The following is a 120,026-nucleotide window of genomic DNA, read 5'->3' on the forward strand; positions in this document are numbered from 1 at the left end:
AAAATCCTCTGAGCTCAGTCAAACAACTTTGCTTTTACTGGGACGTATTTGAACCTCTCATTTTAAGGCTTGTAAGAATAGTAAGTTTTGATTGGACAGCTCCTTCTTCCAATCAAATTAGACATAAGAATGTAAAATGTCTATATTGCATCAGATATTGCAAAAAGATAATGTCATCCCCTAAATGACAGGATAAAGATTGATTGGAAGTTAATGCTCACACACTTACAATAACCTGTATTTTGATGGATTTTGTCAAACCAATTGGATCAATTAAAAAAACAAAAGCTCAAAATGAAAGAAAGCTTGGTCTATGTTAAATTTGTTCCACTACATCTCTCTAACACTACACCCTCTTAATGGCTGGTACAGATGGAGAAGATGGCGAGCCAACTTCATAAAGGAAAGTAACTTTGTGTCATGTTAACATGGCTGTCAAAAAAATGTACTGAGGGCTACTGTGCCTGTGTGCCAATTCAGTGGTTACAATAATACATTTTATTTAAAAGCGCCTTTCAAAACACTCAAGGACACTTTACAGAACAAATATGGAACCTGACCTCCATTATCAAATCATGTCTCCCTTTTTAAGGATTTTGCTTGGACCAGTGGAAAGAGTGGAGTGACTTGAAAACTGCTCATACAGAGTGTGTAAAAGCCTGTATCAATAAAACGCATAGCAAGGTGCAATGGCGTGTGTCTGGGTCCTGATTCTTGTCAAAGGCTGAGAGAAGCACTTGAGAAAATGTGGAGGGTGAAGGCAACAGTGGTCCCAGTGGTAATGGGAACACTTAGGGCAGTGACCCCCAAGCTAGGTGATTGGCTCCAGCAAATTCCAGGAACGACATCCGAGATTTCTATCCAGAAGATCACAGTTGTAGGAACAGCAAAGATACTGTGCAGGACCCTCAAGCATTTAATGTGTGATTGTGTCATAAAGATGCTTGCGTATCCAATCGTATGCAACTTTATGAAACAATCATTAGATTGCACAATTTGTTAAAGAGCAGTTACCTAAAACTGCAAAGAAGTCAATAATCTCTTTAATAGTGTTACATCTTCTATTTGTATGGCTCTGGATACTCTGAAAAACAAAGTCTAAAAACATAAGTACTCATATAACTCATACGAAATGTCATATCAGTACTTAAGAACATTATTTAGCCAAAAAGTTTGTTGCTCTTTAACAAAGCTCGTTATAAAGATATAAGATATATTTTTACTCATCGTATTAAATTAAAATAAGAACTACCCTAGTTTCATGGCTGACAGAATGGACTCACGTGCAAACTTGGAAATCAAGCAAACAGTCTTTACAGTCAGCAAGTGAACTATATTCAAAGTGGGGGGGAAGGTCAGGGGCTCCAGGGATCCACGGCAAGTGGGGAGAAATGCACACTCCTCATTCGCTCCACTATCCTTGCTCCTCACACTCCACTCCTTCGTACACTTGCTCCGCTCTTGTACTCCGACACACTCCTCACAAACACACTACACTGCTCAGTCCAACACTCACGCTCAGGCATCCAGGAAAGGACTGGAGAGCACAGACTTACAGTTTTTCACGATTGCTAAGACACATTCCTGAAAAGCTGCTCTCCTTTTCCCCAATCTGTGAACACAAAACCCAGTTTTCAAGCTACATTCACAAAACCTCTGACTCTTGCAAAACCAAACTTTCACCCCAAAACATTTCAGTCTGTGCTCAAAACTGAACCATGCCGTCAAATCATGCTTGAAGTCAATCTAAATTATATACTCTACTGAGTAGTCACTAAACACTACATAAAAAAAAGGAAAACACAATGCTCAGGACATAAAGCGGTAGAAATAAATGTTTATTTAGTTTAAATGTATGTTGCAAAACAAAATACCTGGGCATTTCTAACACTTGTACATAGAAAAGAGAATTTGCCAAAAAACAGAAATCCTGTGCATTTACATGTAGCACTTGTACGTAGAAATAAAGCACACAAATATAAAAATGAAGTACAAAGGAAAAAAGTGCATTACTCCGCCACAGCATCATTTCTCCATACTGGGTCAGGCCACAGGACTTCATCTACATCACAGGCCACATTTTCTCTGGCCTGGCAACGGGGGGAAAAAACCCTGGCATGCCATATCCAGGCTTGACATGCCTCCACACCCATGCCACCACAGGCCAGTTCCATGGCTTGCAGGAAATTTACCCTGGTGTAAGGTTGGCGTTCATATACCTTCCACCGCCACGAGGAGAAGAATTCTTCAATGGGGTTCAGGAAAGGGGAGCACAGTGGAAGGCAAAGATTGATAAAACCTTGGTTCATACTGAACCACTCCTTAACCTGGAGGCCCAAACATTGTCCCAAACAACAACATAGATGGGCTGCTCATCCTGCTGCCCTAACAGAGCATCTCACATGTGATTGAGGAAGATGAAGAGCTGGTGAGTGTTGTAGGGCCCTAGGTTGGCATGATGGTGGACAACACCATGATTGCTGATGGCAGCACACAATGTGACATTGCCACCACGCTGCCCAGGGACACCAACAATGGCACGTTGGCCAATCACACTACGGCCTCTCCTTCTGGTAAGATTAAACCCAGCTTCATCCATGTAGATGCATTCATGGAGTTTTTCCATTGCGTCCAGTTCAAAAACTCTCTGTAGAAATATATATGTATACATTTTTGTAAGTGATGTAGGCCAACTACAGTAAATCACTACTTACAGTAACCAACATTTATGTATCTGGATATATACAAACCTGTATATACTGGAATCTTTGCTCTTCGACTCTATCAGAGTTGTGTTCAAAGGGCACTCTGTACAGCTGTTTCATGCACGGTCTGTTGCGCTTGAGGACATGGTCAACAGTAGAGAGGCTGACACTGTCGATACTTTCAAAATGCACATTGTCCTCAATGATCCTCAGCTGAATTTCACGCAGTTTAATGGTGTTGTTCTCACAGACCATGTCGACAATTAGGGTCTCTTGGTGTGGGAAGAACATAGATGTCCTACCACCCCCATGTGGCAGTCTTTCAATTCTACAAAAAGAGAACATGCACTTACAAAAATATATCATGGAATAGGCCTACAAACAGTCAGACTAACCATCCATTACAATACTACAGTACACTGGCACAGTGATGTACCTAAACATGTTTACTGTGTTACAGTATGTAGTACAGTCATTGTACATATGTAATTGCTGTCAACATTTACATACTATGATGTCAAAAAAGGTAACTACCTGTTCTCTTCTCTTAGAGAGACATGGTGAATCTACTGATGTTTGGTTGTACCCTTTGTCCGGCCTTCTTCATTGTCATACCATTGACAAGAACATGGTCAATCACAGTAGCTCTGATTTCATCTGATATTACTGTTCCTTGTCCTCGGTGACCACCTCAAACACCTTGACCTGCTCAACTTCCTCTCACACAAACTCCTCTTCTTGGATTTCTATCCATTGTAGTGCCTCACAAACCAGTGCTCTGGCTGATATGTACCCTCACATCATTAGCCACAAGTGTGATAAATTTTGAGTTGTTGTGTTCAACTGGTGACACCTGAGCTTTAATTGTGTTTGACTATTGCCACCTGTGCTCACCATTATGCAACACAGGTGCATCACAATGACAATGTGTTGCAAGATGTGTTTACACAAGGGAAAAGTGCTTATGGTTATGCCAAAAGAGTGACTGATTCAATAAGTGGGATCAGGCAACTGAAAACTTTGGTTCAGACGGAGTTCGCATGGAGGCAGGACCCAAACACAGACTCAATACGCCAATTCAATTTCAATTAAATGTTCTTTATATAGCGCCAAATCACAACAATAGTTGCCTCAATGTGCTTTATATTGCACAGTAGATCGTACAATAATAGATACAGAGAAAAACCCAACAATCATATGACCCCCTATGAGCAAGCACTTTGGCGACAGCGGGAAGGGAAAACTCCCTTTTAACATGAAGAGTACGAACAGGTATGAGCAGGTACGATTCAATGCAGAGAGGTCTATTAACACATCATGAGTGAGAAAGGTGACTGGAAAGGAAAAAATCAATGCATCATGGGAATCCCCCGGCAGCCTACGTCTATTGCAGCATAACTAAGGGAGGATTCAGGGTCACCTGGTCCAGCCCTAACTATATGCTTTAGCAAAAAGGAAAGTTTTAACCCTAATCTTAAAAGTAGAGATAGTGTCTGTCTCCCGACTCCAAACTGGAAGCTGGTTCCACAGAAGAGGGGCCTGAAAACTGAAGGCTCTCCCTCCCATTCTGCTTTTAAATACTCTAGGAACAACAAGTAAGCCTGCAGTGCGAGAGCGAAGTGCTCTAATTGGGTGATATGGTACTACAAGGTCATTAAGATAAGATGGGGCCTGATTATTTAAGCAGGATTTTGAATTCAATTCTGGATTTAACAGGGAGCCAATGAAGGGAAGCCAATACTGGAGAAATATGCTCTCTCTTTCTAGTCACTGTCAGTACTCTTGCTGCAGCATTTTGGATTAAGTGGAGGTTTTTCAGGGAGGTTTTAGGTCATCCTGATAATAATGAATTACAGTAGTCCAGCCTGGAAGTAATAAATGCATCAACTAGTTTTTTAGCATCACTCTGAGACAGGATATTTCTAATTTTAGAGATGTTGCGCAAATGGAAGAAAGCAGTCTTACATATTTGTTTAATATGTGCATTGAAGGACATGTCTTGGTCAAAAATGTTCCTCACAGGTTCCTCACAGTGTTACTGGAGGCCGAGGTAGTGCCATCCAGAGTAAGAATCTGGTTAGATACCATATTTCTAAGATTTTCAGGGCCATTTTCAGTACAATAACCTCAGTTTTATCTGAATTAAGAAGCAGAAAGTCAGCGGCCATCCAGGTCTTTATGTTTTTACGACATTAGTGCAGTTTAACTAATTGGTGTGTGTTATCTGGCTTCATGGACAGATAGAGTTGGGTGTCATCAGCATAACAGTGAAAATGTGCACTATGTCTTCTAATGATACTGCCTAAGGGAAGCATGTATAATGTAAACAGAATTGGTCCTTGCACTGAACCCTGTGGAACACCATAACTGACCTGTGTGTGAAGAGGACTCTCCATTTACTTACTCAGAAAGATCAATTGCCGAAAAAGAGTCTAAATGAATATCAATGGTACTGAAAGTAGCTGTAAACAATGTTACATCTGTGGGATGATTATTGGTAATTTTTTCTCTAATGATTAAAATTTTATTTGTGAAGAATTTTATGAAGTCATTACTAGTTAACATTAAAGGGATGGTTGGCTCAAAAGAGCTCTGACTTTTTGTCAGCCTGGCTACAGTGCTGAAGAGAAACCTGGGGTTGTTCTTATTTTTCTTCAATCAGTGACGAATAGTAAGATGTTCTAGCTTTACGGAGGGCTTTCTTATAAAGAAACAAACTATTTCTCCAGGCTAAATGATGATCTTCTTAATTTGTGACATGCCATTTCCCCTCCAGCTTATCTGCTTATCAGCTATCTGCTTTAGGCTACGTGTTTGAGAATTATACCACGGAGTCAGGTACTTCTGATTTGAGGCCTTAGTTTTCACAGGAGTTACAGTATCCAGAGTCGTATGTAGTAAGGAGATAAAATTATTAACAAGATGATCGACCTCTGTTGGCGTAGCGTTGAGGTAGCTGCTCTGCTTTATGTTGGTACAGTGCATTGAAGATGATAACAGTGGGTGGATTATATTCTTAAACTTAGCTACAGCGCTTTCAGAAAGACATCTACTGTGATGAAGTCTACTTTCCACTGCTGTGTAATCAATTATTGTAAATGTAAATGTTATCAGGAAATGATCAGACAGGAGAGGGTTTTCAGGAAACACTGTTAAATGTTCAGTTTCTATGCCATATGTTAACACAAGATCTAGAGTGTGGTTAAAGTGGTGGGTGGGTTCTTTTACATTTTGAGAGAAGCCAATTGAGTCTAATAACAGATTTCCATGTTGAGGCTGTCATTTTTTGCATCTACATGAATGTTAAAATCACCCACAATAATTATTTTACCTGAGCTGAGCACTAAATCAGATAAAAAGTCTGAGAAATCAGACAGAAACTCTGTGTATAGCCCAGGTGGACAATAGATGGTAACAAGTAAGACTGGTTTCTGAGTTTTACAGCTGGGTTGGCAAGGCTAAGCATCAGGCTTTCAAATGAATTAAAAGTCTGTCTTGGTTTTTCGTTGATTAATAGGCTGGTGTGGAAAATTGCTGCCACACCGCCCCCTCGGCATGCGCTTTGAGATTTCTGGTAGTTAGAATGACTCGGGGGTGTTGATTCATTTAAACTAACATAATCATCCTGCTGCAACCAGGTTTCTGTAAGGCAGAGTAAATCAATTTGTTGATCAATTATTAAGTCATGTACTAACAGAGACCTGGAGGAGAGAGAACTAATATTTAATAGTCCACATTTCACTGTTTACTCTTTGGTTCAGATGTGGATACTGTATTGTTCTTTCTTTGTGATTTTTTATGTTTAAGTTGTTTATTGATGGTTTTTAGTTTGTTTTTTGTCTGTTTGGAAGCTGACACAGTCTCTATGGAGATGGGTTTTGGGGGGATAACAGGAGAGAAGCTGCAGAGAGGCATGTAAGACTGCAACTCTGCTTCCTGGTCCCAACTCTGGATAGTCCTATTTTGGGGGGTTTAATAAAGTTGTCCATATTTCTAGAAATGAGAGCTGCTTCATCCAAAGTGGGATGGATGCCATCTCTCCTAACAAGACCAGGTTTCCTCCAGAAGGTTTGCCAATTATCTATGAAGCCCACATCGGTTTTTTGGACACCACTCAGACAGCCAGCAATTTAAGGAGAACATGCAGCTAAACATGTCACTCCTGGTCTAATTTGGGAGGGGACCAGAAAAAACTACAGAGTCCGACACCGTTTTGGCAAAGTTATACACCGATTCAATATTGATTTTAGTGACCTCCGATTGGTGTAACTGGGTGCCATTACTGCCGATGTGAGTTATGAGTTTACTGAATTTCCGTTTACCCTTAGCCAGCAGTTTTAAATTTCCCTCAATGTTGCCTGCTCTGGCCCCGGGAAGACAATTGACTATGGTTGCCGGTGTCTCTAGCTTCACATGTCTGAGAACAGAATCACCAATTACCAGAGTTTGATCCCCGGCGGGTGTGTCGCCGAGTGGGGAAAAACGGTTAGACACATGAACAGGGTGGTGGTGTACCTGTTCATGTAGGTATACCACCAAACTAGTGCTTAAACAGAAGCCCTTGTTTGCTTCTGTTTAAGACTATGCTTCCTCCTGAAAACAGTAAAGGCACAGTGAGTGAATACTTTGGCTATAAATTAGGTAGTGAGTACACAGAAAGTGTGCTTCGGATGAAGCACGTGAAGATTATGCTATGAAAAAAATAATCTATCTAAGAGTTTTTAATTAAATTGCTAAGCAGATAAGCCACTCAAAAACACCACCGTGTTTGAGCAGGAACAGGAAGTGATACTCTACCGCAAAGAGAGTAAACACCAAGTGACAGAGCCACCCTGTCACTTGTCCTCACCAGTGGTTAGGTGGCGTTGATGTTCTGCAAGTGTGAGTCGTGAGCGCCCCAGCTGCATGGTCTGTTCTCCCTTTTCACCATCACCATATACGTGTGTGTCTGGGTTTGGACATTCCGTCACCGGGCAGTGACCCCGCAGGTGCCAGCGGCTCCCAGAAACCACGACCCCGCATGCGCCGGCGAGTCTGGAGGCAATCATCCACCCGGATGCATAGGGTCATGAGAGCATATAGAGAAAATGGCAGTTCACGCATAATTAGCTCATCCTCACACATTTTTTAGGAGAGTGCTTTTGATAGCTTCTGACCTGTTTCTTCGGCCAGTATCCAAAAATTAATTGAAAGGTCGGACATGCTCCGCTTACCTTGCTTGAGGTTTAGTAATTTGTGAGAGGCTGCCGTTGCTATGGATCCCTTGTCAAAAACATTCTTAAATTTAGCCAAAAAATCTGAGTAAGAGATTTCAAGGTTAGTAAGTATCATGACTTGTGCCCACTTCAGTACAAGGTCGCGCAATAACTGGACGAAAAAGGCAAGTTTAGCTCCGTCATCAGAGGTGCCACTATTGGTGAAACAGAAGCAAACATTATGTTAAGAATCCTGCACATTTATCCAACTCACCACTAAAAGGTGAAATATGTAAATATGTGTAAAATATGTATGGTTTCTGTTTATGTAATCAAAAAGGTTCAATTAACTCCTTTGTTGTTATCTGAAATAATATTAATGTTATATTAAACACACTTGTTGTCAGCTGCAAAACAATATAAAATGCACAGCAAAATGTACTGAGGTCCATGCAGGAGTTTTATATTAAGACATCCCACGACATGAAGGACAGCAGGAAAAACACTGATGCCCATGACAGTAATGTCTTAATCTTTGTTCTAGGACATCACATGAAACTCAAACTACATATTTCCATTCAAGTACGTATGAGAGATATGTGTTTCGAAATGACAGGGAGCATCTAGAACACGTGCAGCAGGCGCAAAAAATGACGCACATGCAGAGTGCAGGCAGCCAACGCAACACAAATTTTGAGCTATTTGCTCCAGCTAGTGGTCAATGCAGTGCTTGGAATGTGTGCCATGTCTGATGTGAAAGGGCCTTAAGAATGACATTAAATGTAAATTACTTTTGTACTCTGTACTGTTGTTTGACTCCTTTGCAAAGGTAAATAAAAGACAACTTGGTTATGCGCATCTTGATTTAGATTAGAATGCCTCAACCCCATCAATCCATTTCCTTCTACTTATCTAAAAGTCTGGAGCATATCCCAGCCACAACAGGGCAAAGAATGCCCTGGACTGGTTGCGAGTCACAGTGGCTGACACAGAGAGAAAGACAACTCCATATATATTTTCATACTTGTGGCCAATTTAGAACCAATATTACCAATAATTAACTTTCCATGCAAGTTTTCTTGACTGTGGGAGAAAGCTGCAGTACCATAGAGAATTCCTCCAGGCACAGGGAGAACATGAAACCTTTAACCGGAAAGACCCCAGCGGGCTGGTTGAATTGAATTGAATTGGCTCACAACATTTATTACTTACTTGACTACTTGACTTTGCTTGTTTTTATCCTGATAACAGCAATTTATTTTTCATACATCCTGTCCTTGTTTCAGGGACTTTGAGTCATTCTGCGCTCCAGATGGATTAATTATATTAAAAACTTTAATCACGTTAATCACAATGACAGCGTTAACGTTGATAGCCCTAGTTTGTTTGTTTGTTTTGTTTTGTTTTGTTTTTTTATTTTGCGAGCTGGTTATTAGGTGCTGCTCCAGCCAGCCAGAGAATGACCCGTCGTCCCGCCCCTCTCCTTCCTGTGTAGCAAGCAGCAGGCGCACCTCGTAAATGGAGGGCGTCCTTACTCCTCTCAAATGGGCAATAGAAAACTGTTCGGTGCCCATGCAATCCCCAAAATACGCTGGCATGTTGTCAGGGCAGCATGGGTGCGAGCAACTTTCTTTTTTTTTTTTGCCAATGCCATGATGCCGCCCCCACCACGATGCCGCCCTGGGCAATGGCCCATGTCGCTTATATCAAAAACCGCCATTCGCTGCTTCTGTAAACATTTTTTAAGTAATTTACAAATTTGTTTAAAAAACAAAACAATTTCCCCAAATAAGAAAACAAATAGATAAAATCATACATTTTCAAAAGCCTGTTATGTGTATAACAGAGGCTGTGTATAAGGCTTCAAAAATCTGTTACAAAGGTGTCTTTGTGTCTGACCTTATTGCATATCTATGTGTAGAAGTTTCCTTTTCAGGGGTGGAAAACTATGGGAAGAGACTATATAGAAAAATGAATAACTGTCTGTTGCAGGCAATTTACTGCATATTGGGCTCAATTTATCGACAGAAACGTGTCTTATTTTGCACATGTAGCTGTAAGAGTTGTTGCTAGATGTTACCAATACAAAAAAGCATCTTCTTTTACTGGAAGCCAAGTTACTTGTGTCATTTCTTCCAGGTGTGCCCACACAGAGCAACTTTTTTTGATCGTTTGATGTCTTTTTGATATAGGATTACTTAACAAACAAAACTGAAATGTCTGTCAAAATACAGCAGTCCACTAGCTTAGGTATCTAAACTATGTTAGGCTGGTATTGGAGCCATTCATTCATTTTTTAAATGCAGTAAAAACTGATTGTTGCTTTCAGGTATTAAATACAATCCTTAGTTTCCAAAACACATGATCAGAAACAACTGAAGGTCTGGAAACAAGAAAAAGAATTACTGAGGGAGGGTTCAAATAAATAATTACTTTTTTTAGTTTTTCTTGATTAAAATATGATTATTTACAGCATAGCAGGAAAAAAACATACTGTTGCTCACAGACACATAAACAGTTTAACTAAATTAAAAACAAAATCAAAAACTTTTGTTCTAAATTTTGTATGAAGTGAATTGAATAGTTAAGGTAAGGAAAATATCTTGTGTAAAACCGACAAGTAGAATAATTCTCATGTCTCATGTCATGTCTTCTGTGCCAGAATCAAAGTGAATGGTTGGTGTTTCAACCATTTTGTAAAATAATGTTCAGTAAATTTACACCAACATCTGTTTATCTACAAAAAAAAAAAAGCACACTCAGTTCACAAGATTTTAGTCAGATGTGTGAAACTTTTTGAAAATCTTAAAGAGCTTTTGTTTAATTTCTTTTGTTCTAAGACAGTACACAAAGGGATTTACAAGACATGGACCGAGGACTGCACCAATTACTAAACCTTGGCGTTCCTCAAGAGTTAATACCACACCCAACCTGGTGAACATAATGCGCACAAACGCAGGACAGTAATGAACGACTACACAAATTAAGTGACTCACAAGAGTGCTCCCCATTTTCTTTTTTTCATTATTTGAAGATAATTTTACAAAAAGTAAGATTCCACAATATGAAAGACAAATAAAAACGAAAGTGAAAAAGAAAATAAAAAATGCTGCAATGGAAACTTCATTGAAATATTTTTCTGGGTTAACACAGGTCGTTCTTATTACAGCAGCAAAGTCACAGAAGCTGTATTTCAGCCTTGAACTGCAGTGTGGGAGGGGGACAACTGTTGCAGGCATATAAAACACAAAACACCAGGCAACGAACCACATGATAAATGTAAGAACAAGAACACGTGTGTTTGTTAAATAACTTTGATACTGAAAAGGATAAATTATTGCAATGAATCTATCCAATGCCATAAATGCTAAAACAAATGACTCCATCGATGTTCCCAAATTGAAAACACACATTTGAATTAAACATGCCACATAGGATATAGTATTAACACCTGCGAGTAGAACCCCAATCATTGTTGGACTGGAACTGGAGGTGTACACTATATCAACAACAGCAAGGTTGCAAATCAGAAGATACATTGGTTTATGTAATCTCTTGTCAGAAATAATAAACATGATATTTATCATATTGGCAACAACAGCAAGAAGATAGGTTATTAGTATAACCACACCAACAGCAATAGGTCTACTGAGTGTGTCAAAACCACCTATAATAAAGTGTGTTACATTGATTGAAGCATTCTGTAAAGACATATTCCGTTTGGAAGTTGAAGAAGAAGAAGAAGAGAAAAAGTAAAGCAAATATGGATAAAGTATGTGGTAAATTTTCTTTAATATCAGATTTCACACCTCTGAGCTCAGTCAAACACCTTTGCTTTTACTGAGCAGTATTTAAACCTCTCACTTTAAGGCTTGGAAGAACAGTATGTTTTGATTGGATAGCTCCCTCTTCCAGTCAAATTAGACATAAGAATGTGAAATGTCCATATTGCATCAGATTGCAAAAAGATGATATCATCCCCGCAAAATCACCTTGTAAATGTTCACATGCTTACAATAACCTTTATTTTGTTTGTTTTCAGCAGACTATTTAGATCAATTAAACAAAAAACAAAAGCACAAAATGAAAGAAATCCAGGTTCATGTTAAAAGTATCCCGCTACATATCTACAACCTCTTCAAGGCTAGGATGGAGCTAATATTAGCAGGAAGTTAAATTATTTTATTGCATTTTCTGGAGAAGAAAAAATGTTATAAAACTTTTAGGCAGCTTTCACAGTGAAACTTTGGTCTATGTAGCTATATATTTTTGCTAGTAAACACCCTTAAAGTGTAGCTTTGTGCTGGAACTGTTATAGATGTAAAAGATGGAGAGCTACCTTTATAAAGTCAAGTAACTTTGTGTCATGTTAACATTGCTGTGAAAAATTGTACTGAGGGCTACTGTGCCTTTGTGCCAATTCAGGGCTAGCATAGGTAGACCAGGTCATTTTAAAGCAGCAACAACATAAAGGCCAAAAGTGAGCGGCCGTTAAAGGGATGTTAATTTGCCAGAAGACCAGAGGAAAGAGTGGTGTGGAAAGCTGCTCATACAGAGTGTGTAAAAGCCTGTATCAGTAAAACGCAAAACAAGGTGCATGCGTGGGTCCTCATTTTTGTCACTCAAGAAGTACCAAAGGCTGGCACTGTATCCCAGATACTCTAGCTGCTCAACTACCTCTCAACACTTCCACTGAGCTCCCCTCCTCAGTGCCCCCTGAGCTCGGACCAGCAAGTAAGAAGAACAAACTCACCAGGAAACTCCTTTCTGTTACCTGCTCCTTACCTCATAACAATAACAGCTTCTCCATCTTCTTGCAGACCCTTCCCCGTTTCTCTGTTCCTCGTTGCCACTCTCCCCTCCGTTATCCAGCCCTCATGACCCCCTCTCCAGTGCCAGTCAACTTGTTGTCCCCTTTAGTTATTCCAACCCCAGATCCCCTCTACCCTGTGTTTATCAGAGTTCAATAAATCTCAGTAAAAAGTTTTCCCGTGTGTCTGCTTTTGAGTCCACTCCTTGGGAAAACCACTCGGTTTATGACAGCAGGTCCCTGGAACAACATCCAAGATTTCTATCAAGAAGAGCACAGTTGTAGGAACAGGAAAGATTCTACGTAGGGTCCTCAAACATTTGATGTGTGATTGTGTCATAAAGTTCCTTGCATATTTGAGTGAAAGCAACTTTATGAAACAATCTTAGATTGCACAATTTTTTAAAGAGCAGCTACCTAAGCCTGCAAATAAGTCAATAACCTCTTTAATAGTGTTACATCCTCACTTTTGTATGGCTCTGGATCAGGGTCTCAAACTCAAATGAGCCACGGGCCACTTCTGGCACCATCATCTCATTGGAGGGCCACTTTTGTGTCCAAGTAGTACAAAAAAACAAACACAAAAACTCCCACTAATATTTCCTAAAATGTAGTGTTTTGTTTGTTTTCTTTAATTCCAAATATTGTGTACCAAGACCAAATTGCACACTTGAACGCATTTTTTTTCCTCACTCTTAACTATCTGAAGCCTTTCAGTTTCATTTGTCATATGCAAGTTAGCCAGTGTTGGGAAGTTTACTTTTAAAATGTATTCCACTATAGATTACAGAATACATTACCCAAAATGTATTTTGTAACGTATTCCGTTACGATACTCAATCAGAGCAACGTATTCTGAATACTTTGGATTACTTAATATATTATCATGTTTTTTTTACAACCAATGAATGTCCTATTGCTGTGTGATTTATTACTGTTGCTGAAGGCTACTCGCCATACCAATAGCAACTAGATTTTAAAACCCTAATATAAAATGAGTAACAGTAGGGTGGACATTAGGCAAGGCTGCACTTTTTGCAGTCATCTCATATAGAAAACGATTCCGTGCGTATATAAAACAGGTCCGCAGCTCCGAACCGTAGTAAAGGTACCTTTGGCTAGTACGTTGGGTTCCGTGTCGGGCTCGTAGCCGAAAACTAGCTTTACTTTGTTGTCTGGGTCAACTTTGCTAGCGAGAGACAGAGAGATGCTTTGAAAGGCTGCTCCAGCGGAATTTATTGTTTCAGAGCAAAACAGGAACACAGTGTACAGTCGAGTCTTAATAGCTTGCTTACAACTGGGCTCGTCAGGCACTCTTTTTGGCTGCAGTGGTTATTATTATATATACATGCTTCCAGCTCCCGTTTCTGGTCGGTGACAAGTCGTGCTTTTCCACTCTCCTTTTTCTCCCTCCTTCGCTCTCAAAGATACATAACGGGTATGGCAGTCCATTCTCCCTGCAGCACGGACTACACTGCCCATGAGGGTACATTCTTTAGGGCGATGCCTGTAACACTCTTCTATTGCCTTCATATTAAATCATTCAAAATATTTCTTCATGTCATTATGAGACGCGAGATTGAGAAACAGGCATTTGAGCCTCTTAATATGTGGTTTTTTTTTTTAAATTAAAAATAGAGATGGCATAGCCTAACATATGAAACAGGAAAAGACTGCTGTGTAATCCCTTTATTTCAACAAAGTAACTGTATTCTAAATACCACCCTTTTAAATGGTAACTGTAACGGAATACAGTTACTCATATTTTGTATTTTAAATACGTAACGGCGGTGCATGTATTCCGTTACTCCCCAACACTGGCTGTAAACAATGGGAGGGTGGACCTCCACGCGCTCTCCAGACACAGATGCCGTAAAAAATGTAATAAAGAACATGATTCTCCATAAAATTCTGAGCTCCATTGTGGGGGACAGCAGTCAACAATAGAAAAACAAGAAACACAAGAACAACAAAGAAACATATTAAAGAGAAAAAAGGACTCGGTCAGGTCAGAGCTGCTGATACTGCCTGCCAGCTCGGAGCGGAGCCGGAAGTAAGATCATCCCCTAAATCAACAGTCCCCAACCCCCGGGCCTCGGACCGGTACCGGTCTGTGAGTCGTTTGGTACCGGGCCACGAGAGTTGAGGCTCAAGTGTGAAATGTATGGTTTTCAGGGTTTTCAGCGTTATTTTGTTATTGTTTTTATCGTTAACTCGGTTTTCCTGGGTCTTTTCACGTGTGTTATGAATAAATCTTCTTTTTTTCGGTACCGGTACTAGTTTTATTTTGTTGTATTTATCCACCACCCTAAAGGCCGGTCCTTGAAAATATTGTCGGGCATAAACCGGTCCGTGGCACAAAAAAGGTTGGGGACCGCTGCCCTAAATGACAGAATAAAGGTGGATTGGAAGTAAATGCTCACATGCAACCTATGTATGCAACCTACTTTTTTTAACCCATGTATTTTGATTGCTTTTAGCAGACATTGCTACACGATTTGGATCAATTTAAAAAAAAAACATGAACAAAAGCATAAAATAAAAGGAAACCAGGTGTCCTGCTACATCTCTTTAACACTGCACCCTCTTCCTGGAAGAAAGGAGCCCTAAAAGGTCCCTTCATAAACTCCAACTTTTTCAAAATTCTGCAGCTCGGGTCATAACTCGTACTCTGTCAAGAGCTCATATTACCCCAGTTCTTCAGCAGCTTCACAGAAACCAGGATAAACTTTAAAATCGTACTTCTCACGTACAAGTGTATCCATAAATCTGCTCCTTCCTAATTGTGTGACCTGCTCCATATCACCACTGTTTCCCAACCTCTCAGATCTTCATCTGCTATTCATCTTACTGTTCCTTCCGCACATCTTACCACTATGGGGAACAGAGCCTTCAGTCGCTCTGCTCCTCGGTTCTGGAACTCTCTTCCTCCAGCCATAAGAAATATAGACTCTCTTCCCGCATTTAAATCGCAGCTCAAAACACATCGGTTCAAACTGGCTTATTCGCTTTAGTGCTGATTTTGTCTGTTGTCAAGTTCTGTTTTGCAATTTTAACTTATTTTATGTATTTTATGACTATTGCTTCTTTTATTAATTTTGTTCTTTTGTAAGGTGACCTTGGGTTTTTGAAAAGTGCCCTCAAATAAAATGTATTATTATTATTATTATTATTATTATTATTATTATTATTAGTCGTAGTATTGTTATTAATATGTTAGCAGGAAGCAAAAGTGTTCAATTTCTTTTTTGGGGGTAGCAAAAATGTTACACAACTTTTAGACAGTCTTGGGAAGGTTACTTTTAAAATGTATTCCACTACAGAATACATGCCCCAAAATGTAGTTTGTATTGTATTCCGTTAAGTGACTCATTGAGTCACTTAACGGAACACTTTGGATTACTTAATATATTGCCATGCTTTTTACAACTACACAAATGTACCATTGCTGTGTGATTTATTACTATTACTGATAGTAGATTGATTACCATACCAATACCAACTAGATTTTTAATCTTAATATAAAATGAGTAAAAGTAAATATCAATAGTAAGGCTGCACTTTTTGCAGTGATCTCATAGCAAAAACTATTTCTGTATCATCAGTATGGTTTTTTTTGTCTGTTAAAAATTATCATTAACGAGTTAGCCATGCTAATGCATTGACATGCACGGGGTGATCTGCGCTAACTCTCTATATATAGATAGATAGATAGATATCTACACATACATATATGAGGTGTATCTACACATACACATATGAGGTGATCAATATATGTATGTGTGTTGTGTCATTTACATATTGTTGTGATTTACACTGTTGTGCTTGAGAGACACCATCTACCAAATTCCTTGTATATGTTTGCACATATACTTGGCCAGTAAACGCGATTTTGATTCTTGAGTAGTGTCAACCAAGACTACTCTATAACATCCAGAGCACTCAGGAACTCAGGGCATACTTCATCCACCTCAGGGGCCACCAAGGAGTTATTTTACTGCTTTAGTGACCTTGTCCCCAGTAATGGATGAGTTGTCCTTCATTTACAGAAGACCTGTCAATGGGATTAATTAGGTCCTCAGAGTTTTTCTACCATCACCTGACTATATCCTCAGTTGAAGTCTGCAGCCCCTCACCTGCAATATACACCATGTGGGTAGACCGCCACTTTGCCCTCAGTCAGAATTGTTTCGAAGTCGCAGTCTTTTTCTATGGCCTCATTAATCTCCTCCCTGAGTTTTTGATCCATCTGCTGCAGATGCAGCTCAGTGCAGCAACCTCAGCCGTGAAGGTGCTGAACATGGGTCTTCCAGACTCAATGCCCCCAGGCTCCCTCAGGATGTTGTCGAAGCTCTGCCGGGGTGGGAGTTGAAGATCTTACAAACCGGGGCCTTTTCCAGGCGTTCCCAGTGCACCTTCACTGGTATGGCAGGTCTGTCCAGCATCCTTCCCCTGCAATCTGATCACTAGGTGGTGATCAGTTGACTGCTCAGCCCCTCTCTTCACCCACGTGTCCACAACATACAGCCATCGTGTGATGATATGTTAAAACAAAACAATAAGTACAAAGTACAATAAACAAGGTAGAAAGAAATATGATTTGTGCCATACATGAGGCATGTATACAAATATGAATGTATATGTATATAAACGATATCTAAATATAGGTGTATGTATACAGTTTGCTATTTTCAGATGCCTACTAGCAGCAAAAATGAAATGAAATATGGCATAATGCAGTGGTTGAATGTTAATAGCAACAGCTGTGATAGCAATAAATTGTATATTGCACAACCTGATTAAAAACTGGAGTCTGAGAGCAGCTGGAAGTAATGACCAACAGAATCTCTCCTTTCTACACCCTGGCGTGCAACAGCCTGTCACTGAAGAAGCTGTCAGTCAAGGTGATCTGCATGGATTGAGGTGTTCTCTGACAGCTTCGCAACCATTCTTCCATGGCTCACTACCTCCACTGGCTTAAGAGGGCTTTCCATAACAGAGAAAGTCTTCTTGCTCAGCTTCTTCAATTTCTTTCTGCTTCCATCAGAGATACTGCTGCCCCAGCAGACCACACCATAATGGATGGCTGATGCCACCATGGAGTCATAAAAGGTCTTCAGAAGCTCACGAGAGCTGGGAAGTAACTGTACTTGGGTAGAATTTCCAGGTATCTGTACTTGAGTATTTTTGTTTTCTGATTACTTTTTCTTTTACTCCCAACATTTTTAAACAAATATCTGTACATTTTTAAAACAGCTTGTTACTGTTGGGTCGAGTTATTATTTCGTCACTGTGAGCTTACAGACCATTTTAAGCCTAAACACTAACACAAGATTTGTTTGTTTATTAATCACGAGAGGATGTCACATAAAAAGAGATGATGTACACTAAGAAAACCTACTGAAAGCCACTCTCTACAATGTAGGGAACAGGAAATGTGTTTTATTTTCCTTCTTTTTCTTCAGATTCATTGCATAAAAATAGAGACATCCTCCAAAGAGATACTTTTTTACTTTCTTACTTTGAGTAGATTTCAGTGCCTGTATTTTTTTTTTTACTTAAATAAAGAAGTTGAATCAGTACTTCGACTTTTTAGGATTTTTTAACAGTAGTATTTTTAACAGTAGTATCTGTACTTTTACTTAAGTACAGAATGTCTGTACTTTTGCCAACTCTGAAGCTCACCATGCACTAAAAAATGGCCCAAGACTCCATAGCACATACAGCCTGCTCAGTTTTTTTATTATTGTAAATGGCATTTGTGTTGTTAATCCAGTCAAGTTTATTGGTCAGATGAACATTCAGGTACTTATTTGCGTTCACAATCTTGATGTCCATTCCCCTCAGAGCTGATGCCATCTGGATCTGTTGCCATCCTTGTTTTGATCCTCCTGAGTTCACACTTTACCTCGTTTATTGCGGGTTGCATGTTGGAACTGGGAGCAACTGTGTATTGAAAGTCATGGTTGAGGGGGAGGGGCAGCACACTGGGAATGTAGTGGAAGTGCAAAGAGGAGCTGAGGTGGGAGTAGAGCTGGGGCGTTCCCCAGAGGCGCCATGTTATGATGGCAGTAGCTGTAGGTGCAACGGTAGGGACAGACATGGGAGAGGGGTGGATGATGAATCAAATGTGCTGAAAAAGGGATTCAGCTTTTTTCTGACTTAGTGTTCCTTACATACGGAGGACTGTGTTCATTATAACTGGAAATGATACTAAGACATCTCTACACTGCACTAATAGCCCCTTTCCACTAGCACTAGGGGTGTAACGATACACAAAATTCACAGTTCAATTCGGTTCGATACTTTGGTGTCACGGTTCGATATTTTTTCGATACAAAATAAATGTTCATGCCTTTTTAATTTGTCATTTTTTAAAATTATAAACATATATTTTAACTCAAAAGTACAGTTTTTAAATTTAATGTTGCTGAAACAACAAAATAATAAAAAAAAAAATCTATCTGATCGGGAAATCACTCATCTTTGGAAAAGAGAGTTTATTACAGAGAAATGGCTCTTTCCAAAATAAAAGCTACTATATGCTTCTTCTGGGCTATATTCTCAGCATCATATTAAACATATCAGGTCCCCATAAGGAGAATCATGTGCTAACGGCTGTCTAAATGACTCAGGTAAAGTTTGTAGCATGCATGCTTGTTGTTTTTGTCTGCTTCCACTTGTCTTTGCACTACGATGATATCGGCGTAAATGTGCAGTCATATTCATTGTGTTCCCACTAGTGCTGTCAGCGTTAATCTGAAATGACGTTAACGCCACAACACGGCAAATCTCCGTTAACAAGCTACCGCGGATCGCCCCGTGCGTGGGGCTGGACGGCCAACACGTTAACGAGCTAACTGCGCTAACGCACAAGTTCCCACCAATGTAATTGAGCATTGCGTGGCACATCCAACATACTGTTTTACTTTTGTCCATGACGCGCTTACCTTAAGGGTCATACTTCACATGAAAACCAAAATAGTTCCAAATGCCAGATCTGAATGAGGGTGGGCGAGGTTCAATTTGCCATGTTGCAAGGAGAGCTTAACTTCTGTCTCGCTAGCTTGCCCTGCGCTCAGTGAATCTGCGTTCGACTACTCCGCCTAGGCTGCACTGTCGAGCACAGATCCATTGAGCACTCAACACAGACAGCATCGTCAGAAGAAAAGTTGATAAAATAAATTTATTTCATTATTTCATTTCATTATTATATCTGGAGACTTTAATCATGTCACACTGGACTCTACTCTGGCTGCTTTTCACCAGTTGTGAATTGTCCCACAAGGAGCAACAGGACAATTGACCTACTGTATGCCAATGTGAGAGATGCATACAGAGCCACCCCCCTCCCCCCACTAGGGAAGTCAGACCACAACCTGGTTTACCTACAGCGACAATACACACCCCTCGTCCAAAGGCAGCCTATCACAACACGCTCCATCAGGAGATGGACCCCAGAAAAGGAGGATGCTCCTGCTAAGACGGTACGGTATTACCCTAATAACAAACCGTGGGTAACACAGGAAGTCAAAGCTGTCCTCAACATGAAGAAGAAGGCTTTCAGGAGCAAAGTGAAGGAGGAGATGAAAGCAGCACAGCGGGAGGTGAAACGCTGCCTGAGGGAAGCAAAGGACACCCACAGGAGGAAGGTGGAGCAGAAGTTGGAGAGGAACAATATGACTTCCTGACACTATGATGACACCCCCCTCCTCCAATCCCTCTCTCAACAGCAGGACATCTTCCCCCCCCTCCTCCCAATCATCTCCTAGTGTCACATTGGATCAGGTCAGGAGACAACTGAGGAAGCTTCGCCCCAGAAAAGCAGCAGGTCCAGACAAGGTGTGTCCTAGGATGCTAAAGGCGTGTGCTGCTGAACTTGGGCAGCCGCTACAACGCTTCAATCTCAGTCTGCGACTGGGGAGAGTGCCCGCCCTATGGAAGACATCCTGCATCGTCCCGGTCCCCAAAAGGAACCGGCCCAATGAGCTGAATGACTTCCAGCCGGTGGCACTGACGTCACATCTTATGAAGACTCTAGAGCGGCTCTTCCTCAACCTCCTCCGACCACAGGTACAACATGCCCAGGACCCACTACAGTTTGCATACAAGGCGGATGTCGGAGTGGAGGATGCCATCCTGTACCTCCTACATAGAGCCCACTCACACCTGGGTGGGGGAAAAGGCACGGTCAGGATCCTGTTTCTTGACTTTTCCAGTGCCTTTAATACCATCCGGCCCTGTCTGCTTCAGGAAAAACTGAACAGGATGGAGGTGGACCCCTGCCTGGTTGCTTGGATCTCCGACTACCTCACCGACAGGCCACAGTACGTCAGGCTGAAGGACATCACGTCTGACACTGTGGTCAGCAGCACAGGAGCACCACAGGGAACTGTGCTGTCCCCTCTTCTCTTCACCCTGTACACCTCTGACTTCTGCTACAACTCTGAATTATGCCACATTCAGAAGTTTGCAGACAACAAAGCCTTCATGGGGTGTATCTGGGATAATCAGGAAGAGGAGTACAGAAGTCTGGTGAGGAACTTTGTCGCATGGAGTCACACAAACCACCTGCAACTCAACACCTCAAAGACGAAGGAACCGGTTGTGGACTTCGGGAGGTCCAGAGCAGGTCCACTGCCGGTTCAGATAGACGGGGAGGAGGTGGTCAACAAGTACAAGTACCTCGGGCTGTGGGTGGACAATAAACTGGACTGGTCATGCAACACAGAGCACCTGTATAAAAAAGCCCAAAGCCGACTGTACTTCCTCAGGAGGCTGAGGACTTTTAACATCTGCAGGAAGCTCCTGAGGATGTTTTACCAGTCGGTGGTTGCTGGAGTACTGTTCTATGCTGTGGTGTGCTGGGGGAGCAGCACAGCAAAGAAGGACTCATCCAGGCTGGAAAAACTGATCAGGAAGGCTGGCTCTGTGGTCGGCATGAAGCTGGACACTCTGGTGACAGTGGCAGAGAAAAGGACACTAAAAAAACTGATGGACATTATGAACAATGCTGGGCATCCTCTGCACACGGCCATAAACAACCAGAAGAGTCTGTTCAGTGACAGGTTGCTTCTCCCCAAGACAAGAACTAACAGACTTAAAAACTCCTTTGTCCCACACGCCATCAAACTGTTTAACTCCTCTCTGGAGGGGAGAGGGAGGGGAAACAGGAGGACAAAGGAGGGGGGAACAAGCAAGCTGTAGTGCCTCTTCACTTCACTGTGCAATTACCTTTTGTGCAATACTTTTGTTAATAGTCAACGGTACAATAGACTTCCATACTTGAAATGTGCAACTCCACTTGTATTTTTATTTTTATTTTATTCCTATTTATTCTATTTATCCCCTTTGTATATTTTATTTATATATGTCTCTGTATTTATATATATATATATATATATATATATATATATATATATATATATATATATATATATAATATTCTGTAACTTCTCTCAGTGCTGTGCTTTTTTGGAAACCGAATTTTCCAGAGGAACCCACCCGAGGGATTAATAAAGTTTTATCTTATCTTATCTTATCTTATCTTATCTTACTCAGTTTTTAGTCGAGCTGCGTCAAGTAAAGCCGAGTAGCTCATAGTGGGAAAGGGCAATAACTCCCAATCACTCTACACTACACACCATTTAGTTTGACCTCATTTCCTAACATGAACTCTCCTTTTCTGCTTCATGTCAGGAGTGATCCGTGGTTTATTGGATATTATATGTTTATTATATGTAAATATTGTGCTTGTCCTTGATGTAAATATGTAAAAATGTTTCTGTTTTGTGTCTTGTGTACTGTTTGTTTGTATATGTGTCTTTCTTGCTGCTGTTACACCCAAATTTCCCCTTGTAGGACAATTAAATGATTATTCTATTCAATTCTATTCCATTCCATTCTATTCTATCCTGTTGTTGGAGAAACAAAGTACAGTCTTGGTGGTCTATGGCATCATCTACACAGAAATTAATATAGTCAATTATGCAATTCACAATGTGTCCTCCCCATGTTCAACTGTCGTGGTCCTGAGCCTGTTGACTCAGTGTTTTGTGTTTCTTTATGCTTTTGTTATTCTGATTAGGTATTCCATTATTATTCGCCATTTTGTTAGGTTTCTGTTCTGTGCCTGTCCTGGTCCCTCCTTCCATGTCTCCCCTGTCTGTCCATGATGTCATTATGTCTGCTTATGAGTCTGTGTCTGTGTCTCTGTCTGTCATGTGCTTCCCGTTTTATTTTGTAGGTCTGTGTCCTATGTCAGTGCGTTCAGCTTTGTGCTCTCCCTGTCTCGTCAGTGTAATCAGCATCAGCCGTGTCTCCCAGCTGTTTCCTCTTCGCTCCGTTCACCTCTTGTATTTAGTGTCTGTTTCTTCCCCTACTCTGTGTCGCGTTGTTAACGTCTGTTCTCACTCTTACCTCCCTGTGTGTTCTGTTTGCCTGATTGCCAGTTTAGTTATTTTCTGGTATAGTTAGTTTTCTGTTCAGTCACCACTGCAATAAAGCCGGTTTTTCTTAATTCACTTTCGCTTCCGTGAGTCCTGCATTTTGGGTCCTTCCTCTCTGCCTGCCTGCACACAGCCATGACATCATCACAAAACACAAAGCATCACAAAGATGACAAATTAATTAGATAGGAACCTAAAATGCTTTAATCCATAAATTTGTTTTTAGTTTGCTTTTTTAAAAATAATTTCTAACACGTAATGACAAATTCAAACATTTTGAGATAGTAAACACATATATTTGCATTGTTAAAAGTTGGTCAGATGGAACTGAACAAGTTTGAACTGACAAATTATGGCTTGCATTTATTTTCATTGCTTTTGGACAAATTAGAGACAAAAATCTTATGGAGTTCAAAATGATTACAACTTTCAATTAATTTTTCTTCTTTGGCATTTCATCCTATCCCTAAGTATTCTCCTCTGTCACACTAACCATCTGCCTGTCCTTGTTCACTTCATCCATGAACCTGCTTTGAGGCTGTCATCTTTTCCTCCTGCCTAGTAACTCCACCAATGTCCTTTGCTCAGTATATTCACTGTACATACTCTGCAGATGTCGACTGTTTAAAATGATTAATGCATTTAATGATTTGTTGATTCTCAACTGTTTGGGACTCAGTGCTTTAGAATTCTGATAAGAAGAAAAAACAAGTTACCAGTTAAGAGTTAAAGGTTAACAAAACTAAATAAATAAACATATTTCACAAAATATTATCAAATTATTTGTAATTTTTTGAATATCATATAGATTTTATTTTTTATTTCTTTTGTGCTAAGGCAGTACACAAAAGGATTTACAACAGATGGCCCAAGGATATTCACAATCAGTAAACCCTGACGCTCCTCGAGAGTTATTATCACGCCTAATCTGGTCAAGACAATGATTACAAATGCAGGACAGTAATGACATATTACACAAATCAAGTGACTCACAAGAGTGCTCCCTATTTTATTTTTGTCATTACTTGATGATAATTTGGCAAAAATTAATATCACACAATATGAGAGGCAAATGAAAATAAACGTCAGAAATAAAAGAAAAGAATATATAATTGAACCTATATTGAAAAAGTAAGTGGGGTCAACACAAGTGGTTCGTACTACAGCAGCATAGTCACAGAAAGAATACCTGAGGCTTGAATAACAATGAGGGAGAGGTGCAACTGTTGCAGGCAGAACAACCACAAAACCATAGGCAACAACCCACAAGATATATGTATAAAGAAGAATGCGTGTATTTTTTAAATAACTGTGGTGTATAGTGTATTAACACCTGCAATTAGTACTCCAACCATTGTTGGACTGGCACTTGAAATGTACATTATATCAACAATAGCAAGGTTGCAAATCAGAATATACATTGGTTTATGTAATCTCTTGTCAGAAATAATGAAAAGGATGTTTAGTAGATCGGTTACAATAGAAACAAGATAGATTATCAGTATAACCACACTGACAGCCACTGGCCTTTTGACTGTGTCAAAACCATTTATAATAAAATGTGTTACTTTCATTGAAGCATTCTGTAAATACATATTACATAAAATATTAAATTACAACAAGTAGATTGTAGTTAAACTTAAAGGATCAATAAACAACAAATCACAGCAAAAATGTAAAATAAATTTGCATATTTAAAGCTGTCAGAAACAGCATTAACAAATTTCACAAATCAGTATTGAGCTTAGCCAAACGACCTTTGGCTTATCAGACAAAGTAAAAGAATTTGAGAATTAAATATCATATCCACTTATAAACAGCAGCGGGTTTTTCATGTGCTCAAAGCAATGGTCACTTTTCTTTGAGCTTCTCCAGTGGTCAGTCAAAAACACACTGGCTCTTTCTTTTTTATACATGAGCATAAAAGGCAATACAAGGCAAAACAAAGCTGAAAACTATCCCAAAGAGACCTTAAAGGGACAGACTTTAGAAACAAAAACAGGTACAAATTGAGGCTACAATTTTGCAGGCCTGACTACTTATCATTACCGGTGCTACCTGTCGAAGTTCAGAATCTGACTGCTGGGCTGTGGTCAGCATTCACTCAACTTTAGCTTCACTGTTGGTTTTTGGCTAGCTTTATCTTAGCATGCCGTCTGTGCAGATGTTTCTAAAGGGCCAAGGTTATGTTAGCAGCCAAAGAACCAAAGAACCTTTGCAGCAATACATAATGACATGATTTTAACTCTAATGTATTTGTTTAATGTAGTACAGTAACATCTAAAATTACTGCATTACTGAAAAATATAATGTGATTACAGCAGCATGTAATACCTTGCCGTCATAAATGGCACATTTTATTTATATAGCAGCAAATTACAACAGCACATCACTTTCAAAAGTCGATCACTGTTATCTGGTCCACTCTAATGATATTGTATATCACTGATATGATACTTTTAGTAAGAAAACTTTCTTTAGGTTTCTCATTTTTTAGGTCATGTGAATGCTATAGGTGTAATATACAATTAACTGTTGTTGTGTTCAGCTGCTGGTTAACAATCAAAAAAAGTTTTGTCTTTGGGGCAAAGAAACATGTTGCCTCAGTCTACAGATGCTCAGAAGCAACAACACAAATGAGCTACCCAAGGGAGCTAATTACCATCTTATGGCAACAGTGGTCTCATGTGTGTAATTAAAGTGTCTGTCTTCTATGTTTGTCTTTGCTCCTCACCGTATTCTATTCTCAAAACACTCTTATGCAATGTTGTTTTCACCTGAACAGCCGTGGTTATTTTTAGGTTTAGCATTTGAAAGTATCTAAGAACTATAAACATTAGCTCACCTTTTAGTTAAGTTCAACAGAAAGAGTTGAAATATGAATGCTGTAAAGTGGCAAAAACAAAAATGAAACAAATGAACTACAAACACACACACACACACACACACAAAAATGTAAAAAAGAAAAAGATTGGCTTTCTTACCCTTTTTCAAGTCAAAAAAAAATATTAAAGCACAAAATATTAAACAGCAGGTTTCTTAAAGACCATTTTTACTGAGAGGTGTTGCTGTTTTTCAGCTTTATTTAAAAAATTTGAAACAGTGTTAGGGCGAAAAACCTCATCATTTGTTGCGGGGCCTACTAAGCAATTACATTAAATTTTAATCTTATTAAATGAAAGAACACAAGAAGACACATTGTGTGTTTCGCGCCCCTTACGCAGGCTTACAATTTTGTGCATGTTATGTGCTTATGACCTTGGGCCTTATGTTGTGAAGCAATCTATGATGTGTGATTAGAGACCATCATTAAACACAAAGGGGTTTCGGCACTTCTACCACAGTATCAATTTAGGTGCACATTGGGGTTTTGTTAAGGTGCAGTTGTTTACTCCTGTGGGATTTATAATCCATTAGCTTCAGAGCTAATAAGCGGTAGGGTAAGGTTTTCCTCCTTAGAGTGTCTGTGTCTTTTTTTTTCCCTATTATAAATCACAACAAGTAACATGACCATTGCACTTTGTTACTTATATGTTTTGCTCAAGTAGCTAGTTGAGCATAATCAGCTGTTGTACAGTTGATTTTAAGTTCAATTCAATTCCATTTGAATTATATAATACTAAATCACAACTGACCCCCCCCTCCCCCCATGGCACCCTATACTGTAAGGTAAAGACCCTACAATAATAGTCAACAAACCCATCTCTTTCTGAAAAATAAAGACTGTTCCATGGGCAAAAGAACCAATAAAAAACCCACAAACTTTAAGATGTCATAAAATAAGATTTTAACTTTTAATTTTCCAAAATGCAGGACAAGTTCATGAATCTCTAGTTTGACAAACTGGGGCCTCACTGGTCCTCAGCAAGAATCTTTAAAAAACAAACAACAAATCTTTAACTTAAATCCAACTCAAACAAAAACTGCACTTTATATAATATGATCGGGTCATACAATCTTCAGCAAATACACGACTGTTCTTTTTCCTAATCTTCTGAGTTATTGTTGAAGATCTTTTTTGTTTCCTAGAAAACAAAAAAATATTAATCTGGGTCTGATTGACTGTATATTGAGCACTGACTGATCCACAGAGAATATAACAATGGCCTATAGCACACCTTCTTCACAAAAACATACTGCGAGAAGTTTTTTAAAAAGAGAACCAGTGGGCAACTCAGCAGATTATGCTGCCACGGTGTATGAGAAAGGTAAGTGTAAAGTGAGCGAAAGGAAGTCTGAGTCATTATTATGTTATGTTATGTGTTATTTATCCCATAAAAAAGATTATGTCATGTATGTTATGCAGTCAGGAACATGTTTAGTTGTAACATAAATTCACAGACCGAAAGGAAAAACAAATGAGAACTAAAACTTATTAAAATATTCTTAACAATATGCACAAAGTACCATAAAATAGTTTAAAGCACAATGACTTCAAGGTATTATAAGTTTAAATGTTATCATTTATCTTAGCATTGTGGATTTTCCAGTGTTGTCAGGAAATTTCTGCTCTGTCATGCCTGAGAGAAATCATAGCAGTGTGACTGAGTTCATCCTTACTGGATTCCCTGGACTTCATCAAGAGTACTATGGTCTTGTCTCAGCTCTATTGTTTTTTGTATATTTGATGACTCTGATAGCAAATGCTACAGTTATTTTTTTATTTGCAACAAATCAAAGCCTCCATAAGCCAATGTATTATATCATTTTAAATCTGAGTGTATGTGATATTCTCTTTAGCACAACCACTTTACCTAAGATCATAAGCAGATATTGGTTTCGGTCAGGAAGCATTTCATTTACTGCCTGTTTTATCCAAATGTACTTTGTCCATTATTTTGGCACAGCTGTTGCATACATTCTCTTTCAGATGGCTTTAGATAGGTACTTGGCTATTTGCCATCCTCTCAAATATTCACGTATTCTCACAAAATCGAATATTTTAATTCTTAGTATTACTGGATGGACTGCTGCCAAGGCATTACCTTTAATGATGGTTATTAGAGCATATCCTCTTCCTTACTGTGCCTCAAACATAATCACTCACTGCTTCTGTGACCATATTGGTATAACAGTCCTGGCGTGCACTGACAGGACCCCTTATGCCATCCCTGCTTTAGTATTTGCAATGTTTACACTACTGGGGCCTCTGGCATTTATCATTTTCTCATACTGCTCTATTCTTATAGCAGTACATAAAATAGCAAGTGTGCAAGGTCGCCTGAAATCATTGTCCACTTGTAGTACTCAGCTGATAATAATATCCCTCTACTTTTTACCCAGATGTTTTGTATATTTAGCCCAAAATGTTGGCATTAAATTTAGTGCTGATGTGCGAATAGTGATCATCATGCTGTACAGCCTTGCCCCACCAATGATCAATCCACTCATATACTGCCTTAGAGCAAAAGACATGAGAGAAAGCTTGTTGAAGGTATTTTGCAGAAGAACCATTCCACAAAAAGCATAGGTTGCAGTTATTAATATCATAAATCACAAATAACAGATCTTTTAAACAGTTTAAGTCATTGGGATTCTTGTATTGCATTATGTATGTATGTATGTATTGAAAAATTACATATACTTGAGATCCAGTGCTATTTGTTGCAGGTTACAGAGGAAATAAAACCATTAGCAAGCATTTCCTTACTTGTAACCGGATATCTTTATATGTTCTCTTGACCCCAGATATGTATGCAGAGTTCTGTCAAGTTTTTAAGGGAGCACAAACAGTTTGATATTCAAAAAACAGGCTGAGCTTCACACTCACAGTGTCTCACACAGCTTTTCCACTTCATGTATTTGTGGCCTGAATAGATTAAAATTTTATCTTACCCACTTGTTAAAGAGCCTTTAGGCACCAGTTGTGATTTGGCACTCTATAAATAAAATTGAATTCAATTGTTACTTAGATAATGTACATTTCTTTTTTGACCTGAGGGCAGAATTTTCTTTTGTAAATGTCAAAACATACCACAACATTTGTACTGTCCCAGGAGGGGGGGGGGGGGGGGGGGGATTCTTTGTTTTTCTTAATGAGACAATCACTTGGTGTGTAACTATAGAATAAATTGATTGTGTTGTGTGTAAAAATAAAGAAAGAAAGAAAATCATTTTAAATTTTGCTGTCTTCCTCTGCTTGTCCACCACTGCTATGTCAGGTTGGTTAGCCACCACCAGTTTGTCTGCCTGTATCTGAGAATTCCAGGCCATACTTGGCACAGATGTTCCTTTATACCAGGGGTCGGCAACCCTAGGCACGCGTTAACTGATGGCACGGCCATAGCTGGACTGGCCATTGGGCATACCGGGCATTTGCTCGGTGGCCCGATGATTTTTTTAAAAAAAAAATTGTAACGGTATAAACAATGAAAGGTGTTGGATTGGCCAGATGCTGACCGGTGTGTAAAAAGAACTCAGTTGTTTGGTGGTGGCATCGCGGAGCTTCCACAGATTCAGTAAAATTAACAAGTGGTGGAGGCCAACACGAGGACGAGGAGAGACCCGAGGCGGCCGCTGGTCCGAGCGTCAGGTGAACTGAATTTCAGGTAAGAAGTTATGACCTGCAGTCTATCTGGATCAGATATAAACCAAGTTTAGGTGTAGCTTGTTTTCGTTGTGCTGACTTTTTACAGTCAGTTACAATAACTTGTACTGTGTACTAGCTAGCATGACGGAGTTTCTATACAGCTGGGTGGGTGCTATGTTACTGATAATGAACTTTAATTTATTCATAAGGTTAGTTAGTAGAGTTGCCAACCTTCCCGTAAAAAGACGGAATCCTCCCGCATTCAGAGAAATTATTACGCGTTTAGTGTTGAGCTGAGAGGGGACGCAGTTTGTCCCGGACTTCAGCTAGAGTGAAAAAAGACACAAATGTGGAGTTATTCTTTGTCTTTGCTGCACAGCTGCCTCTTCTTCTCTCATTCTCCCCCCTCCCTCTCCTGTTGCTACTTCAATCATGAAACTGATCAATGATCAGCTGATCGGCTTTTCTCTCTTGTTTGTTTATTGCCCACTTTGCGCCAGAAAGAGGAAACCGCTGGATGTCGCACTAAACAACAGCAGCACGTTTAAGCTTGATCAGCTGTTGTTAGAATTTATTTAATATTAATTTCAAGTATCAGCTGAGTTTTGCTGGAGCCACAGCTTTAAAACCTGCTGGTCATGATATCGGTTTGAATATGTGGTGAGAGGGAAACATGAAGATGAAACCAGGAGATGTCCTTACTGAATCATCAGAGCTGAACAGGTGATGGAGAAACAGGTTTACCCTTTAGGTGACATGAATGAGTTGAAGGGAAGTTATGAACTGTTTCTGAGAGACAAAAAAAACACCAATATCATTTTCTAAGTAGCTGACAGCTGGTAACTGTGCAGGGGCCCACCTGGCCCCCCTGGCAAAGTTTTGCCAGGGGGGCCAGGTGGGCCAAAGGGGGGCACATAGAAATACTTTCTTTCTATAAAAGAAAGAAACAGCCAGACATTTAAAATGTCTGGCTGTTATTAAATAATTATCTGAAGCTTACAACCAAAGTTTTTATCTGATGTAAAATGTATAGAAATCCTACATATACCAACAAGACTGTACATCACTGTCAAAACAGCGTTTGTTTTCATTCAAAGGCTTTATGGCTTTAATACCTGGTGGGCCGGTCTTTAGTCAAAATGCCCGGGCTGTTTTTCTGTCCCAGTCCAGCCCTGGGCACGACATGCAGTGAATTAATCTGAGAAGGTGCATCAAAAAATAAATGGCCGCGCCAGTGGTGCACATCGTAAATCAGCTCGCATAGACGCATTAGTTGTGCCGCTTCTTAATGACGGTATCTTAACTAACAACCCCAAGTACCAGATTCAACTTGTAATTGGCTAAAAATAACTTAGCCTACTGGTAAGAGGGACGTTGTTAGCTTTCCACATTCCGACACTTCAAAAGCTTCAGGAGCTTTCCGCTCAGCACAGCATCAGCACCATGGAAATACACGGATACATCTGTAGACTCGAGACAAAATGCATTTTTGGGACTTTCAGGTGTATGGACCAATGTTTTATTTTCTGATCAAACCAGAAATCTTTAATGAGCAGCTAGATTTGTCTCGCATTAACTGGCTGAGTTAATGTCAGTTAATGTTTTAACTGTCTTCAGAACCTTGCAGAGGCCTTATTGACAGTATTTGGCTCTACATATCTGTGTGAGCAGATTGTCTCTCACATGAGTGTCCTCAGGTAGCCTCTGAATGCTGGACACTCGGAGACCTGTGTCTCTGAGTGGGAGACCAGAGACACATTAACATGTGTGTCTCTGTATTAACAAACATGCCATATTGGCTTAGTTTATTTTTCTTATCATTCTTGTGAGGAGACCATAAATAGCATTTGTATTTTCTGTTGTACAGTCCATTTGCTGTTATGGATAAAAAGTGTCTTTTTTTGTTTCAAAACAGCTGATAACTATTCGCTGATAGCTGCCAACATCTGCGAACAAATATAATTCTATAAAGTGGTTCTATATAGTGTGTAACTGTTCATATAGAGAGTTATTAAATTTATTGCTAATGCAGTCATATGGCACACTGACCTCTGAGGAAATTTTAATTGGCACTCGCCATCAGAAAGGTTGCCTACCCCTGCTTTATACTATGCCAGCCACGTCCTTATGGTATTCCATGTATGCCCTGACTGCTATCATTTTGTACCCTGCTGTTGTGCTGGATTGTCTTAGGGGCATCTTTATACAGCCTGCACCTAAGGTCTTGCCTGGTGTGTTAAACCCCTGCTTCTATCGATCTTGTGCTGAGAGCCTGTTCCTGTGCTGCCATGATTAGTGCCTCTGTGCTGTCTTTCAGTCCAGATTTGTTCAGCCACTGGTAGGATTTCTTGATGTCAGCCACGTCTTATACCTCCCCGTGGTACATACGGTACAGGGGCCTGTCCTTCTACAATGGTTCCTCTCATTGATCCTCTTCTTTCTCAGGTTTCTGCTGCCTGAGGTATTTAGTACGTACATGGCCAGTTGTGGCTCTCTTCCTGATGTACTCATGGATGTTTGTTGTCATCATGTGATCATGGATAGTGGTTTTAACACTCACCAGTCCTTGGCCTCCTTCCTTCTGCTTAGTGTACAGTCCCCACAGTCTCGTGGGGGTGCATTTGGGTTAAAATCCAAGCTTCCTTGTCTTGATGTCAGTGGCTTTGATCTCCTTCTTTGGGCGGTTTATTATCCCAGCATGGAACCTAATCACCGGCAGGATACCTGATCACTGGCAGGGCGTAGGTGTTGATTGCAGGGATCTTGTTCTTACCATTCAGCTGACTACTCAGGACATGTCTTTGGGATTCCCAAGTAATTGCAGTTGTCCTTGATGTCTGAAATTGACCTCTACTGTTGTTCGCCATATCCCCATTGAGTCCCCGATGAAGGCTCTTAGGGTCCTGTTGATCTTTTATTGTTCTAGGCATTCCAGGATTCATGTGTGGGCCACTGAGTTATAGGCTTTCTTGTAGTCAATCCAGGCAGTACAAACTTTGGTCACTCTAGTCTTGCAATCTTGAGACTGTTCTGTCTACCAGGAGCTGGTGTTTCACCCCTCTGTTATTCCTGCCAATTATTTACTGTGCCTCACTCATGTTTTGAGTCATATCGCTGTTCATCTTAGCCGCTATGATGCCTGGTCCTAGTGACTGGACCTACACAAATATGTGGACATACATTGTATGTTGTTTTATCCCATCGTCGGCCTGTTTCTAACTTCATGATTTTAGATGCAGTGTTTCAGATCATAAGCTTGTGTTATTTGACATTTCATTGTCCATGCGGTGTGTTGCTTAGAGTTGTTAAGGACACCCTCCTGGCTACAACTTTAGGGAGTCATGTTATCTTGGTTTTCCGAGATAGCTGATTTTAGAACAGTAATCCATTATTTTATTACAACTCAGCTGCATTACTGTAACTTGTTGTACCTTGGTAGTAGCCAGGCACCCTTGACATGTCTTCAACTGGTGCAAAATGCTGCTGCACGGTTTTTAACTGGTAAACGTAGAAGGGAGGGAGCATATTACTATTGTTTTATGCTCACTACAGTGGCTACCTGTGCATTTTAGGGTTCAATTAATAATTCTTTAATTTGGTTTCAAAAGACTTAAATGGTCTTGCCCCATACTACCTCTCTTAACTACTGCACCTTCACACCCCTCGTCGGTCTCTCAGATCGGGCTTTTGCATTTGCGGCTCCCAAATTCTGGAATGCACTGCCATTACAAATTACAAAGTCTTTCCAACTTGATATCTTTCATTTTGGTCTGAAGATGCACCTTTTTGGTTTGGCTTTTAACGCCGTATAGAAAGGCCAATTTTATTTGGATTTTAATGTCTTTTTGATGTTGGTGTTGTATATTGTTTACTGTCACTGTTTTTGATTTTATGTATTTTTATTTTTTATTAACTTATTTTCAGCACTCTGGTCAGTGTTCAGTTAGAGTGCTTTATAAATAAAGTAGGCTTGGCTTGATCCACAGAGAATATAAAGGGAACCTATCGAACACCGCCATCATGATACCACACTGCAAGAAGTATTTTTAAGCAGTGAATCAGCAGGCAACACAGCGGAGCCTTCTCTCATCCTGTATGAGAAAAGTACATATATACTGAGCTAATTAAAGTCTTTCTCATCCTTATGTTTATGTGCATAGTTAAAGATTTACAATAAAATGGAATGTTTATTTTTCAGATGCAAACATGATTAGATCAAAAGGCTTTGATAAAGAAAAAGAATTGAAAAAGAATTGAAAAATAATAACAATAACAATTAGTCAGATTAAATCTTTGAGTTAATACTATACTGTATTGTAAATTTAAGATTGTGTAATTGATAAGGCTTAACGGTGGTTTCTCAAGCATTGTATGTTTACCAGTGTTTTAACCAAATTTCTGTTTCATCATGCCTGAGAGAAATCATAGTGTTCTGACTGAGTTCATCCTTACTGGATTCCCTGGACTTCATCAAGAGTACTATGGTCTTGTCTCAGTTGTATTGTTTTTTGTATATTTGGTAACTCTGATAGCAAATGCTACAGTTATTTTTTTAATTGCAACCAACCGCAGCCTCCATAAGCCAATGTATTATATCATTTTAAATCTGAGTGTATGTGATATTCTCTTTAGCACAACCACTTTACCTAAGATTATAAGCAGATATTGGTTTCGATCAGGAAGCATTTCATTTACTGCCTGTTTTATCCAAATGTACTTTGTTCACTATCTTGGTTCAGTCAATTCGTTTATTCTCTTTCAGATGGCTTTAGATAGATATTTGGCTATCTGCCATCCTCTCAGATATTCACATATTCTCACAAAATCTAATATTTTAATTCTTAGTATAACTGGATGGATTATTGCCAAGGCATCCCCTTTAATGGCAGTTATTAGAGCATATCCTCTTCCTTACTGTGCCTCAAATATAATCACTCACTGCTACTGTGACCATATTGGTATAACAGTCCTGGCGTGCACTGACAGGACCCCTTATGCCATTCCTGCTTTAGTATTTGCAATGGTTGTGCTACTGGGTCCTCTGGCATTTATCATTTTCTCATACTGCTCTATTCTTATAGCAGTGTATAAGATAGCAAATGTGCAAGGCCGCCTGAAATCATTGTCCACTTGTAGTACTCAGCTGATCATAATCTCCCTTTATTATTTACCCAGATGTTTTGTATATTTAGCCAGCAATGTTGGCATTACATTTAGTGCTGATGTGCGAATAGTGATCATCATGCTGTACAGCCTTGCCCCACCAATGATCAATCCACTCATATACTGCTTTAGAGCAAAAGACATGAGAGAAAGCTTGTTGAAACAATTCTGCAGAAGAATCGTTCCAGAAAAAGCTCAGGTTGCAGCTATTAGTAACTCGTTAAAAACATCACCTTAACATGCTTTAAATTATCCTATTCTAATGGGGAGCCAAAGTGATTCTTGTATTTCATTAAGGAGTCTTTTGCTTGGTTAGTGTATAGAAAAGTGTTATATAGTTGATTTTCAGTGGTATCTCTTGCAGGGTACAGAGTCGACACTTCCTGGCATGTGACTTAAATTATTTATTGCTTCTACTGAATCTAGAAAATAATCTCAGAGCACAAAGTAGTTCTATGTTAATCAAATTGGCTGTTTAACATTTAGTTCTTTAGTTTTGCTTTTTAATTTAAAAACCCCACAATAACAAGAACTTTGCTATATAATATTAAGGTGTATGTTTTACTTTTTCTGATTTTGGGATTCTTCACTTTGTTTATAGTTTTTTTAAGGAGAAATTGTATTGGAATGTAATTATAGAAGGAATTAATTGTAGTGTCTGTTAAATCATTTTAAACTGGTATACAACTGAATAAATTAGAGGGGGAAAATGCATAATTTCTATTATTTACTGTGATATTTTTATGTTTTATGTTTTAAATAATGATGCAGCTTAATCATCATTTATAACAAATTTTGCTAATATATGTATGTGTGTATGATTTCAATTTTTCATTTCAATTAAATTTAAAATTCCCCCTTTAGCACCATCCCTTTTACACCTACAGTTGAGATGAAGTGAGGACTTCTGAGAGTAGAAATCAACACAGTGTTCTTGGAATCTTGAATTGAAGTGTTTGAAATTGCTTAAGGATTTTCGAACACCAGTCTAGTGGTGACCCTGTGGAGGTCGTAGGGGTAGACGGTCATTTATATGGGCAGAAATCTGTGCCATCAGAAACTGAATTTGAATAAGTAGAGAAGGATAGGCTGTAGTGTATGCCAGGTGAACACTGTAGTGCTCACCTGGCATAAATGGTCAATTTTTAAAGGAGTTCATTGACTTTTTATCCTCCAGCTTGAAGCTGTCCAGACTGGTTATAGTCAGGGATTTTAATATACACATTGAGGATGACTCTGACCTCTTTGCCAGAAGTTTCCTTGGCGTCATGGATTATTTTCATTTTACACAGAATGTGTCTGGCCCTACACACACCAAAGGACACACACTGGACCTTGTTTTTACCTTAGGATTAACCAGTGATTTTATTAGTTCTGAGGACATTTTTATTTTGGACCATTGTTGTATTGTTTTTAACCTGTCTTTCCATCTGTCTCTCTCTCCTGTTTGACATGTGGTTAGCTCTTGCATCTTAAATTCCTCTACTGCTGCTAAATTTTCTGATGTTTTTAATTTATTTTTACATTCCTATAACAATGTTGATTTATTAAAAAACCTTTTTAATAATCATTGTCTTTCTATCTTTAGGCTCTCTTGGTTTATTTGCAAAATCTTCTATTAGGAATCTTGGTGTTACTTTTGACCCAGCTCTGACATTGGACGCTCATGTTAAATCTCTGGTCCGCTCCTGTTTTTACCATTTAAGAAACATTGCGAAGCTGAGTCCTATTGTTTCATGCTTTGAACTGGAAATGATCATTCATGCATTTGTTTTGTCTCATTTGGACTATTGTAATTCCTTGTTCAACTGTTTATGTAATACCTCCTTGGAACATCAGCAGGATGTTCAGAATGCTTCCGCAAGGCTTTGACCAAGTCTTCCAAGTACTCCCATGCCACACCCCTGCTGATCCAGCTGCACTGGCTCCCCATAAAATTCAGAGTCCACTTTAAGATTATGATTTTGACATTCAGGACTCTGCATGGACAAGCACCAAAATACGTCAGTGATCTTTTACATCCTTACATCCCCAGCAAGTCCCTGAGGTCATGTGATGAGGGCTTGCTTGTTGTCCAGCACACGAGGCTGAAAACAAAAGGTGACAGAGCTTTTGTAACTATGGCCCCCAGACTTTGGAACTTTCTCCCATTGAGTTTGAGATCTGTGGACTCACTCACCTCATTTAAAAAACAGCTAAAAACTCATCTTTTTAAACTTGCCTTTGGCTGATTTTTGTTTTTATGTTTTAGCTTTGGTGAAGCACTTTGTGATTTTATCTTGAAAGGCGCTATATAAATAAAGATTTACTGACTTACAATACTTATGTACACTCTTGTTTAGTACTTGTTTCTCCAGACTTCAGTTATTGGCATGGAATTTTGCAGCCAATGCACTGCCAAATCTTCAGGGAACAGCACTTTTTGACCAAGAATAATTTATTACAAGCTAGCTTAGCAGGAAGAGAGAAGGATGTGCTGAAGGGTGTCCATTGAGGATACAACAGGTCAGACCTCATAAAAGATGGATGCTGCCTACCACCCAGACACTCTTTTGAATATAGAGCTGCAATCAGAAGCAAAAGCCATACTCAAAGTATGTAACAGAGATCATCTAATTAATTGCTTTTTTCTAAGACCACCTTTTAAATAGCTTTCTTTTTAATGATTTCTGGAAAATGATTAATGTATAAATGTTATAGTGCATGTTAGTAGTATATTCTCATATCAATATTTAAAAGCTCTAATCAAATTTGTTACTGAAACTATGATCACCAATGTAACAAGGATGAAAAGCTTCTTCATCCTTGGATTTCCTGGACTTTCACCACAGTATTATGGACCCATATCAACTTTTTTTTTTTTGTTTACCTAGCCATTGCAGTGGGGAACATTTTCATTTTATCATTTGTTGCCTATGAAAAGTCCCTGCAAAAGCCAACATATCTGGTCTTTTGTCACCTGGCCCTGAATGACTTGACATTTGGCACTGTGACACTGCCAAAAATCATGTCAAAATATTGGTTTGACAATAGTGTTATTTCATTTTATGGCTGTTTTACGCAAATGTTCTTTGTTCATTATTTGGGATCAGTGACATCTTTCATCTTGCTGGTAATGGCTCTTGATCGATTTGTTGCAATATGTATTCCTCTTCGTTACCCTGTTCTAATTACAAACAGTGTCATATCTGTGTTGTGTGGGTTTGCTTGGTTCATACCTCTGCCTTTGATGATAGCTGTTGTACTCCATGCCCTAACTTTGCCTTTCTGTAAATCAAACATCATTGTTCAGTGCTACTGTGACCACATATCCATAGTAAGCCAGGCTTGTGGAGACGATGTTAGAATTGTTGTAGTCACTTCACTCTGTTTAGCCATGTTTTGTCTTTTGCTTCCTCTTGCACTCATTTTGTTTTCCTACATTTCTATTATTGTGGTTATTATGAAAATGTCCAGTTCCGCAGGGCGCAAAAGAACCTTATCCACTTGTACTTCACAAATATTTATCACATGTCTTTTTTATCTACCCAGATGTTTTGTTTATGTGGCTAATGCTGTTGGATTTTCTTTCAGTTTAGATGTCCGCATTGGGTTGATATTGCTGTACAGTCTTTTTCCTGCTGCTGTTAATCCAGTCATATACTGTTTCAAGACTCATGACATTAAACACATGCTGATGAAGAGGCTGAAGAAAACTAAAATTGGATTAGAGATAAAGCTTTCACCTTAATATGTAACTCCGAGAAATGAGTTGATAAGCCAAAAGCAGGATATCTCTTTCTCAGACACTTTTATGAAAGTAGACTACTCGATTTTCACAATGTTATTTTATGTGCATGTATTTTGTATATAATTATGGCAAATTGTACTGAAAAAATGTTACTTCTCTTGTAAGGTGTAATGCTCAAAATCTGTAAAAGTATGAAAGTATGCTATTTACCCACATTATTAAACATCAATGAAATAAAATGAATCAAATGTTGCTGTTACTGTATATACTGTATATACTGTATCAGGGTCATTTTTGTTGATGTTGTTTTTGTGAACCTGTGACAACAATTACACATTTGCGTGTTTGCAACACACATTTTTTAACTTGTGTTTTTTTTTTCAAGTCAAGCTTCCATTAGTATTCTGTCATCTAATTTTTAAAATATGTGTAAGGTCAAGTCTTTGACCTGTGATTAAAGTCAGAATTCTGACTGACCTTGCTGCGGCAAGTTTGAGTTCTCTAGCCTATTTTAGCCGGGTTTCTGTCTGGCGTATTGGTTTACGCGAACAGCAGGGCCCCTCTCGTTACTCTGCGGCTACAATGCTTAATGTTTTAGCACTCCACACAACATGAAAGCTGATAAGCAAACACATGACAGTAGAGAAGCCATACCATACATACACACTGTGGGAATAAACAGTGGAGGGGAGATTTAGGTGGCAGCTTGTGCCGGCTTACCTAATAGTGGCTGTTTCCGGGTTATCATGTGGCCCCGCCCCCTTGCTTTGGCCGAAAGTATGGCAGCCCATACATCCCAGAATTGAGTGTGGCATTTCCATGCTGTTAGAGGATGGGCACGATCAGTGTGTGTTATGCTTGGGCCCAGAACATGCTTAATTAGCCAGAGAAATCTCTGTATCCTGCATGAATTGCTTATCTTGTCATCATGGACTAGTGAGGCCCATGCTCGTTTTTTTGCCTCTAACCTCCCACTTCTCATGTTCTTCCTTAGCCCAAAGTGGGGAGAATGACTGCCACTGGAGTGGAGGCAGAGCATGCAGGACCATGGGCAGGTTTCCCTCCCCTGGCTACTTATTTGCCAGGCCTGTCCCACAGTGTTCCCTCCCATGGCCCCGCCTCTGAGCCTGAGCCCAGGGAGCATGGCTATCAGGTGGAGGACGTTGATGAAGTGTTGTCTTCTCCTCTGGCAACTCTCACCTGTCCTCTGGACGGCCCCTAGCTGGCTCTCCAGACACGGTGTCAGGCCAAGTAGGACTCTATCAAATCATGGATAAAGCTTCCTGGAGCCTCTGGGCCTCAACCTGCCCCCTGGACTCCAACTTGGGGCCCTGGAGATCTCCGGCCCCAGGTGGAGGGCTTTCACAGGCATCAGCCTTCGTGTCTGGCAAAGCCCTGACTGGGGTGGTGTGTATATATGTACATTTGTCTATAGTTCATTGGTACTTTCACTCTGGGATTCGGTTGCACTGTCTCCTCGTGGGGTGTCTTACAGAGTCACGCCATACATATGTAACGGAGTGGAGAGATAGTCTTGATATGATAGAGAATGATAGAGAACCAAGGTTACAATGTAAGCATACGATCTCTCTCAGTCAAGAAATCATAATTAAACCCCATAAGAAACAAAACAAAAACATGCCTGGAGCAACTTTAAAAATGAAATGGCAAAAGATTTGTAGTATTCATTTATGTTATACAGGGAAAAGAGCTTTGCATCATGCATATCTCTCCTTCTCTGATAGGCTAATTTCTATACTATAGATTAGTAAATGTTATTCTGACTTTATTTTTAATTCCAAAGCACCATAAATTTCAAACAATGACTTTAAACACCTCCGCAGACTTTCTGCTGTGAATTGTTTGTCTTGTATTACAACTTGCATCACTTTGATTATGGGAAGGTCTTGTGGAAAAAACTTTAAAAGGCTTGTTTGACAGTACATTAAGAATCACCAGAGATAATTTGCAATTGAGAGACTGGGTGCGATGCTCTCCAGAAAAACACGTTATTTTAAAGTTAAACATTATTTCCAAATAGAGCTCTAAATTCACTGTCCTTCGCACCAGACTTATTACGGTAAACTAGGGGACTCAACTATATACAGTTGTGCAGGTTTGGGGTCTCCAGGGAATCCAAGAGAAGGAAACAGTGAAATTACTCTCACTCCTCTTCTGCCATCAGCTCTCCACTCGCTCACAACTTGAGTATCCACAGGGAAGGGGAACAGGTCTGGGATGTCTACACACAAAGAGAAGGCAAATTAGAACAAATGTAAAATCCAAGAGAGCTGCACAAGCAATCTCAAAGCTGGGGCTACACTGACACAAGTCAAACAACGATCCAGCAGTAAGTAGCCATGCTTCTTCCTCGCCTGAGTTCTGCCCAGGCCGAGCTCGTGGCATGCGTGATAATCTTGTATTTTCTGGTATTCCAGAAGCCGCTGGAGAAGACGCGGAGACTACAGTGAAAAACTTCATCAAAACCCACCTGAAGCTGCCATAAATGTAGACCTTAAAATTATCTGCAAATCTCTCTCAAAGAGATTAGAGAAAATAACCCCTCTCTTAATTCATCCTGACCAAACTGGTTTCATAAAAGCTAGGCACTCATCAACAAATACACGTAGATTACTTAATCTGATAGACTACTCATACAATAGAAACATCAAAACTACAATATTTTCTTTAGATGCAGAAAAAGCATTTGACAGCGTTAACTGGAAATTTCTATTTGCAACTTTACACAAATTTGGTTTTGGAACCTCTTTCATTAACTGGTTAAAAATATTATACAATTCTCCAACAGCTTGTGTCAGAACAAATGACCAGACATCCTCCAGCTTCTGTCTCCTGAGGGGCACCAGGCAGGGATGCCCACTTTCCCCTTCACTGTTTTTATTCATTTTTATTGAACCACTAGCAGCAGCAATTAGACAGAATTCAGTAATTAAGGACATAAAATGCAAGAACGTGGAACATAAAATCAGCCTTTATGCAGATGTTGTGCTACCTTTTCTCCAAAACTCACAAACCAATATCTCTGGGGTGATTGAATTGATAAACTCTTTTGCAAGAATATCAGATTACTCAATTAATTGGTCAAAATCTACAGTCCTTCCGATTAATTGCTCCTTCTATAATTCTACTTCTACACCACTGCAATCAGGAAATATAAAATATTTAGGTATTAATGTTTCTCCCAAGCTTGCAGATCTAACTAAATTAAACCATATCCCACTTTTAAAGAAGGTAGAAGGCGATCTGGCTAGATGGAAATGTCAACCCATATCACTCATGGGAAGGGTTGCCACTATAAAAATAAATTATTTATTCTCAATGATCCCAACTAAACCGCCACAAGATTGGTTCAGATCTCTAGATTCATATATGTCCAAAATCCTTTGGAAAGATGAACCCCCACGTATAAGCTTAAAAACACTACAAAAGACCAAGGATAAAGGAGGATTAGAACTACCTAACTTTCAGCACTACTTCTTAGCCAACAGGCTTCAGTTTATCTCAGGATGGCTAAAACATACCCTTTTAGACAAACCTTGGCTAGATGTAGAACAAGCACTTTGCAATAATCTAGAGATTTCAGACCTACCATTTATCAGCTCAAATATCCAACGACATGAATGCTTCAAAAGCATCAGCATCAGCTCTTCCCTGACAGCATGGTGGGAGTTTCTAAAATTGACAGCGTCTTCATTAATCCCATGCAAACGTACACCTATCTGGAAAAACCCTGACATATTACAAAACAATAATGTGATAAACTTTCCAGATTGGAGTGGTAAAGGAATTAGATACTTAGAACATATATTAGAAGGAACAGAATTTATTCCATTTGACAGACTAGATACACAATATGGGATCAACAAGAAGAGATTTTGATTGTTGGGCTTTTCTCTGTATCTATGAAGCGCCTTGAGGCGACATTTGTTGTGATTTGGCGCTATATAAATAAAATTGAATTGAATTGAATTGAATTGAATAGATTTTTAGAATATCAACAAATTAAATCCATAGTAAAAAAGAAATTTAAACCGGGTCAAGTTGAACTACAAACACCACCAAGTGTGGTACAATTTATAACTCTTAAAACCCCAAAATTACTCTCCAAAATATACAGAATGCTTTCTAAAACAGATGAATCAATATCACTTCCTATTGCAAAATAGGAAGCGGGTTTATCAGTTAACTTAGACCAAAACTTCTGGTTTCAGATATGCTTAAAAACCTTTCATTTAATTAGAAATCCCAGTCTTCAAATAATTCAATACAAAATACTACATAGAGTGCACTATACAGGTCATCGGTTGTTCAAGATGGGCTTTACGTCTACCAACAACTGCTCACACTGCCAAACTAATTCACCAGACAATTATATCCACGCTCTTTGGTTCTGTCCACCAGTTCAGAAGTTTTGGCGCAAGACAACCAGGGGTTGCGGTCATGGCCTATTAAGGGCTCTGTTGGCTCCTAGGTGACGGTTTCCTCGTGGCTGCGTGCAGCGGGGCTAGGGGAGGGTCTGTGCTGACGGACGTGGGTTACTGACCTGGTATCCTGGCTGCCCCTGGGTGGGTCCGGGACGGGCGTGAGGTTCTGGGGGTGCTCCGTCTCTGGGCTGGGGCCCTGTCTGGGCCTTGGGGGCTTGGGTCCCGGTTGGTGTGTTGCCGGGGTTGTGGGCGGGTGGGTGTATGGGGGCCCAGCCCTAGCACAGGGTTCCGCCGGCTCATCGAGCCACCTGGGGGCTCTTCAAATGGTGGGGGAGGCTGTTACATCTTGCAGGAGGTCTCCTCTCTTCAGGAACTCACTCTGCAGGAGGGGGAGATATAGGACAGGTGGAGGAAGATCTCAGCCTTTGCGTCTATTGTCTTGTGTAGTCTGGAAGATGGGTGGATGACGGGGTGGGTGCAGTTTTCTCTGTGGTGGGGTCGGGTGGGCTGTCCCAGGCTCTGTGGGGCCGGGCGGCGCTGCTGCACTAGGCCCTGGTCCAGATGGGCCTGGGATCAGCGGGGGAGCTGGCCCCAGGGAGGGGTCACTTGCCCCTTCCTTCCCTCCCCATCTCCAGCTGCCTCCCTCTTCCCGCTCCACCACAATCACCCACACATGCAGGGCCTTGAGGTAAAGGTGTGTCACCAGGGTGCAGGGGAGGCATCGCCCCCTCGGTCCCCTTCTGGCTGCCTGTGCCTCAATTTTATCCTACAACCTAGACATTCACATTACTCACACTCTCATTACACATACATATAGGATCTAGGGGGTGGCCACACTACACGGTTTCCAAAAGACCATCAGGGTGTACAACCTCACCCTTGGCGTCGTTGCCCACCTCCCAATTTTAAATACATGTAGACATTGAGGGCTATCAGGAGGGGCTATGTGCTTACCTGCTGCTCTCTGGCAGGTAGCTCCATGCCCTCCTGGGTTTTAAATGCACCTTAGAACACACATGCATCAACACTACATTTGAGCTGATAGAGGGTGGTTTGGAGTCCTCTCACACCCCCGTTCTCTGCTGCCTGCTGGAGCCGGGGGGGCTAGGAGGAGAAGTTGGCCGTCTGATTGGGGTCTGGAATGTGGGGCCTCCCTGCTGCTGCCGAGCCGGGGCAGTCTGCTTCTCTCTACCCCAGGGAAAAGGGTAACACTACATGGGTCTTGGTGCAGTTTCCCCCTCCGGAGGCAAGGGTACCTAGTCCTGGGGCTTAGAGTACGCTTGGGGAGTGTGATTGTGTGTACAGTGTCTCTTTATGTCTGTCTCCACGTTGGGTGAGTGTTGAGTAATTGCATATGAGAGCATGAGGGTGGGAATGGATGTCTGTATCTGTGTGTGCCTGTATGTCTGTGTCCATATGTCAGGTCGGACGCCACCTCTCTAGGGACATCTCAGGCCCTCCATGGTATGGAGGCCTATCTCCCCCCACCACTTCCCCTGCCAGTGGCAGACACCCTCAGACATCGGTGCGTTGGTGGGTCTTTGTGTCTGGGGAAGGGCGTCCGGGTACCCACCGGCTCACTCCTTGGTGGCTGATTGTCGGGGCCTGGAGCCTGGGGCTCGGTCGGGCCACTTTGGGGGTGGCGTGCCCTTGGCCTCTCGGCCTGGGGCTCAGTCACTCTGGCGCAGCTGGCTGCTGGCGGAGCTCACGGGCACGTCACTGCAACCCCCCCTGGCCTCTGCTCCGTGGCTACTGAGTGACCCCTCATCTGGGGCTCTCCTCAGCTCTTTCTGGGATGGTGGCGCGGCTGCCCCTCTGTTGGTCTTCCTTGGTCTCTTGTGTTCTGAGGGCCTCTGGATGTCTGGAGTCTTGATCTCCTCCATACCTGCTTCATGCCCTGGAGGACAGGGCTGTGGCTCCCCACAACCTCTAACAGATCATTACATGAAGGAACCTTTAAAATACAAGCGCGCTCATGCTCACAGGTGTACACACGGGGACTCACACACACAAACTACACCCTTTTTGGCTCCTACCTCAAAGCACACTGTGCGCTGTCAATCTTACGTGCTGCACAATAATGTTTAATATTTGGTATTTACTGTTACATTCCCATAGATCATCGTGATGTTGTTTATTATGTTGCTCTTTCTTTCTTCTGCTTGTTTTCTCTTTTTTCTTTCTCAACAGGTGATCCAGGTGATTGATATATATATTTTTTGTCTGCTTATTTTGTTGTTTTTTGTTTTTTGCCCTATATCCCCATCCCTCTTCCCTGCTGTTTTTTTCTCTTCCTCTTTCTTTCTCCCCTTTCTTTTCCCCAGTCAAGTCTGTCCCGTATTTAACAAGTAAAAATAAAATAAACAGTAAAAGGTGAATCAAATAGACCATTACGGCAAGGCTGGGATGGTCCATTTGGTAAAGTAAATCCGTTGGGCATCTTTCTTCGCCTTTAGACAATAATTCTGATGGCAAAAGAGCCAAACGGGACAGGCAAAAAAGGGAAAAAAATCTTCCTTCCAACAAGGTGTGTTTGTTTTGATCCGTGGTGGTGCCACGCTCCGACAATGCATTGCGGCGTGACGTCAACTCCAAAGCCCTATTGGAACAGCATTTCATAATGAGTGCACTCCTAAACCTTCAGGAAACAGCACTTAGGAAATTTTTGACCAAAAATAATTCATTATAAGCTAGCTTGACAGGAAGAGGGAAGGGTGTGTTGAAGGGTGTCCATTGAGGATACAACAGGTCAGACCTCATAAAAGATGGATGCTGCCTACCACCCAGACACTCTTTTGAATACAGAGCTGCAATCAGAAGCAAAAGCCAAAGTACGAGAATATCTAAATAATTACTTAAGGTTTTTCTTTCTAAGACAACCTTTTAATACCTGTATTTAATGGTTTCTGGTAAATTATTAATGTATAAATGTTATAGTGCATGTCAATAGTATATTCTCATATCGATATTTAAAAGCTCTAATCAGTGGTTTTTGCCGTTGAGGTCTGTAATTTATGTCTTTCAATTTCACCAATGTAACAAGGATGAAAAGCTTCTTCATCCTTGGATTTCCTGGACTTTCACCACAGTATTATGGACCCATATCAACTTTTCTTTTTTTTTGTTTACCTAGCCATTGCAGTGGGGAACATTTTCATTTTATCATTTGTTGCCTATGAAAAGTCCCTGCAAAAGCCAACATATCTGGTCTTTTGTCACCTGGCTCTGAATGACTTGACATTTGGCACTGTGACACTGCCAAAACTCATGTCAAAATATTGGTTTGACAATAGTGTTATTTCATTTTATGGCTGTTTTACGCAAATGTTCTTTGTTCCACATTTGGGAACAGTGACATCTTTCATCTTGCTGGTAATGGCTCTTGATCGATTTGTTGCAATATGTATTCCTCTTCATTACCCTGTTCTAATTACAAACAGTGTCATATCTGTGTTGTGTGGGTTTGCTTGGTTCATACCTCTGCCTTTGATGATAGCTGTTGTACTCCTTGCCCTAACTTTGCCTTTCTGTAAATCAAACATCATGTTCAGTGCTACTGTGACAACATGTCCATAATAAGCCAGGCTTGTGGAGATGATGTTAAAAGTTTTTTAGTCACTTCACTCTGTTTAGCCATGTTTTGTCTTTTGCTTCCTCTTGCATTCATTTTGTTTTCCTACTTTTCTATCATTGTGGTTATTATGAAAATGTCCAGTTCTGCAGGGTGCAAAAGAACCTTAATTCAATTCAATTTCAATTCAATTTTATTTATATAGCGCCAAATCACAACAAAAGTCGCCTCAAGGCGCTTCATAGATACAGAGAAAAACCCAACAATCATATGACCCCCTATGAGCAAGCACGTTGGCGACAGTGGGAAGGAAAAACTCCCTTTTAACAGGAAGAAACCTCCGGCAGAACCAGGCTCAGGGAGGGGCAGCCATCTGCTGCGACCGGTTGGGGTGAGAGAAGGAAGACAGGATAAAAGACATGCTGTGGAAGAGAGACAGAGGTTAATAACAGATATGATTCAATGCAGAGAGGTCTGTTAATACATAGTGAGCGAGAAAGGTGACTGGAAAGGAAAAACTCAATGCATCATGGGAATCCCCCGGCAGCCTACATCTATTGCAGCATAACTAAGGGAGGATTCAGGGTCACCTGGTCCAGCCCTAACTATATGATTTAGCAAAAAGGAAAGTTTTAAGCCTAATCTTAAAAGTAGAGATAGTGTCTGTCTCCCGAATCCAAACTGGAAGCTGGTTCCACAAAAGAGGGGCCTGAAAACTAAAGACTCTCCCTCCCATTCTACTTTTAAATACTCTAAGAACAACAAGTAGGCCTGCAGAGCGAGAGCGAAGTGCTCTAATAGGGTGATATGGTACTACAAGGTCATTAAGATAAGATGGGGCCTGATTATTTAAGACCTTGTATGTGGTCCTATTCTATTCTATTCTATTCTATTCTATTCTATCCTATTCTATTAACATTTTTTTAACCACATCAAATTTACCATTGCAGGGACGCTAGGCAAATAGCAGGAACCCCTGCAGAGGGCATCGCTCCATCACAGGGATAACAGAGAAACAGACAATCAAACACTCACTATCACATCCTACAGCCATTATAACCACTGAATTAATTCTCATTTCATATTAAATATCTATCTCTACAACTGTCCACTCTCATCTAAATAACATCTTGAGACTCCAGCCTCATACCTCTAGCATGGACTACTGCAAAGCTGTCCAGGTTTGTCTGCCTATTAAAGCCCTGGACATGAGGCAGTTTGTTCAAAACTCAGTTGCAGAGTTCTTACTAGGGATGGGTATCGAAAACCGGTTCTTGTTGAGAACCGGTTCCCACTGTTTCAATTCCTTGGAATTGTTTGCCGTTTTTGCAAACGATTCCCTTATCGATTCCAGTCGCCCTGAATGACGTCACCACATTGCGGAGCGTCATTTACCTGGCAGGAAACATGGCGCGTAAGCGGCTCAAACGCTCAAAAGTTTGGTTATACTTTACGAGAACGGATGACAACAGGGCAACTTGCAATACTTGCAAAGTAGATATTTCATTTAAGGAAGGAAACACTACGAATATGCAAAAGCATTTGCTCAAAAAAAAACGCGATAACCTTAAATGAATGTCGTGTTTTTAATTCCGCTCCGGACTCGTGAATCTCAACCCAGCAGCAGCGGTAACATTTGCACGTCCTCTCCCGTTAATGCGGCAGGTAAATAATCAACTAACAGTGCATATTATGTTAGCGCGATCTGCCTTATTACAAAACCTGCCATTACTGTGCGCTGCATTTAGGTGACCATGATGAGAGACAGAGTCTGGCTCAGATGCTGGCAGTTCTCGCTGCAGTCTACCGGTAGCGTCTCCTTTCAGGCCAGGATAGACGAATGTCACCGAGCAGTGACTAAGTTTGTGGTCAAAGGCTTGCACCCATTTGCCATAGCAGATGCCCCGATTTTAAGTAAGTGAATGTGTTTAATTGTAGGCAGGGACATTACTGGATATTCTTGTGTAATTGCTACTGAATAATTTATGTTATACTTTGTTATTGCTACAGAAGAATATTTTTTTTATTATTTTACATTTACAAATTTTTTTCCTGGGGACCCTGTGACACCCCATTGAAGAGCCGTAGGCTGTGGATCTCTTAATATGTCACTGTTGGGTTGGTAAGGCCATGTTACTCCTAAATTTCTATCTTGTTCAAAGAGAAGATATAAGACAAAGTTCTAAGCTAATCGAACTTAGTGTTCTTCTTTTTAAAAAAAAAGAATCGATAAGAGAATCGATAAAGAATCGAATCGTTAAACAGAATCGAAAATAGAATCGGAATCGTGAAAATCTTATCAATACCCATCCCTAGTTCTTACCCACACTAAGTACTGCAAATATATCACTCCCTCACTTATACACTTCCATTGGCCCTATTGCTTCTCAGTGATCTAATCTTTTCCACTATATTCCATCTTGGATCCTTTGTTTCAGACATAAAGGAACTCTCCATATGTCACACCAGACTATGGTCATTTAGGAACAGAGCCTTCAGTGCTGTTGCCCTCATTCTCTGAAACAGGCTACCTGTGAGAATCGTAATGCCCTGTCTCTGGTCAATTTATAAAAACTGTTGAAATGCCACCTATTCACTGATGAGTGAATAGGTGGCAGGTGGAATAGGTGATGGAGTGGTGTCAAAACCCAGCAGGGGGACACAGCAGACTCAGGACCGGGCCAGCCAGGGAAGGAGCTGGCCCAAATGGGCCATAGGGAGTAGGACTGATCTGACCACCGGGTGCAGCTGATCATGAGTCTGGCAGCTCAGGTTGGTTCCTGGCCGACACTGCTGCCACCCCCACCAGCGACCCTAGACTCCACTGGAACTGGAGCCCGGACTAGTCCGGCACCCATGGGTGAAGCCAGCCAGGATGCAGCCTGCCTCTGCATCCGTCCCCAAACCTCGGGTGAGAGCAACTGGTGCCCGGCAGGGGCCTGCACCCATTCCTGCTCCCCAGAGAAGGTCCACTGCAACTGCTGGGCCCACCACTTGAAGTTGGCGTGCTGGCTAGACTAGCCTCACATCTGCCAGATGTCAGCATGTTGAGTGGTCCTGTGCGCTGGCCATATGGCAAGCCACCTGGGAGCTTCCCCTCACATCCACGCCTCCTGCGCTGGATGCCCGTTGAGCTGCCTGTGAGCCCTGGCTCACGGCCGTGATTGCTGCGTCACTGCCACATGCCACATGGGTGGCCCCCAGACAAGCTCTGTGGTTGCTGCTGGACATGTAGGCAGCCCCTGGACCCACCTCTTCTGACACCTCCCTGTCCCTGGCCCATGGGCCAGCAGTGTTAACGGTCAGGGCCTATCCCTCTCCCGCTTGCGAGAGGGATAGACTGTAGTGCTCACCTGGCATAAATGGTCAATTTTTAAAGGAGTTCATTGACTTTTTATCCTCCAGCTTGAAGCTGTCCAGACTGGTTATAGTCAGGGATTTTAATATACACATTGAGGATGACTCTGACCTCTTTGCCAGAAGTTTCCTTGGCGTCATGGATTATTTTCATTTTACACAGAATGTGTCTGGCCCTACACACACCAAAGGACACACACTGGACCTTGTTTTTACCTTAGGATTAACCAGTGATTTTATTAGTTCTGAGGACATTTTTATTTTGGACCATTGTTGTATTGTTTTTAACCTGTCTTTCCATATGTCTCTCTCTCCTGTTTGACATGTGGTTAGCTCTTGCATCTTAAATTCCTCTACTGCTGCTAAATTTTCTGATGTTTTTAATTTATTTTTACATTCCTATAACAATGTTGATTTATTAAAAAACCTTTTTTTAAATAATCATCGTCTTTCTATCTTTAGGCTCTCTTGGTTTATTTGCAAAATCTTCTATTAGGAATCTTGGTGTTACTTTTGACCCAGCTCTGACATTGGACGCTCATGTTAAATCTCTGGTCCGCTCCTGTTTTTACCATTTAAGAAACATTGCGAAGCTGAGTCCTATTGTTTCATGCTTTGAACTGGAAGTGATCATTCATGCATTTGTTTCCTCTCATTTGGACTATTGTAATTCCTTGTTCAACTGTTTATGTAATACCTCCTTGGAACATCAGCAGGATGTTCAGAATGCTGCCGCAAGGCTTTGACCAAGTCTATCAAGTACTCCCATGCCACACCCCTGCTGATCCAGCTGCACTGGCTCCCCATAAAACTCATAGTCCACTTTAAGATTATGATTTTGACATTCAGGACTCTGCATGGACAAGCACCAAAATACATCAGTGATCTTTTACATCCCCAGCAAGTCCCTGAGGTCATGTGATGAGGGCTTGCTTGTTGTCCAGCACATGAGGCTGAAAACAAAAGGTGACAGAGCTTTTGTAACTATGGCCCCCAGACTTTGGAACTCTCTCCCATTGAGTTTGAGATCTGTGGACTCACTCACCTCATTTAAAAAAACAGCTAAAAAATCATCTCAACTTGCCTTTGGCTGATTTTTGTTTTTATGTTTTAGCTTTGGTGAAGCACTTTGTGATTTTATCTTGAAAGGTGCTATATAAATAAAGATTTACTGACTTACTTTACTTATGTACACTCTTGTTTAGTACTTGTTTCTCCAGACTTCAGTTATTGGCATGGAATTTTGCAGCCAATGCACTGCCAAATCTTCAGGGAACAGCACTTTTTGACCAAGAATAATTTATTACAAGCTAGCTTAGCAGGAAGAGAGGAGGATGTGCTGAAGGGTGTCCATTGAGGATACAACAGGTCAGACCTCATAAAAGATGGATGCTGCCTACCACCCAGACACTCTTTTGAATATCAGCTGCAATCAGAAGCAAAAGCCATACTCAAAGTATGTAACAGAGATCATCTAATTAATTGCTTTTTTCTAAGACCACCTTTTAAATAGCTATTTTTAATGATTTCTGGAAAATGATTAATGTAAAAATGTTATAGTGCATGTCAATAGTATATTCTCATATCAATATTTCAAAGCTCTAATCAAATTTGTTACTGAAACTATGATCACCAATGTAACAAGGATGAAAAGCTTCTTCATCCTTGGATTTCCTGGACTTTCACCACAGTATTATGGACCCATATCAACTTTTCTTTTTTTTGTTTACCTAGCCATTGCAGTGGGGAACATTTTCATTTTATCATTTGTTGCCTATGAAAAGTCCCTGCAAAAGCCAACATATCTGGTCTTTTGTCACCTGGCCCTGAATGACTTGACATTTGGCACTGTGACACTGCCAAAAATCATGTCAAAATATTGGTCTGACAATAGTGTTATTTCATTTTATGGCTGTTTTACGCAAATGTTCTTTGTTCATTATTTGGGATCAGTGACATCTTTCATCTTGCTGGTAATGGCTCTTGATCGATTTGTTGCAATATGTATTCCTCTTCGTTACCCTGTTCTAATTACAAACAGTGTCATATCTGTGTTGTGTGGGTTTGCTTGGTTCATACCTCTGCCTTTGATGATAGCTGTTGTACTCCATGCCCTAACTTTGCCTTTCTGTAAATCAAACATCATTGTTCAGTGCTACTGTGACAACATATCCATAATAAGCCAGGCTTGTGGAGATGATGTTAAAAGTTTTGTAGTCACTTCACTCTGTTTAGCCATGTTTTGTCTTTTGCTTCCTCTTGCATTCATTTTGTTTTCCTACTTTTCTATTATTGTGGTTATTATGAAAATTTCCAGTTCTGCAGGGCGCAAAAGAACCTTATCCACTTGTACTTCACAAATATTTATCACATGTCTTTTTTATCTACCCAGATGTTTTGTTTATGTGACTTATGCTGTTGGATTTTCTTTCAGTTTAGATGTCCGCATTGGGTTGATATTGCTGTACAGTCTTATTCCTGCTGCTGTTAATCCAGTCATATACTGTTTCAAGACTCACGACATAAAACACATGCTGATGAAGAGGCTGAAGAAAACTAAAATTGGATTAGAGATAAAGCTTTCATCTTAATATGTAACTCTTAACAGTCAGTCGATAAGTCAAAAGCAGGATATGTCTTTCTCAGACACTTATGAGAGTAAAGACGTGATGATTTTCACAATGTAGCCTCTTTTCAGTATTTTTCCTCCCAAACATGGATTCCACCCTTGGTTTTGTTTTTTTAATTTTATGTGTATATTTCATACATATTATGGCAAATTGTACTGAAAAATGTTACTTCTCTTGTAAGGTGTAATGCTCAAAATCTTTAAAAGTGTAAAAGTATGCTGTTTACCCACAATATTAAACATAGGTTGTATGAAATCAATCAAATTATGCTATCATTGAAAATACAGACATATTCCTACTTTAGTACATATTAGTAATTAGACATATCAGGATGGTTTTTGTTGAAGCTGTTGCCTTGAACCCGTAACTACAGTTACACATTTGCATGTAGACAAGACACATTTTTGAACTTGTCTTTGTTTTGTTTTTCAAGTCAAGCCTTCATTAGTATCCTCTCATCTAATTTTTAAGATGTGCAAAGTCCAATTAAATTTTTTCTTTCATTATAAAGATGTAATGATTATAAAATAGTATGTGATGTTATAGACATAGACTCAGTATATTGTTGAAACTGAATAAACTATTGCTGTATATGTTTATGATGTGTCACTGTGTATTTAGGCAGACATACAAAGAATTAAATACAGACATATGTGTACAGCGTCTCTGTTATGATTCCATATTCTTTAAGTAACATGCTGGACAGGGTTTATCATTTTTAATAATACATTTTTTTAAAATCCCCAAATAAATAATTTAATAAAAAATGAGACTTCAGGAAGACACATGAGTAGAACAGGTGTACATTGCCTGTGCTTTCTCGGTTTGACTGCCCTCACACCTTTATACATAGCTCATTGTCTACAAGAAGCTTTGTAACAGTTGCTCATGAGGCTTTGATGAACAGTAGTATCATGTACTGTGTGCGGACAGGCACGGTGGACCCAAAAATGCAGACTCACAGAGGCAAATGTAAACTCAAAACTCATCTTTTATTGCTGGATTGCAAAAGGAACAGAAAACTAACTATACTGGAAATTATAACAAAGCTTAAAGAGCAACCATGGAACACCGAGACAGACACCAGAAGACAGAGAACTCTAACAGAAACCAAAAGACTAGAAATGATAAATAATAGCAAAATCAAAGGTAAATCCATCCATCCATTCGCTTCCGCTTATCCTTTTCAGGGTTGCGGGGGGCGCTGGAGCCTATCCCAGCTGTCATAGGGCGAGAGGCGGGGTACACCCTGGACAGGTCGCCAGTCTGTCGCAGGGCCAACACACAGGGACAGACAACCATTCGCACTCACATTCATTCGCACATTCACACCTATTGACAATTTGGATTATCCAATTAACCTATCCCCACAAGCTGCATGTCTTTGGACGGTGGGAGGAAGCCGGAGTACCCGGAGGGAACCCACGCAAACACGGGGAGAACATGCAAACTCCACACAGAAAGACCCCGGCCTGATGGTGGAATTGAACTCAGGACCTTCTTGCTGTGCGGCAACAGTGCTAACCACCGTGCCACCGTGCTGCCCGTTAATGACGATGCAAAACTCAAAACACTGGGTCAACGACCCAGGTACGCTAACAAGTAGCAAAATAAGCTGAGGGATCAGATGAACCTCTCAGATCCTGTCCATGGCCCATGCTGGGTTTTTGGTATTTCTTATGGCTTTTTGGATATTGTTCATCTATTTTTTTTAAGCCTGACACCTTTTCTTTTTTTCTTCTACTAGTGTAATTTCTGTGCAATGTGTTAAAGCAAACAAGCTGTTGGAGCTATCTGTTCTTTATTTTTATTATTTTGAAATTAGTCAAAGTTTGTTGTTAGTTTACTTATATTTTGGGGTTTATTTACAAGTTTATTTGTAGGTTAATATTTGTTTCAATGTTTTGTTTGTTTGATGTTACCTTGTTAAATTAGTCAGTAAGAGCTGTAGGGCCATTTTGTTTCTATAAATAAAGAGACTGGTATAGGACCAGCATGTACTGGGGTGGGCCTATGGTTTTTTACCAGAGCAGGAGAAGCAGCAGGAGGTAACAAAAAATGGATCTTGTTATTGCTTGCCAAACTGGAAAAAATAAACCATAAAAACGCAACTTTCAAGTTTGGACAGTGGACTTCTTTTGCCTGCGTATGAAATATTATCTCAGTGCAGCAGTGGCTTGTGGACTTTTAATTGTGGGATGTTTTGGTCTGTCAAACAAAAGGAATTGCCACTACACAAGCAAACCAAAAAATCAACAACAACACACACACTCCATACCATGAAGGGATGTGTAAAGTTTTTAACTAAAATGGTAAATGGTAAATGGACTGCATTTGTATAGCGCTTTTCTAGTCCTTAAGGACCCCAAAGTGCTTTACACTACATTCAGTCATTCACCCATTCACACTCACATTCACACACTGGCGATGGCAAGCTACAAACAGCTCTTGGTAGACATCTGCTGGATTTCTACTTGCTGTGTCATGAAATCACGCTTTGCACAGTTACGATCCAAGTGCAGACAGACTGAGTAACACAAAGTGATCATTTATTTTGTCTGGTGCAAAGTCCAGCAAAGAGTCCACAAGCAAAAGTCAAACTGAATCCAAAGCAAGCAGTGAACACACAGGGCTGTTAACCAGACAACACACAGCTTTTGACTGCAGACTTGATTTGTGAAAACATTTAATCATAAAGAAAAAAGAACCTAATAATTCCCCAAATTTTTTACAGAAATAAAATTACAGTTCTAAAAGAAATGAATAATTCAGGCTTTAAGGGTGATGTCAATGATGCTATGATCGTGTGTGTGTGCGTGTGTTTCCCAAGAGTAGTAATATTCATTCAGATCAAAGACAACATGTGACAAATATGTCTCTAATAAAACTGTTAGAGCTACACATCAAGTTATTTCTTCTGTGATTTGTTGGATTAAATAAACTTTTTTTTTAGTTTTGCACAGTGAAGCTCTGACAATCTTCAGTGCAAATCATTTCATTATACAGTAGAAGCAACAAGTCACTTCAAAAGTTTGAGTGCACATGGGAGTTGTTTCCTCTGAGTGTTATTTACCCCACACATCATTAGTTCAGACTCTGTTGGAAACATTTACTATATAAAACCATCAAGACTGTTTTGGAAAGTGGGTTATGTTCTTGTATATTTAGAGCTGAGGTGTATTGATGATATGAATAGAACGAATTAATCATTATTATAATAGAGTATCTAATCCAAACATTTGTATCATTTTTGTGATAGGGCTAAAATGTTGTTTATTTAATTTTACCTTTGGTGTATGATTATTTCTTTGTGTATACATAATTGATAATCAATGAAACACACCAATATTACCACTATAAAAGACTTCATTATTATTGGATTTCCTGGACTTCCTCCTGAATATTATGGTCCAGTGTCTGTTCTTCTTCTTCTTGTTTTCCTTGCTATTGTAATTGGAAATGGTTTCACTATAGCTGTTATCATTTTTGAGCGGACTCTGCACAAACCAATATATGTGATCTTTTCTAACCTTGCAATGACAGACATCTGCTTTGGCGTGGTGACTCTTCCAAAAATCATAGGCAGATACTGGTGGAATGACATGATCACTTCTTTTGGAGCTTGTTTTACACAGATGTATTTTGTTCATTCTTTGGGAGCTATTCAGTCTTTAAACTTGCTGATGATGGCTTTGGATCGTTTTGTTGCCATATGGTTTCCATTCAAATATCCCATTTCATTTACAAACAAAACAGTGGCTATTGCTTGCACCATGTGCTGGGTTTTAACATTTATACGTTTGCTGGGAATTGTGCTTCATACCTTAACTTTACCTTACTGTGACCAGAATATTATCATGCAGTGTTACTGTGATCTCATATCAATAACAAGGCTGGGTTGTAGTGATGAGCGGGAATATGTGTACAGTGTTGCACTTGCTAATGCAATGTTCACTCTCCTGGTTCCTTTAACATTTATAATTTTATCCTATTTTTCTGTCATCATAGCTGTTCTGAGGATGTCTCAAACTGAGAGACGTCACAAAGTGCTGTCCACTTGTGCCCCTCAGCTCTTTATTACCTGCCTTTACTATGTGCCAAGATGCTTTGTTTATATTGCTAATGGTGTGGGATTCAATTTTAGTCTTGTTATTCGGATTATTATTACAATGATGTTCAGCCTCATACCTGCTGCTGTTAATCCAATCATATACTGTTTCAAGACTAAAGAAATAAAAAATGTTTTGATGCGGAGATTTAAAAAAGGAAAAGTGAGCACTGGATTAAAAACTGAATGCAAATAAATTGTTAATATTTTCCTGCTTCAACAAAACAAATATGGTTTTTGCATTATTTTATTAAATTTTATTTAAGAATTTTATTTAGGAATACTAACAACTGATAACGATGCTCATAAGTTATTAATTGCAATTGCATTCATTGCATTATATGTAAGTTGTCAAACGAAATATTGGGGTCTTTATTAATATATATCATTTTAAAATGTGTTTTTATGTCAAATGTTTAGTTTAATAATATTTTTAGAAAGGTTTGTGATACTCAAATTAACTTACAGAATGAAACAGAGAAACATTAACTGCTGACATGTCTTAATGTGATAACTTTATCAAGTCTTCTTCTGATATCAATTGTTTTGCATCTTTTTAAAACTGAATTTTTCTCTTCTCTGCACTTAAACTGCATTAATCCTTATATGAGTGATATGATGATCGTTCATTTTTAAATGTTTGTCACACTTAAATCCTTCATCTCATCAAAAACGTTTAAATATTAGACAAAGATAACACAAGTTAACACAAAATGCAGTTTCTAAACCAAGGCAGTTATTATCAGGGGGGAAAACATCCTGACCTGAATTTTATTGAGATGGTGTGGCATGACAATGTTTTATGCTTGAAAACCCTCTCTAACCCTCTAGAATTCTGCGCAGATGAGTAGGCCAAAATTCTTCTACAGTGCTGTAAAAGACTCATAACCAGTTATCGCAAATGTTTGATTGAAGTTGTTGCTGCTAAGGGTTGCCCAACCAGTTAGTAGGTGTAATCACTTTTTCACACAGGGTCATGTGGTTAAGATTTTTTATTTTTTTTCCTTATTGATAAATACCTTCATTTAGAAACTTCATTTTGTGTTAACTTTCGTTATTTTTGTTTAATATTTAAATTTGTTTGATGATCTGAAACATTTAAGCGTGACAAACAAAGAAATAAAGACTTTTTCACACCATTGTAGTTCTTTTGAAGATGGTTTGAAAGGTAGGTCTCTTGTTGCCTTAAGTTCCAAACTGAAACTAATCAAACGTCATATATTTGTCATTCTTGTCTGTGATAACAAAAATTGTCCATACTCATTCTCAAACTTTGACACATTTCATAACATGTTAACTCTATGTGCTTTTCACAGAAGACAAAAACATAGAAAACGTGTGAGGTGAGGGTAGAGGCGTGGATCAACCAGTACATTGAGAGCTTCGATTTTTACACTCGACTCTCTCTTCACTACAACGGACCAATACATCATCTTCATCACTGCATCAGTGCAGCTGCAGCACCAATCCGCTTTTTGATCTCCTGCTCCTTTCTCCCAGCACTTCTGAACGAGACCCCGAGACACTTAAACTCCTCCACTTGGGACAGGAACTTGTCTCTGACCCAAAGTGGGCACTTCAAGCTTTTCCGGCTGAGGACCATGGCCTCAGATTTGCAGGTGCTGATTCTCATTCCCACTGTTTCACGCTTGGCTGCGAACCATTTCAGTGCAAGCTGGAGGCCATCACCTGATGAAGCCAACAGAACTACATCATCTGCGAAAGCAGAGATAAGATTCTGACACCACTCAAGTGGAATCCTTAAGCCACTCAGTTATACCTAGACATTTTGTCCATAAAAATTCTGAACAGAATCGATGACAAAGAGCAACCCTGGCAGACTCTAACACCCACTGGAAATGAGGCCGACTTATTGCTGGCTATGTAGAACAAGCTCTTGCAACGGTTGTTTAAGGATTGAATGGCCCAAAAATTTTAAATATCCTTTCTCAGAGTGATGCTGAAAAACTAGTTCATGCATTTATTACTTCTAGGCTGGACTACTGTAATTCATTGTTACCAGAAAACTAAAAACCACCTGAAAAGCCTTCAATTAATCCAAAATGCTACAGCAAGAGTACTGATAGGGGCTAGTACCATATCACCCCATTAGATCACTTCGCTCTCGCACTGCAGGCTTACTTGTTGTTCCTAGAGTATTTAAAAGTAGAATGGGAGGGAGAGCCTTCAGTTTTCAGGCCCCTCTTCCATTGAACCAGCTTCCAGTTTGGATTTGGGAGACAGACAGTATTTCTACTTTTAAGATTAGGCTTAAAACTTTCCTTTTTGCTAAATCATATAGTTAGGGCTGGACCAGGTGACCCTGAACCCTCCCTTAGTTATGCTGCAATAGGCATAGGCTGCTGGGGGATTCCCATGATGCATTGAGTTTTTCCTTTTCAGTCACCTTTCTCACTCACTATATGTTAATAGACCTCTCTGCATTGGATCGTACTTGTTATTAATCTCTGGGCATGGCTGGGGCAGCCAAGAAGAGGGCCATCTAGGCTGTGAGTGAAGCGGCAGAGAAAGCCACAAGGTGGCTGTGGATCAAGAGGGCTGATCACCCCCGGCTGGGTCGCCTGGGCGAGGGTGTATGATGCTGTGAGACCCGAAACACCTGATGACCCCAGGATACATCACTGAAGATGCGTACCAGTGCATCCAGAAGATGTGTCTTTTATAGTTAAACTCTGGCTGAGCCAGTGATGCCTAGGAAGAGACTAGGTGACAATCAAGAAAAGTTTGGTGACCACTGGAGAGACAGATGACAGCTCAGAAAGACGGCTCCAGGGGCAGGGTGGGCTAGCATCCCGGTCTGCAGTTTTCGTGAGAAAGCACCCCAAAAAACTACGGAAAGCCCTAAAGAAAGATACCCCCAGGAGATCCCGAGAGGGGGGAGGATGAGGTCTCCAATCGGACGGACTCAAGGTTAACAACCAACGCAATGGAAAGGACTACGAGTAAGACATGTATCTGCGGCAAGCTGTGTAAGAACCAGCGTGGCCTAAAGGTCCATCAGGCCAGAATGAAATGTTTGGAGCGGGAGAGTGAGGTGCAACGCACAGGTCCTGAACCTGGTGAGATGCAGGAGGAGCCCGGCCAGGAGGCACCCCACAGAGCCCAGTCCCTCCACGCAGTCCCAGTCCCTCCACGGACTCTTCCAATCCAAGCAGTGTAGTTCCACAACAGTGGATTAAGTGGCCCCCAGCCAGCAGCCGGAGCAAGTGGAAGAAATTTGATGAGGATGTCGCCAACATCATACAAGCTGTGGCCAAAAGACATGCTGACAGCAGGCTTAAAACAATGACCACCATCATAGTCAGCTCGGCCTCAGAAAGGTTCGGCCTGACCGAGAAGTGTAACAACAAGACCCCTTACACCATGAACCGCAGGGCCATGAAGATTCATCGACTGCGCCAGGAGCTTAGGAGCCTTAAGAAGCAGTTCAAGAACACTGATGCAGAGGAGAAGCAAGCTTTAGAGGAACTGCATAACATCTTGCTGAAGAAGCTGATTACCCTCCATAGAGCAGAATGGCACAGGAGGCGGGGAAGAGAGAGCCAGGAAATGTGCAGCTTTTATTGCTGATCCCTTTCGCTTTTCCAAACAATTGCTTGGGGTTAAGCGAAGTGGCCAGTTGGAGTGCTCAGGTGAGGAGGTGAATAACTTCCTTCATGAGACCATGAGTGACCCACTGAGGGAACAAGACTTGGGACCAAACAAAGCTCTCATCAACCCTGCCCCACCATCAGTAGAGTTCAAGTTGACGGACCCAAGTTTGAAGGAGGTGTGTGAGGTCATCAAGGCAGCCCGCTCAGCATCCTCCCCAGGTCCCAGTGGCGTACCCTACCTTGTTTATAAGCGCTGCCCAGAGCTGCTTTGACACCTGTGGAAGATCTTAAAGGTGACATGGCGGAGAGGGAGAGTTGCTGATCAGTGGAAGTGCGCAGAGGGAGTCTGGATTCCCAAAGAGGAGGACTGTCGGTATCGTTGGCGGCACGACCAGGTGCTCAGAGTAGTTGCTGAAAAGATTGCCTCAGCAATCAGCACCAGCAAGCATCATCATGCTCCGAGGAAGGCAATCTCTTTTATTAAGGCTGGAGAGAAACCCCAGGTGCGCCCACATTTGACAACTGGCCTCCTCAACACAGCCTCTGATTGGCAGCTACAGTGCAGGAGTGCAGGGGAAGGGGCTGGAAGACTTTCTATGAGCCCATAGAAGGGGGTTGTAGGGGCTTTGCAGGACGATCACTCTGCAAAGTCCTAGGCCGGCTGGGCGTGGCTGGGGCAGACAAGAAGAGGGCCATCCAGGCTGTGAGTGAAGCGGCAGAGAAAGCCACAAGGTGGCTATGGATCAAGAGGGCTGATCTGTGGGTAGCTACTGGTGCGCAAGTCGGGGCCTGATCACCCCCGGCTGGGTCGCCTGGGCGAGGGTGTATGATGTTGTGAGACCCAAAACACCTGATGACCCCAGGATACATCACTGAAGATGCGTACCAGTGCATCCAGGAGACGTGTCTTTTATAGCTGTCTCTCTTCTATCCTGTCTTCCTTCTTTCACCCCAACTGGTCGCAGCAGATGGCCACCCCTCCCTGAGCCTAGTTTTGCCAGAGGTTTCTTCCTGTTAAAAGGGAGTTTTTCCTTCCCACTGTCAGTGGTATGGTTGCTCATAGGGGCTCATTTGATTGTTGGGTTTTTCTCTGTATGTAAGTAAGTAAGTAAGTAAGTAAAATTTTATTTATATGGCACATTTCTAGATAGAAAATCACAGTGCTTCACAAGGTATAAAACAAAAACAGACAAAAGTTAACAAAATGCAATTCTAAAAAGATGTGTTTTTAGTTGTTTTTTAAAAAGTGATCACTGAGTCCGCAGATCTTAAGTTCTGAGGAAGAGAGTTCCACAGTCTGGCGGCCACAGTGGCAAAAGCTCTGTCTCCCTTGGTTTTCAGCCTTGTATGCTGAATAACAAGTAGGCCCTGATCACAAGACCTCAGGGACCTACTAGGGACATAGGGCTGTAAAAGTTCAATGATGTAGGCTGGTGCTTGTCCTTGAAGAGCTTTAAATGTCAGAACCAGTATCTTAAAATGGACTCTGAATTCAACAGGGAGCCAGTGCAGTTGTATAAGCAATGGTGTTACATGGGAGTACTTAGATGTTTTTGTCAGAAGCCTTGCTGCAGCATTTTGGACAATCTGCAGACAGTCCAGGGAGTTTTTGTTTAGACATGTAAACAGTCAATTACAGTATCTCCAGTTCAGCATGAGATACTAAAGGGCTCAATTTAGAAATGTTTCTTAAATGATAGAAGCAGGACCGAACCAGAGATTTGATGTGAACATCCAGGGTAAGAGCAGAATCAAAGGTTACCCCTAGGTTCCTGATAGACGATTTCACAAATGTTGAAAGAGGACCAAGAGCATTCATTATGTTAGGTACATGTCTGTCTGGAGCACATACAAGGACTTCAGTCTTTTCTTAATTAAGTTGGAGGAAGTTATTAGCCATCCAACCTTTGATGGATTCTAAGCACTCATTTAGAATCTGCAGCTTAGAAACATCTTCAGGTTTAAAAGAAATATATAGCTGGATGTCGTCTGTGTAACAGTGGTAGCAAATGTCCTCAAAGGGGCTCAAAATATGCTGGAGAGGAAGTAGATATATTAAAAACAATAAGGGCCCCAGCACAGAACCTTGTGGCACACCATAGGACAGGGACGTGGAAGATGACCTGAACTTAGAGACCGCCACAGAAAAGTATCATTCATAGATAGGGATGGGTATCGAAAACCAGTTCTTGTTGAGAACCGGTTCCCACTGTTTCAATTCCTTGGAATTTTTTGTCATTTTTGCAAACGATTCCCTTATCGATTCCAGTCGCCCCTAATGACGTCACCACGTTGCGGAGCGTCATTTACCTGGCAGGAAACAGGGCGGCTCAAACGCTCAAAAATTTGATTATACTTTACGAGAACGGATGACAACAGGGCAACTTGTAATACTTGCAAAGTAGATATTTCATTTAAGGGAGGAAACACTACGAATATGCAAAAGCATTTGCTCACAAAAAACACGATAACCTTAAATTAATGTTGTGTTTTTAATTCCGCTCCGGACTCGTGAATCTCAACCCAGCAGCAGCGGTAACGTTTGCACATCGTCTCCCGTTAATGCGGCAGGTAAATAATCAACTAACAGTTCATATTATGTTAGCGCAATCTGCCTCATTACAAAATCTGCCATTACTGTGCGCTGCATTTAAGTGACCACGATGAGCGAGACAGACAGAGTCTGGCTCAGATGCTGGCAGTTCTCGCTGCAGTCTACCGGTAGCATCTCCTTTCAGGCTAGGATAGACGAGTGTCACCGAGCAGTGACTAAGTTTGTGGTAAAAGGCTTGCACCCATTTGCCACAGCCAATGCCCCCGATTTTCGGTAAGTGAATGTGTTTAATTGTAGGCAGGGACATTACTGGATATTCTTGTGTAATTGTTACAGAATAATTTATGTTATACTTTGTTATTGCTATAGATGAATATTTATTTTATTATTTTACATTTACAATTTTTTTTCCTGGGGACCCTGTGACCCATTGAAGAGCCATAGGCTGGATCTCTTAAGATCTCACTGTTGGGTTTGTAAAGCCATCTTACTCCTAAATTTCTATCTTGTTCAAAGAAAAGATATACACAAAGTTCTAAGCTAATCGACCTTAGTGTTCTCCTTTTTTAAAAAGAATCGATAAGAGAATCGATAAAGAATCGAATCGTTAAACAGAATCGAAAATGGAATCGGAATCGTGAAAATCTTATCAATACCCATCCCTATTCATAGAGATATGAGGAGAACCCCCAAAGATAGACAAGTCATCCCCCATACTTTGCTTTCTCCACAAAAGGCTCGAAGTACTTCTACCACTGCCCCAAAATGTTTTCAGCTGAAGCCAGCATTACTCCATCCTTGCTATACACAGTGCAGATAGAGCACTGCTTTCCCCTCCTGAGTTGCCTGATGGTTTGCCAGAATCTCTTTGAGGCAGTCTAAAAGTCTTTTTCCATAGCCTCTCCAAACTCCTCCCACATCCGAGTTTTTGCTTCAGCAACTGCCCGGGCAGCTTTCCACTTGGCCTGTCGGTACCTACCGGCTGCCTCCAAAGTCCAACTGGCTAACCAAGCCCGATAGGACTCTGTCTTTAGCCTGATGGCTCCCTTCACCTCTGGTGTCCACCATTTGGTGGACCAAACCACCAAGTGGTGATCAGTTGACAGCTCAGGCCCTCTCTTCACCCAAGTGTCCAGAACATATACCCACAGATCTAATGATACGTTTCCAAAATTGAGTGTCTTCTGGAGTCCATTCCCTTATGTAAACCCTTATGTTTGAACATGGTTCTCGTTATTGACAAACTGTGGTTTGCACAAAAGTCCAGTAACTGAACACCCTTCAGGTTCAGATCCAAGAAGGCCGGGTACTTTAACCGTCGTTTGGCACATAAGCGTAGACGACAGTCAGAACCCATTCTCCGCAGGGAGTAAATGCTCTTGTCCACTGAAAGAAAGAAAAAAAAACACGTACAGACAGCAAGCCAAGGGCATGCTAAGAGATGCACCCCAGCCCGTTGACATGCGTTGAGCTGAGCTCAGCTATATCTAGCTGGTACCTCTCAACCTTATGCACTAACTCAGGCTCCTTCCCCAACAGAAAAGTGACATTCAGTGTCCCAAACAGACCCATGGCCTAAGGCCCAATTACCACATCTCCCTCTTGAGCACGTTATGCAGACCTGGCTCCAGAGTGAGGCCCTGTTAACCCTATAACGGGCAGGGTGAGCTGGTCCCTCGCTCTTTTACTTCTGAATCGCTCTTTGTCTGGTCCCTCACCCAGGACTAATTTGCCATGGGAGATCCTACCAAGCAGCAAAAGCCCCCCGACAAGACAGCCCCAGCAACCCCTGGGACACACAAACCCCTCAACCATGATAAGGTAGCATTTCAATAAGACTATTCTATTCTATATTGTACCTGGAGACAATGAAGTGCCTTCAATACGGGGGTAATTTGGTAAAAAAATTTCCCCATACCTCTGAATGCTGCATTTTGAATAAGATGAAATAATCCTGCTGATGATTTGGAGAGTCCTACAATTAGAACAGGTGAATTTGCTATCTGCTTCTCTGTTACATGAGTCATCCATCATTGCAGGCTCTGTGTGTTCAGATATCAGGGTCTATTGATGTAGGAGTTAAAAGTGAGACTTTTTTGGGTCCAGTTTCCTCAAAGTTTTTAAGGACACACAACCAAATGTGCAGATACATGTATGTTTTGGCTAATAATTTTTAGATTCAGTTAAGTTAATGGGACCAAATTGTCTGTTATGTGCAGACACAACAATGGTTTATCCCTTAAGTCAGGTGTCTTTTTTAGTGATTAAAAGACTCATAGGCCAGTATTTAACAAATAAAACATTCCTCTGGAAATTGTCCTACGTACAAAGACTGACCTGATAACAAGTGAAAAAGCAGCAAATGTCCAAATAAATACTTTGAAAGAACTTCAGAAAGCTTGGAGAACTAAAGTCTCGTTGCAAAATATAAAGAAATTTAAGGTGACTGAAGATTCTTGTACAGTACTGGATGAATAACACATATCCCCAGTTTACAGAAAAAATGTAGAAATGACGAATTCACTATATGACCCTGGTGTGGACCAGAGTATTGAGAGCTATGTTATCATTTAAGACTAGTAAATTTGGTAGTAAGGTGCATGGTGCAACACAATGGAAAAAGATTTGTGTTAATTATTAACAAGTAACACACAGCTAAAATACAAGAATTTCACTTGCCAAAAGTTTATGACAAACTCTGGGAAGATCAAGAGCATGCTTAACAGCACAGCAAGCTATGTAATTTGAAAGATTTTTTCTGTGGTTTGTTGGATTAAATAAACTTTTTCTTTAGTTTTGCACAGTGAAGCTCTGTCAATCTTCAGTGCAAATCACTTCATTATACAGTAGAAGCAACAAGTCACTTCAAAAGTTTGAGTGCACATGGGAGTTGTTTCCTCTGAGTGTTATTTACCCCACACATCATTAGTTCAGACTATGTTGGAAACATTTACAATATAAAACCATCAAGACTGTTTTGGAAAGTGGGTTATGTTCTTGTATATTTAGAGCTGAGGTGTATTGATGATATGAATAGAACGAATTAATCATTATTATAATAGAGTATCTAATCCAAACATTTGTATCATTTTTGTCATAGGGCTAAAATGTGGTTTGTTTAATTTTACCTTTGGTTTATGATAATTTTTTTGTATATATAATTATGAAATACACCAATATTACCACTATAAAAGAGTTCATTATTATTGGATTTCCTGGACTTCCTCCTGAATATTATGGTCCAGTGTCTGTTCTTCTTCTTCTTGTTTTCCTTGCTATTGTAATTGGAAATGGTTTCACTATAGCTGTTATCATTTTTGAGCGGACTCTGCTCAAACCAATATATGTGATCTTTTCTAACCTTGCAATGACAGACATCTGCTTTGGCATGGTGACTCTTCCAAAAATCATAGGCAGATACTGGTGGAATGACATGATCACTTCTTTTGGAGCTTGTTTTACACAGATGTATTTTGTTCATTCTTTGGGAGCTATTCAGTCTTTAAACTTGCTGATGATGGCTTTGGATCGTTTTGTTGCCATATGGTTTCCATTCAAATATCCCATTTCATTTACAAACAAAGCAGTGGCTATTGCTTGCACCATGTGCTGGGTTTTAACACTTATACGTTTGCTGGGAATTGTGCTTCATACCTTAACTTTACCTTACTGTGACCAGAATATTATCATGCAGTGTTACTGTGATCTCATATCAATAACAAGGCTGGGTTGTAGTGATGAGCGGGCATATGTGAACAGTGTTGCATTTGCTAATGCAATGGTCACTCTCCTGGTTCCTTTAACAGTCATAATTTTATCCTATTTTTCTGTCATCATAGCTGTTCTGAGGATGTCTCAAACTGAGAGATGTCACAAAGTGCTGTCCACTTGTGCCCCTCAGCTCTTTATTACCTGCCTTTACTATGTGCCAAGATGTTTTGTTTATCTTGCTAACGTTTTAGGATTTAATTTTAATCTTGTTATTCGGATTATTATTACAATGTTGTACAGCCTCATACCTGCTGCTGTTAATCCAATCATATACTGTTTCAAGACTAAAGACATTAAAAATGTTTTGATGCGGAGATTTAAAAAAGGAAAAGTGAGCACTGGATTAAAAACTGAATGCAAATAAATCTTTACAAAATCCAAACAGTATAACACCGAAGATGTCTTATAATCAGGCTGTTATCTTGGCTTTCTGTAATAAATAACAAGAGTATTTGGTTCTGAAACAACTGATACTACATCATATGACCACTAGAGGTCACTTTACAATAAGTTTTAAAACTAATTGGCATAGTATATTTGATGGAGTGAAGACCGAGTTACACTTTTTATTTGCAAAAAATAATTTTCATTTCACAGGAGGGGATGACAGGGCATGTAGAAGGTGGGGAAATATAGTTTTTTCCCCCAAATTTAGTGAATTCTTCAGCTGCCTTTGAAGGATGTTTTTGAAACAAATATATATATATATATATATATATATATATTCATTTTAAATTTAAATTTTTACATTACATATAATTTAAATTTTTTATTTTTATTTTTATTTATTTTATTTTTTTTGTGTCCCGTTTGGATCTTTAGACATCAGAATTGCTGTCTTAAGGCTAAGAAAGATGCCAAGTGGATTTATTTTACCAAGTGGATCATCATGGCCTTGCCATATTGGTCCATTTGATTGACCTTTATTATAATTATGAATTTATTTTATTTTCGGTTGCTACAAACGGGACAGACATGACAGGGGGATAGGACAGGGAGAAAGAATGAAAGAAAGAGAGGGAGAGAAAGGAAACCAGAGGGTAGAAGAGACGGTGAGAAAGGGGGGAAGAAAGAAAGAAAAACAAACAAAACACCTGGATCACCTGTATGGAGAAAAAAAAACAGAAGAGAAAGCAAACAAAAAAAGAGCAACATAATAAAAACAGCACCATCACAATAAACTAGCTAGCAGTAGATAACAGTAGATACTAAATATTAGAGATGGCACGATACCACTTTTTTATGTCCGATACCGATACCGATATCATAAATTTGGATATCTGCCGATACCGATATGAATCCGATATAGTGTGTTTTTTAATCAACAAAACGTTTTTTTAATATCTTGCTGCATTTTGTATAAGTTTATACTCAAGTTTAAATAAATAACAACACTAAAGCTATTCTGTTATACCTGTATGTAAAAAATACACTGCGTCCAAAATATGTCATAGTTCAGCAACACTGATCAATCTAATAAAGTTAAATCTGCTCCATCCTCCCTATTCTGGTATTTTAAAGAGTACTTAGAAGAAATTTTAAGCAACCTAACTAATAGGGTTGCAAACTCCCAGCAAAAAAAAAAAAAAAAAAGGAACCACCCTCCACCTCATGATGCTTAATCGATGTAATTAAATTTAATTTGATGCAGGGAGGAAATGCACAAAAATAAATTATTTTTCAAGAATAATTAAATAGATTCAACATCTTTCTTCAACAGAATTGCAGACTGCACAGATGGTATCTTCCCAAAGGAAAAAGTACTATAGCTTACTAGGGTATATTAGACTTAACAGTTACTATATACAGTAATGGACTTCTATATATTTTACACAAGATTAAAACTTTGGGTGTAAGAGTGAGATAATTATTTATTAAAAACTAGACATTTTAAATGAGAATAAGAAAGAAAAGTATGTCTTTGTGCCCCCTTTTCCCTGTTCATGCCCTATCGGCCCCCCTGGCTGAACTTTGCTAGATCCGCCCCTGCACAGTTACCAGCCGTCAGCTGCATAGAAAAAGATCCTGGTGTAGAAAGTAATATTAAATAAATTCTAACAACAGCTTATCAAGCTTAAACGTGCTGCTGTTGTTCAGCCGCTGGTTTCCTCTTTCTGGTGAGAAGTGGGCCAAAAACTAAGAAGAGAGACGGACTCGCGACAGAAAAGCCGATCAGCTGATTATTAAGCAGTTTCACGATTGAAGCAGCAGGATAGAGAGAGAGAGAGAGAGAGAGAGAGAGGCAGTCGCTCCAGGTACGGTTGTTAAGCTTAACGTGGGAACGCTTTACAGACATTCAGAGATGAACTTACACACTTGCTTTACTTCTCTCTGGGAAAACTTCCTCATAGATGAAATGCTGGTTTGCTAGCAAGGCTACAAATACACACAGCCGCTCTATCAAGTGATGCACGCTGCTGCTACGTGCTACGATTATGAGCCGAGTTACGCCTCGTAGCAAGTTTTGTGAGGTTCTTTTCTGACATTTAATGGATCGGATTACATTTTTTATTTCTCGCCGATATCCGATCCAGTAATTTGGGTCAGTATCGGACCGATACCGATACGTAATATCGGATCGGTCCATCTCTACTAAATATTAAACGATACTGTGCAGCACGCAAGACAGCGCACAATGTGCTTTGAGGCAGCATCCAAGAAAAGTGTAGTCCGCATCTGTGAACACCCGTGTGTACACCTGTGTGTAATTTTCAAATTTTACTCTCAATGAGAATACATTTCCCAATGAAAAAAGAACCAGGGTTGCATTTTTTTAAACTTGTCCTGTCTTGCAGTTGTGGAAAGCAGACTCTCTGTTATTATTTATAGTTTTATCTGATTGGATATTATGCTGGCACAGACAGGGGGTGAAGTTCAGATTGGCAAAAGGTAGGCGAAAAGCAGAGAAATAGAAAGCAGAGGAATTGAAAAAGAAAAGGGAAGAAAGAAAGGGAGAAAAAATGGGGTTAGGGGAGGCGGGAGCAAAGGATGAACACACATGCTGGGTCTCCAGTTCCCGCATTTGTAACAAAGCACATTCAGACGACACAACAACAAATACACAATTTTACTCCCCCAAGCCAGAGGTTGACAAGGAAAGAAGAGACCCTGGCTGTCCATGGCCCCCAAGAGAGCTGCAGATCTGAGTCCATATCCTGATGACAGCCGTGCATCCACCCCAGGTTAGGGAAAAGGGAGGCCGCGGATGGAGCTCTCGCAGCCAAGGGCAGGAGTGCCAGGGGACCAGAGGCAGCAGGAAGTTCCGCTAGACTCATCCAACTCCAGCCCGACCCCTCAACGTGCCACGAAGAGGTCTAAGCCACCCTGTATCTATAATCCACAAGCACCAAGCCAGCAACCACACCAAAACAGCCCATCAAGTGTTACCAGGTGATATCCTTAATAATATTTTATCACAGAATTTTAGAAAATTAAGATACACGTGGGTATATTGAAGGTATGTGCAGGAGATTGTTTATTTATTTGAAAATTCTAAATGTTACAGGACATTATAGATTGAAACTGAGACTCTCACAGCAGATTTCCTTATCTCTTTAGTATATACCTTCCTTTTGCATGTTTTAACTAGTTCCCTATTCCCAGTATGCAAACAGCATCTTCGTGCAGCATCAAAAAACAGATTAAAAAACAATCGGTGAAAGAAATATGTCTAAATATTGAGAACAATTTGAAGCCTATGAACAATTTTATTGTCCATTAAGATTAAATGCTGTTATTGATCTATGTGTGTTCATATAAAGTGAACTGTGAGACAAAATCTCTGGCTATTCTGAAGATACACAATTAACTTTAACCTGACAAGTCTTTCAAGATAACCAGCAACAAACTGATGAAGTAAAAATGAACAGGTTCTTTGTCCACTCAGTAATGAATTTATGTTGTTATGTTATTGATCAAGTAGACATTTTAACTATAGATAATAATATCACAAATTCTAGAATGTGCAACAGTTAGACTATCCAGATGAAACCTTTGTTAAATCTATATGGGTGATATGAAAATCAAATAATTTCTTCTATGTCACTTTGCATGTCATTACTATTACTGGCTTCACTGGATAGGCATGCAATATCTTCAAATACAGGGGCATAGCTGCTAAAAGGTAGGTGCATATTTAAAATATTTTCCCACTGCTCAAATATACCTAAGGGAATACTCTCTTTATCAACAGATAGACTTGTTTGTTTGAAGAATGGGTTGAAAGGTAGGTTCTGTTGTTGCCCTAATGAATGGTCATGTATGTAATTCCCACCAGTGACAACAGAAAACTGTCTCAACTCAGACTCTGAGCACATAAGCGTGCCCTCCGTTTCACTTTCACATGAGTCATCCACCATTGTGATTTGGTCTGTGGCTCCACATTTCAGAGCTGATTGATGCAATGTTTTTTTCACAGGAGTGTTTAGCTTGCTAATTTCTTCAAAAGTGAGACATTGCATTGGCCCCAGGAATTCTGGCTGTATGAATCTCTTTGTGTAACAAGAATCTGTCTGCTGGGACTGTTTTGAATGAAACTTATTCAACAACTGTTCATTTATCAAAGTAACATTTTGAGGCTTTGGGGAGCTTTTGTCATCACTAGAGCTTTCTTTCTTAAATCCTCCAAACAGCATCCTCAAATCTCCCCACTGTTTCGGATGAGCTTTCACACATTTTGAGCTGTATAGATGCTTCTGCCAGCTGAGTTTCAGTGAGGTATCATCTGAATGAAATGCACTACAGATGCTGCTGATTTCATAATACTCAACCTCACTCTTTGGTAATGGCTGAACATTTGACAGACTGTTATCACAGTATATCTCTGCACTTGACTTTGACTGATTGGTACTCATGAGGTCAGGTCTGTTCCCTTTTTCTGGTGACAGAGCTTCTGTGGGCATTGTGTTGTCATCAAAGGAAAACGCTTTGTTGTCTGCCCCATGCTCTGTTTTCACTGGTAAGCTCGCACTCTGACATCTTGAATGAGAATGTTTTACTTTGTAAAGGCCAACACACATTACTGCAATCACCAGAATGGCGATGAGAGGAAGAACCACGGCAATAAGCCACAGTGGCAGGTTGCCTTGCATTTCAGAGCAGTGATCATGGCTATCCTTTGTGGAGATGCATATATCACAGAAATGGTCAGTAACATTGTGTAAACAGATGCAGGAGTTGTTCTGCACAACAGGTTCACATGTCCAGTGATTTTGACAGTGTGAGAGACAAGTCCTGCTGGGACCATCCTTCTCAGAGCATCCTGAAGGGAGGCAAAAATGCGGAAAGCTGCAGTTGGTCTGGGTGAGAGTCGAGCTTGGCCTGACATCCACCATTATGCTGTGTCCGCTGACAGGCAGAGAGTAACCTGTCACATTGAAATACTGCACACATCCACTGAACCCTGTCATAAAAAACAAAGCAGGTTCAGAGGTCCACTTACTTCCACATTACTCCTTCAGTTTAACTTTACTGGTACATGTTGCTTTTAGAGTGATCAGTTTAAACAGGTAAGAAGATCCAGTCTGATTAAACAGTTATCCAAAACTCTCAAGTGCAATGACAAGACTGTATGCAGTGTATATTTTCTGGCCTTCATTTCACATGTTGTACAAAAGTTGGCATTTTAAAAACTGACTTTAAGAATAAACTTTACCTGATTGATTGACTGTTTCTCTTGTGGGAGCAGCACCAAGAGTGATCTTTTCTATGCTAAGTGGAGTGAGATCCATACTTTGGCCAGTGATGTTCAAAACTGGTTTACCATCCACAGAGAGGAAAGTGTTCTGTCCCCTGCTGAATAAGGAGAGGAGATGCCAAACCCCATCAGCTACAGGAGGGTCCACAGAGAAGTCTGACAGGTGTCCCAAAAGTGCATCTTCAAAAATGTAGACAGGCTTCTTGTCTTTTATCTGAATAAAGGGGAAAAACAGTTTCATACTTGAATATAGAATACAAGACGTGTATATAGTTAGATAGTTGGATTAGTTAGTTGGATTTCATCTACCTTCAGCATAATATATGCTCTCTGTCCACGGATGAACATCAGCACACCATCATGTTTGGTCTTGAACTTGATGTTAATCGTTTGTTGGTCTCTGTTTAATCCCAATTTTTCATCCAAAATCTCTTTCATCAGGTAGTCTCTTTTAAATTTCTCCTTAATTACATAATCAATGTGGTCACTGCCATTAAATTTCAAAACAAGTTCCTCTGACATTTCTGTTTTAAAAAAAAGTTTAAAAAAACTCAATTTAATCTTCTGCACCTGATTTTAAAACAGAAGCTCAATATCATATGCACTATTATTTATACCTTTGTCACAGTTTTTTCCAGTAAAAGGGCTTTTGCACTCGCAAAAATAGTTGGACCAAAGGTCATGACACACACCACCGTTCTTGCATGGGACACTATAGCATAATGACACTGCTGCTCGAGGACACCTAAAGATAAACAGTAAGACATTTTTTCATATATATATATATCCAGCAATGTTTAAAGTATAAAGACATCTACATGCACTAATTTTAATAAGCCTGCCTGTCAAAGATGTTATATGCCGCTAGGGCCATTGAGGGTCTCAGGAGGATGCCATTAACATGAAAGTTTCGGATACATCCAACAAAGTCATGGGTTCTTATCTGAGAAGGATGCACTAAAATAGCTTCAGTAGTTCTTAACCCTCCAAAGGTCATATTACTGTTGCCAACATCAAGTGTCCTAATTGGCGATAAAGACAAAGAAAGAAAAAAAATTGAAAAATGAAAAATATTCCTTACATGAAGATGAAAATTAGAAATGAGGAATATTCCAATTAAATATTTCACTGCTACCTTTCTGAAATACTTCCATCATTCGTTGAAAAACAGAATCTATTGTTTTCGTCATCTGTGCAGTTGTCCACATGCAGTGAACCCATCTGAGAAATGCAATAAAGATCTATGAATGTAACTCAAATTCAATAAAATATGCTAATGTATTCAAGTACTCAGATTACTTTTTCAATGAAGAAACATAAAACATTACTTCTGCAGTTCAAGTAAAGAGTTAATTTCTTATTTAAATAAGTAATTCATTGATAGTAGACATACTATTAGCCACTTTGTTGGGTACAACAGTCGAACTCGTTGTTAATTAACTAATCATGGCAGCACCTCAAGGGATTAAGGCAACAGAATGGGAATGTAAGATGATTTAAATGACTTTAAACATAGCATTGTTGTTGGTGCCAGTTGGGCTGATTTAAGTGTTTCAGAAACTGCTGATCTAAAAGATCAGTATACTCAGAGGTAAATGTATTGCTAAGTTGCTCATGTAATGCAAAGTACTCTAATGAGTAAACATTTCTCTGCAGGCAACCCTGTAACCTGGCAGTTGTTTTTTTGTTGTTGTTTTCTGTAAACCTCTTATACTGATATATTTAAAACTCACGCTGCCAATCCTCCTGGCAATAACACTGTGAAAATATCCATCTGCAACTTGCTTGTATGTTTGCAACCTCACAGATCCTGAACCCAGATCATAAGAGAGATGTACTGCTCCATCCAGTATCTCCAGTGCAAAGAACTCTCTGCTGTTTGAACCTCCTGGATTGTAGAGGAGGAGGGAGTCCCTCTGCACTGTGGCAAACTCCAAAGAGATTAAATTAGTCCTACGATCCAGTGGTGGAAACTCCATGAAGGACAGCTCCTCAAAGCCATAACTGTGATCCTCACACCGGACTCCACTGACTCCTAACATAAAGATGAGTTCCACATTATTTTTTCCCATTTAATTCTTAGAAAACCTCTTAGCATATTTCTTATATGCGCATAAACAGATAGCATATATAGCCACTGATATCACCCGTTGATGTGAAGTCTTAGGCTGAGCATTTTGCTGTTGCTATTTTGTTGTTTCGAAACTGTATAACAAGCAAACAGTGGATCTTGCTGATAATGCAAGGAATACTTCATATAGACAAGCTTTATCTTTCTTCTGGACACTAATATGCATCATAGTTTACACAATTAATCTCATCTTATATTCAGTATGACATGAAACTAGCGGCTCAGCCGGAATCTCATGAGGAAAGCTTTCATAGACCAAGCGAGTTGAGAACATCTTTTGCACCCAGAGGAGTCACAAACTGGTACACATGACAATGAATGCAGATTTAAGTCAATTCCGTACTGGTTTCACTTTTTAGACCAGACCTTTGGTGATACAACCACTCTTGAATTTTGTTAAGCTTCAAGTTAGGGTTAGTCACTTTGATTGACAGATGTGTTGACAAAGTTACAAGCCATTAAGTAGAGGCCTGTATATAGGTTAGTGGATAAATGACCCTTTGGTACCCATGCTCCGACCTCAGTAAATATTTTTGTGTTGATTTTATACTTATTTTGTAAATTGTGGCCCCAGTTAGAGTCAAGAAGGAAAACAAAGCAGGGTATGCTTTAGGCCTGGTTTAGATCTTTGTAGAGCCTACAGTGTAACCTACATGTGTCCAAGGGGACTGAGGAGTTTGCACTTATGTTGGAGGTTACATTGTGAAGTTTCCAGTTGAAGCATAAATTAGGTGTTAGAGTGGGTTTACCTTGTGACTGACAAGTTATTACTCTTCCTGGATTAAAAATGATGCTAAAAAATGCTCAGCTTAAAGCTTCACAATGAGACATAACTAAACAGTGGGTGTCATCAGCTTTGCTATGTCCATCATTTGTATACAGTTTGTTGCAAGCAACCCTTTTTTTTTCTAAATATATACAAGAAAGTGTGTCTTTCCTAAGATTTTACACTTTTGTAGACAAATGTACATCTAGCATTATGTATCATTCTTACCAAAGTGACAATTACAAGAGAATCCTGTTTGTGAATTAATGCAGATACCATGAACACAGGGTGATGATTTGCAGTAGTCTATGAACTCATCACAGGTTTCTCCTGAAACAATTAAATAAAAGAAGTTTTATTTTAAAAAAACAAATTAACAGTTGGTTCTCACATATTAATTTTTTTCCTATCTATCTATACATGAGAAAATGTACCTCCAAATCCAGGCACACAGTGGCACTGATATCCATCCTCGGAGGGGATACAAGTCCCACCATTTTGGCACTTCACCTTCAGGCATCCATTGACATCAGCAGCGCAGTGCGAACCAGAGAAGCCAACCTGACAGTGACAGAAGAAACTTCCCACTGTATTCACACATGTGCCTTTATTCTCACAGGGATTTAGCTCACATTCATCAATTTCTTCTTCACACAGTGAACCAGTAAATCCGGATGGACAAGTACAGTTAAAAATCTCTTTCCTTGGCGCAACAAAGATGACCGCTACACTTTCAAGGACGGCAACCTCCTGGCTGATGTAAATATTTTTGTGGCATGATGCTCCATTTTGACAAGGGCTGCTCAGACATGGATCACTGGTGATGTGAGAAATTGTCACATTGCTCTGAGCCTCCAGTAATTTCTTGTGTCCAGATGATATACCACTCGCCACCTCTCTGCTAAGGTACTGACCGTTGTAATTTTTGACTGCAGCCAACAGAAGGATTTCCCACCCAATATGTTTGATTCCAAATACATGAGTCTTAGAGGCTTGTAGGTTAAACAGACTGTCCAGAGCTTTTACAAACCTCAAATAGTTATTAGACAAAAACTGCTCTACTGAAGATGATGACAAATAGAATAATATACAATTGTCTATAGAAGCGTTTGTAAAACCTTTGTAGTTAACATAGACGCTGTTGTTTACGGGAAAGTGCAGCTGGTCTGTAGCTTCAATGGAGATGTTAAACGTAGCTTCGCCTTGAAAGGGAAAAGACCACAGCTCACATGTGCCATTAAGGATTGTGAACATGTGAGTTGGCCCACTTTTGATGGTGCAGTTGAATCTGTCAGACTCATCCTGATCCTCAGGATGGACATTACCAATCATGCCACCTTGGAAAGAACTACCAAAATATTTCACCTCAATAAAGATATTTCTTGCCATTGAAGGGTTATCGTTTTCATCCACAACTCTGATGTGGAAGGTTGATGTTGATGATAGTGGCAAAGGAAATCCTGAATCCCTGACAGCCACAAGCACTTGATATGCAGAGATTTGTTCCCGATCAATTGGGCGGGTGGTGAGCAGAACTCCATCAGGAGTGAGAGAAAAAGCACTGGCCACTGAGGAGTCTAATAACCAGTACATAAAAGGGCCTTGGTTGGGTGGTAAATCAGAGTCAAATGCAGTTAATTTAGTGACTATGGTGCCTTCAGGCTGATTTTCTCTCACATGAGCTTCAGTTGATGTGAGTTTGGGGGCATTGTCATTAATATCACCAATAATCACAATGACATTAGTAGTCCCAGTGGCTGGTGGAGAGCCATTATCTGTGGCTATAACAGTAAGATTATAGACTGGCCAGACTTCTCTGTCCAGTGGAGAATTCACAGAAATGATACCATTAGATGGATCAATAGAGAAGGAGAAATTCGTATTTCCATGCTCAATGGTGAAGAAGAAATGATTCCAGTTAACAATGGAGTCCTCATCCACAGCACTCACAGTTGCCACAGATGTCCCAATTGGGGTGTCTTCTGTAACATTCGCCATATAGCATGGAGATGTGAACATGGGAGCTTCATTTGTGTCAATCACACTGACGTGGACAAAAGTCTCATCTATATCTGTGCCAGTAATAACACCAGAGTTCTTGGCCAGAACTTTCAAAACTACATGGCTGTTGCCTTGTTTCCTCAAACTATTGGTCGTATATACGTCTCCAGAACGTTCGTGAATTTCAAAGCTCTTTGTTTTTTTCCTGGCAAACAAAAAGTAAAACACTTGACCTTCAGAGCCTCGGTCACCATCTGTAGCCGTCACTTTTCCAATAACAGTTCCAATAGGCACGTTTTTAAGTACTGAGAAGTTAAATTGCTTTTTGATGAATCTAGGCGTGAACTCATTAACATCTGAGATTTGGATGACAACATGTGCTAAACTAAATAAAGCATGTCCTCCAGTATTGGAACCTTTGATTGTTAAATCAAACATCTGCTCTTGCTCATAATCAAACATGGCCAAAGTGGTGATGGTGCCATTTCCTGAATCAACTGCAAATTTATCTATATGGCCACCAATGAGAGAGTAGAATATTTGTGCATTTGCACCTGAGTCAATATCTGTGGCTGTTACATCGAGAACATTCGTTCCAACAGCTGAGTTTTCACGAACTGATGTTATGTACTGTGAGGATGAAAAGACTGGGGGATTGTCGTTCACATCCATGACTAACACCGTGACATTTAATGTGCCAGTTTTAGAGAACCAGCCCTCATCTTTAGCTTTAATTTGGAAATGATAAATACTTTGTTCTTCAAAGTCAAGCTCTCTGATCAGTGTTATCAGTCCAGAAAATTCTCCCACAGATAGTGGTAAAAATTGATTTTCTGGGGTAATGTTGTATGTGATCGCCCCATTGGGACCATAATCCCCATCTTCTGCTTGAATATTTCCTATTACTGATCCTACAGGCAGGTCCTCAGGGACAGAGAAAGTAACATAAGATTTGCTAAAGCTCGGAGTAAATTGATTCCTCCCAGTAATTTGGAAAGTGATTTCAGCTTGGGATGTTAAAGGGGGGGTGCCCTCATCTTCAGCCACAGCTATTAAAGTGAGGATCTGATTTTCATTCTCTCCTAAAGTCTGATTTAAAATGAGTTTTCCAGTGTCACCTTGAATCCAAAAGAAATCAGATGCATTCCCTCCATTCAAAAAATACTTAATGCTACTATTGCCGTTGACATCCAGATCTACTGCTGTAAACTGGACCACCTCACTTCCCACAGCCAGGTGATAAGGAATAGCCATCAAGGGTTGTAAAGGGAAAAACATAGGAGGGTGGTGGTTGTATTGTTCTAATCTTACTCTGATAGTGACATTACTATGCAGGGGGATACTGCCACGGTCAAAAGCAGTAACTGTAAATTGATAGATTTCAAAATTACAGTCACGTAACATCAGGGGCTGCTTTGTATAGATTTCACCAGTGGTAGCGTTCAGCCAAAACTCCTCATGTGGAGGGTCAATAACATAGAAAATCTCACTGTTTTTCCCAATGTCTGCATCTGTAGCAAGAATCTGCAAAACAAACGCCTCTTCATCTTTTGTTTCAGGGAGGATAATGCTATAGAAATGTTCAGAAAATATTGGTCTGTTATCATTGACGTCTAAAATGACTATAGTCACATCTGTGCTTATACTCCATGCTGAATCATTTGCACTTACTTTAAGGATATAATGATCCTGCATTTCCCTGTCCAAAACTCCTTCAACGGTGATGTAGCCAGTGGTGAAATCAATATTAAAAAGCATGTCATCACTTTGCTCAACTATCGAGTAATTAATCACTGTATTGGCATCAGTGTCATCATCTGTAGAGGTGACTTTTATAATTGTCTGTCCAACAGGGGTATCTTCAGACACCTCTGTGAGAAAAATCTGAGAAAATAGAGGGGCATTATCATTTCTGTCTAAAACAGTGATGATAACAGTTGCTTTGTCTTTGTGAAGCGTGTTTTCTAGTTCTTCTGCTTCAACTGTTAAATTAAATTCAGGAATATGTTCTCTGTCTAAACTTACAGTGGTACTCAAGTAACCATTTTCAGGGTCAATTGTGAAGAAGTTATTGTGGTTTCCGTCTGTTATGTTGTATTGCACTGTGCCATAATAGCCAGAATCTGCATCAATTGCAAGTACATCACAAACCACGGTAGGCGGGGAGTTCTCAAAAACCTCACACCTGTACTCAGCTTGAGTAAACTGTGGAAAATTATCATTTGCATCAGTGATGTTTATGTGAATTTCAGAAAAAGAGGAGAAAGGAGGCAAGCCTGAGTCTCTGGCTTCTATCAACAAAGAAAAATCTTTTTTGCTCTCAAAATCCAATGGTCTCTCTACTATCAGGGCTCCACTTGAATGATCGATGTGAAACATGTTTTCAAAGTTTCCAGAAGCGAGATAAAAAGTGACAGGTTCAGCTCTAATACTCAGGGCAGATACCACAGCCACCAGTGTTTCCACTCGCTCATCCTCTGTGAGGGAATAACTCAGAACGTCCACGTTCATCTTTGGGAAATCAGCAATGATCTGAAACCTGACACTAATAGTTGTGGTGTCAAATTTGGGATCTTCCCCAGAATCTTCCACACGCACAGTGACAATAACATCATCTACTGACTGTAGAGCCGCTAAAGTGAAAACAGTGCCACTGTAAGGATCGATTGAAAACATATCAGAGCTTTCTCCCTGTAACGAATAATGTAGTTCTGCATTGATCTCAGTGTCGTCATCTGATGCTCTCACTGCACAAACAACAGAGCCTGCAGAAAAAAAAAAAAGGGGGGGGGGGGGATAATACAATATAATACAATATTAATACAATTGCCAATATTACCCAGAGTAAAACATATAGCTGTCAAATAGAAAGGTAATCTCTCACCTGGAGCTAACTCGGTTGGCACATAGGCCACATAAGGCCCATTCACAAACTGGGGCCAGTGGTCATTAATATCTCCAATAAGTACAGTAACAAGCACAGAGCTGGACAGAGGCTGAATAGGATGCTTATCACTCGCAGTCACTTCCAAATTATAAATGGCCACTGTCTCCCTGTCCAGTATGTTTGTTGTAAATAGCTCTCCAGATGTTTCATCAATGGCAAAAGGCACATTGAGGTTTTCCATAGAATAGCTAAACAAAACAAATAAAAATAAAAACAGTGCACTATGCAAAACTCTGAAAGTTACTCTAATATTACACAGTCATTAAATTCAGAAGATTATAAAAATACTATAAAAGCATTTTGTTTTAAGAAACAAATTATCACATTTACCTTATTTCCCCACTGACACCCTCGTCGACATCAGAAGCAATTATCACAGCAAACACAGTGCCTATAAGACTGTCCTCAGGCACTATGGTGTTGTAGACTTCCTCGGTAAACTCTGGGTGGTTATCATTGACATCGTCAACTATGATGTGCACAGTCAAAGTGCCTGTTAGAGATGGCAGTCCTTCAAATGACAGTGGAAGTCATCATCAAACAGTGTGAAGTGAGTATTAGAAAAACATAGACCATTATTTCCATACTGAATTAAGTATCTTCCAATTTTATTTGGATAGAAGTTACCTGAATCAACAGCAGTGATGGTGACTATATATAGCGACTCCTTCTCTCTGTCTAAGGTGTGCAAAATATGAAATGTGCCACTGGGAGTGATAGAAAATAAATTATATCCATTTCCTTTCTCTATAAAATAGGTAAGCTGACTGTTGTTTCCTAAATCTTCATCCAAAGCCGAGACCTGGCAAAATTTTAAAAACAAAAAGAAAAAAACAATAACAATAAATAAATAAATAAAAAGACAAACATTAAAACGTTGTTGTTTTTCAGCAGAATTTTACTGCACCTGATATGTTAGCTGAGTTGGATCCTCCTCATTCTCCTTCACATGAATGGTCAATGTTTCTGGAACAAACTGGGGTGCAAAGTCATTGACATCCATCACTGTGATATGGATTGCAGCACTAGCAGATCTGGGTATGTTCCCCCGATCTACAGCAGTTATCATCAATGTGTAGTTTGAGTCCCTCTCTCTATCTAGTTCATCCATGACTGTGAGAACTCCTCGAACTATGTCCACCACAAATGGACCAATCTGGGCCAACATGTACCGTACTTGTCCATTGGATCCAATGTCTTGATCGTGAGCCTGAACCTGCAGCAGGCTTGTTCCCCTGGGGATATCCTCTCTGACTGTCAGGTTATAACTGCTTTGTAAAAACTCAGGGTCATGATCATTCACATCCTCAACATGCACTGTGAGTTTCATAGTGGTTGCCAGCATGGGTAAGCCTTCATCAGTAGCTATTATAGTAACAGTCAGAGTATCTACTTCTTCTCTGTCTAATAACTCCTCCAGGTATATCTTTCCACTTCTGTTATCAATGCTGAATATCCCACCGGAGGTGTTTAAATAATACAAAACCCTCCCGTTGGATCCAGCGTCTTCATCCTCAGCATGAGCAGTTATTACAACAGAATGCAGTGCAGTGTCTTCTGGTATACTAACACTTTCGGCTGACACAAACATTGGAGCATTGTCGTTGACATCTTCAGTAATCACAATAACACGCGCTGTACTTGTGAATTGTAAAGATGCAGGCTGGGCACAGTCATTGGCTGCCACAGTCAGATTGTAGTAGGACTGTCTCTCCCTGTCCAGAGGTTTGTTAAGGCATAAGGTACCAGTTGAATCTGTGACAAACACTTCCTCGTCGTCACCACTGATCACTCTCAGTGTCATTTTTCCATTATCACCTTGCAGACAAGAAAATATAGCATGTGAATTATTAAAAAGGATAAAATGGGTTTAGACTTGTTGTCAAGTAAGATATCAGTTACAGACATCGATTATAGACCTTTCTTGGAAGCATAACTAAAAATGATAAATGCATTATATTATGCTTTCTGAAAACACATTTGTATCATAATCCTTATATTTTCATTGCAGTTGTCTTAAACCTGTATAAATCAAAGGGCAAAATGAGGCGCTTGAATGTGAATTGTGAAAAATGTGTGTTTTTACATCAATGACTTACAGGGCTAAAGTTCAATCTAGCTGCTGATTCCTTTCTGTCATTTTATTTATATGAAATATGTTTTCTTAACAAATACACTATTCCACAGAATACTTGACAACAGCCTCTCATTAACTTTATCTGAACAGTGAAATACAGGGATGGTTATGGGTGTGATCCCCACTGACTACATGAATGTATAAATCATTTGCTTGAGGAGCAGCTCCAATAAAATAATAATAATAATAATGCAATGCGGATAGAATGTATCCTGTATTACTACAAATGCAGGATTCATTTATATATTTTATGTAATATAATGTACAGTCACTGGCCATTTTGTTAGGTACACCTGTTCAACTGCTCTTTAACACAAAGGAATCAGCCAGTCACGTTGCAGCAACACATTTAGGCATGTAGACATTGTCGTGATAAACTGCTGAAATTGAAACTGAGTGTCAGAAGGCAAAAGAAAGGTGATTTAAATGGCTTTGAATGTTGTGTGACTGTTAGTGCTGGATGAATCTGGAGACCATCTCTAAGATTTGCAGAGAATGGTCTGAAAAAGAGAAAATGTCCAGTGTGGCAGTTCTGTTAGAGAAAATGCCTTGTTGATGCCAGAGGTCAGAAGAGAATGGCTGGACTGCTTCAAGCAGAGACAGCAGGACAACTGTAACTTAAATAATCACTTGCAACTACCAAAATATTTAGAAGAACATTTCTTCTGCTCTTCTACATACTTCAAACTTTGAAGCAGATGGGTTACAAAAGCAGGTGATCACACTGAGCGTCATTCCTAGTGGTTTATGTGCAAGTACACACTGACACAAATACAAGAAAACGGCCTTTGAATAGCTGTCCAATGTAGTGATCACTATGTGTGAAAGGGTTAAGGTGAAAGTAAAATCCATTGAACGTATGATGGCAGTAACATTTCATATTCATTTTGCACACTTACCCTCATCTTTATCTGACACATTCAGAGACAGGAAACAAGTTCCAATGTTTGTGTTCTCCAATAACACTGCAGAAAAGGTATCTTGACTGAAAACAGGGAGGTTGTCATTCACATCTAGCAAATTGAAATACACCCTGATACCAGATACTTGCAGATCCCCCTGCTGCGCCTCCACTGTGAGAATGTAGAACCTTTGTGCTTCAAAATCCAGGCTGCGGGTTAATAGGAACTCCCCCGAGAAAGGGCTGAGGAGGAATAGGTTCTCACCGTCATCCTCCTGAACTGAGTATGTGATAGCTGTGAGACTCTCAAACTGTGTTTCCACTTTTCCCACGATTGTTCCTGTGAACACAGTGAAAAAAATAATAATTAAAAAATAATAATAATAATAATAATAATAATACTAGTGGATTGAGCAGCAAAGTTATGTCAAAATGGAATAATTTGAAGTATATTTGAAATGGGGACCCAAAGTTACACATTAACATTTCAAAAAATAATCTGTCAGCTAACATGCATATGCGCTTACATGGGGAAAGATGACTAACCTGGTAGTGTGTCTTCTTTCACTTGAAACGAGTAAACAGTTTTGGAGAAAGCCATCTGTGTTCGCCATCTGTTATGAGGGTGTAGGCTTACTTCACCATGCTCCAGCACAGCATCAACAGACGAAGGATACCAGGAGGGGAGCGTATGCTGCCCTAGTATGATATCTGCAAGCTCCCTCACACTACTTACATTCACCCTATTTCCAGATGAAAGTTTATGAGATGATGTAGTAATAAACACCTGAAGAAGGCAAGGAGTCACAGTTTTGAAGCAAGCATAAATTGTCAACTTCTAAAGTAATGAAATTATTGGAGATATGTAAAATGTGCTGGAAACCTTAAACACAAATAGACATCTAAACTAAATTCGAAGCCAGTTATCAAAACACATCAACCAACAGGCCAACTTACCACAAAGTGAATGATAATAATTATATATTTCCTCCTACATCCGGTAGAATCCATTATAAAGTTTACTTCTTCAGCGCCTCTTTGTTGATCATAGTTACAAAATCAAGTAATAATAGCACACAAAACAGACGTGCCACTAAAAAGTAAACTCCCAGAACTGTGCAGCCCCCACACAAGCCCAACAAATGGTAAAGTATTAAAGCTGTATCCATGGTGATTACTCAATCTGTTCAGCTTGTAATCCTGACTGACACGCCTCTTTGACATCACTCTATGCAAATCCTGCAGCTGGGGAGGAAAAAAAAGTTTCGTGGGAATTGAGAGTGAAGCAGATTACATTTTCTTTTCTGTTTATTTGCTAATGAAAAAAGCAGAAGGTTGAGGAAGGTTGAAGAAAAATTACCAGGTAAAAAGCATTAATAGTATATCCAGCTATGGTTTACTGAGTCAGTATGTTTTATATTCTTGACATGGATTTTGCTATTGTGGTTATTCAGCGTAGGCATGAAATGGACTCTCTGAACAGTTGCCTGCAGTAAGGTAGCCTAGAGGCAGACTTTGTTGTTGCATATCAGATGGGGGGTTTCATTCAGAGACAGAATGGCATTCATTCAATTGGTAAAAAGGGAGTGAAAAGAAGGGGAAAAAACTATTCAGAATCACAGGTCTCAAAACTGACTTGACATGATACTGTAGAGCAATGTCAAACAGACAGAAACCGTTTGCCAACTACAAGGCAATGTCTTTTAGAGCAAATGTAATTCATTTTTAATCATTTTAACTGATATTGAATTATTAACTTTTTGTTTAATATTCAAAATTCAGTTGCTGCTGGACTTACTAAACTCTTCTTTCTAAAGAAACAGGGCTTTTACCATCTTTATGCTTGCTTCCAATAAAAAACAACTGTTGTGACCCTAATGTTAACTACATGCAGGAACACTGAGCTTGTTTGTGTGTCAGACCTACTGAAAGGAGAACACAGAGGTTTCATTCATATTTGCTAACACTTCTAAGAACGGTTACTGCAAAGCAAAACACTACTGAGAAAAGCCTGATGAATGGACATGTGAACCCCCTCTAAGTGATGGTGAGGCCACCGTGCCTGTGAGCTTGCCTCCAGTTACAGGGAATTGCAACTCAATACGACCAAGGGATCACAAAAGGTCCCTGCCTTGGGAAAGAGAGCACTCGGAGAAGCAGTACTTTTCTTATGCTCATTTGGTACTTGGCTGGGAATAAAATACACCCATAATATCATGTAGTGGAGCATCTTCTTGTGCTTTTTGCATTGATTATCCAAGCCTGTGGAACTCTCCAGGAGGAAAGCAAAAACTATTCCTACAAAAGAAATTCCCTAATCTGGTGTTTTGATCATTTTTTGGGTGACTGCTAACAGCTGTCCCTTTAAACCAGGCAGTGATCCCCCGTGTCCTACAGATGGAGTCATTATCATCCTGGAAAAAAAAACCCACTCTGTAGAACCTATATGGACTTGTTGCTTGTGTGCGCATGACAAAACAAGTGTAGTTTAAAGTTTTTTAATGCCACACACACATACACATACAGGTTTTTTATATCATGGCGCCACCTTCTGGATTGAGGTTGCTCAAACTACTGTAGCATGATCGATGTTTTTTACTTTCCAGAGAGTTTATAAAACATTGCTGAGGATGTGAATGCCTTAGTACTTTGCAAATAACAGCCATTGGGCAATATCTTTTTCTTAAATTGTTAAAATCAATAAGTTTCTTTATTTTCCAATAGAACAATGTGATATCCTTAATTGTGTTCGTATTACTTGCTATTGTCAAATATCTGTCCTTCTGGCTTAATAATTCCATGAGTCCAGTACTGGTAAGTAAGAATTATTACTTGTCAATTATCCTTAGTCATTTGTGCCATTAGCAATCTGTTTACATAAAAAGCCTCAAACTCTGAATTACTCACAGATTAACTAGTATTGTGAACTTGACTGAAAAAGGTAGTTATTATTCAAGACTTAAAAAATGGACTACTGACTTGACAGTTTTGCAGATAATGATGGTTATCCTCCACAAGAGGTTAAGTCTCATTTGTGAAAAAGGCAAGCTGTTTGCAGACTGCTGTATTTAAACATCTGTCTAAAAGGGAAGTGTGATATAAAGAGAAGATTGTCAAGGTAAGTCAAATCAGGAACTTGGGAGAGCTTTGCAAACAGAGAACTGAGGCCGGTGACAGAGGATTAAGATCCACCACACATGGACGTCTAGTGGCTCGGTACTAGGAAAGGAGCTACAACTGCCGCATTCCTAATACTGAACCACTAGATTTTAGAGTACTTCTTGTTTTCCGCTGCTGACAGGCTTTATAGAGATTCTTATTTCCTTTTACAGCAAGACCTAGGAGCTTCCCACAGCACCAAAATCAAATAGCTTGCTGACCGCATTATTGGGCAGCTAACAAACCTGAACCCAAGAGGAAGATGAGAAACACCCAACACAGAATTACAGATGGACTGAAGGGCCCTATTTGCATGTAAAGAATATAGAATACATGGAAGTTTGGTAGTTTTTAGATATTGTGAGATGATTAAAATTAGGAGGAAAAAAACAAACTTGTTAAAAAAAAAAAAAACGACCTTTATTGAAGACATTCTTGAATGTCGACAGCTGCATTTGATATTAGAGTGGTATTCAAAGAACAATAAAAAGACATTGGGACAGCACATAAAAAAATATTTTTCAAAATAAACAAAAATACACTAGCAACTCAGAAATCTCATTTTTGAGTTGGAACACCTAAAGACTAGTTACTTTCATACTTATTTGTAGTCCTCCTAGACTGTTACATAATATGGCAGGGGTAAAGTACTACCACTAGAAAATTCAAAACGTAAGATATGTAGTGTTGACTTTACAAAAAAAACAAAAGAAAAAGAAAAGGAGAATAACACTGTACATCTTAAAAACATCAAATATACACATGATCTTGGTCAATCTGACTTCGGTTTTTCAAGATGGTGAATTGAGATATAAGGATATATGGCATAAACAAAACTGCAGGTCCCATCCCCAAGTGAGCTACTCATCATCATCATCCTCATCTTCCTCTTCTTCTTCTCCTTCCTCTTCTTCTTCTTCATTGTCATCATCATCATCATCAGCTGCAGCAGCTGGTCCTGAATCCACTTTTCCCTTTGTGCGGTAAGCAACAATATCCTGTAACAGAGAGATAAGCTCTTTTCCATGCTCCAACAATAACATTTTTCTATCAAATTTCAAAAGTTTAACTTCCATGTCATTTTGGATAATCACCTTGTCATATTTCTCCTTCAACTTGGCAGCCTTCTTCTCATATGGCTGTTTTTCTTCCGCAGATGAGCTATTCCACATCTCTCCCAACTTCTTTGCTGTGTCCCCAATGGAAAGGCCTGGATTTTCACTTTTTATTTTTGGGCGAAAATCTGCACAGAAGAGGAAAAATGCAGACCTGTGGGGGGGAAAGAAGGAAATGGAAAAACAAAACAAAAATGTTGCTGTTTAATTGATCAAAATACCCCTACAGTCTGAAAGAAAATGAGAAAGTATAGGTTATGGCACATACGGTGGTCTCTTCGGGGCATTGGGGTCCTTGAATCGCTTCTTCTTCTGGCCCTTGGGAGGCACGTAATTCTTCATTTCCCGCTCATAACGCAACTTGTCTTGCTTGGCCATGTCTTCAAACTTGCCTTTCTCTTTTGGTGACATTGTCTTTGGAGAAACACAGCCAGTTTTAAACAATCTAAAAAATAAAATACTGAATTTAGAAAACTGAAAATAAAATCTAATATTATGAATAATTTCTTTTACCTTCCATCGCTCAGAGCATTTCTTGGAGAACTCTGAGAAGTTGACACTGGCATCAGGGTGTTTCTTCTTATGCTCCTCCCGGCATGTCTGCACAAAGTAGGCATATGAGGACATTTTGCCCCTCGGCTTCTTTGGATCCTTCCCCATTTTGGCTTACTAAATTTTAAGGAGAGAAAATACATAGTTTTAAATTCAAAGTATACCAGCACTTTCATGCAATGTAAGTAATAGCATCTGAATGGCCCTCGCCAATTGTCTGCCTCCTACTCCATCAGTTCCTCACATCTATTGTTTAAACTGGGTGGTGGGAGGAGGGTGCCTGGGGTGACTGATGATCCATTGTATGAAGAGGCTAGCATTTATTAAAACTACAATCAGCTACACATTACTCTACTGACGCGTTAGATCAAACGTTTACCTATACAAGCTAGTAAAAACAGTATAGTGCTGTTTAATTTTAGCACTCCGACAATATAACGTGAAGCTAACCGGCTAAAGGTTCTACGTGAACACATTAGCGTCCACCTCATTTGATTGTTCATTAGCTTTTAGCCATCTTGCTTTGTGTCCTCTTGCTATCAGCGTTAGCCTTCAAGCTAGGCTAGCATGTCACGGTGCTCATCTCGGGAGACGATTATGAAAATGGCTGATTAGACTGCTAACAATGGCTAGCTGCCCGTTTTCAAACACCCCTTACGTCCTTTAGGACAAATTTGCCTGTTACTGCTGTCACCTGTCTAAACGCTAAAGCTTATTCGACTAAAAGTTTAGTGAAAGTCGTACTAATACCGGAGAATGATGCTCTGCCTGTATCACCGTACTCCGGTTGCCTCAGCACCAGTCAACGGTATTAACCTACATTCAACAGCCAGCTAGCGCTAGCCTTTATGGTAGCATCCAGCCACCTTTAGCACGCACCACAGCAGCGGACGTTACGTTAAGCGAAGTGCGGCAGACAGTTAACTCGACCATCAGGGCTCTTGTCCCTTAACCCAATGGGCACTTTATTTTGGTTATTACTCATGGCCGTGGTGAATGTCACTGTACGGTAACTACTTAGCCAAGTTAGCAAGATAACGTTCAACACCAGGAGCTTGACACTGAGTTAGCATCCCATTCAGCTCAGCCATGCAACCAACTACGTACAACGTTAATGTATACTGTGCAAAGCATATCCCAGAGCATTGTTTCATTCATAAGAGCAGCTCACTATTCGCTTTGTTTAAGATTACGTTTATAGTGCTTACCCCTACAGCGCTATATGAGGCCAGCCGCACGTCGGTACGTCTCAAACAATGGGACGAAAAGCACCGTCAGTGCGCGGTCTTTTGGCTGCGAGAATCCGTCTGTGTTTATTCTGTGTGTTGGGCACCGGCTGTCGGACATTGGCTGCCGCCAACTCCTTGGAGTATCTTATTGGACACGCGCTGTCAGTCCTGCTTGTTGAACGGTTGGTTGTTCAAAACACGGCGGTGTGATGGCGCTCGGCTTGAATGGCAGTGAGTTTAACTGCAGGGAAACACAAACGGAAAGAAATGCAGAGCCCATTAGTAAAAAACAAAAAGGAAAGACTAGCGATTTGAAGTTACTCCTAAGCTTTTAAAGGAGCATTATCAGCGAATCATATCGTTTACGTGACACACTGCTTTGAGGGTGTTTGTCCCCGTTCTGATTTATTTATTGTCTATTTTACCACATGTACATGTTAAAGCAAGTTTTAATATTAGACAAGAATAAATTAAAAATGTTTTTAAATGATAGTTTCATTAATCCAGCGAAATATTAATTATTATTAAATATTAATGAATTAAGTATGATTTAACACATTTTTTGAAAAGCGGAGTTCAATTTCACTGGCTATGGAAAGCACTTAATTAGGTTTTGACAAAAGGAAGTGGTCTTTAGTGATGTGTGATTCCACTGATTTCCTTTCCGATCCGATAACCAAGTAAAATTCAGGGTGGTATCGACGATACTGATCCGATACCGATACTTTGTACAAAAACTTAATGTTTCATTGTATTTCATAATACAATATATAATTGTATTATGTAATTATAATAATAATATAATAATATAGCTTCATAATGATTACATAACGTTAGACTACTTGTTCTTATTGCTTAATAATGCAGAATTATCATATAGAAATTTAAAAAAAACTTGAAGTTGTGCTCTATTTGAGCATGTTGCCTGCCTGCAACACTAAAGGACTCCACGAGATACGTCTGTCTCGCCCTAGCATCACCTGTCCCTCTCCTCCTCTTCAGTTCGCCTCAACATAACCTCATCATATTCTGTGATATGATTTACTCTGAAGTGTTTGACGAGGTTAGTGGTGTTGCCACAACACCTCACTGTCTTGCCACATGTATTGCAAACCGCGTCTTGGCTGTTTGTGGATGTAAAATACGTCCGCACATGACTCCGTTAACATTCTGCCATTGTTGTGAGTGCGTACGCCAAGGGGCTGCCACACATTTATACAGGGTGGGCCATTTATATGGATACAACGTAATAAAATGGGAATGGTTGGTGATATTAAAGTCCTGTTTGTGGCACATTAGTATATGTGAGGGGGTAAACTCCTTAAGATTGGTGGTGACCATGGTGGCCATTTAGAAGTCAGCCATCTTGGATACAACGTTTGTTTTTTCAATAGGAAGAGGGCCATGTGACACATCAAACTTATTGGTAATGTCACAAGAAAAACAATGATGTGCTTGGTTTCAACGTAACTTTATTCTTTCATGAGTTATTTACAAGTTTCTGACCACTTATAAAATGTGTTCAATGTGCTGCCCACTGTGTTGGATTGTGAATGCAACCCTCTTCTCCCACTCTTCACACACTGATAGCAACACCGCAGGAGAAATGCCGGCACAGGCATCCAGTATCCGTAGTTTTAGGTGCTGCACATCTCATATCTTCACACCATAGACAATTGCCTTCAGATGTACCCCAAAGATAAAAGTCTAAGCGGGTCAGATCGGGAGACCTTGGGGGCCATTCAACTGGCCTACGACGACCAATCCACTTTCCAGGAAACTGTTCATCTAGGAATGCTCGGACCTGGCACCCATAATGTGGTGGTGCACCATCTTGCTGGAAAAACTCAGGGAACGTGCCAGCTTCAGTGCATAAAGAGGGAAACACATCATCATGTAGCATGTAGCATCATGTACAGCCGTGTTTCACATATGACTATGAACGCGTAAGAGGAAGTAGTTCCTTCCAATTTAGACGATCCGAATGATATAGTTTCTTTCTACTGTGTTCCTTTTAATGACAAACTACAAATTTACCCCAAAGTACTAAAATATCGATATTTTAATATGAGAATCGATTCTACAACATAACTTGCTGGTATCAGAAGAATCGATATTTCAGTATCGATCTGCACACCACTAGTGGTCTTAAAGATCTCAAAAAGCACACCATGCAACAACTTTGTACAGGAAACCTTCCCAGGATTTTCCAGCCTACTAAAAGGACTCAAAAGAGTGGATTGACAACTCGTCCATGAAGTCATAAAAGAACCCAGAGCAATATCTAAAAGAAACTCGCAGTCTCACTTCCCTCAGTTATCCTGCATTTCAGATTAAGTCGGAATTTCCAAGTTCCCAGTTGCAATTGTTATATTTATTTCAGTTCAATTAATTTTTTTTTTAATTACAACAGCAGTTGCCTTAAGATGCTTTTTTTGTTGGTCTGGAATGTCCCTTCGACTCCAATTTTATTTTCTGAAAGTACCAGCCCCACCAACCTGCAGCTGTGCATAATACAAATACAGCATATTACAAAAAGCAAGTATTATGCTGTATTGTTTGAGACACAGGAATGGCTCTTCCTTGTTGAGAAGCAAATCAAATCCTGTTTTTCTTTATATTTATTACTAAAATGCACTAACTCGGGAGTAACATCACTCCTGAGTTCTGTCACCCAACGTATGAGGTAACTGGAATGTGCCAATAAGGTCAGTGTTCATAATTCAACAATAAGAAAGAGACTGGGAAAAAAGTAGCATCCATGGGTGAGTTTACTCAAGAATACATAGGCTTGTCTCGCATTTGCCAAAAAAACATCCTCCAAAGAACATCCCAAAACTTTTAAGAAAATATTCTGTGGACTGATGGGACAAAAGTACAACTTTTTAGAAGCCTTGCATAAAACTAACATAGCATTTCATAAAAAGGACATCATACCAGTAGTCAGACATGGTGGTGCTAGTGTGATGATTTCAGGATGCTATACTGCTTCAGGTTCTGGCCAACTTGTCGAAACTGATGGAACCATGAATTCTGCTTTCTATCAGAAAATCCTGAAGAATAATATCCAGCCATCAGTTTGTGACCCAAAGCTGTGAAGTACAGTTTGGTTATGCACAAGTCTAAGTCTCTGAATGTCTCAAAAAATAATAAATAAAAGGATGGTTTTAGAGCGGCCTACTCAGAGACCAAGGTTAAATCCAATTGAAATGCTTTTGCGTGACCTTAAACAGGTCATTCATGTTTGAAAATCCGTCACTGGGCCTGAATTAAAACAATTCTAAGACTCATTGCCAGTTATCACAAATGCTTGGTTGTATATACTATAGTCATTGCTGCCAAAAGTGGTCAAACTAGTTATTAGGTTTAGGAAGCACTCACTTTTAAGTTAGGGAATGTAGTGTTATCATTTTTAGCAGCAGCAAAAGTAATAATAGCAAAGCTTTGAGGTGACTTCTAATAGTAAAAACTTCTGAAGTCAATTTTTTGTGTGGACAAGGATGGATGAACAAAGCCAAAATGTTAAATGTTTACCTCCTGCAACTATGAAATATCTTATTTTATGTCATGTACTATTTTTAGAAAAAACAAATCATGATATTATCTAAAGTTTAGTTTATACAGTTAAAAGATGTGTAATACAGTTGAAAGAAGTGCAGTACAGAAGAATTGCCTGTTTCTCTTTTAATGTTTTTTATTTATAAAATGTTCAGGAACTATTAAATCTATTGCTGTAAGTTATTTCTCTTTGAATTGTTGATGAGTTGAATATTGATTACCGAAGAATATACCCAAATGTACTTAGTTACTACCCACTATCACCAGTAACAGACATATAAGGCGCCTGTAACAATGCTAAATTTTTAATTCAACATCTCCCCTGCTGTGCTTCTGTTTAAATGTTGTAGGTCTCCATAACCACAGTGCATACTACATCCTGCTTGGATCAGCTTTGACACTGTGTAGATAAAGCTTGTGTACGTATAATGCTCTAATTTTAATACTCACAGGAATTGTCAGCATATGCTTTTCATCAGGATACCAATGAGTTAATGAGGTGACTTTTCATCTAAAAATTAAATGGATTTAAGTACACTGAAATCAGCTATAAGAGGAGATGCTAAAACAAACCAGCAGTCACCAATGGCAACGCAAGGTAATGTTAAACCAAGGATAGGTAAACACAAAAAGAAACCCAGTATGGAACTTATTGTATGTAATGTTTTCTTACATTTATTTTGCATGTTATTGTAACATCAAAAGGTTTTGTTTAATTAACGTACATGTTATACCAGTTTTGTGTTTTTTAAACTTACTTATCTGCTTTTTTATGTTTTGTTTTTTCTTGTTTTAAAATGTTTCGTTTTTATTATTTTGGGGTGTTATTTTTAGTTGTTTGTTGTTGTAATATGACTGTTTGTCAGATTATAAGATTTGAGAAGTTAGGAATTGTTTTGCCCACTATCACCTGTAACAGACATATAAGCAATGTTCCCTCTAAGCTGCGCACGTGCGCAATTGCGCACTGATGGCACGGTCTCTGCGCAGATAAAAATCTGCGTTGCCCACAAAAAAAAAAATCTAACCTGAATTGAAATTAAAATTAAAACTTTAACAATTCTGTTTTGCAGTGTTAGTCAGTAAGTGACTGGGTGCTCCAGTATGGGATTAGAACGATGCCACCTTATCCCATAGTCCATCCAATCACGCAATTCACATTCACGTAAATGCGCAGCTAATCAACGTCGTTGGCAGGCTATGACAGCGTCCTTATGTGCGGACACCGGTGTTTTAGCTAGCAAAGCGGCCTGGCTGATGTGGAGTGAAGCCACGTTAATTACAACGTGTACAACCATTGGAGATGTGAGCAGGACAGACGGAACAATTGACGGAAAAAGTGTGGACTTTATACCAGTTTTTAAATTGTGTTGATAGGCCACGTAAAACCAGAGTTATGATAAAAATATATGCAATGTTTGGTTTTCTTCCTGATTACTATGGTTGTTTATATTTACTGTGGGAAGAAACTGTAAAAACATATAAGGAAAACGCTCGAAAGCACTCCAGGAAGTTTTAGGAGTGACGGCGGTTTTGAAATGCGAGATATATGATCTTGTGTAGTTAGTGTGTAGTGTAGTCAATAGTTTTGTTGTGTGCGTCAGAACAATGAGGCGACTGCTGAATGTTACAGGTGTTACAGAAGTGATACATCTCCTGTTGTCAGGCCTGCAGGTATCAGGCTTTTGATGTTCTCCTTTATCTCATAGTGGACAGAAATGATTTTTTGGAGTAGCACAAATAATTTGTGTGGCATCAAATTTGATGCAGAACAGCTGGTTGTTCTGTAAATATTTTGAAATGTTTGTTTAAAAAACGCCTTGGCAGCATTTTTAGGTAAACAGCTGCAAAAAACTTTGTTGTTTGCAAAACTCAGTAACTTTTTTAAGAAGTAACTATATATTTAATTGCCCAACATTGGTCTTTATATACTGTATTTTGCAGACAGAGAGTTACAGGACTCTCTCCCAGACCACAGACCCATACTCATAATACAAGTCTGCTTTATAAAAAAAAAGAAAAAAAGAAAAAAGTTGTGTTTTCAAACACAACTGGAGTTCAAGTTATTTTTTACTTCCAATAGTGTTAACATACTACACAGGTCATGAACAAGATGTTTTTAAATTTTCATTGTAAGTGGGCTAAAGCAGTTAATTAAAAGTAGTCTAATATACATGCTGTAATTTGATTATTTTAATAAACTATGTAAGTTGGATGGATTCGATGCTGGCGTGACCACTGTGCGTTCGCTCAGACACATGAAAAATGAGAGAGAACATTGCATATAAGGCACCTTATATGTCTGTCACTATATATATAAGGCACCTCTAACAAATCCTTATAATACAAGCACATGCACCATAGTCACAATATCCCATTTTATACTCTCTTATTAAACAGATGCACCAATTACTACTCATGTTTTACGTGGCAATTTTGACCAAATTGACTAACAGTAAATTTTCCAGTATGTTTTGTTTTATGTGATTTTTGAAGTCCATGTTAATATTTCAAGCAAAATCTGCATAATATTAAAATTACAGAGAACTACAGAACTTAGAAGTACAGATTCGTTTTTTTAGTACAAGTCTACATTTTAATAGATCAAAAAGTAACATTTATTTTAAGCACAGTTATATTACAGAGGTATACAGTAGCCTTTGTCATACTGTCGTTACTATGTAGATCAAAAAGTTTAACTTGAACTCAGGTTTAGATGTTTACATTGTGCCATGTCTACACTGATTGAAATACTTAAAAAAAGTAGTTACAGTATAGTAGTATTTTTTTCCAGGGGGGGAACAGTGGTGGGATCCATATGAAACAACTCACAAAAGGCAATTCGTCTACCAGCCAAGTTCAGCTGCAGATATTTTCCTGTAAGTAAAATCATGGACTTATGAGGCTCTAAATAAGCATACATATTATGCATGGTTGTGTGTGTAATTATGTGTCTGTGCTGGTACTTATGTAGGAAGCCCCTGTCAACGTCATTGATAGACTCATATTCACAGTCTGGACCTTTTGGTTCAAGTATATACAGTAAGGACTTTAGCTGGAAGCCTGCCTGTAAACTTGAATGCATTCGTACAGGAACAGCCTCAGGGCAGAGGAGAAATAACCCGCATCCCAGCAAGGTTAGTACCAACCCTCAGTTTTTACATTTATAGTGAAATGGCATGCTTGACCTTTCACAGTGTATTGTAACCTTTAAATTAAGCTATTTTTCCCCAAGTCTTTCATGATGTGGAGGCTTCCAAGGGATGTTGCAAGAAACTCTGACCATATTGCATTCCCTTTGAAATGCTTCCCTTCTGAGGGTGTAATCCGTAAGGCCCTAACCACACAGTACCTCTCCACTTACAAATGTGACTTCATGGGTACACCTCAAGGTACACAATTTTCAGTCAATCTCATGTATACGAGAACTCGTCAGAATGGCTGAAGACATCCGTGCACACAGGAATATCCAGATGTCATAACATTTCATGATATTTCTCTCTACAGTCCATTTTCCATTTGACATTCATTTTCTTTTTGTCGTGGTATTTTCTTCTTGACAGAGTACAATGACACTGAAAAAGCAGCCAGATGGTTTGCACCTATGCACAACAGGCACCGCATATCACTCTCTACTGACACAGTGATGAGGGCCAATTATCGCCAGCCAAACCAAAAATCTGAACTCGTGGTCAGTGTTTCTCACTGCTGCAAAACAGATCCAAATGTGACCTGCCCCGGTATAGGTACTGTCTACTCAAAAACTATAGAAGATGCATGTAAACAGCAGCTCTGGTGATTTGCAGTGTATGATGATTCTCTATGTTACAGTTCCCACTGTTGTACCAAGAAACTTGCAGATTCAGAAGAATCGTGCTAATGTAACAACCTATAACCAATTTTTCGGAAAGCCAGTCAATACTGTCACATCTGTGATGAAGTCTCTGACACCCCAGGAGCTGGAGCAGTTACACAGAATTTTACCTAAAAGGGGTTAGCACCAATTTATTTTATTTTATTTTATTTTCTGATGTTTTAGCTTTATAACAGATTGTTCAGTGATTGTGGTTTGACAGATGTGCTTATGTTGGTTTTTATCTTTTGGCTTTACAGAGCAGGAGGCTCTAAAAGTGGTTTTGAGTAAAGATGTCTGTCCAAACAATAAGGAGAAAGTCAATAAACTTCCACCAGCTGTGCGTGACTCAGACTCGCCAGAGTGGAGCTCAAGCTGGCCAGGACCTCACTGAATTTCATCACTTTATATTAGCTGTTTGTGTTTTTATGTAATCTCAGTTCACTCTGTAAAATCAGCACAATAATATTATGAATTAAATATGATAGAATTCATTTTTGCTGATTTAGTTTTTGTGTGCGTGATAATTGTGACCTAACGTCTGTGCCCAATAATCAAATGTTCTCGTGCTCCTCTTAGTTTTATATTCCCCAATCGAACTTAACTCAATTCTTATACAGCTTGATAACAATAAAAGAAAAATGCTTAACCTTTGTTGACACATATTAGCAACTGTAGGTTTGCAATGTAAATTAAATGAAGTGAAAGTTATTAAACCCCGATTCTTTTGTCCCCATGACAGAACAGAGAAAACCGACTCATAGTGTGTTAAAATATTGATATTTCTTTTATTCAATCATCTTCCGGAAGAGAGAGACCTCTGCACAGCTCAAACGCCAGTTGCAAGAGCTCTCTAACATTAGAATCATAAACTGTGCTTCATATAGGTGTTATTTTGGTACTTTACACGTCACACAGTCTCAAACATTGCTTATATGGCAAGTTCCTCATTTCAGTGTCTTATCTATTAATATGGCTGTGCACTAAAACTTCCTGTTTTTCAGTCTGGCTGAGCACTTAGTTTGTGAGTTAAAAGTGACCTTGCTCTACAAGCCTTTATTAAAGTACATAAAACAATATAATGAGCAGATACACATTAAAAAATATTTCTCTTATCCCTAACAAAGTTAAAACGTGGCACAGTAGTTTAAAATACAGCACAATATCTCAATAGCTTATTTCTATCCATTTGCAATGTTTACATGGTCACAGCCCTGATTCTTTGCAAGCACTGGGTCTTGTTTTAAGCTGTGTAGTCTCAGTTGTCACTTTTGGTGTCTTAGTTACCACGGGGCCACCTGCTCTGTTCAGGTGTAATGCATAAGTGAGTATCAGGTGAGCTAGTGTAAGATCTGACTGATTAACGTCTGTTTGGAGGTCTCTTTGAAGAAATGTTTAACACTAAAATGTGCCTTTTATGTCACACCTACCTTTAAGATACAGGAATTAAAAAGAATGCCTTTGGGGAAAAAGGTTCGCTCTTCTTCAGCTTCAGGAAGATTAGAGACTCAACATGTACACAGGTAATCTGCTCTGTTATTGTTTACCCTGCCGCCACTGGAAATCACATTGCTTTTAAATGTCAGCTCCAACAGAGTTTAAATGTCTAGACAAGTGATAAAAGTTGAAGCCTTGCTTTATTCTCAGTCTTGGTTACAAAATGTTTGCTGTAGTCATGGGGCTTGTGTTGCCATCTGTGGTAGTACTTAGTAGTTATCCTGTAATGCAGGAAGCACTGTCACCTGGGAATCATAATCACATTCCTAGGATTAAACAGATCATATGCAACATCGCTAATGTTTCTTTTTCAAACGTGAGAATTTTGATTCTTCTAATAAGTCCCTTCTTGTATAACTGAAGGTCAAATGTTACTTACCCATATATCAAATCCTCCAGCATCCTCTCAGAACTGAGTGGTTTAGAGGAGAGGACAAGAAACACATCTGGGCTGGGATATCGGGATGAGAAAGCAGATGATTCTTCAGTACCAAGACAACTGACTGACAGTGAGGATGGAAAAGAACAGCCTGACTGGTTGGTGAAAGAGCTGCTCAAACAGAGCAGACGGAGACACTCTGTCACACTCGGAGATAATGAGAAAATCACGAGACAGCAATATCACCTCATCAATTCAACTTACAACCTCAAGGTAAAACTCTAAATATCAAGCTTAATGCGAAATGAAATGAGTGAATAAATGTTAACCAAACCATCTCTCCAAGAACAAAGTCCAGGTGGGATAACATCATTATAGATTTTCACCCCTTGCCCATGAGCTTTCGTTTCTAGAGTTGCTACATTTAGCCTGAAGATGTCACTAGAGTGCTGCAGTTCTGAACTTGACTTTACAGACCCTGTTACAGATCCCGAAGAGCTTCTAAACTTGACTACAGCTGAACCACATCCTACCAGTAGCAGCATGGATGTGAGCTCGTGCCAAAAATGCCATTTTAAATCAAGTTGATGATCAATTTACTTGCTCCCTGACAGCACATCGGGCAGGACAATCTATCCCAGAGCCCAGGATGGCCATGTTTCAGGCCAAAGTAAAGCAAACATTGTGGCTGAGCCAACTACTTAAAAGGTCCCCAGTAGATTCAAATTCAAGCTTTCAAGCTGACAAAAATGATAGAATTATGTGGGAGGCTGGTGCAAATGCAGCAGCTCAACTTTGTGGGTTTCAGTTGCAGATGTCAGTCAGACTCCTAGCTAATGTAATGAGCAGTGCGCCTTAACAGATTAGGCAGAAAAGGCTCAGGAGTTCAAAGTTATGCATCTCTTATAAAGGGATCTGCAAGGCAGTCGAGGTTATGTGAACACTTTTAGTCCTTCCATCACTCTGACTGATTAAACAATTATCTCCCCAGTTCAGAAGATACCGTGGGGAAACCTCAACCCTAGTTTCATCCTTGAGGAATTAGGCTGTTTATCCGTGTTATTTATTAATGATAGATCAAAGAGCTTCATGGATCAAGGACCAGTTGCTAGGAAACCATGGAAAATCTGAGGATAGGCCATTAACACAGAGAGCATGGCCTGCCATCCGGCCTTGTGGAAGCATCTTGACATTGACATTGCTGGTGGTGCCTGTGGTGACCATTACAGATAGTAATTATACTCTGAGGTTGAGCCCTAATCATATGTGCTGATAATGGTTCAGTGTAAAATAAATATATACATAAATAAATACTTTTAATTTGCATTTTTAGCACTCAGATTTTAAGAACTGCTTAAATGGAGTGAAAAAAATGGAAGAAGCATATTTGCCAATTACACTTAATTACTTGTTTTATTTTTCATCATGCTGATTTATTGTAATAATCCAGGCTGCCTTGCATAATAGTAACTGTCACAATTCCCTCCTTCTGATTAAGATTGATGAGAAAATATCACTTCAGACCCTTGAGAAACTGAAACTAGCATTTGAGGTATTGTGTGATCTCTTCTGTTATTTTAAAAAAAAATGTACTGTCTGGTTATTCATTTCTGAAATGTGATTTAATTATTTTCTTGCAAAGGAATTTGAATCAGGTGGATTGAGATACATTGATGTTGCCAAATTTGGACCTATGATGAAGAAGTGTTTGGATTTACCTAATGCAGTAAGATAGCATCACACCTCTTTTTGCATCTCTGTCTCAGATTTTTTTAAATCTGCCTCGTCTGTATTTCCCTTTATCTGCAATTAAGGAAATTGCCTGAAGAATTTACCGTAGAAAAGTGTCAGTTCATTCTTTCACTCTTTAAATTTCACAGACCTACATGGAGATTCAAGGGTTATTTAAGAAGATTGATTATTTAGGCAAAGGGACGATTTCATGGGTGAGATTTTTTTTTTATGTGAAGCATACACCCCTTCAAAACACTTTCCTATGTATGTAAACACCAGGATTATGCAATTTAAAAAAGAAAAAGCTAGACAGCAGTAAAATTACTTTGGCTAGTGGGGATTTGTGAACCAAGTATAACTAATAATTATCAGAGTCCTCCTAGCCCTAGGTTGACTGTAAACTATTATATTCATCTTGTGCAGTAATAGTAATGTATCTTCCCTGGACATTGGATTATGACCTTTAATTTAATTGCAAAATTTTAGGTTAGTAAAGAAAAGGCTAAAAATAATTCCATAAAGAACTGATACAAATGTAATAATAATAATCTACAGAAGAACACTGGCATTTCTAACACACAACAAAATGTGATACAGGGTGAGTTCTGCACATACATGCTGCAGCAGTATAAAGGGCAGGAGGAAACTGCAAGACGCAACAACCAGGTGGCCTTCATTCTGCCAGCCACCATGAATTCCTTTAATCATGGGATTCCTATTGTCAACATCCAGTCTACTCATGATGGCACCATCGTAACAGTGCGAGAAGACGGGTGTGCTTGCCACTGGAGTCCTGAACTTAAACCCCAGAAGACCAAACACCTGTTTGTATGTTTCAGCTTGTGCACATTTACCTGAATGCTTACTGTCAACACCATGATTACTTCCTGATGACTTTTTAAAGTCTGTTGCATTCAGCCTTGAGTTAAATAGTTCCTGTTGAACATTCTTTCAAACCAGCTTGCCAATGTATATATTTTTAAAAAGACCAGTAAATTCCTAAAATAGGCAGGCATTGTGACACTGTGGAAATAATTACTGATACTGGAATATGCAGCACATCAGCGACGAGGGCATTTAAATAAAAAAAAATTTTTGAAAAGCATTTAAACCTTTAAAATTGTTCTAACGGTGATTGTAGCATATTCATATTATTTAGCTAACATAACAAACAGCAAACTCAGAATAGCAGGTCAATTGTAATTTCAAACTGACCTTGAATTTTGTAAATATGAGTTTTTAATGTATTTGTTAATTCTCACAGAATGAAGATCCAACAAATACAAAGTCAAAATGGGCAAGTGACTTTGCTCTGATGAGCGAGTACAACAAGCTGATGATCGGGACAGGGTAATGAGAAGTGGTGAAATAAAATTTACTCTTGTTAACTACAGGTCCCGGGCTGTAGTTTGTTTATGTGAATATCTTTACTATCGTGCAGGGACAGAGAGCTCCAGCTTTATAACCTTTTCTCTCTGGAGCCTTATTGTCAGATCAGTGAACTAGAAACAATACCCCTGACAGTGGACTACAGGTGAGCAGCAATTCTTCACACTAGCATCGTCTTATGATTACCTAAATGAATTCTTTACACAGAGTTTGTTTTTCTGCTCATAGCTACAATGGCCAGGATAAATGCTGTGTTCTGTATGGAGACTCTGAAGTAGGTCTTGTTATTAAAAGCTGATTGAATTATCAAACAAAAATCTGGCAGAGATCTAACCGCTTTGTCTCTTAGGGATGTGTGACTATTATTTTAATATCCTCTGCTGGAGATACCTTCAGGTAATGTTGCTTTTTCAAATACTTACACTCACTTAAATTCAAGTTTTGTTTCTGTTTTTAATTTGTTCATATTATGAATGCATTTGAAGATATTTTTGTGACTTTAAGCAAAACATTTTGGCTATTCAAAGTTAAGTATTACCTCTGATTTTCTCCACTACTAGATGATCAAAGAAAAGCCTGGGAGAGGCATTAACCATTCATAGACAATTGTATTTCAGTACTTCAGTATTAGTTTTTCTCCTAAACTGTGATCTTGCTTGATCAAAAAGAATTTGCAAGTTAAAAAGAAATGAGAATACCTCAGAAGACAAGATATATTTAAAATGTGTTTGGTGATTCTGGAGCATAATACACAGCCATTAAAAGTTTGGGTTGCTCTACTGAGTAATATCACCCACTTTACAATAACTCCCACACCACTTCAGTTGCATGGTAACTGCAATACTGAGGCTATTATAAGATGGCTATTATGATTTGCTTTCTTGAGATTTTCTTTTTCTCTCTTTTTTTTAAATTTTAAAGTTAAGGTCAGTTTTTCATCCTCCACTGATTGTGGAATATGGATCATCAGTGGAGGATCCTCTACATACACTGTAAATCCAATTTACTGCTTCCTCTAGCACCGTATAATTTTCAACGTTTATATATTTTTAAAAGCCAAGTGAAGAAATTTTATCATCAGTCACTTTTGGTGCCACCTGGTTTTTAACTCAGTGATTTTTATTAATTTATTTTGTTTTATTTTAATTACCATGCAGTTTAAAGGTAAGTTACCTTGATTTGATTCACTTTTTAACACTTTTGAGAGTTTGTTTTTAGACTGTTTCATGGAGGATTAAAACATGTGTATTTTACTAGTAGTGTTACTACTGCTGTCCTTTAATTCAAATTATAAAGCAACAATCTGTAAACGGAAAAATAGAGAATATTAGTCAAATTGGCAACTTCATGTTGCTGGTTATTGTTATGTGATTTAAAATTATACCTGAGATTCTATGTGTCCCCTAATTATACATAACCTACGTGAAGTTGCATCTCTGAATGTCTGATGGTTTTCAGGCCTGACTGAACATCTCCACATCTCTTTTTATAGGTTATGGAATAAACTGCCAAAGACTGAAACTATACCTAACATATCAATTAACCATGCAGTTCTTTCTCCAAACCTGGCTTTTATTAGATGGAAGGTTCATCATGACTGGGTGACACAGGTGACATTTTACCTTTCTGTGGTTATGCTCCATACAAAGAAATATATTGAGGTTTGCTCATGGTGTGATATTTGACCTATATTATGAAATGAAAGTCCTAAAACAGAAACATTTCTTTCCCAATTTAGATTAAATATTTTCATAGTCTTCAGGTTGTTGTATCCTCATCAAATGAAGAATCTTCTTCTCTTGTTATAGGTAATTTCTGTTCAGCTCTATTTCCGTCTTTCCTATATAGTATGTTCTGTACAATACCAGAAAATCATACATTTATTGTTGTTACTTGGATGTACATATTTACTTGTCTGTTTTGGATGCATACACAGTGTCTGTAATGAGAGAACCAAATCGAAAATCACGCATCCTTAGGATGCTCGTTAAAAAATTGATTTAAAAAATCAACTTCTTTGTATTCTGCAGTGTTCAGTAATTAAACCTAGTTTTGAACATCAGGTTGCCTGGATGGATAGCTGTGAGAAATGACTCATGATGAGTCATTTATCACAAATTCACCAATCTATTCCCACCTGTCTGTGTGCGTGATCACCCCGCATGTGGGCATGTCCACTTGCAGACTTGGTCATTTATTCTGATAATGACTTACCCTTGGTGCAAAAGGAATGTTTTGATTGATGCTTGTACACAAAGCCTAAATAAAATGTGTATTGTCTATGTTTTATTTTGTTTTTTCCTTCTTGAGGCTGCCTGCTGCCTTTAACAGATGCTGAGCAACAGCTGAGTGAAATTAAAGAGACCTGTTATGAAGGTAAATCCAAGAAGATCCAGCTGAGTTGGACACCACAGGTCCGGGCATCATGTGATCAGACTGTCTTTAGCATCTACAAAGGTGTCAGGACCTTTGACCTCTGTCAGAAGCACAGATTGCTGATTACTGGAGGCATGGATAAACTTATACGCCTGTGGAATCCACATTATTCTGGGTAAGGGACCTAGAGTCACTGGGATTTTGTTCTTTGAAGTATCATGTTTTCAAAACACAATAATTTTTTCACCTGATTCAATTTCAATTTTAGAAAACCAACTGGTATTTTGAAAGGCCACTCTGCTCCTATCATCTCCATCCGCATCTCCTCAGAAGACAATCAAATCTTCTCTGTCTCAACAGACTGCACTGTGAAAGTGACTGATGACTCATTTTTATGCTTTACGTGTGATTTTATGTTTTCCAAATTATACAAATGATTTGTGATTCTTATTGTTGTACAGTCATCAAGCCCATGTGCATTTCTCCAACAGTGTTAGAAAACTTGATATAAGGTTAACTTTGCCAGTTTAGCGCCACCATGTTCCAGTGGGGATACTTATACTTTTCTTTTTAGTCCACTACATTTTAAATTTGACAGTGAGTTTCAATTGTATCACATTACTTGATAGATGATTACAGATGAACCACAATAATAAGGATTCAGTGGTACAATATAATACTGATAGAAGCCATCTGACTGTATATACGGTCACGTCAAAAAGAAAGTTTCTATGTTGTTCTGTGAAAAAGTAAGTGCCCCGTTAGTGTTGGCCTGGGCTGCTAATGAAGCTTGATTTGACTTGATTGACAGATCATCATTGAGTTTGCTGATTTGGAGCAATCATTGTGTGTTAATACAATGATCAATCTTCCCAGGAGTAGACAAATTCACCCCAACTTCAGACCATGCAATTCTCAGAGAAAGTAGAAAAACTCCAAAATCTATATCTCAGAAACTACAGGTCAGAGTTAGCATATGACATGTTCACGATGGTACAATTATTTAAAAAAAATAAACAAAGAAACAAAAAACGACTGTTCTTGTTGCTAGGAGAAAGCCTCTTCTTTCTACAAAGAACAGCAACATGGTTTAGGATTGCAAAGCTGCATTTTAACAAATCACAAGACATCTGAAATAATGTTCCTTGTACACACCAAACCAAAGTGGAGCTCTCTAGCCACAGTGAATGATGCTATGTTTGGCAAATATCAAACACAGCATATTAGAACAAATACCTCATGTGAACAGTCGAGCATGGTGGTGGAGGCGTGATGATTTAGGCTTGTATTGAACCGGACCTGGGCACCTTACAGTCATAGAGTAAGCTATAAATTTTGCTGTATACCAAAGTATTCTAGAGACAAATGTGAGGCCATCTGTCTCACAGCTGAAGCTTAAAGTGGATTATGCAACAGGACGGTTATCCCAGACACATCGACAAATCTACAAAGAAAGTAATCAGGGTATCACAATGGCGAGTGGGCCAAAATTCCTGCACGTCAATTTCTCACACACCAATATGAGAAGCTGATCAAGTAATACAGAAAATGATTACTTCAGGTTTTTGCTACTAAAAGTGAATCTGCGAACTATTGAACTCATAGTATTTAGATGTAAGATGTAAAAAATATTTTACTTTATTTTTCACATAACTGTATAACTCTAGTATACTTTATTCTCTCATAAGACATAATTTATACTGTGGTTAAAAGGATAAACAGTAAACAGTGTGAGGTCTTTCACTGCTGTTCATCTGTTTACTTCAGATTTGGCATCTTCAGGATCAGTGTTGCCTGTTTACAGCAGACCCCAAAGCAAGTCGGATTCATGGTGATATTTCTGCATGCGCATATTCCCCTGCAATGAAGTCTCTGTATATTGCAGCGGACTGTATGACTATGCTCCCTCTGAAGTTAAGGTAGGATGTCATGCCTTTGAGCTCAGTTAGCGAGGGGATCCAATATGCTCTGAAGTTCAATACAGCTGCTGATTTTAAACTAAAATCCTACTTTCATTCTGAACATGGAGACTTATTTTTGCAGAGATGACTGTGTCTCCTTAACACTAATCTCGCTCTAGTTATTTCATTCATCTTCTTATCTTTTTCTTCTGTCAGGCAGCGGCTTCACCGTCACTTCACTGTTTCTCACAATGAGCCTGTTTTGTGCTGCGGTTACAGTAAGGAGTTTCGTCAGGTAGTGAGCTGCACTGAAGGATCTGTGAGTAAATTACTGCTTTGCAACATGTGTCCGTTAAAACACATAACCCACCATCATATTAGATATTCTGAAAATCAAGTGTTTAATAAACCTGAGCTGTTACTGGTTTTAGGTTGTGAGAGTCTGGGATTTTGACACTGGGTGTCAACTTTTTGAGTTTGGTGGCTCTCGCGAACTGTCTTCTATCACTTGTTTGACATTTGATCCCAAAGGGAGAAGGTATGATACAATATTTAGTGTCACCTTTTATATAATATAATAAGCCACTACCTTATCATACTTATATTACATTGCCATAAGATGCCATTCTCACATCGTATGTTCTTGAGTCTGCAGACTCGTCACTGGTGGTAGAGATGGATCTTTAAAAATCTGGAACTTCAACAATGGTCTATGCCTGAAGACATTAAAGAAAGGCATGGGTTTCTTTTTCTTTTTCTTTTACTCTCTCAGAAAGTTTGAAACACTAAATTATCTGATCATTGAAAAGTTACTTTTGAATTTTTTGTCTCCCTGTAGATGGTGAATGTCGTGAGGTGTGCGACTGCATCTTTCTCCAAGTCCACAGGAATTTGTGAGTAATGATGTGATATTTGGAAGCGTTTTTGGCTTAGAATAAATTTGAATCCATGCTGAGCTTGTGCAATTTATGTTTGAAGCTATGTGATGTCAGCGGGAAGGGACCGGAAGATTGACATTTACCCAGTGAGTACAAAAGAAATGAACGAATTCAAGGTATTATCTGTCAGAAATCCCCATCCAATTATTTCTTCTTTCCTCCTTCCTTCCATCATGTTGCATCCTATTTGGATTTGTTTACACTGTTATTACCAGCTAACCTCCATTCTGAAATAGAAAAAAAAAGACATTCATATCACATATGCCCTTCTTAAAATTGTTTTATAAAACCAGACAAATGAAGGAGAAAAAATGATGCACATTTTTAATTCCATGTCTAATGACACGTTTTATCCATAAAGGGTGTTTTAAAGATGAAGGGAAAAAAAGGTATTGCTAATATAAAAAATTCAAAATGCCTCCCTGTTTGCTGATTAAGCGTCTGTACTTTGTCAGGACATACCTGAGGATCTTCATCATGTCCAGAGGCCACAGGCTTCATGGCAGGAATGATCTGGTAATTACAAACACTACTACAAATATTCTTTTGACAACAAGTCTAACAACAGAAGCTCAAGTTAAAAACATTTTTTTAAAAAGTGTTTAGTGCCCTCTGAGTGAGCTTGTGTTCCTTTGTGACATGTATTTTAGGTGAAGCTGATGTCAGCCAAAGCACAGGCTTTTGTACTAAATTGAAAAAAGGGCAAAGTGAGTCTAGTGGAACACATTAAAAAACTAGAGTTGTAGCCTATCTAGCTGAATCACAGATTATTACACAGATTATTATTATTGTGTCAGATTATCATTGTGAAGTCAGTGTGTTGTTTTAAATATACATTGGAGAGTATTCAACAATGCACATGATCATATCATGGAACATAATCTTACATTGAATCACATCCACCATTAAAATGCTTTTCATACAACAATTGTAATGCATTCTCATAATGTGCCAGTGTAAATTCTTGGACTACTACAGCATTTTGCTGGTCATACGTTTGTGTGAAATTTTAAATGCGGAAAACTGACACAGTGTGGCATTGCTACATTTAAGGAAAAGAAAATAGCTACACCTACCTCTTGTATTTCTAGACAAGCTGAAGCCTGCATCTGATTTTTCAGTACCTACTTAGGTTTGCCTGTGTAATCAGAATGCTGCACACCACACCGTGGTGCATTTTATCCTTCCTGTCACAGAACAAATCATCTTTGTACATTATTTAGTAGGGGCTGCCGGGCCAGTCCTGACCATGCTTTGCCTCAGTCACTGTTGCACCTACAAACACTGAAAATAAAGCTTCCCTACTGGTCCTGTGTTCATATTATACAGACATATAAAGAATACTTTTGAGAATTTTTGAGAAGAATTTTTGCTGACTGGCTGAAAAGCTCAGAGGGAAAGATGGGTAACAAAGCTTCCCTGATCTCTGCCCTGCTGTGTAGCACTGCCTGCAGACAGATTTTAAACTCAAGCAGTGAAATATCCCTTCCCGCCTCACTCTCCTCTCCTCAGTTTTCCACCTTTACTCCTCTCATAAAATTGTCCTCATAAATGTCTGACAATATTTAATTATGCTGGCATTTTACTAATTTTATTCCATACACATCAGTGTCCTCACATCACTTCTTTGGGTCTTAGTTCCAGTGCAGCTGAACTCTAACCTGTCACCTATACTTGCATTTCATGACACGCTCTGTTACACACAATCTGAGATTCTGCTGAAATGAGTCTCTCTCATTTAGTCCAGAATGCAGACCTTGAACACCAATATTACAGTGTCTTATAAGGTTTCTTATTATTTTGTGTATACATAAAATTATATCAAGAGTTTTACTAAAGTAAAAACACTTGTTATTGAAATACCACTAAAATGCAATCTTTTCTTAATGAAGAATCAGAAAAGATGTGTTCTTTTACCACCTTGTAGTGTATTAATAAACAAGGACTCTATGTTCTTATATAATGGCATTTGGAGACATATATGTAGTTATAAAATTCAGAAGTATGTTTTGTTCTATTATAAGACACAAAAGGAAAGCTCAGCATAATCTCTTTTGTTTGACCATCAAATCTGGATATGATGAGACAATGCAAATCTGCACCCCAAAAAACAAATTATGCTGCTTTGGACACAAAACATTTAATCACCTCCGCAGACCAAGCGAATCCTCACTTCATCACCAGGTAAAACTGCCAAGTGCTCAGTTTTCTTTCCATTTTTTTTTTAAAGTGACTAGTGCTCTCAAAGCTGCGTAATCAACCCCCTCAAATATCAGCTCATAAATTACAGTTTTTGTTTCATCTGATCTCACCTGACTAATTTGGTGGAGTTATCTCTGACAGCGGGACACCGTTCTGCATACATGAGCTGCAGGAGAAAAACTGATTCTCATTAATGCCGTATGATTCATTGGATGAGGCGAGTCCCATGCCCTTCCATCTCTTTCATTATGTCTCATGGTTCCTTTCACCCTCAAAGACGCCCATTAACAGAGCAGATAGGCTACATTACAGTGGCCAAGAAGAAAAGTGACCCCTTTGATTATCTACAGCAGGCTCTCTTGAAATTGTTTTTCATTAATGGCCTGGAGGAGGAAGATCAATGGGTTGTTTTATATGTACTGCTCTCCTCCCCATTACCCACTGAGACTCCAGTTCAGTGTGAATTTTTCAGTTCCTCCAGATGGTCAGTGTTGTGTTGCATCTCATTAAACTTTAAAAACATGACCTAGTTCCGCTAAATATTTCACTTTGGCACGGAATATAATCTAAGTTCAAAATGCCATCTGCTTTTCCCGGTTAGTGGTGTATATAGTTACACATTGGCAGCATCACTCCAAGCAAAATCCTCCTGTTGAGTGCAGTGAGAAATAGGCACATGAAGAACGAGATGAATCACTTTGTATCAGTGTGTGAAGTACAGCTGCAGGACTAATGTTTGGCTTGTCTGCTTGCTCAGGGATTTGACATCAAATGAGTTGCTAATCCATGTGTGACATATTTGGCTTGAATATTTTAGGCAAAATCAAGACTTGTGAAAGCTCTTTGACATTCATATTAGGCCTGAAATAACTCAAAATATTCTCCATCCTGATTCCTCCGAGCTCTTTAATCCTTTGATTTTTCATTTCCTGTAAATTATTGCTTAACAGAAGTTGACCTTTCCGGCATTTACGTATTCCATGAGGTGCACAAACTTCTTGATCATTTCTAAGCTGATAAGATTCAGGAATTGTTTTGGCAATATTTTACAAAGTATTCACAATAATGCAGAGTTAAATGAGAAGACTGATATATTGTTCAAATTGAGCTGGTTGTATAATTTGCTTCCTTTTTCTTTTTTCTTTTTTTAATATATGAAAGAACTGAGAGATGACATAAGTTAATCAAGCTAGCTCTTAGAGGTCCCGTATATGATTTGCATCAGTGTATATAGTACATGTGTAGGATTCATTGTTTAGTAAATGTATTTAGTAATAAAAGTGAAAAAAGGTTGGTTTCCAAAATAAATAGTACTTCTTCAGAAACATGTGCATGTATTCAAATTGTTATGTATTTAAGTAGTTATAAGCCGTTACTGTAATGTAGATAATGAAATACAATGAAATAACATATGTGTATGTGTATATAATCCCCATTAATAGTTCCATATCTATCTATCTATCTATCTATCTATCTATCTATCTATCTCTCCCTCTCTCTCTCTCTCTCTCTCTCTCTCTCTCTATATGTATATATATATATATATATATATATATATATATATATATATATATATATATATATATATATATATATATATATATATTATATATATATATATTATTAACAAATTAATCTTTTTGCAATTGTACCAAGACTAACAGTTTGCCTCTCTACAGAAAAATGGCCATAAGGATGACATCCTTTGTGTGGCACAGTGTCCCCCATCTTTTGTGGCCACTGGCAGCTCTGATGGCGAGATTATAGTGTGGAACGTGGATTCTGGACGTATACAGTGTCGGTTTGTTAGTCCCATTGTAGCTGAACAGCAAGATGTTAAAGGTGATTTTGGAGCTTCAAATTGAAATTTAATGTGATCACATCACTGCATTTGTCTCACATTTTCTTTCTCTAAATTAGGTCTGGATACAAGTGTTCCAAGCATAGTTTTCCTGAAGGATTCCTATTTAAAAGAGCTTTCCTCAACTACAGCTCTCCTGTCATCTGGGGCCGAAGGTCAGTGCTATAAACAGGTCTAATAAGCAAGACTGCACTTGTGCAACCTTACAGTGTCCTCCATTATAATGTTAATTATATATTTTTCTCTTCTTAAAGGCTGTGTAAATCTCTGGAATGTGCTCGGCAGAGGAAAGTTTGTTAGCAGCTTCAAAGCTGTAAGATCTTTTACTCTGCAATGTTTCCCTGTTTCCCTTTTGGCAATCAAGGAATACTTATTTTATTTCTCTTGTTGTTAAAACAGCTGAATAAAAATCAAGATAATATATAGTCTGCATGTTCTTTGCTTAGCTCTTGATTTTAAGAAACTACCAGGTACATTCCTTGCAGCTAAGTAATGCAAAGCAGGGCCTCTTGCTTTGGGAGGTGGGTGAACATGAGGACATCCAAGCAGTTCTCCAACCTCCTCAAAGCTGAAATAAAATGCAATGTGTGCCTAAGCAATTCTGCTTAAGTCAGCACAAATAACACAAGAAGCAGCACAAAGATATTAAAACAAATGACCTGCAAAAATCTTCAGAATCAAAACAGTTGTTGGCTTCACCTGTGTTTATTAACCAACCATCAATGGGTCGCATACTTGCAATTTTTTGTTAACAGTCAACACAGCTTTTATTCTATTATGTATATGTCATATTATTTGAAGAGGAACGTTATTCAGTGAAATGTAGGCTATTAAGTCCCTCGGTGGGGAAGCTAACATTTGGTCACGACGGGGGAGATAACTGTTATTGTTTGATTTTGTTCCTTTTGTTCTGTTCCTTTGAGCTGAAGAGAGCCATTACCAAATAATGAATTTGAATAATTAGTGATCGGTCTGTACAGAAGTATTAAGTAAATTCCAATTTTTATTTTCATCTGCACTTTTCAGTCCAAATTTCAACAAAAGATAACAAAACTGGCCAAAGCAGAGAAGGATGTTCTGCTGTACATGGCTGACAGAATTGGTTACATATATGTCTACAGCATGGAAAAGCTAGACCCTGAGAAGAAATCACTAAGAGGTTAGTATATTATTTTTTTCTTTGATTTCTTCTTTCATTTTGCAAATGGTGAAATTTAGATATTGTCTTTATCAGGACACTTTTTTTCCTTTATTCCTTTAGCTGAAACCTTTTGGCGGGCCCACACCAACACAGTTACTGGGTATGTAAAATACAGAAATAGAGCATAGCATTAATTCAGACGGGTCACAAAATCAAGCTCAGTCTCAAGCCAGGCAGCTGACATCAGTGCCAGCCCACACGAGCCACTCTTCTAGGATCCAATTCACACATTTCATATAGGACATGGTATTTAAGCTGTTTTAGTCTGCTTTACTGTGTATCTGCAAACTGCTTTGCAACCCACCTCCAGGCCAGCTCGTCTTTTCATGCTGTGTCTGACTTAATCAGCGTCATATGTGTTATCACTGGTGCCTGCTCTTTTTGCTCAGAGGTCTTGCTGCTGCTCTCCCCAGCTCTGGCTTTACATGTATGCATTTGAAAGTGTAGGAAGGCACGGAAAAGAGCCATGCCATGAAATATAAATTACTACAGTTGGAAATGCCATCCCTTTTTTGACTATAGTGGACCTGACTGAATTAGACTCTTTGTGTGTTTAACTTTTAGTTAGTTGCATGCTTAAAATTCCTCATGGGTACATCCTTAGTGAATCCACTCATTCTCAGTCTGAGGTGTCAGCAGCAGCTGCAGCAGCAGCAGCAGCAGCAACAGAAACAGCTTACCGGTAACTTCCTGCTGCTGCAGTACATAAACAAAGTATAGAAGAGACTGCATGTGGGAAGAGCTTAAACGTACAATCAGTATAGGTGAGAAGCTGCCCACGGTGCATCTGCCATCTTACGTACCAACAGGGTAGATGATTTAGTGTGTTCCTCCAGAAATTCCTTATCCCATTTCATCTCATGTCTCTTTATTCTGGTCCAGCCTGCACGTTGTTGACAATGATCAAGTGGTGCTTACCTCATCCACTGACTACACGGTGCGTCTTTGGAGTGCACAAGGAGAATTCATAGGTAGGTGACATTTTGCACATGTCAATCCTCCTGTTCTCGACTTTATTAAACAAAACAGCATTAATGTTAATGAATTCAGTGTGAGAGACATGGCTCTACTGACCAACTGGAGGGGCTGGGGGTCAATTCTTACTGTATTATGTATATGTTCTCTCAGCTTCAAATACCCATTAGGTATCATTTAAACTAGTAATTAAACAAGCAGTACCTGCTGTTTGGTTTTGTGCTGGTTTGTGTGGCAGCAACTGGAGCAGAAGAGCTGTAACAGTTTGACTAGAATTGTATTTGCTTCTTTCCAAACCAGAAGAGGATGTTTAAACAAACCAGCTGGAAAACAGTAAAGTGGGAGCCTTCTGAAGCTGGAGTCCTTAGGAAAATGTGTTTGATATCAAGTTTTCATCACAGAGACATATAAATATCCTTTTAAAACTCAATTTGAGCCACCACTTTGAGATAGATGCATTTTAATAAAGTTTCATCCACTGACTGGATTGCACAGAAAACTGAAAGCAAAATTCAAAAAATAATTTCCTTTTTTTTGTTATTTACAGGACAGCAAACCTCTTAGAAGGTCTGCTGCCCAGTTGGATAGCGCTGCAGAAAAATGACTTTAAATGGATTCAGACATTGTGACATTTTAAGAAGCCGTAGTTTTGGCCATGTCACTTGTGTTCAGCACCACGCTGTGCAAACTGGTAAAATATCAAAACTGATCATTTAGTTCCCTCCCCACAGGCACCTTTGGGCAGGCTGAGAGCTGGAGCATTCACATTTCTTCATCTTGGATTCATCCTGGTGTCCCCTTTGAGGTTCTGACTGATCCACTGAGTATGCCAGATCATGAAATTTTGAATGTAAAAACAGGTCTATCTCATGCAATCAATCCCGACATGCTTGAGGAGGATAGAGGGGAACTAAAGGTGAACTGCATTATTTCACAAAAACTTACCTGAGCTGTGCAAGATACAGTATCCACCTTTTTCACTTCCCCTGCAAAAAGAAGAAGAAAAATGATGCAAATTTTGCTGAAAGGAATAGAAGGCTGGGTGTTACAGAGTTATAACTATTCTTATGGCAAAGACTACTGTACATATGCAATGCAAGTCTTAACTCAGTCTCAGCTGAAAAAAGTGGGAGATTTAAATTTAGAGCAAGTGTGTCTTCTTTTGCATTTCAGACTTTGCGATGAAATTGTCAGGCATACTAACAAGCTATCGAACCACTCCGCTCTGAAATGCTTTGATGCTGTGGCGCCACCACACACCAGTGAACCACCTCACCTCTCCCTCGCTTCTATTGATCCTATCATAAGCAACACTGATAAACTGAGTCAATGGGGGAAAAAAATGAAACTGTATTGACCAGTATTGGGAAACTGGGTCATTGCAGCATCTAATACTTTTAAAGACGGAGCATGGAAAATACAGTAGAATGAAATAAAATCAAACAATTAGGCCTCATGTAATCATATACAGTTGACTCTCTCATCAGGAAAATCAAACCAAGTTCATTAACCCAACAAAGACAGCACGAGTTCACCCAAGAGGAGATTTATATAATTTATGGAAGATGTGAAGCTGTTCATATTCAGGAGGATGCTAGGTCACCTGCTGTTACAAAAATTATTTCAGCTCTCATTTCTATTTTGAAACACTTTTGATCGCATCGCTGACATAAAGCAAAGTAGGAAGGAGCACTGCTGAATTTTGACACTCATGACTTTAAACTGTTAAGATGACATTTTCTTCCGTGTCACTGAGTAAACAAATTTAGCTATTAATTTTTTCAAAAAATACCTTTGTGTTGAACAAACAGAAAAAGAAACATGCTAAATTTTATTTCTATAGCCTAGTCGAATATTAAAGCAAAACATTTAATTCTTTCAAAGGATGATTATTTTTCAAATCTCTGTACTTTATAATTAGTATCTAAATTCATAAGAACAGATCCCACACACACCTGTATTTATCTGAGAGAAGTGACAAAGCAACAGGGAATGATCACCTGACATTTCTCTTTACAACATCTTATAGCTCATACTTTTAGTTACAACCTAAAACGTTATTGTTTTCACTTCCACCGTTTTTACTCTTACATCATGAATCAGTTACTCAGAGTCACCAAAATATAATAGGTTAGTAAATATTTAAATGTACGAGAGTATGCGAAAACATGAATTCATTAATATTGTTCTTTATTTCTTTTTGATGTTTGGTTGAGAATTTAACATTATTGGGGAAAAAACAGAATCATAGGAAAAAAATGTGATTTCAATGAGCAGAACTCTGGTTTGCACACTTTAATGAGATTTTTTAACCAAAATATATGAATATGTATATGTATATGCAGATTTATATGTGCATTATTCATTAATTTTTTTTAGTTTTTTTTTATCGGACTAACATACAATACTGTGCAAAAGTCTTGATCCACCCCTTATTTTTTTATATTTTGGTTCCAAGAAGTCAGACTTTTGTAATTTTTTAAAGTGGCCTTTAAAAAATAATAATAGTAATTCTCCAGGCTTTCCGAAGGTTGTTAAAAGACAGCACTGACTTATGAATCATTCAAGCATTAAAAGTCACCCAGTGCAAGGGAAGAACCAGTGCCATATGCTCACCGGACAACTTAGCAAAGAACCAATTTTAATTGTATTTTTAGGTGCTTAGTTAGCTGCCTGTCACAAAAACAAATAATTTGTTTTTGCTTTGAATGTAGAAAACAATTACACAGTACTGTGCAAAAGTTTTAGGCAGGTGAGGAAAAATTCTGTAAACAAAGAATGCTTTAAAAATGGAAATGTTAATCAGTTATTTTCATTAATCAGCAAAGTGCACTGAATTAACAAAAGACAAATCTAAACCAAATCAATATTTGGTGTGACCAAACAGCATCAATTCTTCTAGGTACACTTGCACACAGTTGTTGAAGGAATTCGGCTCGTAGATTGTACCAAACATCCTGGAGAACTGATCACAGATCTTCTGTGGATGTAGGCTTCCTCGCATCCTTCTGTCTCTTCATGTAATCCCAGACACAATCAATGATGTTGAGATCAGGGCTCTGTGTAGCCCATACCTGAAGATAGTATACAGTGGGGCAAAAAAGTATTTAGTCAGCCACCGATTGTGCAAGTTCCCCCACTTAAAATGATGACAGAGGTCAGTAATTTGCACCAGAGGTACACTTCAACTGTGAGAGACAGAATGTGAAAAAAAAATCCATGAATTCACATGGTAGGATTTGTAAAGAATTTATTCGTAAATCAGGGTGGAAAATAAGTATTTGGTCACCTCAAACAAGGAAAATCCCTGGCTCTCACAGACCTGTAACGTCTTCTGTAAGAAGCTTTTCTGTCCCCCACTCGTTACCTGTATGAATGGCACCTGTTTGACCTCATCATCTGTATAAAAGACACCTGTCCACAGCCTCAACCAGTCAGACTCCAAACTCCGCCATGGCCAAGACCAAAGAGCTTTCGAAGGACACCAGGAAAAGAATTGTAGACCTGCACCAGACTGGAAGAGTGAATCTACAATAGGCAAGCAGCTTGTGTGAAAAAATCAACTGTGGGAGCAATCATCAGAAAATGGAAGACATACAAGACCACTGATAATCTCCCTCGATCTGGGGCTCCACGCAAGATCTCATCCCGTGGGGTCAAAATGATCATGAGAACGGTGAGCAAAGATCCCAGAACCACACGGGGGGACCTGGTGAATGACCTGCAGAGAGCTGGGACCAAAGTAACAAAGGTCACCATCAGTAACACACTACAACGGCAGGGAATCAAATCCCGCAGTGCCAGACGTGTTCCACTGCTGAAGCCAGTGCATGTCCAGGCCCGTCTGAAGTTTGCCAGAGAGCACATGGATGATACAGCAGAGGATTGGGAGAATGTCATGTGGTCAGATGAAACCAAAGTAGAACTTTTTGGTATAAACTCAACTCGTCGTGTTTGGAGGAAGAAGAATACTGAGTTGCATCCCAAGAACACCATACCTACTGTGAAGCATGGGGGTGGAAACATCATGCTATGGAGCTGTTTTTCTGCCAAGGGGACAGGACGACTGATCCGTGTTAAGGACAGAATGAATGGGGCCAAGTATCGTGAGATTTTGAGCCAAAACCTCCTTCCATCAGTGAGAACTTTGAAGATGAAACGAGGCTGGGTCTTCCAACATGACAATGATCCAAAACCCATCGCCCGGGCAACAAAGGAGTGGCTCCGTAAGAAGCATTTGAAAGTCCTGGAGTGGCCTAGCCAGTCTCCAGACCTCAACCCCATAGAAAATCTGTGGCGGGAGTTGAAAGTCCGTGTTGCTCGGCGACAGCCCCAAAACATCACTGCTCTTGAGAAGATCTGCATGGAGGAATGGGCCAAAATACCAGCTACTGTGTGTGCAAACCTGGTAAAGACCTATAGTAAACGTTTGACCTCTGTTATTGCCAACAAAGGTTATGTTACAAGTATTGAGTTGTATTTTTGTTATTGACCAAATACTTATTTTCCACCCTGATTTACGAATAAATTCTTTACAAATCCTACCATGTGAATTCATGGATTTTTTTTTCACATTCTGTCTCTCACAGTTGAAGTGTACCTCTGGTGCAAATTACTGACCTCTGTCATCATTTTAAGTGGGGGAACTTGCACAATCGGTGGCTGACTAAATACTTTTTTGCCCCACTGTATATACGGAGGTGAAGAAAGAGGTACAACAGTCGGTGTCTACAACCATCTGTTTGGGCAGAATTTCAGCCAGTGTTGTTGGGAATCTTGTCAAAATTGATAGAATTGGGAACACAAAAAAGTGCCACTATGCAGTACCATCTGGAAAACATCTGGCTGACAATGACTTCATTCATCAGCATAACAATGATCCCAAAGAAGAAATGCATACCTGGATAGAAAAACACATAATGGGCCTCTATCAGCCACGGGCTGATGTCCTCAGACTTCCAACCTTAACATTACTGAAGCAGTGTGGGATCATCTTGACAAAGAATGGAACAAAACAACCAACATCCAAAGAAGAGCTTTGAATGTTCTTCAAGAAGCCTGGAGAACTATTCATGAAGACTACATACTTAAAGAAAGTACAGGAGAGCTTATCTAAGAGAGTTCAGGCGGTTTTGAAGAATAAAGGTTCAATATTGACTTTCAAGATCAATAGCACTGTATAAACATATACATTGTATGTCAGTGCATTTCAATAAATTACCCCATCCACAGTACTGTACATTGTCTTCTTAATAAAAGTCTGCTTGCTTTCAGATTTTTCATTCTTATCATTTAGAAATAAAGCATTGCTGTTTACATTAAATGCCCTTCTCTGTTTTTTCTGAGCACATGAATGAGAAGGATCTATCTGATCGTTGAGTCTAAACAGGAGACACCTGCTTAAAGTATAACAAAGATGGAGACCTTTATCAGAATAAAGACAATGGCAAATTAAGGGGGAAAAAAACAAAACAGAAAGTATCTTTATGTTTTAGTGACTGTGGTAAAAGGATGTGTCTAATACATCCAAAACATTCCATGTGATTCACATCACATTTTCATACTTATTAAACCATTTAGTGACCCCTATAGATTGGAGTCTCATCATCCTGGAAGAGACCACTCATCGTGATAGAAATGTTTCATCACAGGATAAAGGCTAATCTCTCACAACCATTCTGTATTGATTTCCCTCTAAGGGGACAAGTGGATCCTGATTCTCTTAGTAAAATAGCTCCAAGAGCCACCAAATCACTTCACTGTAGGGGTCAGGGGTTTTAATTTGTCACCTGCCTGTATAAACCAAGTAGTGTGGATGGCAATATTTTTAGAAGGAATTTATGCATGTATTTCAGGTAAAAGTAAGGGGAATGCACCGTTGTAGACAGAGTGAACTTTGTGAAAACAAAATGAAATGTGACATAAAATGAAAAATGAGGGAATGAGATAGTGTGCATAGTGTGTAGTTCATCAAGTAAACTGTCACTATGGTATTTATTTTTTTCTTCTGGACCACCGTAGAAACAATATCCATGGAGAACTTTAAAACCTGCAATCCATCATCCTTTTTCTTACACATGCATTCACACACACGGACCTGAATAGTTCCCAGTCCTTCTCTTACTGGGAAAGTATGAGGGTTTGTAATATAATGTTAACAATAATTAGAATAGAAACCCAGGGGAGGTTATGCACATCTGATTTGTTTTTTGATTACAGTAACTATTAAATCGTATAATAGTTTGTGTTTATAGTTAATAACATTATAATTACAGGTTAAAGCTCTCCAGAAATTCGCATTAGTTACACATTTAGGACACAAAAACATGTTAATGTTATCATTTAATGTTTAATTTAGACAACATGTAGTAACTTCAGTAACAGTAGACTGGGGGCAAGTTGCTTCTTATGTTAGCACTTAGAAACCAGTCAAGTCTACTTTGTCTCTGTAAAATCAAGTCACCGTCACTGTTCACAACTTGCTCTTTCATGTACTGTCACTGGAGGGAAAAAAACAAAATAAGACACTGTCCTGATTTTCTTGTTTCTAGCTGTGTTCATAGTCACAAATCTGGACAGATCTGTCAAAGTGCATCTGAATGAATGCTGCCTTCACAGGATGTTGAAAAATGTGTTTCTCACAACCCACGTGAAAGATGAATAACAGAAAGCAGTGAATTTGAGCCACCCCAGTTGCCAAAATGTAACATTTATGGAGTTTGGAGCACAGAGGTGCTGCCACCAATTGAAATTTAAAGTCAATTGGGCCTATTCTTCTGTATAATGATAAAAAGACATTTTGATTTTCATTACTTGTCTTAGTTTTAACAGTGATTTTTTCCCCCATTAAATCACAATAAGCAAATAACAATAAAACAATTAAACTACTGCTGATCTTA

General features: G+C 39.4%; 10 protein-coding genes and 2 pseudogenes across 13 annotated transcripts; 10 read left to right on the forward strand and 2 right to left on the reverse strand.

Moving 5' to 3' along the window:
- Positions 1-27,357: 27,357 nt before the first annotated feature.
- LOC146503631 (olfactory receptor 2AT4-like) lies at positions 27,358-28,630 on the forward strand. Its single transcript, XM_085183851.1, has one exon. It carries the CDS (start codon positions 27,675-27,677, stop codon positions 28,626-28,628), a length of 954 nt encoding a protein of 317 aa, XP_085039977.1. The 5' UTR covers positions 27,358-27,674; the 3' UTR covers positions 28,629-28,630.
- Positions 28,631-33,943: 5,313 nt separating this feature from the next.
- LOC146503632 (olfactory receptor 2AT4-like) lies at positions 33,944-37,481 on the forward strand. The gene has a single exon (XM_085131719.1). The coding sequence runs from the start codon at positions 34,096-34,098 to the stop codon at positions 35,086-35,088; it is 993 nt and encodes a 330-aa protein (XP_084987845.1). The 5' UTR covers positions 33,944-34,095; the 3' UTR covers positions 35,089-37,481.
- LOC146503633 (olfactory receptor 52E8-like) lies at positions 37,482-39,002 on the forward strand (annotated as a pseudogene).
- A 5,781-nt stretch (positions 39,003-44,783) lies between these two features.
- LOC146503634 (olfactory receptor 2AT4-like) lies at positions 44,784-46,801 on the forward strand (annotated as a pseudogene).
- A 4,731-nt stretch (positions 46,802-51,532) lies between these two features.
- Positions 51,533-53,021, forward strand: LOC146503635 (olfactory receptor 52E8-like). The gene has a single exon (XM_085131308.1). It carries the CDS (start codon positions 51,579-51,581, stop codon positions 52,542-52,544), a length of 966 nt encoding a protein of 321 aa, XP_084987434.1. The 5' UTR covers positions 51,533-51,578; the 3' UTR covers positions 52,545-53,021.
- Positions 53,022-55,052: 2,031 nt separating this feature from the next.
- On the forward strand, positions 55,053-56,998 carry LOC146503636 (olfactory receptor 1500-like). The gene has a single exon (XM_085131729.1). The coding sequence runs from the start codon at positions 55,916-55,918 to the stop codon at positions 56,885-56,887; it is 972 nt and encodes a 323-aa protein (XP_084987855.1). The 5' UTR covers positions 55,053-55,915; the 3' UTR covers positions 56,888-56,998.
- An 8,555-nt stretch (positions 56,999-65,553) lies between these two features.
- LOC146503637 (olfactory receptor 1500-like) lies at positions 65,554-67,326 on the forward strand. The gene has a single exon (XM_085184170.1). It carries the CDS (start codon positions 66,023-66,025, stop codon positions 66,992-66,994), a length of 972 nt encoding a protein of 323 aa, XP_085040296.1. The 5' UTR covers positions 65,554-66,022; the 3' UTR covers positions 66,995-67,326.
- Positions 67,327-69,273: 1,947 nt separating this feature from the next.
- On the reverse strand, positions 69,274-85,747 carry LOC146503638 (protocadherin Fat 4). 2 transcript variants are annotated; one of them, XM_085130603.1, is made up of 16 exons: positions 84,166-85,747; positions 83,755-83,995; positions 83,207-83,548; positions 81,078-81,988; positions 80,798-80,972; positions 80,501-80,681; positions 80,108-80,358; positions 75,657-79,988; positions 75,451-75,552; positions 74,059-74,360; positions 73,461-73,546; positions 73,168-73,347; positions 72,943-73,070; positions 72,635-72,849; positions 72,284-72,539; positions 69,274-72,031 (listed from the first exon to the last, which is right to left on the reverse strand). In XM_085130603.1, the coding sequence occupies exons 1-16, from the start codon at positions 84,217-84,219 to the stop codon at positions 70,653-70,655; spliced, it is 9,135 nt and encodes a 3,044-aa protein (XP_084986729.1). In that variant the 5' UTR covers positions 84,220-85,747; the 3' UTR covers positions 69,274-70,652. The 2 variants fall into 2 exon arrangements, with proteins under 2 accessions (XP_084986729.1, XP_084986730.1); XM_085130604.1 differs by lacking the exon at positions 73,168-73,347.
- A 1,020-nt stretch (positions 85,748-86,767) lies between these two features.
- Positions 86,768-89,455, reverse strand: hmgb1b (high mobility group box 1b). Of its 3 annotated transcripts, none has more exons than XM_085130605.1 (5): positions 89,243-89,455; positions 87,996-88,151; positions 87,751-87,896; positions 87,462-87,636; positions 86,768-87,365 (listed from the first exon to the last, which is right to left on the reverse strand). In XM_085130605.1, the coding sequence occupies exons 2-5, from the start codon at positions 88,140-88,142 to the stop codon at positions 87,228-87,230; spliced, it is 606 nt and encodes a 201-aa protein (XP_084986731.1). In that variant the 5' UTR covers positions 88,143-88,151; positions 89,243-89,455; the 3' UTR covers positions 86,768-87,227. The 3 variants fall into 3 exon arrangements, with proteins under 3 accessions (XP_084986731.1, XP_084986732.1, XP_084986733.1); XM_085130606.1 differs by lacking the exon at positions 89,243-89,455 and adding an exon at positions 88,785-89,165; XM_085130607.1 differs by lacking the exon at positions 89,243-89,455 and having other exon boundaries at positions 87,751-87,927; positions 87,996-88,126.
- A 2,382-nt stretch (positions 89,456-91,837) lies between these two features.
- tex26 (testis expressed 26) lies at positions 91,838-97,700 on the forward strand. The gene is made up of 7 exons (XM_085184606.1): positions 91,838-93,419; positions 95,616-95,700; positions 95,796-95,958; positions 96,057-96,213; positions 96,385-96,567; positions 96,653-96,814; positions 96,935-97,700. The coding sequence occupies exons 1-7, from the start codon at positions 93,344-93,346 to the stop codon at positions 97,066-97,068; spliced, it is 960 nt and encodes a 319-aa protein (XP_085040732.1). The 5' UTR covers positions 91,838-93,343; the 3' UTR covers positions 97,069-97,700.
- Positions 97,701-97,806: 106 nt separating this feature from the next.
- Positions 97,807-107,261, forward strand: wdr95 (WD40 repeat domain 95). Its single transcript, XM_085184602.1, has 19 exons — positions 97,807-98,197; positions 98,571-98,823; positions 100,049-100,102; positions 100,193-100,276; positions 100,431-100,496; positions 100,882-101,112; positions 101,549-101,634; positions 101,726-101,818; positions 101,902-101,947; positions 102,023-102,069; positions 103,166-103,283; positions 103,412-103,481; positions 103,984-104,224; positions 104,318-104,423; positions 105,817-105,968; positions 106,167-106,269; positions 106,382-106,488; positions 106,606-106,843; positions 106,929-107,261. The coding sequence occupies exons 1-18, from the start codon at positions 98,130-98,132 to the stop codon at positions 106,793-106,795; spliced, it is 2,115 nt and encodes a 704-aa protein (XP_085040728.1). The 5' UTR covers positions 97,807-98,129; the 3' UTR covers positions 106,796-106,843; positions 106,929-107,261.
- Positions 107,262-107,302: 41 nt separating this feature from the next.
- On the forward strand, positions 107,303-116,209 carry LOC146503642 (WD repeat-containing protein on Y chromosome-like). The gene is made up of 8 exons (XM_085131216.1): positions 107,303-107,404; positions 110,755-110,932; positions 111,011-111,106; positions 111,206-111,264; positions 111,978-112,110; positions 112,213-112,252; positions 113,035-113,123; positions 113,859-116,209. The coding sequence occupies exons 1-8, from the start codon at positions 107,303-107,305 to the stop codon at positions 114,074-114,076; spliced, it is 915 nt and encodes a 304-aa protein (XP_084987342.1). The 3' UTR covers positions 114,077-116,209.
- The last annotated feature ends 3,817 nt before the right edge of the window (positions 116,210-120,026 follow it).

This window comes from Neolamprologus multifasciatus, chromosome 14 (assembly GCF_963576455.1).
Source record: "Neolamprologus multifasciatus chromosome 14, fNeoMul1.2, whole genome shotgun sequence".
In the NCBI taxonomy this organism is placed as follows: Eukaryota; Metazoa; Chordata; class Actinopteri; order Cichliformes; family Cichlidae; genus Neolamprologus; species Neolamprologus multifasciatus.

Coding starts and splice junctions, on each gene's coding strand:
- LOC146503638 (XM_085130603.1), bottom strand. CDS start 84,219: ATGGATTCTACCGGATGTAGGAGGAAATATATAATTATTATCATTCAC. Junction 74,361..75,450: donor CTCTTGTAATTGTCACTTTG/GTAAGAATGATA, acceptor TCTTTATGTTAG/GAGTCAGTGGAGTCCGGTGT. Junction 73,071..73,167: donor GCATATAACATCTTTGACAG/GCAGGCTTATTA, acceptor GTTTATCTTTAG/GTGTCCTCGAGCAGCAGTGT.
- LOC146503631 (XM_085183851.1), top strand. CDS start 27,675: ATGCCTGAGAGAAATCATAGCAGTGTGACTGAGTTCATCCTTACTGGA.
- LOC146503642 (XM_085131216.1), top strand. CDS start 107,303: ATGCCTCCCTGTTTGCTGATTAAGCGTCTGTACTTTGTCAGGACATAC. Junction 110,933..111,010: donor TGAACAGCAAGATGTTAAAG/GTGATTTTGGAG, acceptor TCTCTAAATTAG/GTCTGGATACAAGTGTTCCA. Junction 112,253..113,034: donor CACACCAACACAGTTACTGG/GTATGTAAAATA, acceptor ATTCTGGTCCAG/CCTGCACGTTGTTGACAATG.
- LOC146503636 (XM_085131729.1), top strand. CDS start 55,916: ATGAAACACACCAATATTACCACTATAAAAGACTTCATTATTATTGGA.
- tex26 (XM_085184606.1), top strand. CDS start 93,344: ATGGATTTAAGTACACTGAAATCAGCTATAAGAGGAGATGCTAAAACA. Junction 93,420..95,615: donor GTCACCAATGGCAACGCAAG/GTAATGTTAAAC, acceptor ATTTTTTTCCAG/GGGGGGAACAGTGGTGGGAT. Junction 95,959..96,056: donor ATAACCCGCATCCCAGCAAG/GTTAGTACCAAC, acceptor TTTTTCCCCAAG/TCTTTCATGATGTGGAGGCT.
- LOC146503637 (XM_085184170.1), top strand. CDS start 66,023: ATGAAATACACCAATATTACCACTATAAAAGAGTTCATTATTATTGGA.
- LOC146503632 (XM_085131719.1), top strand. CDS start 34,096: ATGCCTGAGAGAAATCATAGTGTTCTGACTGAGTTCATCCTTACTGGA.
- wdr95 (XM_085184602.1), top strand. CDS start 98,130: ATGCCTTTGGGGAAAAAGGTTCGCTCTTCTTCAGCTTCAGGAAGATTA. Junction 103,482..103,983: donor ATCTTCTTCTCTTGTTATAG/GTAATTTCTGTT, acceptor TTCCTTCTTGAG/GCTGCCTGCTGCCTTTAACA. Junction 106,489..106,605: donor TTTGATCCCAAAGGGAGAAG/GTATGATACAAT, acceptor TTGAGTCTGCAG/ACTCGTCACTGGTGGTAGAG.
- LOC146503635 (XM_085131308.1), top strand. CDS start 51,579: ATGATCACCAATGTAACAAGGATGAAAAGCTTCTTCATCCTTGGATTT.
- hmgb1b (XM_085130605.1), bottom strand. CDS start 88,142: ATGGGGAAGGATCCAAAGAAGCCGAGGGGCAAAATGTCCTCATATGCC. Junction 87,637..87,750: donor AATGCCCCGAAGAGACCACC/GTATGTGCCATA, acceptor TCCCCCCCACAG/GTCTGCATTTTTCCTCTTCT. Junction 87,366..87,461: donor TGAAGGAGAAATATGACAAG/GTGATTATCCAA, acceptor TCTCTGTTACAG/GATATTGTTGCTTACCGCAC.